The sequence below is a fragment of the Ylistrum balloti genome, unplaced genomic scaffold (assembly GCF_031769215.1).
Source record: "Ylistrum balloti isolate Yb309-2 unplaced genomic scaffold, AGI_CSIRO_Ybal_v1 Utg369566, whole genome shotgun sequence".
Lineage (NCBI taxonomy): Eukaryota > Metazoa > Mollusca > Bivalvia > Pectinida > Pectinidae > Ylistrum > Ylistrum balloti.
In genome coordinates, this window is record NW_026781864.1 from 878,622 (window position 1) to 1,022,800 (window position 144,179).

The window sequence follows — 144,179 nt, forward strand, 5'->3', positions numbered from 1 at the left end:
GAGGTGTTCTAGACCCATATTCCATTGATTCACAAAATAGTACTGCTATTCGACTGACGGTTTTGGCATTTTTGAAATCACACAGATTTTATCGTAAATATGTGTAGATTCTGTAAACATGAAATCTGCATGTGTGTATGAAATTCTTTTTTTTTCCAGAAAGAGAGTCTAAATAGTTTCTTGGTTGTGGTCATCGTACCGTGAACACCGAGAGGTCACCTTGGAGTAGCTTATACATACCTCACTGAATACCATACGAGAGACCCGTCGCATGTCATCTAGAGTAATTATGGTTAAGTGTTTACCCTAAGGATAAGGACATGCCAATCTGTTTCACATACTTAACCTGAAAGGCTCTGGGTGACATGCGATGTCCTCCCGTATGTTGTTCAGTTAAGTATCAATAACTTATTACAAGGGGACGTCGCCATAACATGGCACCGCCTGATCATGTGGCGAGAAACCCCGCAAAGAAATTAGGAGTCTTAATAATGGGTTTTGTGTGCATGGGCGTGAATGTAAGTCCTAAAAATGTGTTTTGTGTGCATGGGCGTGAATGCATATTTACTCGGATTTGCGATAGAATCTGTGTTTTTGATTGTCATAAACCTGCATAATTACCGAAATAGTGGACAAATCAATCTGGTAAAATTCACTATCATCCTCGTAGTTATGATATGAAGGCTAACGACTGATCTACCAAACTGACATCCATCTATCAATGTACGTGTAGTTATTTTATCATCTGTACACATCATAGAATGTCTATTCCTTAATATTTTAATATTAAGAATCAGGTGACATAATTCCCTATTTCTATTATAATTGTTTGAAATATAGAAACAGGAATACATTATGACACGTAATTTTCCAGCGACCTATATTTTCTTATTTAGGAATTCATAATGTATCGAGTTTAGCTGTACAAGACAGCATTCAATGGCTTGCCGAAACATTTCCCGAAAAATATCTGTAATTTGTATTTCATAAATTGTTAATGTTAGATGTATCTATTCTTTTCATACAGTATTATCATACATCCTAATGGCTCTAACTATGATTCGTTGTGGTTTATCTCTGGTCCGCCAAATACTCCGGGCGCCTTATAAAGGAAATCGTGACACATCGCCCCCATCTTGCACCCCGATGATGCCGCATGCCCTGCGCATGTGTGTTTGTCTTGCCTAGCGCAGTTTCGTTTTGTAACCGGCTCACATGTACGTGATGACACTTAGACGAACGGAGACGATAGAAAGCGAGTATTTTCTGTAAGTATACAGATAGATGGATGGATATGCTTGATTTCATGTGTGTTGTTTCAGAATATTATTAAACTAGGGACATACAGTCGGCTTAGCAGGCAGAACGTCATGCATCAGATCCATAGCCTGTGCCCAGTTTCTATTCAATTCGTGAAGTACATGTTTAAAACTACACCATCAGCCACACGTATTGTATGTGTGCTTTAAGCACACATGTATTCACGACGTGTGGTTTAAAAATTATGTGTTTCCTCGAAATATGAATAAAACTATCACCTGTCTATAGAGCACATACCGGTATATAATTATAGCCTACCACTTGTTTTAAATAGGTGACCAGTATTTACAACCATACCTGTATATAATGACCTGTTTAGAATCAATACCTGTATAAAATGACCTGTTTAAAATCAATACCTGTATATTACAACCAGTCTGAAGTCAATATCTTTATTTCTGCCTGTTAATACAGGTTTTATTTTTCATCACTTTTGGAATGGGGCTCATTGCTTTGAATTAAGGATGATAAAAGTGACAAAATGCCAAATCACAAAACAAGAGGATCAAATCAAATCATAATTCATTTTTTTTTTAATTGTATCTTGTAGCTCTTAAATTCATTAAGCGAATGTGCAACATCTTAACTCAGGGCTAAATTTCTGTCGAAAAAAAATTTACATGGGAAAGAACCATTCAGAGTTTTTGATAATTTGTTAAATTACAATTATTTTAGAAATTTTAATGCTCAGATTTGGAAAAATATACAAAAAAAAATTTGCCATTCGGAAGGCAGCCCATTTTTGGCCCTAGCCTGTGGGAGCAAGTGAGCTTATGGTATACTGCAGCGTTTGTTGTTTGTCTGTCAACTTTTCCTATGAATGAATATTAGTCATGAATGACTGAGCAGATTAAGACCAAATTTTGTTTGAAGCATTCTTGTATGCAGGGAAATAGTTGTGTACATCCTGGTTCCCTAGATATTTGTGAATGATTGTACAATTCCACACTTAACCTGTGTCTATCATCGCCACCTGTCAATAAGAACCACCTCTTGATAAGAAACGCCTGTTTATAAATAAATCCATAGTAATTATCGGTCTGTCATGACTGCCTGTTTGTCACAGCCACCTGTCTATAATAACCACCTGCAGATAAGAACTGTTCTCTTACCCTTGACAGGTAAATCCACATTTTTCGCGGCATGAGATGTCTTTTTTCACCTTCGGGTTGAGACATGTTACACATGCTCTTTGCACTTTCTGAAAACGATATAAGTGACGGGAGACATAACCTGGATGTAGAATTACTACACATACAATAGCTTCTCTGCTACTGAAATTTTATGTTTTTCTCAAAACTGAATATCCTGAGTTATCAAGATTGAAACTCAAATTAATCCTCAACTATCATTGAAAATGTATATATCAAGAATATAATTTAATTTGGTGTTTTATTGGCATGTGCACTAAGAATAATATGCAATAGATGAAGTGTCTGAGGTGTGGGCCTCATCACTATTCGTTTGCCATCCATATATATTTTCTTTACACACAATGCACTTTGTCTTGCACTCGGACAAGAACAAAAACCGGACAAGAGAAAAATAATCATTCATTGCCTATAAGGTGAGATAGGTAGGGGGATCTCAACCCATGGGGTAAGATTATTAAGCTGTCAAACACAAGACAATCTTCCCCCTCGAGATCAGATCTCCCCATCTCGCCCTAAAGGGGATGAAAGATTTTATTAATTATTGGAACAAACTGTCTAAAAGAACCTTCTGTCTATAAAAATAGAGTACGGTCAACAATCATGAAAGACTGTAAAATTTGCCTTTTGAAGTAAACAACAAATGATCATGAATACTGCTATATCATTCTAGCAACTCACAATGAATATATAGATATACAATAGTATTGATTCTAACATAGGGTCAGTCAGTAGAGCCCCACACTATTATAAACGTAACCTCTAGTAAAGAACAGAGTTATGTGTTCAGCAAGATTGTGTTTTTCAGGTAAATGGGGACCATTTTGTAATGTCCTGGATGTGTTAAATCACCTCTGCTGTCCTGGATGTGTTTAATCACCTCTGCTGTTTCCGGAGGAAGTCACCACTTTACACAATAAAACAATACTTCAGATACAGCTGTTCAGTTAATAAAACAACACAGTTTACAGCATAGATATGTTTCCATAGTGAATTAGTCAACATTATTTATTACATTAATTTACAGTCCTTGTACTGTCCTAATTTACAATCCTTGTACTGTCCTAATTTACATCCTTTATATCCTAATGTTGTACAGTGATGTGTACTGTCATCTTTATATCCTTACTAATGTCTGTAAGTGATGTCAGTGATGTCGTCTTTATATCCTGACTAATGTCTGAAAGTGATGTCAGTGCTGTCTTTATATCCTGACTAACTAATGTCTGTAAGTGATGTCAATGATGTCTTCTTTATATCCTGACTGATGTCTGTAAGTGATGTCAATGATGTCGTCTTTATATCCTGACTAATGTCTGTAAGTGATGTCAATGATGTCGTCTTTATATCCTGACTTGTCTGTAAGTGATGTCAATGATGTCGTCTTTATATCCTGACTAATGTCTGTAAGTGATGTCAGTGATGTCTTTATATCCTGACTAATGTCTGTAAGTGATGTCAATGATGTCATCTTTATATCCTGACTAATGTCTGTAAGTGATGTCAATGATGTCGTCTTTATATCCTGACTAATGTCTGTAAGTGATGTCAATGATGTCATCTTTATATCCTGACTAATGTCTGTAAGTGATGTCAATGATGTCGTCTTTATATCCTGACTTGTCTGTAAGTGATGTCAATGATGTCGTCTTTATATCCTGACTAATGTATGTAAGTGATGTCAATGATGTCGTCTTTATATACTGACTAATGTCTGTAAGTGATGTCAATGATGTCGTCTTTATATCCTGACTAATGTCTGTAAGTGATGTCAATGATGTCATCTTTATATCCTGACTAATGTCTGTAAGTGATGTCAATGATGTCGTCTTTATATCCTGACTAATGTCTGTAAGTGATGTCAATGATGTGATGTCTTTATATCCTGACTAATGTCTGTAAGTGATGTCAATGATGTCGTCTTTATATCCTGACTAATGTCTGTAAGTGATGTCAATGATGTCATCTTTATATCCTGACTGATGTCTGTAAGTGATGTCAATGATGTCATCTTTATATCCTGACTAATGTCTGTAAGTGATGTCAATGATGATGTCTGTAAGTGATGTCAATAATGTCATCTTTATATCCTGACTAATGTCTGTAAGTGATGTCAATGATGTCGTCTTTATATCCTGACTAATGTCTGTAAGTGATGTCAATGATGTCGTCTTTATATCCTGACTAATGTCTGTAAGTGATGTCAATGATGTCGTCTTTATATCCTGACTGATGTCTGTAAGTGATGTTAATGATGTCGTCTTTATGTCCTGACTAATGTCTGTAAGTGATGTCAATGATGTCGTCTTTATATCCTGACTAATGTCTGTAAGTGATGTCAATGATGTCGTCTTTATATCCTGACTAATGTCTGTAAGTGATGTCAATGATGTCGTCTTTATATCCTGACTTGTCTGTAAGTGATGTCAATGATGTCATCTTTATATCCTGACTAATGTCTGTAAGTGATGTCAATGATGTCATCTTTATATCCTGACTAATGTCTGTAAGTGATGTCAATGATGTCGTCTTTATATCCTGACCAATGTCTGTAAGTGATGTCAGTGATGTCATCTTTATATCCTGACTTGTCTGTAAGTGATGTCAATGATGTCATCTTTATATCCTGACTAATGTCTGTAAGTGATGTCAATGATGTCGTCTTTATATCCTGACTAATGTCTGTAAGTGATGTCAATGATGTCGTCTTTATATCCTGACTAATGTCTGTAAGTGATGTCAATGATGTCGTCTTTATATCCTGACTAATGTCTGTAAGTGATGTCAATGATGTCGTCTTTATATCCTGACCAATGTCTGTAAGTGATGTCAATGATGTCATCTTTATATCCTTACTTGTCTGTAAGTGATGTCAATGATGTCGTCTTTATATCCTGACCAATGTCTGTAAGTGATGTCAATGATGTCATCTTTATATCCTGACTAATGTCTGTAAGTGATGTCAATGATGTCATCTTTATATCCTGACTTGTCTGTAAGTGATGTCAATGATGTCGTCTTTATATCCTGACCAATGTCTGTAAGTGATGTCAGTGATGTCTTTATATCCTGACCAATGTCTGTAAGTGATGTCAATGATGTCGTCTTTATATCCTGACCAATGTCTGTAAGTGATGTCAATGATGTCATCTTTATATCCTGACTAATGTCTGTAAGTGATGTCAATGATGTCATCTTTATATCCTGACTAATGTCTGTAAGTGATGTCAATGATGTTGTCTTTATATCCTGACTTGTCTGTAAGGGATGTCAATGAGGCCATGTTTATATCCTGTCTAATGTCTGTAAGTGATGTCAATAATGTCATCTTTATATCCTGACTAATGTCTGTAAGTGATGTCAATGATGTCCTCTTTATATCCTGACTTGTCTGTAAGTGATGTCAATGATGTCATCTTTATATCCTGACTGATGTCTGTAAGTGATGTCAATGATGTCATCTTTATATCCTTACTTGTCTGTAAGTGATGTCAATGATGTCGTCTTTATATCCTGACCAATGTCTGTAAGTGATGTCAATGATGTCATCTTTATATCCTGACCAATGTCTGTAAGTGATGTCAATGATGTCGTCTTTATATCCTGACCAATGTCTGTAAGTGATGTCTTTATATCCTGACCAATGTCTGTAAGTGATGTCAATGATGTCATCTTTATATCCTGACCAATGTCTGTAAGTGATGTCAATGATGTCATCTTTATATCCTGACCAATGTCTGTAAGTGATGTCAATGATGTCATCTTTATATCCTGACCAATGTCTGTAAGTGATGTCAATGATGTTGTCTTTATATCCTGACCAATGTCTGTAAGTGATGTCAATGATGTCATCTTTATATCCTGACTTGTCTGTAAGTGATGTCAATGATGTCGTCTTTATATCCTGACTAACTGTAAGTGATGTAAGTGATGTCAATGATGCTCTTTATATCCTGACCAATGTCTGTAAGTCAATGATGTCGTCTTTATATCTTGACCAATGTCTGTAAGTGATGTCAATGATGTTGTCTTTATATCCTGACCAATGTCTGTAAGTGATGTCAATGATGACCATCTTTATATCCTGACAATGTCTGTAAGTCAATGATGTCAATGATGTCAATCTTTATATCTAATGTCTGTAAGTGATGTCAATGATGACTAATGTCTGTAAGTGATGTCAAATGTCCCACACACTGACAGATGTCTGTAAGTGATGTCAATGATGTACACATCTTTATATCCTGACTTTATAATGTCTGTAAGTGATGTCAATGATGTCATCTTTATATCCTGTCTGATGTCTGTAAGTGATGTCACTTATGTCTTCTTTATATCCTGACTAATGTCTGTAAGTGAAATGATGTCATCTTTATATACCAATGTCTGTAAGTTTCAATACCCGTCTTTATATTCTGCCTTGTCTGTAAGTGATGTCAATGATAAATCTTTATATCCTGACTATGGTATTGTCTGTAAGTGATGTCAATGATGTATCTTTATATCCTATGTCTGTAAGTGATGTCAATGATGTCATCTTTATATCCTGACTAATGTCTGTAAGTGATGTCAATGATATGTTCTTTATATGATGTCTGATGTCAATCTTTATTTAAATGTCTGTAAGTGATGTCAGATTGTCTCTTTTTGGCAAATTGGCACACTCATATATTTATGTATCCACAATGACTAGTTGTATATAAGCAGCATGAGTCTGTGCAATATAGTATGTACAAAAGTTATTAAAATAAAGTTACGGCTAAATAATGGGTGTTTATTGGTCAGTGATGAGACATGGTATACACTATCTATATTGCCATAGAATAGATGGATCATGATATACACTAGTGTATTTTGAGTTATTACAGGTAAATTCTGTAAACAACGAAAGTATTGTTAACTAGTTTTAGTCATGTCCTAGTAACAACTCTTAGATGGTTATCAAGATAAAATGATCAGGTTGGACTGTTGTCAAGGTAACTGAATCAGTGGTACGTTTGTTGTCAAGGTTAAAAAGTCACAGGTACATGTTTTGTCAAGGTTAAATAGCCAGAGGTACATCTGTTGTCAAGGTCAATTAGCCAGAGGTACATCTGTTGTCAAGGTTAAATAGCCAGAGGTACATCTGTTGTCAAGGTCAATTAGCCAGAGGTACCTCTGTTGTCAAGGTTAAAAAGTCACAGGTACATGTTTTATCAAGGTTAAATAGCCAGAGGTACATCTGTTGTCAAGGTCAATTAGCCAGAGGTACATCTGTTGTTAAGGTTAAATAGCCAGAGGTACGGCTGTTGTCAAGGTTAAATAGCCAGAGGTACGTCTGTTGTCAAGGTTAAATAGCCAGAGGTACATCTGTTGTCAAGGTTAAATAGCCAGAGGTATGTCTGTTGTCAATGTTAAATAGCCAGAGGTAAGTCTGTTGTCAAGGTTAAATAGCCAGAGGTACGTCTGTTGTCAAGGTTAAATAGCCAGAGGTATGTCTGTAGTCAAGGTTAAATAGCCAGAGGTACGTCTGTTGTCAAGGTTAAATAGCCAGAGGTACGTCTGTTGTCAAGGTCAATTAGCCAGAGCTACATCTGTTGTCAAGGTTAAATAGCCAGAGGTACGTCTGTTGTCAAGGTTAATTAGTCAGACGTACGTCTGTTGTCAAGATAACCTAGACAGAGGTATGTCTGTAGTCAAGGTTGAATAGCCAGAGCTACGTCTTTTGTCAAGGTTAAAAATAGCCAGATGTATGTCTGTTGTCAAGGTCAATTAACTAAAGGTATGTCTGTTGTCAAGGTTAAATAGCCAGAGGTACATCTGTTGTCAATGTTAAATAGACAGAGGTACATCTGTTGTCAAGGTTAAATAGCCAGAGGTACATCTGTTGTCAAGGTTAAATAGCCAGAGGTACATCTGTTGTCAAGGTTAAATAGCCAGAGGTACGTCTGTTGTCAAGGTTAAATAGCCAGAGGTACGTCTGTTGTCAAGGTAAATTAGCCAGAGGTACATCTGTTGTCAAGGTTAAATAGCCAGAGGTACGTCTGTTGTCAAGGTTAAATAGCCAGAGGTACGTCTGTTGTCAAGGTCAATTAACGTCTTTTGTCAAGGTTAAATAGCCAGAGGTATGTCTGTTGTCAAGGTTAAATAGCCAGAGGTACATCTGTTGTCAAGGTTAAATAGCCAGAGGTATGTCTGTTGTCAATGTTAAATAGCCAGAGGTACGTCTGTTGTCAAGGTTAGCCAGAGGTACGTCTGTTGTCAAGGTTAAATAGCCAGAGGTACATCTGTTGTCAAGGTTAAATAGCCAGAGGTACGTCTGTTGTCAAGGTAAATTAGCCAGAGGTACGTCTGTTGTCAGAGCTACATCTGTGGTCAAGGTTAAATTGCCAGAGGTACATCTGTTGTCAAGGTTAAATAGCCAGAGGTACGTCTGTTGTCAAGGTTAAATAGCCAGAGGTTATAGCCAGAGGTACGTCTGTTGTCAAGGTTAAATAGCCAGAGGTACGTCTGTTGTCAAGGTTAAATAGCCAGAGGTATGTCTGTTGTCAAGGTTAAATAGCCAGAGGTACGTCTGTTGTCAAGGTTAAATAGCCAGAGGTACGTCTGTTGTCAAGGTTAAATAGCCAGAGGTACGTCTGTTGTCAAGGTTAAATAGCGTCAGAGGTACAGAGGTACGTCTGTTGTCAAGGTTAAATAGCCAGAGGTACGTCTGTTGTCAAGGTTAAATAGAGGTACGTCTGTTGTCAAGGTTAAATAGCCAGAGGTACGTCTGTTGTCAAGGTTAAATAGCCAGAGGTACGTCTGTTGTCAAGGTAAAATAGCAAGAGGTACGTCTGTTGTCAAGGTTAAATAGCCAGAGGTACGTCTGTTGTCAAGGTTAAATAGCCAGAGGTACGTCTGTTGTCAAGGTTAAATAGCCAGAGGTACGTCTGTTGTCAAGGTTAAATAAATACAAGTTAAATAGCCAGTACGTCTGTTGTCAAGGTTAAAAGCCAGAGGTACGTCTGTTGTCAAGGTCAATAAATAGCCAGAGGTACGTCTGTTGTCAAGGTTAAATAGCCAGAGGTACGTCTGTTGTCAAGGTTAAGTATACGTCTGTTGTCAAGGTTAAATAGCCAGAGGTACGTCTGTTGTCAAGGTTAAATAGCCAGAGGTACGTCTGTTGTCAAGGTTAAATAGCCAGAGGTAAGTCTGTAGTTGTCAAGGTTAAATAGCCAGAGGTACGTCTGTTGTCAATGTTAAATAGCCAGAGGTACGTCTGTTGTCAAGGTTAAATAGCCAGAGGTACGTCTGTTGTCAAGGTTAAATAGCCAGAGGTACGTCTGTTGTCAAGGTTAAATAGCCAGTACGTCTGTCTGTCAATGTTAAATAGCCAGGTAGAGGTACATCTGTTGTCAAGGTACATCTGTTGTCAAGGTTAAATAGCCAGAGGTACATCTGTTGTCAAGGTTAAATAGCCAGAGGTACATCTGTTGTCAAGGTTAAATAGCCAGAGGTACGTCTGTTGTCAATGTTAAATAGCCAGATGTACGTCTGTTGTCAATGTTAAATAGCCAGAGGTACATCTGTTGTCAAGGTTAAATAGCCAGTTGTACGTGTTGTGTCAAGGTCAATTAGCCAGAGCTACGTCTGTTGTCAAGGTTAAATAGCCAGAGGTACATCTGTTGTCAAGGTTAAATAGCCAGACATAAGTCTGTTGTCAAGGTCAATTAGCCAGACGTACGTCTGTTGTCAATGTTAAATAGCCAGATGTACGTCTGCTGTCAATGTTAAATAGCCAGATGTACGTCTGCTGTCAATGTTAAATAGCCAGATGTACATCTGTTGTCAATGTTAAATAGACAGAGGTACAACTGTTGTCAAGGTTAGCCAGAGGTACATCTGTTGTCAAGGTTAAATAGCCAGAGGTACATCTGTTGTCAATGTTAAATAGCCAGAGGTACATCTGTTGTCAAGGTTAAATAGCCAGAGGTACATCTGTTGTCAAGGTCAATTAGCCAGAGCTACATCTGTTGTCAAGGTTAAATAGCCAGAGGTACATCTGTTGTCAAGGTTAAATAGCCAGAGCTACATCTGTTGTCAAGGTTAAATAGCCAGACGTACGTCTGTTGTCAAGATAACCTAGACAGAGGTATGTCTGTAGTCAAGGTTGAATAGCCAGAGCTACGTCTTTTGTCAAGGTTAAATAGCCAGAGGTACGTCTGTTGTCAAGGTTAAATAGCCAGACGTACATCTGTTGTCAAGATAACCTAGACAGAGGTATGTCTGTAGTCAAGGTTGAATAGCCAGAGCTACGTCTTTTGTCGAGGTTAAATAGCCAGAGGTACGTCTGTTGTCAAGGTTAAAAATAGCCAGATGTATGTCTGTTGTCAAGGTCAATTAACTAAAGGTATGTCTGTTGTCAAGGTTAAATAGCCAGGGGTACGTCTGTTGTCAAGGTCAATTAACTAGAGGTACGTTTGTTGTCAAGGTTAAATAGCCAGAGGTACGTCTGTTGTCAAGGTCAATTAACTAGAGGTACGTCTGCTGTCAAGGTTAAATAGCCAGAGGTACGTCTGTTGTCAAGGTCAATTAACAAGAGGTACGTCTGTTGTCAAGGTTAAATAGCCAGAGGTACGTCTGTTGTCAAGGTCAATTAGCCAGACATACGTCTGTTGTCAAGGTTGAATAGCCAGAGGTACGTGTGTTGTCAAGGTTAAATAGCCAGACGTACGTCTGTTGTCAAGATAACCTAGACAGAGGTATGTCTGTAGTCAAGGTTGAATAGCCAGAGCTACGTCTTTTGTCAAGGTTAAATAGCCAGAGGTACGTCTGTTGTCAAGGTGAAATAGCCAGACGTACGTCTGTTGTCAAGATAACCTAGACAGAGGTATGTCTGTAGTCAAGGTTGAATAGCCAGAGCTACGTCTTTTGTCGAGGTTAAATAGCCAGAGGTACGTCTGTTGTCAAGGTTAAATAGCCAGATGTATGTCTGTTGTCAATGTCAATTAACTAAAGGTATGTCTGTTGTCAAGGTTAAATAGCCAGAGGTACGTCTGTTGTCAAGGTCAATTAACTAGAGGTACGTTTGTTGTCAAGGTTAAATAGCCAGAGGTACGTCTGTTGTCAAGGTCAATTAACTAGAGGTATGTCTGTTGTCAAGGTTAAATAGCCAGAGGTACGTCTGTTGTCAAGGTCAATTAACTAGAGGTACGTTTGTTGTCAAGGTTAAATAGCCAGAGGTACGTCTGTTGTCAAGGTCAATTAACTAGAGGTACGTCTGTTGTCAAGGTTAAATAGCCAGAGGTACGTCTGTTGTCAAGGTCAATTAACTAGAGGTACGTTTGTTGTCAAGGTTAAATAGCCAGAGGTACGTCTGTTGTCAAGGTCAATTAACTAGAGGTACGTCTGTTGTCAAGGTTAAATAGCCAGAGGTACGTCTGTTGTCAAGGTCAATTAACTAGAGGTATGTCTGTTGTCAAGGTTAAATAGCCAGAGGTACGTCTGTTGTCAAGGTCAATTAACTAGAGGTACGTTTGTTGTCAAGGTTAAATAGCCAGAGGTACGTCTGTTGTCAAGGTCAATTAACTAGAGGTACGTCTGTTGTCAAGGTTAAATAGCCAGAGGTACGTCTGTTGTCAAGGTTAAATAGCCAGAGGTACGTCTGTTGTCAAGGTCAATTAACTAGAGGTACGTCTGTTGTCAAGGTTAAATAGCCAGACATAAGTCTGTTGTCAAGGTCAATTAGCCAGAGGTACGTCTGTTGTCAAGGTTAAATAGCCAGATGTACATCTGCTGTCAATGTTAAATAGCCAGAGGTATGTCTGTAGTCAAGGTTAAATAGCCAGAGGTATGTCTGTAGTCAAGGTTAAATAGCCAGAGGTACGTCTGTTGTCAAGTTTAAATAGCCAGACATAAGTCTGTTGTCAAGGTCAATTAGCCAGACGTACGTCTGTTTTCAATGTTAAATAGCCAGACGTACGTCTGTTTTCAATGTTAAATAGTCAGATGTACGTCTGCTGTCAATGTTAAATAGCCAGATGTACATCTGTTGTCAATGTTAAATAGCCAGATGTACGTCTGTTGTCAATGTTAAATAGCCAGATGTACGTCTGCTGTCAATGTTAAATAGCCAGATGTACGTCTGCTGTCAATGTTAAATAGCCAGATGTACGTCTGCTGTCAATGTTAAATAGCCAGATGTACGTCTGCTGTCAATGTTAAATAGCCAGATGTACGTCTGCTGTCAATGTTAAATAGCCAGATGTACGTCTGCTGTCAATGTTAAATAGCCAGAGGTACGTCTGTTGTCAATGTTAAATAGGCAGAGGTACATCTGTTGTCAAGGTTAAATAGCCAGAGGTACATCTGTTGTCAATGTTAAATAGGCAGAGGTACATCTGTTGTCAATGTTAAATAGCCAGAGGTACGTCTGTTGTCAAGGTTAAATAGCCAGATGTATGTCTGTTGTCAAGATAACCTAGACAGAGGTACGTCTGTTGTCAAGGTTAAATAGCCAGAGGTATGTCTGTTGTCAAGGTTAAATAGCCAGATGTACGTCTGTTGTCAAGATAACCTAGACAGAGGTACGTCTGTTGTCAAGGTTAAATAGCCAGAGGTACGTCTGTTGTCAAGGTTAAATAGCCAGAGGTACGTCTGTTGTCAAGGTCAATTAACTAGAGGTACGTCTGTTGTCAAGGTTAAATAGCCAGAGGTACATCTGTTGTCAAGGTTAAATAGCCAGACATAAGTCTGTTGTCAAGGTCTGTTGTCAATGTTTAAATAGCTGTCAATGTTAAATAGCCAGATGTACGTCTGTTGTCAATGTTAAATAGCCAGAGGTACATCTGTTGTCAAGGTTAAATAGCCAGACATAAGTCTGTTGTCAAGGTCAATTAGCCAGACGTACATCTGTTGTCAAGGTTAAATAGCCAGATGTACATCTGTTGTCAATGTTAAATAGCCAGAGGTACATCTGTTGTCAAGATAACCTAGACAGAGGTACGTCTGTTGCCAAGTTTAAATAGCCAGATGTACGTCTGTTGTCAAGATAACCTAGACAGAGGTACATCTGTTGTCAAGGTTGAATAGCCAGACGTACGTCTGTTGTCAAGATAACCTAGACAGAGGTATGTCTGTAGTCAAGGTTGAATAGCCAGAGCTACGTCTTTTGTCAAGATCGCATTAAAATGTTACTTTGTTGTACAGGTAACAAAACAAACTTAACCTGTTTTCTAGTTGGGGTAAATTTTTCTCATTTTTATTGGTAACATAACAAAGTTTACCTGTTGTCTAGGTGACATAACCAAGCTTATCTGTTGTCAAGGTAACATAACAAACTTTATCTTTTGTCAAGGTAAGGTAAAATTTTCCAGTTGTCTAGGTAACATAACAGAGTTTATCAGTTGTCTAGATAGGTAAACTTTTCCAGTTGTCTTGGTAAATTAACAATGTTTACCTGTTGTCTAGGTAACATAAAAAGTTTATGTGTCATCTAGGTAACATAAAAAGTTGATCTGTTGTCTAGGTAATGTAATGTTTTTCTGTTTGTTAGGTAACATAAGTAGCATTAGATATTTTTAAAAAATTTTTCATCATATAAAGTGTTTACTTAAGTACATAAATTTGAAAGATATTGTGAAGTGGTAAAAATGTCATTGCTCTAACCAAACACTGAACAATCAGCTACACCATGAAATACTGACCGCTCACAGAAACCTTTACTAGTCATACAAATTCAATATGATTGTATTGGGTAACTTATCAATATAGTATATTTCATGCACAAACTGGTCTTTATGAGCTTTGAATGATTACAAATTTAAGAGGTATGGACCTTTAAAGTACCGACTGGTACAATAGAAAACAGTATGAATGAGCCACCTTAACGATAATCAATATTGTGTTATATTTGTGGAGGGGAATCCCTGATGTGTACATACCAGTCTTAGCTGGCAAAACATGTGTATAATATAGGACAAACAGCGTGCTACACAGCCTAAAGAAATACAAGGTAGATATCTTGAACTTTCACAAAAGCTTGAATGATCTGTTTGTGACAGCGCCTACACGCATCAAGTAATTCTTCTATTGCTTTAATGCTTTTTTCAGGTAGACAGACAGGTCAGTCACACTTTGTTTTGGGGGAGGAAACAAAACACGGAGCCATTCTAAGGTAAGGTTATAACCAAATTGTTTTCTTAATTAATAGTAAATTTTATATTCATGGTTTGAAACAGTTGATCATTTTTACAGTTAACGTGATTGGTTCCACAACACGCCGAGGTTATGCTGGTCAGCCTGTTAAAGGACGACTTCTTGACCAGTGTAAATTCTCAAATCACTTAATTTTTCGTCATTTTCATATCAGAATTATAAATATTAAGACTGAGATTTGAAAATCAATTTTTTTGAAATTAAAGTAGTTGTTGAGGAGAGGATATAATATAATATAGATGTATGATTGAGGACGGCAGAAAAGTTGATGGTCATTTCAAACACTTTTTTGCACGTGATGTTTGATCACAGTAGATATATTGACATTTCAAAGCCTTTATGTTTGCTACGATAGCCTCGATGTCCTTTCAGCATACTTAACAAGGTAACAACTTTAACAACACTCGTGTTTATTCTTTTAACTTTACCATGTGTTGAGAATGTGACTCATTTTGATGTAATCTCTTCTGACGTAACTTAACAATAAAACTATAAAAAAAACTATTGTATTTCTATCACTACTGTAATTTTAACCTTACCTTTGTGAATACTTATTCTGTTGTTCTGATGATGGTTAGCCTAGATTGCTGAAGCATGTAAACCAATGATAAAACCACGCAGTCTATGTTGTTTGTGTATACGTTCTTTGATGGGGCTGTATTGAATATTGTTGAGTATCAATTGTTGATTCCTTCATGATCCGATATACAACTGTAGATAACCAGGATGTTAGTTCTCTCCCACTCCTTTAGGATTTTTATATTTAAAGTTTAAGAATAGTAATATGCTTGTTTCCAGAAGACTGATAAAGGTAAATATATTTTTACCTATGATAAAGGTAAACATGTTTTTACCTATGATAAAGGTAAATATATTTTTACCTATGATAAAGGTAAATATGTTTTTACCTATGATAAAGGTAAATATGTTTTTACCTATGATAAAGGTAAATATATTTTTACCTATGAATTGTCTGGTGTGCAAGTTGATGTCAATTACAATTATTTCTCCGTTTATATATTCTAACGGTTTTCTTTTTGATTTAAAAAAAGAAAAAAAAAATATTTGAAATTTAAAATCCTAATTGATATGACAGAGAAGAATGGTTATTCCAACCTGAAAAAGTTTTCTGGTTTGGTGTTGTTAACCTAAATTAGTGAACAAGGAATCACTTGACTGGCTAACAATGGACAATCAACTGATGACATCGTCTAGGAATTTAAAAGGTCTACTGAAAGAAAATGACCTTGATAACCTCTGTAAAATCAAGAGCGTGCAAGTACAGCATGAGAATGGATATAAATAGGGCAGGATTTGTTGTAAGTCGTGATATTAGGATTAACAGGTGTCAGACCGTTAATGAGATTTAACCTTGATTAGATAATCTTTATGACTGTAAGTCTATGATCAGCCCAATCATCCTTTACCTTGTTCATTTAGATGGTGTCTCAATTAACAGAATATTGATTTGGCCTGAAATAAAGAGCTGCAGATTTTACTTTTTAGATCACAAAGTTTTAGTATGTGATAAACTTTTAAACTGATTGAACAGTGTGTTTGATTGTCATTAAGGACATGCTCCTCTGAGAAGTGAAAAAATTCCAGAATTTAACTTTTATGTTTATGGTAATTTTTTTGAAAGGAATTTGAAATTGGTGATTTGTGGTAATAATTCATGCAAAATTTAGTTGAAATCTACCCAAGACATCCAGAGTTATACACATGAGAATAACTTTAACAACCAAAAAATGTTTAAATTGATCTAGGTTCGTATAAATTGATTATTTTCGTGCAATAGCTTGAGTTATCAAACAAAATCATTGTTGCTTTTTATTGCATCTCCTTTTAGTAAACTACCTTAGCAACCAGGAAATGTTGAAATTGTTGACGGTATGAACTGTATCGCATTGTCAACTACGCCACCAAAAAATGTAGTCCAGTAGCAAAATTTCTCAAAACGTCATATAAATCACCTGCTGCCCAAGATATTAGGGTAGTATTCATTTGTATTGATTTATGTCTTTCGGTCAAAGGAGTACATCCTTAACTAACATTAGTTGAAGTTCACAAATTGATCTTTCTCGACACTGTCAACATTGATCTTTCTGTCATTCTCGACACTGTCAACATTGATCTTTCTGTCATTCTCGACACTGTCAACATTGATCTTTCTAGAAATGTTCATACGACCAACTACGACATTCCTGGTTTGTGTACAGATGAAGTGACTTGACCGTTGATGGAATTCCATCTCACTTCCAACCATTGCCTGCTTTTTTCTGTCGTGCAAACACTTAGTTATATGAACCATTCCAAACCACATCTAGTCATTGTTGAAAAGTGGCCACACTAAGAGGCCAGTCAGTTCATGATGGGTCTTCGTTTAATGCTGCACATTTTTTAGATTGAAAATGTTACAGTTGAGTAAAGAATGCATGTTATTTAGAAACACTAAAATAAAGCAAAAGAAACTCCTGAAGTGGTAAAGTCGGAGTACTAAAATAAAGCAATAGAAACTCCTGAAGTGGTAAAGTCGGAGTACTAAAATAAAGCAATAGAAACTCCCGAAGTGGTAAAGTCGGAGTACTAAAATAAAGCAAAAGAAACTCCTGAAGTGGTAAAGTTGGAGTACAAAAATAAAGCAATAGAAACTCCTGAAGTGGTAAAGTCGGAGTACTAAAATAAAGCAATAGAAACTCCCGAAGTGGTATAGTCAGAGTACAAAAATAAAGCAATAGAAACTCCTGAAGTGGTAAAGTCGGAGTACTAAAATAAAGCAATAGAAACTCCTGAAGTGGTAAAGTCAGAGTACAAAAATAAAGCAATAGAAACTGCTGAAGTGGTAAAGTCGGAGTACTAAAATAAAGCAATAGAAACTCCCGAAGTGGTACAGTCAGAGGTCAAAAATAAACTAATAGAAACTCCCGAAGTGGTAAAGTCGGAGTACAAAAATAAAGCAATAGAAACTCCCGAAGTGGTACAGTCAGAGTACAAAAATAAAGCAATAGAAACTCCCGAAGTGGTATAGTCAGAGTACAAAAATAAAGCAATAGAAACTCCTGAAGTGGTAAAGTCAGAGGTCAAAAATAAACTAATAGAAACTCCCGAAGTGGTAAAGTCGGAGTACAAAAATAAAGCAATAGAAACTCCCGAAGTGGTATAGTCAGAGTACAAAAATAAAGCCATAGAAACTCCTTAAGTGGTACAGTCAGAGTACAGCTACTTACACATCAATATGAGGTTTGTAAATTATTGTTCTAAAGTGTTAATGATGAAATTGTGGTAAGATATTGTTTGGATGGCTTCAATTATTATTTATTAAAGTATTCATATTGAACAACAGGTTTAGACTTATCCTTGATATTGTTTGTTATGAAGTAGTTCCATTGACCAGCCATTTAAGCTGTAGTATGTATGTCTTAGGGATTGGCCGAAACCTTCAGAATGACCTAAACCTTCAATTTCACTTAAGGTGGTTTGTATCACTGGAAAAAGTTCTGATTTCAAAGAAGAGTTCTGCTTCAGAGCTTTTCCCGTATACCCATGAAACTTTATCACAGTGTATATGGTTATGTGTAGTCTTTATATCCTTCCCTCTTTTCAATGCTTTGTTTTGCTACTTAATTTTTTTAAAGCTAGAAAGAATCAACATTCCTGAAGTAAATTAAAAAATATTTTCATTATAAAATTATGTCTTTGGGAAAAACCATGATTATAAATGTCAGTATCTAATATCTCTCTCTTACAAAAATATTCATTTTTGTCTGTCATACAACCAGTTGCACAGTGAGACATACCTAGGTAGGTGTTTATAATGTTCAGCAACAGTGGTGGCAGTTACAACAACACCATCAAATTTAAAATCCGGTGTTCTATTAAAGTGTTATCATCACGAAACCTGCTTACTGAGTATATATATTCAAGAACATCATAATATATATTTTAATGATTGAAATATTTAATATAAAATGGACAATTTATAGGACTATTAGGACATGTTGATGTTTTCTGTTTAGCTCAACATTGGATTTTATTTCCCTCAAAGCATTGAACTTATAACTAGACCTTGACTATAGCTATCATATACATGTGGTCACCCCCTGATTCTGATTGTCACGTATAGCTTACTGTTTACTTGACTTGTTGAAACAAGAAGAAATAAAAAGTTAAGATGACTCACATTTATATATTTAGTTTTCATTAGAACTGTCACATACATAATTAAATCAGCCATTACTATTGTAATTCAAATGAGGGTATTTTAAAAGAGTGTTTTCTTTTGGCAACATATCAGATTTCATTACAAAGAATGAAGTCTTATTAAGTCAACAATGTAGTTTGCTTTAGATCTCTTTATGAAAGTATTTAGACATAGAAAACTGTCTCACGACAATGACCGACTTTACAGTGAAGAACTAGTTTCACACAATGCTTGTTAACTGCCAATGAAATATAAAGGAGTGTCAACTTTGCAGGGTTGAATGAACTTGTCTGTGCCATTGTTGTTGTTGAATAGCCCATCACAAGTATCATCCATTGGTCTTAAAATAAATATAAACGTAAAAAAACTTTTAACATTTGATAGGTAAACAATTTGAAGAGATTGCAAATGAATGACTGTGCAGTCTGACTTCTTTAACAGATACAACAGAACTTCACCGAACCAGCATAGGCTGTTGCAGGATGAATGGTTTAGTTAGGGAGTGTTCAGTTTCTTAACAAGAATGATTCTGTTCTGCGCATAATGTAGTCTTGCCAAACATTTGCTTCATTTAGTACTGCTCATATCTAAGTTGCTGGTTGAAGAAAAAAATTCAATAATTCTTTTGAAACTTTTTTATTGATGTAGAAAATGTATGATTATTTGATATGTGTTTACAATATATATTATAATACTTGAGAATAAATAAATGAATTTCCTGCTAATGTTGACATGGTCTGTAACATCAGGCCTGTACACCAATGGTCAGCTGTCTGTCGGTAATGTTAGGCCTGTACACCAATAGTCAGCTGTCTGTCGGTAATGTTAGGCCTGTACACCAATAGTCAGCTGTCTGTCGGTAATGTTAGGCCTGTACACCAATGGTCAGCTGTCTGTCGGTAATGTTAGGCCTGTACACTAATGGTCAGATGTTTGTCGCTAATGTTAGGCCTGTACACCAATGGTCAGCTGTCTGTCGGTAATGTTAGGCCTGTACACCAATGGTCAGCTGTCTGTCGGTAATGTTAGGCCTGTACACCAATGGTCAGCTGTCTGTCGGTAATGTTAGGCCTGTACACCAATGGTCAGCTGTCTGTCGGTAATGTTAGGCCTGTACACCAATGGTCAGCTGTCTGTCGGTAATGTTAGGCCTGTACACCAATGGTCAGCTGTCTGTCGGTAATGTTAGGCCTGTACACCAATGGTCAGCTGTCTGTCGGTAATGTTAGGCCTGTACACTAATGGTCAGATGTTTGTCGCTAATGTTAGGCCTGTACACCAATGGTCAGCTGTCTGTCGGTAATGTTAGGCCTGTACACCAATAGTCAGCTGTCTGTCGGTAATGTTAGGCCTGTACACCAATAGTCAGCTGTCTGTCGGTAATGTTAGGCCTGTACACCAATGGTCAGCTGTCTGTCGGTAATGTTAGGCCTGTACACCAATAGTCAGCTGTCTGTCGGTAATGTTAGGCCTGTACACCAATAGTCAGCTGTCTGTCGGTAATGTTAGGCCTGTACACCAATGGTCAGCTGTCTGTCGGTAATGTTAGGCCTGTACACTAATGGTCAGATGTTTGTCGCTAATGTTAGGCCTGTACACCAATGGTCAGCTGTCTGTCGGTAATGTTAGGCCTGTACACCAATGGTCAGCTGTCTGTCGGTAATGTTAGGCCTGTACACCAATGGTCAGCTGTCTGTCGGTAATGTTAGGCCTGTACACCAATGGTCAGCTGTCTGTCGGTAATGTTAGGCCTGTACACCAATGGTCAGCTGTCTGTCGGTAATGTTAGGCCTGTACACCAATGGTCAGCTGTCTGTCGGTAATGTTAGGCCTGTACACCAATGGTCAGCTGTCTGTCGGTAATGTTAGGCCTGTACACCAATGGTCAGCTGTCTGTCGGTAATGTTAGGCCTGTACACCAATGGTCAGCTGTCTGTCGGTAATGTTAGGCCTGTACACCAATGGTCAGCTGTCTGTCGGTAATGTTAGGCCTGTACACCAATGGTCAGCTGTCTGTCGGTAATGTTAGGCCTGTACACCAATGGTCAGCTGTCAGCTGATAATGTTAGACCTGTACACCATTGGACAGATGCCTGGTGCCCATAAAGTCAACATTTCATGAGTTTCCATTCATAAATCCTATAATTCACAGAAAAATGATGAAACTGCAGCTTTCTGCTGAAGTACTTATCTTCACAAAGTTTATAGATCCTACTTGTACCTATGAATTTACAATATTTGCTATGATTTCATCTTTTGACACACAGCGCAATGATTCTCACCACAAGTGTCGACATCACTCCTTGCACACTTGAGCACTATATAGCACTTGATTGCTCATGGTAAGGTAGGTTCTCAGAAGGATTTTTCAGAATGTTTAAATCTTTTTGATATTAGAAATTGACATGGAATAGTATTGAGAAATTTCTAGCTACTGTAATTAAGTGAAAACTTAAAACTTTACCATATATCACTATTTTGTTTGGTATCTGGGGAGATGAACAGTTTTGTGATGGTACAGACTTTGGACGTTTCACTATATTGGACAGGAATTTTTTTTTCTTTGTATCTAGGATCACTTATCTGGTGATGTGTAAATTATACATGACTGTCATAGTTACACAATATGAGTTCTATTCGTAGTTTTTGATGTCGAAATTTCTTTCTGTCATTAATATATTGACTACTAGGTAAATGTTTTGAGCCCTTATATAAACAAACGGTGTGTCAAGTACCTGTTTTTGCGTAGTGTTAGCTAGCTTTCACTCTGACTGTTGATCTGATATGTCCGAGTTGATTTGGTGAGGTATTAAGGATGTGATTTGAAGTTAAATTCTAAATAGGTGTAATGTCAGTGTGTGTATATCAGACAAATTTGAATGCTTTGTATCAATATTTGAATCCTTCGTGCCAATGAAATTCATTTTGACATTGAAGAATATTTAATTAACACACTTGTATTGACAAAACACTACTAGGTTAGAATGTGTTTACGTCAGGACAACGATTAGCTCTTTTCTCACGTTCAGGCTGGGACATATAAAAGTTGGTTAAACACATGTTGACCTTGAATCATGTTTACATTGAATCCATTCACTTACAGACATTCTGGAATTGTTGTTTAGAGTGATTTTAAAGTAAATGTAGTTAGTCATTTATAGAATCTACTGTGGTTAGGTCTTTTGGTGACCTTTGATACAATATAAGTGGGAGTATGTCACAAGAACACTGACGGCCACTGCTTTCATCATGGAAATATTGGTTTAGAAACCCACACTAGATGTTTAATTTTGCGCTAGTGACATCATTCTACAGTCTATACAGGGAGGTAACTTTTAACACACTTGAAATAATGTTTTAATACATGTGGTAGCATACAGCCTTAAGCTTTATAGATCCAAGGAATGCAGATAGAAATTAATTTAACAGTTTGAGCATTGATTAAAAATTGATATATAAGTACCTAAACATTGATAGGAATTCACATTGAAGTATTTAAACATTGATGAAAGTTTATGTTCAATTACTTAAATATTGATAATAATTCATTTCTAATAATTTATAAATATTGACGAAAATCAGTATTTAAGTATTAAACACAGATGGAAATGATGAAATGGATATTTTTTGAAATGAGAATGAAAGAGTTTAAATTCATGATGTGTATGTTTTGGGTTCAATCCCAGCAGTAACTAAGGTCATTATGAAGGTCAACAGATAATTGGGGCCATTTAGGGGGTTCTATTTACTGAAAGTTATTGACTTAATGTAACAGAGGTCATTTATTTCAATGCCATTGCGAGGGTTTGAACCCAGGACCTCCATCCAGACAAACAACTATTTTCTTTGATATGACATTAGCACTACTGGTTTTATTTAATTGATAATCTTGTAGTGGTTTCACGGAAATAATTGTCTGCATTTTAAAAAAAAATTTAAGAAAAAAGCCTTATTGATAAAATGATGAAAGCAGTATGAAGTGTTGTAGGTGGGAGGTTAAACATGAACACTTTGTCATGAGGATAATAAACCCCATCAACTTCCTCATAGTGGCAAAGGTTCAGCACTATGTACTGCATAGGCAATAGTTACAGGTTTACGGTTTAAAAAGAGAGACCTTTTGCTCTGCAATCCAGATGTCAGGTATAATGTGGCACTCACGTATTTAAATATTTCATAAACAAAAAGATTAAACACAGTACAAAATTACGAAATATCAACCATATTTCATGCCTCACATATGCTGTTATTCGTGTTACACATGTGGATACACGAAGTACCAGAATATTCTGTGATTGATCGGCCCAGATTGAACACCCTAGTTCCAGATATGCACCATTCTAGTTTTTCACATCATTGTTCTATTGACTATCCCTGTACGTGGGCCTATAGATACCGTGTTAAGCAAACCAGATCTTTTGTTTAGGAACAACTATAGCACTACAGATTAAATGGTATTAAATCTTTAAGAATGGAAGATTATAGATTTTTACGTACTTAAGGTTAATGTGTTCCAAGCGAATCAGATTTAAAAATAGGTACACCACATAAGCTGTTTTAATGACTTGCAGAATTATACAATAAAACAAAAATCGTAAGGTATATTGCCTTTTGTTAATCCTTGAATAGACAAATGTATTTTGGCATATGTGTTCTCCATTACAGGATTAACTTGTGTAAATGGAGACTTAATTCACTATCTGAACTGTGTGTTTAAACATTGTCTGAAGCGAGTCTGATCTAGAACAGTGTCAGGTATACCTATCTTTTTTTCTCAGGTAAATATGTTTGTTTTGTATATGCTTTTGGTGTAAATATGTCAACATGTATAGTTGTTACAGAAACCATAACGGTAGATGTAATAATATCAGGGACTAAATTTAATATCAAATTTAATATCAAATTTGAATTTTTTTCCCTACTATGTCATAAAAACCTAGTTTGATACAACTTATGAAAATTCTTGCCTTCACATCAGGAGATTTAGCCACAATTTTCATTATTTTTAAATCTTATAACACAGTTTTTTCATACCATCTTTTTTCATTAAGCCATAGTAACAATGTGTAACAGTCGACAACCATAGAGACTTAAACAAGGATTGGACTTTCATACATTGCCTTTTCTGATTAAAAATTTCTTCAATAATTTTGCCGTTTTAACTATCACAAGCGAGTGATCTTGTGTACACATGTGTATCTTTTACACTGGCTACATATAGTCCTGTTGGAAGACCCCATAGCTGTAAATAGACTTTAGATATTTTGCTGTGGCCTGTGACATTAACTCATGTTTAAAAAAACATTTTTGTTTTTACATATATTATATATAGGTGGTTTGTTTGGAAAATAGACATGGCATCAGTCTTTAGGTTTGTAACAGAATGTTTGTGTGATCTATTTATAGAAACAAAATTTCAGTTATATTTTTGATTTCCCTGCAATAACAGGTCACAGGTCAGTCATGTCTTTATTTAGTACATATTGTTGTTCAGGTACAAAGATCATAGGTCATTTTATCTTTTTTGAAGATGGAATTACATTTTCTTGCACATTGCCATTTGTTAAAATTTGTGTTCAGTGATGTCCTTTTTGGAGAGCGTTCGTCAATTTCAGTGATATTCTAGCAGTTCATTGTGTTTTTGTGTTAATGCCTTGACAGTAATGGAACCCAACTCTCCAGGATTATAATCTGTGACTCCCCCAACTGAGTCAAAAAGCATGTTTCGTCAGCTGTGTGACTGATACTGTATTTAACACTATGCAGAAGTCACATCAACCTACTCCTTTCGCATAATATAATACGCTATCATTTGTTACTAATCACTTGGTGTTACCTTACAGACACCTATGTTTTACAAGATGGGTGTAGTTAAGGGGAAAAATGTAATATTCTCAAATTAATACGTACCATTGATGAGTTTTGTTTGGTTTTGGTTTTTTTTTATCAAATTATAGGATTTGCTGTCTAGTGTATGGCAGGGTCCGTTGAACTGAGTCTGTTATTATACATTTCTATGTGTGACCAGGTAAACAGAAACATTCACCTCTTTATCAGTTACCATCATGTTTACCATAAGCGACAGACAACTGTGTACTACAATCAAAGATTGTTTACTCCCGGAGCTATTTTGTGATGTGACATATTAATTTCTGCTAAAGTTTTTGCTATGAAATAAAAACTAGATCAACAATTTTTTTTTTTTTTTTTTTTCTGTATTTTGATGTTTTCTCACCTTGACCTTGTGATATCAAGTGCAAAATTCACAGGTAGATTTGTTTGGAAGATAAAAGAGATATATTGCTTACAACTGAAATTATTTACGGTTGGCCTACTGACCTGTGAGCTAGTTAGCTACCAGACAGACACCCAGAATACGAGAACAAGAATAAAAAAAATCAGTTACGCCAGTTCTCTTACATTGTATCTCTTTGCGATGCAGTATCTGGGAAATTTATCAGAAAAAAATATCTTGACGAAAAGAAATATACAATCTTTTAATATAAAGCAGTGAAATGATGTTTATTTAAAGTTATGTGATGATTTATTTGTTGATATCTGGACGATACGCTGCGAAACCCACTGACCTAATCACAGTAATTACCTGTGATTGATCAACCTTAATTACCTGTAATTAGAAATTACCATAATTTCCCTATTAGACGCTAGACTGTACTGCAACGATGTCCGCTAGGGATACAGATTCACATCAAATATTTTTATGGGATGACTTTGTGAGTACAGTAATGTAGACGAGCGACCTTGCCACGGCGTCACATTAATGTACCTGTTTATCATAGTCAGTGCATGGTGGAGGTCAGAATGATCAAAGGTGGGTCAATGTTTTGGCTGAAATATGATATTTAACATCATTTTTTTTTATTTGATGGATTGTAATTTTTTCTGTATTATAATAAAAGTTGTTTTAAGCCTTGGCAGCTCAGATAAAGGAATCATGGTCTTGTGACATGATTTTGTATATTTTTCACACAGCAAAAAAAAATCAGAAATATCTGACATAACTGATATGCTAATGTAGAATATTTTGGGATGTATAGGAGCCAGACTGGAAACAGATATATACTTATAAGGTTTTGTTATGTTCTACAACCACATGTTTTAAAGAAACCGTAGAAAGTATCTTTAGTATTCTGAGGAAAAAATTCAATGTTTTTCTACCCCTGACGATCTTTTCCACAGTTTTCAACCAATCTTCCTCAACTTTAGGCTTAATCACTATTAGGTTAAGTTGTGTTTTCCTGAACAGCAGTATGATGCAATTGTATTTAGAAGAGTTATTGCCCTTCATTGTTTCATAATGTTAATCTTGTCCAGGGATCTTCTCTCTCAGTTTTCAGCCAATTTCTTTCAAAATCAGTAGACTTAATCATCATGACATGCAATTTTGTTTTCTCGAAGAAGTCTGATTCAACTGTATTCAGTAGAGGTACTGTCCTTTACTGTTTTGCTGGAGTTATAGCCCTTTGTTTTTTTAGCATTTTAATTTTGTATGGATATCACCTACCTCAGTTTTCCCCCAATTTCTTTGAAAATTGGTAGGCTTTATAATCATCACATCAAATAATGGATTGATTTGAAAGAGTTTTTGCCCTTTTTTTTTAAAAAAAAAAATTCTCAACATTTTTATCTTGTTCAGATATCTCCTTCCTCAGTTCTCAGCCAGTTTCTTTGACAGATGGTTTTCTTGAAAATCACAGCATGGGATTTTGTTCTATTGAATAACAGTTTGATTCAACAGTAATTCAATAAGTTATTGCCCTTTGTTTTTGTTGTAGTATGAAAATATGTCAGATGCATTTGTTTATCAAGGTCAAGGTCATTGTAACAGAAGTACTAGTCCCCTGCGTTAAATGAATGACTTGTAACTGTAGCAGTCTGTCACATATGTTATCTACGGAGGCAAAGGGAATTCCCTCTGACTTGTTTTTCCATTAGATTTAAAAGAGTCAATTGTTCTGTGGAAAACTTGTAAAAGAGACATAGTTGTCATTGTTAGGCTGTATGTTGACTTTGACATTTATACACACAGTAAAACATTTAATTGGATGTACACATACACACAGTAAAACATTTAATTGGATGTACACATACACACAGTAAAACATTTAATTGGATGTACACATACACACAGTAAAACATTTAATTGGATGTACACATACACACAGTAAAACATTTAATTGGATGTACACATACACACAGTAAAACATTTAATTGGATGTACACATACACACAGTAAAACATTTAATTGGATGTACACATACACACAGTAAAACATTTAATTGGATGTACACATACACACAGTAAAACATTTAATTGGATGTACACATACACACAGTAAAACATTTAATTGGATGTACACATACACACAGTAAAACATTTAATTGGATGTACACATACCTACCATTGGTGTGTGTTATGTTGTTTTCTTTCCCACCATCCACTCCTACAAAACCTGTCATTGGTGTGTGTTATGTTGTTTTCTTTCCCACCATCCACTCCTACAAAACCTGTCATTGGTGTGTGTTATGTTGTTTTCTTTCCCACCATCCACTCCTACAACACCTGCCATTGGTGTGTGTTATGTTATTTTCTTTCCCACCATCCACTCCTACAACACCTGTCATTGGTGTGTGTTATGTTGTTTTCTTTCCCACCATCCACTCCTACAACACCTGTCATTGGTGTGTGTTATGTTATTTTCTTTCCCACTATAACTTACATGCTTACCTTTACTCTGAACCTAGCAGGATTGCCTGTTTCTGGCTACTTCACTTCACTGCTTGGGATCACTCAAGTTTACATGGGTTATCAACCCGTTCTTGAACATTTCATTGGAGATGTGATCACCAGAGCATGTGTGCTGCCCTGATCTTTTATTGTATCATAAGTTAAATAGTTTGAGATATCCCCAACCTAACAAAGTTGGCGGGGGGGATATTCAATTGAGTCGGTCCATCTATCCGTCCAGATGCTGCTTTCCACATGATATCTTTTGAAGGATTGATCGGATTTTGATGACATTTGGTTGGTACACTTGTTACCTTGATCCTTTGCCCAAGTTTGATTAACGATGAATTCGGCGCATATTTAATAAGGCTGCTGTGACATGAATGGCTGATTTCTTTAATCACTCTTGGATGCTGCTTTCCACATGATATCTTTTGAAGGACTGGTCAGATTCTGATGAAACTTGGTTGGTACACTTTTTATCTTAATTCCTTGCCTGAGTTTGATTATCGGCGCATTCTGCACATATTAAATAAGGCTGCTGTGACCTGATTGGCTTATATTTTTCGACACTCTAACCGAATGCTTTCCACACATTATCTTTTGACGAAACAAATGAATTATAATGAGTCTTGCTTGGTAGGCTTGTAACCTTAATTCTTTGTTCAAGTTTGATTATCAGCAAATTCTGTGCATATTTTAATAAGGAAGCTGTGACCTGATTGGCAGACATCTTTTCCAGGTTTCCATGTTGCTCACCTTAAAAGTATATCTTTATCAGATGAACATGGGTGGGGATCTTGATTATTATGTCCTTGTTTTGTTTAAAATTTGTTTTCTTCCTTATATAGACATATACATGTATGTAAATAATTGTATTAGAATGTAGCATTAACACAGCAGCTCTTAAGTGTGATCCTTCAACTGAAACACAAGCTATCAAATATCAGTAAATTTTCAAATTGTAAATCTTGTTGTGTTGTGTATAAAATGCATGATAAGCATATACCAAATAAAAATTATTTCTAATAGTGAACATTTTCTGGAAAATTAGGCATCAGATAAATTCTATTGAGGACAAGCCAAACATTTCAGATATTAATAGCCAATGACTATGTTATGTTAGATTTATTTCTTATAAGCCAGAAATATTTTAAAAACTAGTGTTTATTAGATACTGCAAATCAAAAATTACCTAGATCTATCTATGAACTAGGTAATTTTCAATATTTGGAATAAATTGCATTTTGAAATTGAAATTTGGTGTGAATGGTGACACCTTTTCAGATGTTTAAGCTGACAGCGTTGAAATAATCATAAGGCTATAATGAAAAAAAAAGATCTGCCTTAGTTAGATATATTAGAATGTAACCAGTCATGAAGCTTTTTTAAAGGTATGCATTACTACATTCAGCCAATCAAAATGCTACGACAATGGTGCATGACAAACAGAATTGAAGGCTGTGTTGTTTATTCAATATTATTCATACGGCTTTAAGTGTTCGCTGGATATGTTTCGATATTGAGGATGATGGAACAGGTTTGTCAGTTTTCTGATTCTGAATTTTGTTCAATTGCAGACAATTTCCAGTAGTTTTATCTATGAGTTTCATGATATTTTTCATGTATTATATATTGAAATTTGAAAAAAAAAGCTGTTACATTACAATATTTATCTTGTAAATGAGATCCCTATCAATCGGAGCTTTAGGGGACAGTGGCCCCACTGGACTCCTATGTATGACTGTAGGGATTTACACAGAAGGAGATACAAAGCAGGATGTTTTATTTACATGTAATGTATAATGTCATAATTAGGATAACATTTGTAGCTAACAAAGGACACATGAGATTATGCCATGGCATGGTATCCGTTGTCCATCTGCCGTCCAGTTTCTCTCTGTCAACTTTTTCTACACAGTGCTATAGTCATGAATGTTTGAGTGGATTTGACCGAAGTACAGAAGCATCCTTAGGTGAAAGAAACTCCATTTTGTACAAACAATGGGTCTGAACTCCATGGAGCTGGAAGAGGCAGTGCCCAAAAGGGGAAATATAGAAGAATTACTTTAAAATTCTTTTTTTTTTTTTGCTAGTTTGTTGAAATGTGGTCTGAAGCATCCTTTGGTGAAGTTCTCAATTTTGTATAAACAGTGCATCTGACCGCCCTTTGGGCTGAGGGTAAATTTTCAAAATACTTTTTCTAAAGTTTAGATGATGTAAATCAGCATATTGAATCGGGAGAACAATACAGGCCCTGTTGGCCTTTTGTATACATTTACATAAGAAGGAAATTTGTACAGGTGGAAGAATGCTGTATTGAGCGTGTATACATTGTTCTGTGACTGAGATATATATGAACTTATGTGATAATGTGTTTTACTCACTTATGTCACATAGTTAAGAATTTCTGTAAAACATAAAAGTATTTTCAGAGATGTGTTAATTGTATTTGTTATGCATGAGCGATCTTTCAGAATTCTGGCTTTCAATGTAAATTGTGATAATGTAAATGATGTAAATGTTAAAAATGGTGACAGGAATATTATAGAAGAACATGTAAAGATTCTGTTAAACACAATCAACAGGTATAAAGTAAGTTAGACTTATTCTTGTCTGATGGAATTAACTATAGTTATAAGCTGGTGATTCTACAGATAGACTACACCTGATGGAATATAAGCTAGTGATTCCACAGATAGACTACACCTGATGGAATTAACTATAGTTATAAGCTGTTGATTCTACAGATAGACTACACCTGATGGAATTAACTATAGTTATAAGCTGGTGATTCTACAGATAGACTACACCTGATGGAATATAAGCTGGTGATTCCACAGATAGACTACACCTGATGGAATTAACTATAGTTATAAGCTGGTGATTCCACAGATAGACTACACCTGATGGAATTAACTATAGTTATAAGCTGTTGATTCTACAGATAGACTACACCTGATGGAATTAACTATAGTTATAAGCTAGTGATTCCACAGATAGACTACACCTGATGGAATTAACTATAGTTATAAGCTGGTGATTCTACAGATAGACTACACCTGATGGAATATAAGCTAGTGATTCCACAGATAGACTACACCTGATGGAATTAACTATAGTTATAAGCTGGTGATTCTACAGATAGACTACACCTGATGGAATATAAGCTGTTGATTCTACAGATAGACTACACCTGATGGAATTAACTATAGTTATAAGCTGGTGATTCTACAGATAGACTACACCTGATGGAATATAAGCTGGTGATTCCACAGATAGACTACACCTGATGGAATAAACTATAGTTATAAGCTGGTGATTCTACAGATAGACTACACCTGATGGAATTAACTATAGTTATAAGCTGGTGATTCTACAGATAGACTACACCTGATGGAATATAAGCTGGTGATTCCACAGATAGACTACACCTGATGGAATAAACTATAGTTATAAGCTGGTGATTCTACAGATAGACTACACCTGATGGAATTAACTATAGTTATAAGCTGGTGATTCTACAGATAGACTACACCTGATGGAATATAAGCTGGTGATTCCACAGATAGACTACACCTGATGGAATTAACTATAGTTATAAGCTGGTGATTCTACAGATAGACTACACCTGATGGAATATAAGCTGTTGATTCCACAGATCGACTACACTGATGGAATTAACTATAGTTATAAGCTGGTGATTCTACAGATAGACTACACCTGATGGAATATAAGCTGTTGATTCCACAGATCGACTACACTGATGGAATTAACTATAGTTATGGAATCACTGACTAATTTTTTTCTTTTTTGACTTAATATATATTATTGTATTGATATTTACAGGATGTAAGAGCTAGCTTAGATTTGTTGAATAAATTTTTTCAGGAATGTTGTGTTATGCATTTTTTGGATTGTAGTAATGGTATGGAGTAATATTGTGACATGCGTATTTGGGGTTCTCATGACCCTGTCTGTTTACTGTGAGATAAACCTCAGCAATTGTTTAAATATTACAATGTTAAGTCACATTCCTAATAGAGATGTACAAAAACACATAACATTGCTGTTTGTATATAAGTAGCATGCAGTGATAAAAATGAGTACAGAGTCTTGTATCAGGTCTCAGATATCTTATCTTGATGGCCACTCAACTGCTTTGGATCACTTATCCAATAGTAACAGATCATTAAGTCATCGGACAAGGTTGAAGGGTCAAAGTCATCGGACAAGGTTAAAGGGTCAGAGGTCACATTTCAAAAGATTCATAAGTCTGTGACACTTATATTCAGGACAGCGGAGACATTCATGTGTTACTGCCTTTTTCTAGTACATCCAATGTTACATCATCTATAGCTATTAAAGATATGTTTATTATGTAAAGTGACATTGCTTCGTCTTTCTAGGACTGAGAGTAGAGTGTGACAGACGCAGTGACTGGCTGGAATAAAGTGAAGGCAAGATGGTGGCAAATCGTGAAACATGGAGTAAAAAGCTTGAGTTTCTACTGGCAGCAATTGGCTACTCTGTCGGACTAGGCAATGTCTGGAGATTTCCTTATCTTTGTTTCCAGAGTGGTGGAGGTAAGTTAGGTGTTTGTTTCACAAGGTGATATATATCTGATAAACTGGAGGAAGTGGGGTGGAACGGTTTTACTGCAATCCATCATTAAATTTGCATTAAATTTTGAAGTAATAGTTTTTACATCTTGATAATGTTGTATGCTATTCATCTTTGCATTGCTTATCGGAAAGGAAGAGAAAAACTGAACGAGGCATAAATCTGACTATTCAGGAATGTCTGTCATGTGTAGAATTTATGGTCATTTTCCATTATTATGCTCTGTCAGTCATGCATGAACGTTTTACATTTAAACTTCTCATGTTCAACCAGTGAAATTGAGCTAAAACTTGTATGAAATGATTCTGGGATGGTTTTGACCAAGTGTTGTTATTATACTTCCCGAAGGGAAAGTATATAGTTGCCAATTTGTCTGTCCGTCAATCCATTTGTTTGTTCATTTGTCCATCAGTCACTCTATCCTTCCATCTGTTCATTCGTGCGCCCGTTTGTCTGTCTGTCATAGTTTTGTCTGGATCATAACACAGAAACTATACAAGGTATCAACATTAAACTTCATAGATAAATAGATCTAAACAAGGAAAAGTGCAGTGCACAAGAACCATCACTTTTTTTTTTTTTTTTTTTGCATAATTCAAGAGTTATTGCCCTTTGTGATTTTCTGTACTTAAATTTGTCCAGAGCATTTCACTAAAACTATAAGAGGTATCAACATGAAACTTCATAGTAAGATAAATCTGGATAAGGAGATGTGCATTGTACAAGAACCATAACTTTCTTTTACAAAATATAGTAGTTATTGCCCTTTGTTATTTTTTTACTTAAATTTTGGCCCATTCAGGGAGCATAACCAATCCCTGATAGCCTTTGTTTTCTGGGTTGGTCTAAAGTCCAGTATAGCAGCTATCATAAAAGACACATTTTAAAACTTCATCTCAATTTGATTGGGTGCCCTTGAGCTGGAGTTTTATTGGAATGTGTAGAAACTGGAATGAGGAGTTTTTCTACTTTCACTGCTAAAATATATGTTTTAAGCATTTAGTAACTGCACCTCCTAGGTACTGCTGCTGCTGGCAGTTTTAGGTCTTGATAGTCAGGCTCTAATGACCTTTTCTGTGTTGACAGGCTATTAAGAATGTCATTTTAGTCAGATGTCTATGGGCCTTTTGTTTAAGTGGAATGATATCTTTTGAATAATTCTCAATAATTATATAATAATCATTTCCAAGATTTTCAAACTGTATCGTTTACTTATAATACAACCCCATCCCTTGCCAACCAAGTACAAGAGAAGGGGATAATGAAGTTTCAGAAATTATCATTATTCAAGGCCTGAAAAACAGTGAAAATAACACTATACCTTTAGCAAGGTTACGATATTGTTGATAACGAAAGTATGATACCTGTCGATTGTGTTGCAGGTGCCTTTCTCTTTCCGTTCTTTCTGATGTTGATACTGTGTGGTGTGCCGTTGCTATATATGGAACTCACTGTTGGACAGTACACACAACAGGGCCCAGTCGGGGCACTCGCTAAAATCTGTCCCCTTTTTAAAGGTATGGTATAGCTGGAATCTTGTCGTCTTTGTGGTAATATGTCACAAAATGTACGATGTCTATTTAAACATTTATTGTATATTGACTGATGTTTGTTAGATAACCACACTAATGATTTCAGTTTTGAAAATAGTTTTAAAACAATTCTCAAATTGGTTTTTAACTGTTTAAGAAAAATCATGCATCAAATAGTTTTTTATCGCTGAATTCCTAGAAATAAGACATCATGTCAAAAGAATATTTAATAATGTAATAAAGTTTTTTGTTTCATAGGAGCTGGTCTTGCTACCGTGGTGATATCATTCCTGTTTACCACGTACTACAATGTCATCATCACCTGGTCATTTTATTACCTCTTCAGCAGCTTTACTGGAGAGCTCCCTTGGAGCCACTGTGGACACGAGTGGAACTCTCCACTCTGTTGGGATGGAAGTAAAGCACAAGCCATGTTGAAAAACGTTACTAGCAATAACAGCACTGTGCTGCGGAACAGCACAGAGGCTGTTAAACCCAATGGAACTGTATCACCCACTGAAGACTTTTTTGAGTATGTTTATCTACAGTTTTTAGGTCATCTGACTGGAAGGGTCGAGATGACCTATAGCCATAGAGCTTTGTCTGTCATTGTACCCAGTGTGTCTGTCATTGTACGGCGTCTGTCGTGTGTGGTGCATTAACATTTTCTTTAAACCCCTACTCCTCTTCCATAGTTACACAGATCTCAATCAAATTTGGTCTGATGCATCATTGGGTGAAGGTCATCATTACTCCAATTCAGAATTTTGATTTGGTCCCTAGGGGATGAGGGTCGGGTCCCAAAATTAGGAGATGCTGAAATTAGATTTGAAACCCTACTCTCCCTTTCTGCCCGGATGGATTTCAACAGGCTTTGGCCTGATTCATCAGTTAGGGTAGGCAATTATTTTTTAAATTCATAAATTTGATTCAACCCCTAGGGACTTTGGAACAGGACCCGAAAGTGGGCAGTTAGACAATGCTTTGCTTCAAAATGCTACTCTTTCTTAATGCTTGAATAGATTTCAACCAAATTTGGTGTGAAATATCATTGATAGCGGGGAACAATTTCTTAAAATTCAGAAAGTTGATTCATCCCCTAGAGACTTTGGGGCAGGGTGCCAAATAGGTAAATTAGTCCATATTTTGCTTCAAAACACTATTCCATTTTAATGCTTGAATATATTGCAACCAAATTTGGTCTGAAACATTCTTGAGAGTTAAGAATTATTTCTTAAATACAGGTGGTTGATACGATCCCTAGGGACCTGAGGATGGGTGGGTCCTCAAATGGGAAAGTTTTTTACTTCAAAATGCTATTAGGGGAAGTAAGACAAGATTTTGTTTCAAAATGCTACTCTTCCTTCATGCCTGTATGGATTTCACCTAAAACATCATAGAGGGTGGGGAATCATTTCTTAAGTTCAGAAAGTTGATTGACCCTTAGTTAATAGCAGTGACCTTGATCCGCTTGAAAGGTCACAGGGATCAAATATGTTAAAATATTTAAATCACTTCTTAATAACTAAAAGGACCAGGGTGCTGATATTGGACAGCTTTCAAGGTCACAGGGGTCAACGTAATGAGATGCTTAAGCAACTTCTTTTCAATAACTGAAAGCCCAATGGTGTTGGTATTGGGCATGTAGCTTGCTTTTTCAACAAGCAATACATCTGGAGCTACTGCAATTGTGTAGTGCATGTATAAAGTATATGATTTCAGGTTTGTAGAAAATGTCTTGATGAACCAACAATGTCTTGTATGTAAACTGTAGAGTAGTTGAGCAATTCATTTTAGGCCAATATTGCCTCTTTCATATATAGATCTTTACAGTCAGATGACCTTTCAGGCCCATTGGCCTCTTGTTTGTTTTAGTTTACATCATAATGTAAAATGTCTTACCAATCGCTCTAGCTATGACAAACCGACAGTTTGTGACAGGAGAGAATTCGGGGACTTTACATCATAGATCCTGTGTAAGATATTGCCTCAGTGTTTAACATAACTTGTTGCCTAGTAGTTAACTATTTGGCACTAAAAGAACCTACAAACCAAAAATCAAAGCAAATGCTGTCAATAAAAGAACAAATAGAATAACAGTAATTGATAGTTATGATCATTATTAATTTATTGGTTTTTTTTTTTTAACCAAGATCCAAAATGTTGCGGAAGAGCTCTGGAATCGAGGAGATGGGAATGCTGAACTGGGACTTGTCCTTAATTCTGTTGTTATGTTGGATCATAGTGTACTTCTGTATTTGGAAAGGGCCAAAGGGAACCGGAAAAGTAGGTCAACCTAGTAGCAATAGTGTGTCAGAGAAAAGTAGGTCAAAATATTAACTATAGGGTGTCAGAGAAAAAGTAGGTCAAAATATTAACAATAGGGTGTCAGAGAAAAAATAGGTCAACCTACTATCTATTCTATGTTGGAGAAAAAATAGGTCAAACCTATTAACTATAGTATGTCAGAGGAGAATTAGGTCAATCTGCTGCCTCTAATGTGTCTGTGGAAAGTACATACAGGTAGGTCAGTCTAATAACTAAATGTTTAAGAGGAAATGTATGTCAACAAGTTTTTATCGTACCAGGTACTCTTTCAATGGCGAAGTAGGTTAACATGTTAATAATACTGTGTTAGAGGCATAGTAGGACAACATGGTTTGGCTTGATTGATATATATTAGGCCTACTTTCTCTTTACACAATGTTAGCATTAATATTTCTGTAAAATCTTATTTAATATTTTCCTTTTTTGATAGACTCTGTGGTGTTCTTATGTCTGATTACATTTCACTTTATTTACAGGTTGTTTATTTCACTGCTACATTTCCCTTTTTGGTTCTCATCATTTTACTGGTAAGGGGAGTAACTCTTCCAGGTTCTTGGAATGGAATTATGTACTTCATTTGGCCAAAATGGGAATTACTCGCAGATCCAAAGGTTTGTAACATTTTGATTTCATTTAACAATAAATGATTTGTAAATTAGGAAGAGAACCCCCATATTTATCTATCCCATTCTATATATTTTATTAATATCACAAAAGGGGAACTATATGAAAAATAACAATTTTTTAAATATGTAACTTTTGTTCAAATGAACAAGCTAAATAACATTTGATTCATCGACAAATAAAATATAGTTTATCTCTGTGTCTGTGTTATAGGTTTACTTGTTTTTGATGTACTTTTACATAATTATAGCACGATTTTTAATTTGTAATCTCAACTGTAAATCAGTTTCATTGGAGATTGAATATATTTTTTAAAAGAAATTTTTTTTCTTTTTTATTTCTTTTTTCTGTCATCAACTATTTGGCTTAATATGACTTTCAATATCTTTTTATTTCTAGAATTCTGTAATATCAACTTCCACATCGATTGATCACTATGTGTATTCTTTCATGCTTTGTCATATTGTCATTTTTTTCCCCCAATAACAGTTAACATAAAGTGAAGTTTTTAAACCTCCTTTCTCATTTGTGACATTGTTGAATTGCCTTTTTAGTTCATTCATGCCATACCTCCTGGTAGGATGAATTTAGTCTGACATCAAACCGTTTTCAGGGCTCAAATAATTTTTGATATTTCTATTTCTTCAGAAATACATAATGGATGGTCATCATAATTTACATGTATTTGTTTCTGTTCTATATATAGTTTGGAGACTGATTTGACAAGTTGTCAACCAGACAGTTTTCTGTAACAGGTGAAGTTTGTTACAGCTATTTCTTATGAAACGCTGGTGCAATCCGTCGTAATTTTTCCACAGCCTTAAGGGCTCTTTATCAAAAATTGCTATAAATAGATTAACTCAGAGCAGTCATCTTTGAACTCAGAAGCTAAAATTTGTTATTACTATTTTCTGAGGGAACTTCTGTCAAAATTGTACTTCAATAATTTACCTGATATTTGATTTGCTTGTTGGGAAAAAGAAAACGTGCAGTTCTGATATTAATTTGCTGATGAATGACAAAATTGATAATGAATTCATATTACTACAAACCATCTGAGATTGGTGATTTGAGATGCAGGGTGATTTACTTTTGCAAATTCTAAGCCACCATTTTAATATTCAAAGTGCACAATCTTCATTTAAACCACGCAGGAGCCCCATATCTAGTCAATAACCCAGATTGTTTATCTGCAAAATGCAAATTTGAACACCTCAGAATGGTACAATCAAGGAATTAGCTTATCCTTGGCACAATTTAACCATTGATTTATGAAACACATTAGAGCTGTATGTATTGTACTTGTAGATGTAGTTGAAACTGCACATGAAAATATTACGTGTAACTCAATATCATTATCTATGTTTTAATTCGTGGCCATTAACTTTCATGATTTTGCTTCTGTCATGAAATTTGTGAAAGGAACTTGATTTATAGTAAATGATTTTGAAGTGTGGATGATTTTTGTTGATTTGACCAAAGCTTCTCTCCACAAAATTTTCCTCAGCTTAAGTAAAGCAAGTCCTGTTAGCCTACATATACAATAAATACGTCCTTCTTCTCTCTTGAAATTGGAAGTTTCTCTGCTCAAAAATAACATATACTTATTGATTACAAGACAATATTAAAACTTGATTAGTAAATAAGAAATCTTCCTACTTAAGTCTTTTCGTTTTCAGCCTGCTCTGACTTAAGCACAGCCAATTTCAAATCTTCACTACTTGTGTGCTTTTTGGCTGGTTTACCTTGATATATATCTAGCTGTCTGTGACACTGCTCACTGGGATACTGCAACACTTTAATCTGACTGTTGAGACTAAAATCAGCACAAAGCATAGAAACACTTTTATATTCCCTAGTCTGCTACTAAGTGTGACTGGCCCCTATTCCTAGTCCTTTATTAAGTGGTTGGTCCCGTCCTCTGATCCTTGATCATTTGTGTTTGGTCCTCTTCATTTCTGTGGTAACTAGATTGTCTCCCCTCCCCTTGTGTGGTAACTAGATTTTCTCCCCTCCCCATGTGTGGTAACTAGATTGTCTCCCCTCCCCTTGTGTGGTAACTTAGACTGTCTCCTTTCCCCTTGTGTGGTAACTAGATTGTCTCCCCTCCCCTTGTGTGGTAACTAGATTGTCTCCCCTCCCTTTGTGTGGTAACTTAGACTGTCTCCCCTTCTTTGGTAACTAGATTGTCTCCCCTTCCCTTATATTGTAACTAACAAATGACCTCCTTTCCTTATCTGTGGTAACTAGATTGTCTCCCCTTCCCTTCTATTGTAACTAACAAATTACCTCCCTTCCTTATCTGTGATAACTAGCTTATCCCCCATTCCCATCTATGGTAACTAGCAGTTGTCTCTTCTCCCCATCAGTGGTAACTAGATTGTCTCCTCTCCATTCTGTGGTAACTAGATTGTCTCCTCTCCATTCTGTGGTAACTAGATTGTCTCTTCTCCATTCTGTGGTAACTAGATTGTCTCCTCTCCATTCTGTGTTGTCTCCTCTCCCCATCAGCGGTAACTAGATTGTCTCCTCTCCATTCTGTGTTGTCTCCTCTCCCCATCAGTGGTAACTAGATTGTCTCCTCTCCATTCTGTGGTAACTAGATTGTCTCCTCTCCATTCTGTGGTAACTAGATTGTCTCCTCTCCATTCTGTGTTGTCTCCTCTCCCCATCAGTGGTAACTAGATTGTCTCCTCTCCATTCTGTGTTGTCTCTTCTCCCCATCAGTGGTAACTAGATTGTCTCCTCTCCATTCTGTGTTGTCTCCTCTCCCCATCAGTGGTAACTAGATTGTCTCCTCTCCATTCTGTGGTAGCTAGAATGTCTTCCCTCCACTCTCCTATAACTGCAGACTCTCCTCTGCCTCCTAGGTAACTAAAGTGTTAGTAACTCTCCATCTGCTGTATCTGGACTATCCCCGTTCTCCTCTGTGGTAAATGAAGTAACTGAATTGGCACTACTTTTTCTGTGTGTTCATTCCTCCCTGCTGTAGTACCTGGACTGTACTCCCAACCCCCTATGAAGTAGCTGGACTGTCTTCCCACCGCCTATGAAGTAGCTGGACTGTCTTCACACCCCTCTATGAAGTAGCTGGACTGTCTTCACACCCCTCTATGAAGTAGCTGGACTGTCTTCCTATCCCCCTATGAAGTAGCTGGACTGTCTTTACTCCCCTGTGAAGTACCTGGACTGTACTCCCAACCCCCTATGAAGTAGCTGGACTGTCTTCCCACCCCCTATGAAGTAGCTGGACTGTCTTCACACCCCTTTATGAAGTAGCTGGACTGTCTTTCCACCCCCCTATGAAGTAGCTGGACTGTCTTCTCTCCCCAGTGAAGTAGCTGGACTGTCTTCCCTCCCTCCCCTGTGAAGTAGCTGGACTGTCTTCCCTCCCCTGTGAAGTAGCTGGACTGTCTTCCCACTCCTCTATGAAGTAGCTGGACTGTCTTCCCTCCCTCCCCTGTGAAGTAGCTGGACTGTCTTCCCTCCCCTGTGAAGTAGCTGGACTGTCTTCCCTCCCCTGTGAAGTAGCTGGACTGTCTTCCCTCCCCTGTGAAGTAGCTGGACTGTCTTCCCTCCCCTGTGAAGTAGCTGGACTGTCTTCCCTCCCCTGTGAAGTAGCTGGACTGTCTTCCCACCCCTCTATGAAGTAGCTGGACTGTCTTCCCACCCCCCTATGAAGTAGCTGGACTGTCTTCCCACCCCCTATGAAGTAGCTGGACTGTCTTCCCTCCCCACTGAAGTAGCTGGACTGTCTTCCCACCCCACCTGTGAAGTTGCTGTACTGTCTTCCCTCCACTATGAAGTAGCTGGACTGTCTTCCCACCCCCCTATGAAGTAGCTGGACTGTCTTTCCACCCCCCTATGAAGTAGCTGGACTGTCTTCCCTCCCCAGTGAAGTAGCTGGACTGTCTTCCCACCTCACCTGTGAAGTAGCTGGACTGTCTTCCCACCCCACCTTTGAAGTAGCTGGACTGTCTTCCCTCCCCTATGAAGTAGCTGGACTGTCTTCCCTCCCCTGTGAAGTAGCTGGACTGTCTTCCCATCCCCCTATGAAGTAGCTGGACTGTCTTTACTCCCCTGTGAAGTACCTGGACTGTACTCCCAACCCCCTATGAAGTAGCTGGACTGTCTTCCCACCCCCTATGAAGTAGCTGGACTGTCTTCACACCCCTTTATGAAGTAGCTGGACTGTCTTTCCACCCCCCTATGAAGTAGCTGGACTGTCTTCCCTCCCCAGTGAAGTAGCTGGACTGTCTTCCCTCCCTCCCCTGTGAAGTAGCTGGACTGTCTTCCTCCCCTGTGAAGTAGCTGGACTGTCTTCCCACCCCTCTATGAAGTAGCTGGACTGTCTTCCCACCCCCCTATGAAGTAGCTTGACTGTCTTCCCACCCCCTATGAAGTAGCTGGACTGTCTTCCCTCCCCAGTGAAGTAGCTGGACTGTCTTCCCACCCCACCTGTGAAGTAGCTGTACTGTCTTCCCTCCCCTATGAAGTAGCTGGACTGTCTTTCCACCCCCCTATGAAGTAGCTGGACTGTCTTCCCTCCCCAGTGAAGTAGCTGGACTGTCTTCCCACCCCACCTGTGAAGTAGCTGGACTGTCTTCCCACCCCACCTGTGAAGTAGCTGGACTGTCTTCCCTCCCCTATGAAGTAGCTGGACTGTCTTCCCACCCCCTATGAAGTAGCTGGACTGTCTTCCCACCCCCCTATGAAGTAGCTGGACTGTCTTCCCTCCCCAGTGAAGTAGCTGGACTGTCTTCCCACCCCACCTGTGAAGTAGCTGGACTGTCTTCCCACCCCACCTGTGAAGTAGCTGGACTGTCTTCCCTCCCCTTTGAAGTAGCTGGACTGTCTTCCCTCCCCTGTGAAGTAGCTTGACTGTCTCCCTTCCCCTTGTGTAATAACTGTACTGCCCCTCCCCCTGTGAAGTATATGAACTGCTAGAAGAAGCTGGACTATTTCCCACCCCTCTATATCTAGTCTATCATGTTCAATGTCTCTACTTCCTTCTCTGTTTTCCACTATGTTTCACTCTACTAATTCTATCACCTTTCTGTGGTACAGTAAGTAGCCTGTGCCACTTCTGGTCTATACTCACACAATGGTCCAGCAATAGCTGTTACCTGACAATAAGCCTAGCTATACCTGATGGTTATCCTTAAGTGCTGCCTGACTCTAACCCAAGGTATGCCTGAATGTAACCCTTGCTTTACCTGACTGTAACCCTAGCTATACCTGACTGTAACCCTGGCTATACCTGACTGTAACCCCTAGCTATACCAGACTGTAACCCTAGCTATACCTGACTGTAAACCTGGCTATATCTGACTGTAACCCTAGCTACTGACTGTAACCCTAGCTATACCTGACTGTAACCCTAGCTACTGACTGTAACCCTAGCTATACCTGACTAACCCTAGCTATACCTGACTGTAACCCTGGCTATACCTGAATGTAACCCCTAGCTATACTTGACTGTAACCCTAGATATATCTGAGTGTAACCCTAGCTATACCTGACTGTAACCCTAGCCATACCTGGCTGTAACCCTTGCTATACCTGACTGTAACCCTAGATATACCTGACTGTAACCCTAGCTATACCTGACTGTAACTCTAGCTATACCTGACTGTAACCCTGGCTATACCTGTTTGTAACCCTGTATATACCTGACTGTAACCCTAGATATACGTGACTGTAACCCTAGATATACCTGACTGTAAACCTTGCTATACCTGACTAACCCTAGCTATACCTGACTAACCCTGGCTATACCTGACTGTAACCCTAACTATACCTGACTGTACCCCTGGCTCTACCTGACTGTAACTCTAGCTATACCTGACTGTAACCCTAGCTATACCTGACTGTAACTCTAGCTATACCTGACTGTAACCCTGGCTATACCTGTTTGTAACCCTGTATATACCTGACTGTAACCCTAGATATACCTGACTGTAACCCTAGATATACCTGACTGTAAACCTTGCTATACCTGACTAACCCTAGCTATACCTGACTAACCCTGGCTATACCTGACTGTAACCCTAGCTATACCTGACTGTAACCATGGCTATACCTGACTGTAACCTGGCTATACCTGACTGTAACCCCTAGCTATACCAGACTGTAACACTAGCTACTGACTGTAACTCTAGCTATATCTGACTGTAACCCTAGCTACTGACTGTAACCCTTGCTATACCTGACTAACCCTAGCTATACCTGACTGTAACCCTGGCTATACCTGACTGTAACCCCTAGCTATACCTGACTGTAACCCTAGCTATACCTGACTGTAACTCTAGCTATACCTGACTGTAACCCTGGCTATACCTGTTTGTAACCCTGTATATACCTGACTGTAACCCTAGATATACCTGACTGTAACCCTAGATATACCTGACTGTAAACCTTGCTATACCTGACTAACCCTAGCTATACCTGACTAACCCTGGCTATACCTGACTGTAACCCTAGCTATACCTGACTGTAAACCTTGCTATACCTGACTGTAACCCTAGCTATACCTGACTAACCCTGGCTATACCTGACTGTAACCCTAGCTATACCTGACTGTAACCCTGGCTATACCTGACTGTAACCTGGCTATACCTGACTGTAACCCCTAGCTATACCAGACTGTAACACTAGCTACTGACTGTAACTCTAGCTATACCTGACTGTAACCCTAGCTACTGACTGTAACCCTTGCTATACCTGACTAACCCTAGCTATACCTGACTGTAACCCTGGCTATACCTGACTGTAACCCCTAGCTATACTTGACTGTAACCCTAGATATATCTGTGTGTAACCCTAGCTATACCTGACTGTAACCCTAGCCATACCTGGCTGTAACCCTTGCTATACCTGACTGTAACCCTAGATATACCTGACTTTAACCCTAGCTATACCTGACTGTAACCCTGGCTATACCTGTTTGTAACCCTGTATATACCTGACTGTAACTCTAGCTATACCTGACTGTAACCCTAGCTATACCTGTTTGTAACCCTGTATATACCTGACTGTAACCCTAAATATACCTGACTGTAAACCTTGCTATACCTGACTAACCCTAGCTATACCTGACTAACCCTGGCTATACCTGACTGTAGCCCTAGCTATACCTGACTGTACCCCTGGCTCTACCTGACTGTAACCCTGGCTATACCTGACTGTAACCCTAGATATATGTGATTGTAAACCTTGCTATACCTGACTAACCCTAGATATACCTGACTGTAACCCTGGCTATACCTGACTGTAACCCTTGCTTTTCCTGACTGTAACCCTAGCTATACCTGACTGTAACCCTAGCTATACCTGACTGTAACCCTAGCTATACCTGACTATAACCCTAGATATACCTGACTGTAACCCTGGCAATACCTGAATAACCCTAGATATACCTGACTGTAACCCTAGATATACCTGACTGTAACCCTGGCAATACCTGACTAACCCTAGATATACCTGACTGTAACCCTAGCCATACCTGACTGTAACCCTTGCTATACCTGACTGTGTCCCTGGCTATACCTGACTAACCCTAGCTATACCTGACTGTAACCCTTGCTATACCTGACTGTAACCCTAGCTATACCTGACTGTAACCCTAGCTATACCAGACTATTACTCTTGTGACTGACCCTAGCCATTGTGTCTGACTGCTGTCAGGGCACTTGGCTGTTTTTACCTGTATATGAGATGCTGTTTTATTCCTAACAGGTGTGGGTGTATGCCGCGGCACAGAACTTCAATTCTCTGGGGATAGCGTTTGGTGGTATCATTACGATGTCAAGCTATAACAAATTCAACAATAACATTATGAAGTATGTAAACATGTCACAACATTTTCATGTTGATCTTCCACCTGTCTGCTTCATGTTTGGTCTAGGAAACTACATTTTGAGCCAGGAATTCTCCCATGTCTGCTGTGATCAAAGCCTGATTGTTTTTGGAATAAAATATATCAAGAAAATAAATATAAAAGTTTATTACTAAGATTTGTTTTCTCTCAAAATCTTGACAAATCATTTCTGTTTAATATATAACTGGTATCATCTTTAACAATCAAACATGCAGTCTACCAAGGATTCTGTTTTTCCATGAAAGTTCATTGTGAAGGGAAAAATTTCAGATTAAAAATGTCAGGCTTTGAACAACTTTAGAATAAATAAACCAGGATATTAAATATTTCTGAAAAAATTTGTTAAAGGTGATTTGATATGAAACTTATCTAAAACAGTCTACATGTATATTGTTTCTTGATCTGATAATTTAACGTTGGAGACCTTTTATCAAGCTTCAATAGATCAAAAAATCACAAATGAATTGTGTTCATCAGTTTTTATGGTATTTAAGACTTGACAGAAGAGAATCGTGTCTTTGATTATGATTTTATGAATATCTCAGATTTTAAAACTAAAAAAATGATTTTCTGTAAATAATTAAGAAAATAATGTGTGTTTGAACTAATGAAGCTTGACAAACCTGGAACGTTAAAAAAGGAAGTTTCTCATTAATTTGCATAGTGATAAACAGCTTCTTTGTTTTGGGATATGTGCTACCTTATACTGATAAAAAGCTAAAACGCAAAAAGATTTCCAAACTAAAACACTAGAAAAATATCATAGATAAATGATGCTTGGACTATTAGGTTCCATTGGTTGAAGATATATTTGAAAAAAAAGTGACAATTTAAGGAAGGAAACTGGGAAATGATAATTAAAAGGGATACAACTTAAATTACTTTAAAGGGAGATAACTTAAAATGATATTTTAAGGGAGATAACTGTCACTAAGTAAGAGGAAGGTGGCATATATCATTCAAGGAAGAAATTGCAGTAAATTTACATATTGAATACTCTTTCAGTGGAAATAATTGTCACTATTTTTTTCTACTTGTATCAGACATGGGAGAATACAAGTGCATCAAACATTGACAAAAACAAATATTATTTCAACAAAATCTTGCATAAGTTTGATCTTTTTGACATATTGGTGAAATAATGCTGTAGAAATCTACTTGAGTAAGATCACAGAATGTATTGTGATGTAAGGTCACAGAATGTATTGTGATGTAAGGTCACAGAATGTATTGTGATGTAAAGGCACAGAATGTACTGTGATGTAAGGTCACAAAATGTACAGTAATATAAGGTGACAGAATCTACAGTGATGTAAGGTCACAGAATCTACGGTGATGTAAGGTCACAGAATGTACAGTGATGTTAGGTCACAGAATGTATTGTGATGTAAGGTCACAGAATGAACTGTGATGTAAGGTCACAAAATGTATTGTGATGTAAGGTCACAGAATGTACAGTGATGTAAGGTCACAAAATGTACTGTGATGTAAGGTCACAGAATCTACAGTGATGTAAGGTCACAGAATGTACTGTGATGTAAGGTCACAGAATCTACAGTGATGTAAGGTCACAGAATGTATTGCGATGTAAGGTCACAGAATGTACTGTGATGTAAGGTCACAGAATGTGTTGTGATGTAAGGTCACAGAATCTACGGTGATGTAAGGTCACAGAATGTACTGTGATGTAAGGTCACATTATCTACAGTGATGTAAGGTCATATAATCTGAAGGTCACAGAATCTACACTTATGTAAGGTCACAGAATCTACAGTGATGTAAAGTCACAGAATCTACTGTGATGTAAGGTCACAGAATCTACTGTGATGTAAGATCACAGAATGTACTGTGATGTAAGGTCACAGAATCTACAGTGATGTAAGATCACAGAATGTACTGTGATGTTAGGTCACAGAATGTACTGTGATGTAAGGTCACAGAATGTGTTGTGATGTAATATCACAGAATGTACTGTGATGTAAGGTCACAGAATCTACGGTGATGTAAGGTCACAGAATGTACAGTGATGTAAGGTCACAGAATGTACTGTGATGTAAGGCCACATTATCTACAGTGATGTAAGGTCATATAATCTGAAGGTCACAGAATCTAGGTGATGTAAGGTCACAGAATCTACAGTGATGTAAAGCCTCAGAATCTACTGTGATGTAAGGTCACAGAATGTACAGTGATGTAAGGTCACAGAATCTGTAATGATATAAGGCCACAGAATCCTATGTGATGTAAAAATGATGTTTAAAAAATATAAAAATTTCTCTCATCAAATTTTTTTTTTGCAAGTTTCTATACTTAATGATACACCATTGATGTACGTCAGCTGATTGATGGACTATAAATATACATAGTACTGACATTTATCCTTTACCAAACATGAAAGCACGCATAACAGAAATGATTTTGGCTAATAGTGTTGAAACAAACCTAGTTGAGGTCGTGAATTAATTTAGAACATAGAAAACTTATTGCATTTGAAGTGATAAATGAAGATTAATTGAGACATAATTTCAGGTCATTAAACTTCATTCTAAATTCTGATCTATGTATTTAACTGTAAATTTGATATATCAGATCGCCTGTAATTTGAAAGTGAAAGTAAGAAATAGGATTGTATATCATATATCAAGATATTGATGCTCCAAAATCACTAGTAGTGCCAAGTACATCAGCTTGATTATTGTTATGAGGATTCGAGGAATTACAACCTGATATGTTTTATTTTCATTCTGTTAGGTAGCAGAAAAATTTCACTTCATTTATGTTACATTCATAATTTATGGTATCTTGTGGCATCTCAAAGTGTCGCAACATTTCACAACAATTTTCTGAAAAATATATTTGATAATTAGATATACAGTTATGAAATGTTCAATTTATATATTTTCATAATTTCCTCAACTGAATGTCATGTTCCCTGTAACAAACTGAGGTTTAATAGCAAATGATTGGGAAATCTATTGGATGGTTATAAGATCATGTGTGTTTTGTCACTTTAAATAGTTAGGGAATAATTTAACACTCAACCAGAGAGTTTGACCTTCAAGCTGATGCTGCCATTTTTGTCCATATTTTGGATTAACTTCCTGTCCAGAAATCACACCCTGTTGTATCTGGATAGGTTCATCATCACAGTTTACTGAAAGTTCCAACAAAGGGCAAATATTGCTTTAGGGTAATTATTTGAATGAAGAGGAAGGTACTTCATATACCAGGAGGTTGTGTTTATTATGTGAGAGAGGTTGTGGAGGGGGAGACCTCATATACTGGGAGGGTGTGTTTATTATGCGAGAGAGGTTGTGGAGAGGGAGATCTCATATACTGGGAGGGTGTGTTTATTATGTGAGAGAGGTTGTGAAGGGGGAGACCTCATATACTAGGAGGGTGTGTTTATCATGTGAGAGAGGTTGTGGAGGGGGGGAGGCCTCATATACCAGAAGGGTGTGTTTATTATTTGAGAGAGGTTGTGGAGGGGGAGATCTCATATACTAGGAGGGCGTGTTTATTATGTGAGAGAGGTTGTGGAGGGGGAAGACCTCATATACTAGGAGGATGTGTTTATTATGTGAGAGAGGTTGTGGAGGGGGGAGACCTCATATACTGGGAGGGTGTGTATACTATAATGTAAGAGAGGTTGTGGATAGGGAAGGCCTCATATACCAGGAGGGTGCGTTTATTATGTGAGAGAGATTGTAGAGGGGGAGGCCTTATATACCAGGAGGGTGTGTTTATTATGTGAGAGAGATTGTAGAGGGGGGAGGCCTTATATACCAGGAGGGTGTGTTTATTATGCGAGAGAGGTTGTAGAGAGGGGAGAGACTTCATATACCTGGAGGATGAGTTTATTATGTAAGAGGGGTTGTATAGGGGAACTAGGCTTCTTATACTAGAAGAGATTCACTATTGGGGAGGGTTAATAAATCACAGGGGAGACCAGTGATAAGGGAGATGTGTTTATCTGGAATGTAAATTATGTTTTCTAATTATAAAGAAATGCTATCTATATTTATTTTTGTATTATGATGTTGAAGTCAGTTGTAAAGAAAAAAAATGAAGGCATTTAAGAAAAGGTGTACATTTAGATAAACATGTTGTTGGTTTATGATAACAAGGATCACAACATACAGGTTGTATTGTGTATAAATATTAGGAGTATACTGTAATATAAAATGGGATTGAAATGCAAATACAATGTATATGTTTTGCTGTTTTGGAATATTAAGCAGGGTTATCATCAGGGTGGTCTGGAAAACAAAATGATATCTTGATATACACCCACGTTTATAACAGTAATTCTCATGCAGCTACTCGATTTTTTTTTTCTGAAAGTGAGATACTTTTTTTTATACTTGTGGAAAATATATGTTGGGCAAAGCTTTATAACTGTTTATAAATCTGTATTATTGTAAAATGGGGCAAGTCTTGACACCTAAGTAAATCTGTTTACTTAGTGAAAATCTCTTCTGACAGTTAACTTTTAAACATTAAGAAACCTTTATACTTAGGAACAAATCTTCACACACAGGTAAACCTTTATACTTAGGAACAAATCTTCACACACAGGTAAACCTTTATACTTAGGAACAAATCATCACACACAGGTAAACCTTTATACTTAGGAACAAATCTTCACACACAGGTAAACCTTTATACTTAGGAACAAATTTTAACACACAGGTAAACATTTATACTTAGGAACAAATCTTCACACACAGGTAAACCTTTATACTTAGGAACAAATCATCACACACAGGTAAACCTTTATACTTAGGAACAAATCTTCACACACAGGTAAACCTTTATACTTAGGAACAAATCTTCACACACAGGTAAACCTTTATACTTAGGAACAAATCATCACACACAGGTAAACCTTTATACTTAGGAACAAATCTTCACACACAGGTAAACCTTTATACTTAGGAACAAATTTTAACACACAGGTAAACATTTATACTTAGGAACAAATCATAACACACAGGTAAACATTTATACTTAGGAACAAATCATCACACACAGGTAAACCTTTATACTTAGGAACAAATCATCACATACAGGTAAACCTTTATACTTAGGAACAAATCATCACACACAGGTAAACCTTTATACTTAGGAACAAATCTTCACACACAGGTAAACCTTTATACTTAGGAACAAATCTTCACACACAGGTAAACCTTTATACTTAGGAACAAATCTTCACACACAGGTAAACCTTTATACTTAGGAACAAATCTTCACACACAGGTAAACCTTTATACTTAGGAACAAATCTTCACACACAGGTAAACCTTTATACTTAGGAACAAATTTTAACACACAGGTAAACCTTTATACTTAGGAACAAATCTTCACACACAGGTAAACCTTTATACTTAGGAACAAATCATCACACACAGGTAAACCTTTATACTTAGGAACAAATCTTCACACACAGGTAAACCTTTATACTTAGGAACAAATCTTCACACACAGGTAAACCTTTATACTTAGGAACAAATCTTCACACACAGGTAAACCTTTATACTTAGGAACAAATCATCACACACAGGTAAACCTTTATACTTAGGAACAAATCTTCACACACAGGTAAACCTTTATACTTAGGAACAAATCTTCACACACAGGTAAACCTTTATACTTAGGAACAAATCTTCACACACAGGTAAACCTTTATACTTAGGAACAAATCTTCACACACAGGTAAACCTTTATACTTAGGAACAAATCTTCACACACAGGTAAACCTTTATACTTAGGAACAAATCTTCACACACAGGTAAACCTTTATACTTAGGAACAAATCTTCACACACAGGTAAACCTTTATACTTAGGAACAAATCTTCACACACAGGTAAACCTTTATACTTAGGAACAAATCTTCACACACAGGTAAACCTTTATACTTAGGAACAAATCTTCACACACAGGTAAACCTTTATACTTAGGAACAAATCTTCACACACAGGTAAACCTTTATACTTAGGAACAAATCTTCACACACAGGTAAACCTTTATACTTAGGAACAAATCTTCACACACAGGTAAACCTTTATACTTAGGAACAAATCTTCACACACAGGTAAACCTTTATACTTAGGAACAAATCTTCACACACAGGTAAACCTTTATACTTAGGAACAAATCTTCACACACAGGTAAACCTTTATACTTAGGAACAAATCTTCACACACAGGTAAACCTTTATACTTAGGAACAAATCATCACAGGTAAACCTTTATACTTAGGAACAAATCTTCACACACAGGTAAACCTTTATACTTAGGAACAAATCATCACAGGTAAACCTTTATACTTAGGAACAAATCATCACACACAGGTAAACCTTTATACTTAGGAACAAATCTTCACACACAGGTAAACCTTTATACTTAGGAACAAATCTTCACACACAGGTAAACCTTTATACTTAGGAACAAATCATAACACACAGGTAAACCTTTATACTTAGGAACAAATCATAACACACAGGTAAACCTTTATACTTAGGAACAAATCTTAACACACAGGTAAACCTTTATACTTAGGAACAAATTTTAACACACAGGTAAACCTTTATACTTAGGAACAAATTTTAACACACAGGTAAACCTTTATACTTAGGAACAAATCTTCACACACAGGTAAACCTTTATACTTAGGAACAAATCTTCACACACAGGTAAACCTTTATACTTAGGAACAAATCATCACACACAGGTAAACCTTTATACTTAGGAACAAATCTTCACACACAGGTAAACCTTTATACTTAGGAACAAATCTTCACACACAGGTAAACCTTTATACTTAGGAACAAATCTTCACACACAGGTAAACCTTTATACTTAGGAACAAATCTTCACACACAGGTAAACCTTTATACTTAGGAACTTCTTCACACACAAATCTTCACACACAGGTAAACCTTTATACTTAGGAACAAATCATCACACACAGGTAAACCTTTATACTTAGGAACAAATCTTCACACACAGGTAAACCTTTATACTTAGGAACAAATCTTCACACACAGGTAAACCTTTATACTTAGGAACAAATCTTCACACACAGGTAAACCTTTATACTTTTTCACACACAGGTAAACCTTTATACTTAGGAACAAATCATCACACACAGGTAAACCTTTATACTTAGGAACAAATCTTCACACACAGGTAAACCTTTATACTTAGGAACAAATCTCACACACATCACACACAGGTAAACCTTTATACTTAGGAACAAATCTTCACACACAGGTAAACCTTTATACTTAGGAACAAATCTTCACACACAGGTAAACCTTTATACTTAGGAACAAATCTTCACACACAGGTAAACCTTTATACTTAGGAACAAATCTTCACACACAGGTAAACCTTTATACTTAGGAACAAATCTTCACACACAGGTAAACCTTTATACTTAGGAACAAATCTTCACACACAGGTAAACCTTTATACTTAGGAACAAATCTTCACACACAGGTAAACCTTTATACTTAGGAACAAATCTTCACACACAGGTAAACCTTTATACTTAGGAACAAATCTTCACACACAGGTAAACCTTTATACTTCACACACAGGTAAACCTTTATAACAAATCTTCACACACAGGTAAACCTTTATACTTAGGAACAAATCTTCACACACAGGTAAACCTTTATACTTAGGAACAAATCTTCACACACAGGTAAACCTTTATACTTAGGAACAAATCTTCACACACAGGTAAACCTTTATACTTAGGAACAAATCTTCACACACAGGTAAACCTTTATACTTAGGAACAAATCTTCACACACAGGTAAACCTTTATACTTAGGAACAAATCTTCACACACAGGTAAACCTTTATACTTAGGAACAAATCTTCACACACAGGTAAACCTTTATACTTAGGAACAAATCTTCACACACAGGTAAACCTTTATACTTAGGAACAAATCTTCACACACAGGTAAACCTTTATACTTAGGAACAAATCTTCACACACAGGTAAACCTTTATACTTAGGAACAAATCTTCACACACAGGTAAACCTTTATACTTAGGAACAAATCTTCACACACAGGTAAACCTTTATACTTAGGAACAAATCATCACACACAGGTAAACCTTTATACTTAGGAACAAATCATCACACACAGGTAAACCTTTATACTTAGGAACAAATCTATCACACACAGGTAAACCTTTATACTTCACACACAGGTAAACCTTTATACTTAGGAACAAATCTTCACACACAGGTAAACCTTTATACTTAGGAACAAATCTTCACACACAGGTAAACCTTTATACTTAGGAACAAATCTTCACACACAGGTAAACCTTTATACTTAGGAACAAATCTTCACACACAGGTAAACCTTTATACTTAGGAACAAATCTTCACACACAGGTACACCTTTATACTTAGGAACAAATCTTCACACACAGGTAAACCTTTATACTTAGGAACAAATCTTCACACACAGGTAAACCTTTATACTTAGGAACAAATCATCACACACAGGTAAACCTTTATACTTAGGAACAAATCTTCACACACAGGTAAACCTTTATACTTAGGAACAAATCTTCACACACAGGTAAACCTTTATACTTAGGAACAAATCTTCACACACAGGTAAACCTTTATACTTAGGAACAAATCTTCACACACAGGTAAACCTTTATACTTAGGAACAAATCATCACACACAGGTAAACCTTTATACTTAGGAACAAATCTTCACACACAGGTAAACCTTTATACTTAGGAACAAATCTTCACACACAGGTAAACCTTTATACTTAGGAACAAATCATCACACACAGGTAAACCTTTATACTTAGGAACAAATCTTCACACACAGGTAAACCTTTATACTTAGGAACAAATCATCACACACAGGTAAACCTTTATACTTAGGAACAAATCTTCACACACAGGTAAACCTTTATACTTAGGAACAAATCTTCACACACAGGTAAACCTTTATACTTAGGAACAAATCTTCACACACAGGTAAACCTTTATACTTAGGAACAAATCTTCACACACAGGTAAACCTTTATACTTAGGAACAAATCTTCACACACAGGTAAACCTTTATACTTAGGAACAAATCTTCACACACAGGTAAACCTTTATACTTAGGAACAAATCATCACACACAGGTAAACCTTTATACTTAGGAACAAATCTTCACACACAGGTAAACCTTTATACTTAGGAACAAATCTTCACACACAGGTAAACCTTTATACTTAGGAACAAATCTTCACACACAGGTAAACCTTTATACTTAGGAACAAATCATCACACACAGGTAAACCTTTATACTTAGGAACAAATCATCACACACAGGTAAACCTTTATACTTAGGAACAAATCTTCACACACAGGTAAACCTTTATATCAAATCTTCACACACAGGTAAACCTTTATACTTAGGAACAAATCTTCACACACAGGTAAACCTTTATACTTAGGAACAAATCTTCACACACAGGTAAACCTTTATACTTAGGAACAAATCTTCACACACAGGTAAACCTTTATACTTAGGAACAAATCATCACACACAGGTAAACCTTTATACTTAGGAACAAATCTTCACACACAGGTAAACCTTTATACTTAGGAACAAATCTTCACACACAGGTAAACCTTTATACTTAGGAACAAATCTTCACACACAGGTAAACCTTTATACTTAGGAACAAATCTTCACACACAAATCTTCACACACAGGTAAACCTTTATACTTCACACACAGGTAAACCAAACAAATCTTCACACACAGGTAAACCTTTATACTTAGGAACAAATCTTCACACACAGGTAAACCTTTATACTTAGGAACAAATCTTCACACACAGGTAAACCTTTATACTTAGGAACAAATCTTCACACACAGGTAAACCTTTATACTTAGGAACAAATCTTCACACACAGGTAAACCTTTATACTTAGGAACAAATCTTCACACACAGGTAAACCTTTATACTTAGGAACAAATCTTCACACACAGGTAAACCTTTATACTTAGGAACAAATCTTCACACACAGGTAAACCTTTATACTTAGGAACAAATCTTCACACACAGGTAAACCTTTATACTTAGGAACAAATCTTCACACACAGGTAAACCTTTATACTTAGGAACAAATCTTCACACACAGGTAAACCTTTATACTTAGGAACAAATCTTCACACACAGGTAAACCTTTATACTTAGGAACAAATCATCACAGGTAAACCTTTATACTTAGGAACAAATCTTCACACACAGGTAAACCTTTATACTTAGGAACAAATCTTCACACACAGGTAAACCTTTATACTTAGGAACAAATCATCACACACAGGTAAACCTTTATACTTAGGAACAAATCTTCACACACAGGTAAACCTTTATACTTAGGAACAAATCTTCACACACAGGTAAACCTTTATACTTAGGAACAAATCTTCACACACAGGTAAACCTTTATACTTAGGAACAAATCTTCACACACAGGTAAACCTTTATACTTAGGAACAAATCTTCACACACAGGTAAACCTTTATACTTTCACACACAGGTAAACCTTTATACTTAGGAACAAATCTTCACACACAGGTAAACCTTTATACTTAGGAACAAATCTTCACACACAGGTAAACCTTTATACTTAGGAACAAATCTTCACACACAGGTAAACCTTTATACTTAGGAACAAATCTTCACACACAGGTAAACCTTTATACTTAGGAACAAATCTTCACACACAGGTAAACCTTTATACTTAGGAACAAATCTTCACACACAGGTAAACCTTTATACTTAGGAACAAATCTTCACACACAGGTAAACCTTTATACTTAGGAACAAATCTTCACACACAGGTAAACCTTTATACTTAGGAACAAATCTTCACACACAGGTAAACCTTTATACTTAGGAACAAATCTTCACACACAGGTAAACCTTTATACTTAGGAACAAATCTTCACACACAGGTAAACCTTTATACTTAGGAACAAATCTTCACACACAGGTAAACCTTTATACTTAGGAACAAATCTTCACACACAGGTAAACCTTTATACTTAGGAACAAATCTTCACACACAGGTAAACCTTTATACTTAGGAACAAATCTTCACACACAGGTAAACCTTTATACTTAGGAACAAATCTTCACACACAGGTAAACCTTTATACTTAGGAACAAATCATCACACACAGGTAAACCTTTATACTTAGGAACAAATCATCACACACAGGTAAACCTTTATACTTAGGAACAAATCTTCACACACAGGTAAACCTTTATACTTAGGAACAAATCTTCACACACAGGTAAACCTTTATACTTAGGAACAAATCTTCACACACAGGTAAACCTTTATACTTAGGAACAAATCATCACACACAGGTAAACCTTTATACTTAGGAACAAATCATCACACACAGGTAAACCTTTATACTTAGGAACAAATCTTCACAGGAAAACCTTAATACTTAGGAACAAATTTTAACACACAGGTAAACCTTTATACTTAGGAACAAATCTTCACACACAGGTAAACCTTTATACTTAGGAACAAATCATCACACACAGGTAAACCTTTATACTTAGGAACAAATCTTCACACACAGGTAAACCTTTATACTTAGGAACAAATCTTCACACACAGGTAAACCTTTATACTTAGGAACAAATCTTCACACACAGGTAAACCGTTATAGTTAGGAACAAATCTTCACACACAGGTAAACCTTTATACTTAGGAACAAATCTTCACACACAGGTAAACCTTTATACTTAGGAACAAATCTTCACACACAGGTAAACCTTTATACTTAGGAACAAATCTTCACACACAGGTAAACCTTTATACTTAGGAACAAATCTTCACACACAGGTAAACCTTTATACTTAGGAACAAATCTTCACACACAGGTAAACCTTTATACTTAGGAACAAATCTTCACACACAGGTAAACCTTTATACTTAGGAACAAATCTTCACACACAGGTAAACCTTTATACTTAGGAACAAATCTTCACACACAGGTAAACCTTTATACTTAGGAACAAATCTTCACACACAGGTAAACCTTTATACTTAGGAACAAATCTTCACACACAGGTAAACCTTTATACTTAGGAACAAATCATCACACACAGGTAAACCTTTATACTTAGGAACAAATCTTCACACACAGGTAAACCTTTATACTTAGGAACAAATCTTCACACACAGGTAAACCTTTATACTTAGGAACAAATCATCACACACAGGTAAACCTTTATACTTAGGAACAAATCTTCACACACAGGTAAACCTTTATACTTAGGAACAAATCTTCACACACAGGTAAACCTTTATACTTAGGAACAAATCTTCACACACAGGTAAACCTTTATACTTAGGAACAAATCTTCACACACAGGTAAACCTTTATACTTAGGAACAAATCTTCACACACAGGTAAACCTTTATACTTAGGAACAAATCTTCACACACAGGTAAACCTTTATACTTAGGAACAAATTTTAACACACAGGTAAACCTTTATACTTAGGAACAAATCTTCACACACAGGTAAACCTTTATACTTAGGAACAAATCTTCACACACAGGTAAACCTTTATACTTAGGAACAAATCTTCACACACAGGTAAACCTTTATACTTAGGAACAAATCTTCACACACAGGTAAACCTTTATACTTAGGAACAAATCTTCACACACAGGTAAACCTTTATACTTAGGAACAAATCTTCACACACAGGTAAACCTTTATACTTAGGAACAAATCTTCACACACAGGTAAACCTTTATACTTAGGAACAAATCTTCACACACAGGTAAACCTTTATACTTAGGAACAAATCTTCACACACAGGTAAACCTTTATACTTAGGAACAAATCTTCACACACAGGTAAACCTTTATACTTAGGAACAAATCTTCACACACAGGTAAAACTTTATACTTAGGAACAAATCTTCACACACAGGTAAACCTTTATACTTAGGAACAAATCTTCACACACAGGTAAACCTTTATACTTAGGAACAAATCATACACAGGTAAACCTTTATACTTAGGAACAAATCTTCACACACAGGTAAACCTTTATACTTAGGAACAAATCTTCACACACAGGTAAACCTTTATACTTAGGAACAAATCTTCACACACAGGTAAACCTTTATACTTAGGAACAAATCTTCACACACAGGTAAACCTTTATACTTAGGAACAAATCTTCACACACAGGTAAACCTTTATACTTAGGAACAAATCTTCACACACAGGTAAACCTTTATACTTAGGAACAAATCTTCACACACAGGTAAACCTTTATACTTAGGAACAAATCTTCACACACAGGTAAACCTTTATACTTAGGAACAAATCTTCACACACAGGTAAACCTTTATACTTAGGATCTTCACAAAGGTAAACCTTCACACACAGGTAAACCTTTATACTTAGGAACAAATCTTCACACACAGGTAAACCTTTATACTTAGGAACAAATCTTCACACACAGGTAAACCTTTATACTTAGGATCAAATCTTCACACAGATGTAAACCTTTATACTTAGGAACAAATCTTCACACACAGGTAAACCTTTATACTTAGGAACAAATCTTCACACACAGGTAAACCTTTATACTTAGGAACAAATCTTCACACACAGGTAAACCTTTATACTTAGGAACAAATCTTCACACACAGGTAAACCTTTATACTTAGGAACAAATCTTCACACACAGGTAAACCTTTATACTTAGGAACAAATCTTCACACACAGGTAAACCTTTATACTTAGGAACAAATCTTCACACACAGGTAAACCTTTATACTTAGGAACAAATCTTCACACACAGGTAAACCTTTATACTTAGGAACAAATCTTCACACACAGGTAAACCTTTATACTTAGGAACAAATCTTCACACACAGGTAAACCTTTATACTTAGGAACAAATCTTCACACACAGGTAAACCTTTATACTTAGGAACAAATCTTCACACACAGGTAAACCTTTATACTTAGGAACAAATCTTCACACACAGGTAAACCTTTATACTTAGGAACAAATCTTCACACACAGGTAAACCTTTATACTTAGGAACACATCACACACAGGTAAACCTTTATACTTAGGAACAAATCTTCACACACAGGTAAACCTTTATACTTAGGAACAAATCTTCACACACAGGTAAACCTTTATACTTAGGAACAAATCTTCACACACAGGTAAACCTTTATACTTAGGAACAAATCTTCACACACAGGTAAACCTTTATACTTAGGAACAAATCTTCACACACAGGTAAACCTTTATACTTAGGAACAAATCTTCACACACAGGTAAACCTTTATACTTAGGAACAAATCTTCACACACAGGTAAACCTTTATACTTAGGAACAAATCTTCACACACAGGTAAACCTTTATACTTAGGAACAAATCTTCACACACAGGTAAACCTTTATACTTAGGAACAAATCATCACACACAGGTAAACCTTTATACTTAGGAACAAATCTTCACACACAGGTAAACCTTTATACTTAGGAACAAATCATCACAGGTAAACCTTTATACTTAGGAACAAATCATCACACACAGGTAAACCTTTATACTTTTGACAATTCTATACACACAGGTAAATCTTTATACTTTTGACAATTCTATACACACAGGTAAATCTTTATACTTAGGAACAAATCTTCACACACAGGTAAACCTTTATACTTAGGAACAAATCATCACAGGTAAACCTTTATACTTAGGAACAAATCTTCACACACAGGTAAACCTTTATACTTAGGAACAAATATTAACACACAGGTAAACCTTTATACTTAGGAACAAATCTTCACACACAGGTAAACCTTTATACTTAGGAACACACAGGTAAACCTTTATACTTAGGAACAAATCTTCACACACAGGTAAACCTTTATACTTAGGAACAAATCTTCACACACAGGTAAACCTTTATACTTAGGAACAAATCTTCACACACAGGTAAACCTTTATACTTAGGAACAAATCTTCACACACAGGTAAACCTTTATACTTAGGAACAAATCTTCACACACAGGTAAACCTTTATACTTAGGAACAAATCTTCACACACAGGTAAACCTTTATACTTAGGAACAAATCTTCACACACAGGTAAACCTTTATACTTAGGAACACATCTTCACACACAGGTAAACCTTTATACTTAGGAACAAATCTTCACACACAGGTAAACCTTTATACTTAGGAACAAATCTTCACACACAGGTAAACCTTTATACTTAGGAACAAATCTTCACACACAGGTAAACCTTTATACTTAGGAACAAATCACTTTCACACACAGGTAAACCTTTATACTTAGGAACAAATCTTCACACACAGGTAAACCTTTATACTTAGGAACAAATCTTCACACACAGGTAAACCTTTATACTTAGGAACAAATCTTCACACACAGGTAAACCTTTATACTTAGGAACAAATCTTCACACACAGGTAAACCTTTATACTTAGGAACAAATCTTCACACACAGGTAAACCTTTATACTTAGGAACAAATCTTCACACACAGGTAAACCTTTATACTTAGGAACAAATCTTCACACACAGGTAAACCTTTATACTTAGGAACAAATCTTCACACACAGGTAAACCTTTATACTTAGGAACAAATCTTCACACACAGGTAAACCTTTATACTTAGGAACAAATCTTCACACACAGGTAAACCTTTATACTTAGGAACAAATCTTCACACACAGGTAAACCTTTATACTTAGGAACAAATCTTCACACACAGGTAAACCTTTATACTTAGGAACAAATCTTCACACACAGGTAAACCTTTATACTTAGGAACAAATCTTCACACACAGGTAAATCTTTATACTTAGGAACAAATCATCACACACAGGTAAACCTTTATACTTAGGAACAAATCTTCACACACAGGTAAACCTTTATACTTAGGAACAAATCTTCACACACAGGTAAACCTTTATACTTAGGAACAAATCTTCACACACAGGTAAACCTTTATACTTAGGAACAAATCTTCACACACAGGTAAACCTTTATACTTAGGAACAAATCTTCACACACAGGTAAACCTTTATACTTAGGAACAAATCTTCACACACAGGTAAACCTTTATACTTAGGAACAAATCATCACAGGTAAACCTTTATACTTAGAAACAAATCATCACACACAGGTAAACCTTTATACTTAGGAACAAATCTTCACACACAGGTAAACCTTTATACTTAGGAACAAATCTTCACACACAGGTAAACCTTTATACTTAGGAACAAATCTTCACACACAGGTAAACCTTTATACTTAGGAACAAATCTTCACACACAGGTAAACCTTTATACTTAGGAACAAATCTTCACACACAGGTAAACCTTTATACTTAGGAACAAATCATCACACACAGGTAAACCTTTATACTTAGGAACAAATCTTCACACACAGGTAAACCTTTATACTTAGGAACAAATCATCACACACAGGTAAACCTTTATACTTAGGAACAAATCTTCACACACAGGTAAACCTTTATACTTAGGAACAAATCTTCACACACAGGTAAACCTTTATACTTAGGAACAAATCTTCACACACAGGTAAACCTTTATACTTAGGAACAAATCTTCACACACAGGTAAACCTTTATACTTAGGAACAAATCTTCACACACAGGTAAACCTTTATACACACACAGGTAAACCTTTATACTTAGGAACAAATCTTCACACACAGGTAAACCTTTATACTTAGGAACAAATCTTCACACACAGGTAAACCTTTATACTTAGGAACAAATCTTCACACACAGGTAAACCTTTATACTTAGGAACAAATCTTCACACACAGGTAAACCTTTATACTTAGGAACAAATCTTCACACACAGGTAAACCTTTATACTTAGGAACAAATCTTCACACACAGGTAAACCTTTATACTTAGGAACAAATCTTCACACACAGGTAAACCTTTATACTTAGGAACAAATCTTCACACACAGGTAAACCTTTATACTTAGGAACAAATCTTCACACACAGGTAAACCTTTATACTTAGGAACAAATCTTCACACACAGGTAAACCTTTATACTTAGGAACAAATCTTCACACACAGGTAAACCTTTATACTTAGGAACAAATCTTCACACACAGGTAAACCTTTATACTTAGGAACAAATCTTCACAGGTAAACCTTTATACTTAGGAACAAATCTTCACACACAGGTAAACCTTTATACTTAGGAACAAATCTTCACACACAGGTAAACCTTTATACTTAGGAACAAATCTTCACACACAGGTAAACCTTTATACTTAGGAACAAATCTTCACACACAGGTAAACCTTTATCTTAGGAACACACACAGGTAAACCTTTATACTTAGGAACAAATCTTCACACACAGGTAAACCTTTATACTTAGGAACAAATCTTCACACACAGGTAAACCTTTATACTTTTGACAATTCTGTACACACAGGTAAATCTTTATACTTTTGACAATTCTATACACACAGGTAAATCTTTATACTTTTGACAATTCTATACACACAGGTAAATCTTTATACTTTTGACAATTCTATACACACAGGTAAATCTTTATACTTTTGACAATTCTATACACACAGGTAAATCTTTATACTTTTGACAATTCTATACACACAGGTAAATCTTTATACTTTTGACAATTCTATACACACAGGTAAATCTTTATACTTTTGACAATTCTATACACACAGGTAAATCTTTATACTTTTGACAATTCTATACACACAGGTAAATCTTTATACTTTTGACAATTCTATACACACAGGTAAATCTTTATACTTTTGACAATTCTATACACACAGGTAAATCTTTATACTTTTGACAATTCTGTACACACAGGTAAATCTTTATACTTTTTACAATTCTTTATACACATAGGTTTATTAATGTAAATAATGTAGACATTGGTTTTCTATATCAACTGCACATTTAAGTTTTTGATCTTTGTTGTTGAAAGAGAGAGAGGTGACAAATTTCAAGACAAATCTCAGATACTATGAAAGCTTACCTTGTAATTAAAGTGTGGTTCTTGGGCTGGAAAAGCAGCCAACTTAAACACAAATAATGATGTGTAATTACTTCTTACTTCACAAAAATTCTGGAAAGTTTTGTCTATTTGAAATCAATTAATTATTTTCCAATTTGTGTAAGAATAATAGTAAAACAAATTGTCCTGATTGAGTTGACATGTTACAATATACATGTATCTGATTCTGTAGATTTGTTTTGATAAACTTATTTTGTAGTCTACTTTTTATCCCGATTTTAAGTGAAATTGTTTGTAGATATGTGTCCTACACTAATACTTACTTGCCTTTTTGTAACTAAATAATTTAGATTTTAATACCCCAATGAGTTTTTTCCCTTTTGACTTAAGTTGTCTGCCCTTGTGTATTACAGAGACGTGTTGACAATAGCAGTGGTTGATGCTGTCACGTGTCTGCTGGCAGGATTTGCGATATTTGCTACTTTGGGTTACCTTGCTGAGAACCAACAGACAGATGTAACTAGTGTGATAAAACAAGGTCAGTTATTGTTGAATTGTCAAAACATTCATAGAAATTATACTTATTAGTTGGTTGCATGTTGTTAACTGATTGAGTACAAGTGATCAAGTCAACCAGCTTTAGCTCAAGTTTTAGCTTACTTGACCTGAAGGGCCAAGTGAGCTACACAGATACCGCGCCGCCCGAATCCAACATTAAGCATCAACTTTTTCTACAAATTGCTACTAGTCATCAACAACTGAATTGATTTTGTCAAAATTTTCATCTGAAGCATTCTTAAGTGAAGGGAATCAGTTTTGTTTAAACAAATGATCTGGCTCCTTGGAGTGAAAGGGGCGGGCCCAATAAGGGGAAATAGAACAAAGTCTTTGAAATTATTCCTCCTTTAGCAATGATTGGATTTTTGGCTAAATTTGGTCAAAAGTATTCTTTGCATCTCACTCTCTTTGGGAAAAGAGGCAAGGCCTGATAATAGTGTTTTAAATACTTTTTCCATTAGTTGAAGTTTTTTTAAGTTAATCATTTTTTTAATGTGCTGTGCCCTATGCATCATGTGTAAACTTTTTATTTTAAACCTTACCTGTCTTTCAGAGGGACTTGGGTTGGGCCTTAAAAGGGAAATTAGTCAATATTTTGCTTCAAAACACTACTTCTCTTTAATGCTTGAACGGATTTCAACCAAATTTGGTGTGAAACTTCATTGAGAGTGGAGAATCATTTCTTAAATTCAGAAATTTGATTGACCCCTAGATAATAGGAATGACCTTGATCCACTTAAAGGTTGCAGGGATCCAATATGTTAGAATCTCTTAATGACTTCTTTTCAATTACCAAAAGGCCAAGGATGATAATATTAGGCCTGTAGCATGTTAGGATGTAGGGCTTCCAACTTTGTCAATATGAATAACATTGACCTACTTTCAAGGTCACAGGTATCAAATGTGTTAAAATGTTTAATGACTTCTCAATTAGCAAAGGGCCCAGGGTGATGATATTGGACCAACTTTCGAGGTTACAGGGGTCAGATGTGTTGACATGCTTAAGCAACTTCTCATCAATAACCGAAAGACCGAGGGTCTTGATATTGGACCTGTAGCTTGCTTTTCCAACAAGCAATATGTGCGGAGTAATAAAAAATTTTGTAGTGCATTTAGGCTGTCGAGTAGTGGAGCAATTTATTTAAGGCCTATATTGCCTCTTCCATATATAGGTTTTTATAGTCAAATGATTGCTAAGACCAATGGGCCTCTTGACTGCAAAATAAACCAGGTGAGCAATTCAGGCCCTGTAAGCCCCTTGTTCTTTCTTGCTCCCCTGGTTGGAAGGCCAAGATAGCTTGTGCTGTGGCCTGTGGCTTATTGTCCATTTGTTGTCCAGCATTAACTTTCTCTTTTAAACAACTTCTTCTCAATAAACAATGGACCAAGTGTTTGACCTTGACTTATGTTCATGGTCATAGGGGTTGGATTTGTTAAAACCTTCTAATTACTTCTGTTCACGAACTGAAAGGCCTAGAGGTATGATATTTGGTTTTAATGTTTCTAAGATGAAGCCCACCAAATTTTGTGGAAAGAAATCGCCTTCATCTATATTCAAGGTCAAAGGGGTCAGATATGTTAAAACCTTTAAATAACTTTTCATGAACTAAAAGGAAGGCCTAGAGGTGGGATATTTTGCTGGAATCTTCCTCAGATGAAGCCTGACATAGTTAATAAAAAGATATGACCTTGACCTATATTCAAGGTCAGAGGGGTCAGATATGTTTAAACCTTTAAATGACTTCTTCTCATGATTGGAAAGGCCTAGAGGCATGATATTTTGAAGGTATATATATATATATACCAAGTGAGCACTGCAGGCCCATTGGGCCTGCCCCTCTTGTTTAATTTATCTTATAATCTTTTCTACTTGTTTGTTGGAGCGTATTTTGAAAGGTTAAACCCTAACTGATTAAAGATGTCATGCCTCTGTCATGTCAGGGTCATCACATCATGTAGACTCATTTTAATGAAATTCTTTAATACCTGGTATGATCACACCTCAAATGGATTAAGTATTTTCGGAATCAAAGTTCAAAATTAAAGTCAGTGTTTCTAGCATTCATGTCTTGTGTTTTGTGTTTTAAGAAGATATTGATAAATATTGATAAAGTGAAGGATGACAATAAGAGATGTGATATTAAAAAGAATCTAATTGAATGTTGTATTTCCTGTATAGGTCCAGGGCTTGTGTTCATAATTTACCCAGAGGCCTTCACAACCATGCCTGTCCCACAACTTTTCTCCATTGTCTTCTTCTTCATGCTTATCTGTCTAGGTATAGACAGTCAGGTGAGTTTCGTACTCGATAGAAAGACAGATTCATGATGAAAAATTGATAACTGACATAAATTACAGACAGATAAACAGATCACTGACAGATACACTGATTACTGACAGAATAAATTTGCTGCTGATGCTGCAAAATATCAGTTTCATAGCATGGTAAGATTTTTAGATTCATTTTTGTAAGAAAATAAAAAATTAAAAATGTTATATATTCTATCCTATGACAGCAAGATTCAAGCCATAGAAATGGTTGTTTCAGTTGGAAAAATCATTTTTAAGATGGATGCAGTTGAAATACCAACCTTTGACAGTTTAATATTTTGTTTTTGTCAGTTTGCATCTGTGGAAGTGATTGTGACAACCCTGAATGACCACTTTGGGAAACAGGTGAAGAAGTACCTTAAGCGTAAAGAGGTCCTGGTTTTCATCGTTTGTGCCTTCTCTTTCTTATGTGGACTGCCTAATGTGGCACAGGTGTGTAAAAACTGGGTTCTGCCATTTTATGGTAGGAATATAGTGTTACTCATGTCCCTTCACGTTCTATTCTGAATTGGTGTCATATTTTGAAAACCTCTCAACAGGTTAGGTTCTTATATTCCACATAGTAACACATAACCTTCCATCCATCCTTCTGTCCATCCCTTCATCTATCTAGCCTTCCACTATTTTGTCAGGACTGAATATCCTACACTACCTGCCATTGGAACTTTGGGGTATGGGTTTGCCTTGAAAAGGTGGTGTGTAATGTATCCGAAATTAGGTCACCCTGGCATATATTTTGACCTTTGACCTATATCACCATTCACCAGGGCAATTTGAGTGTAATTCTTGGATGAAGCACTTAAAGGTAGGGAGTCACTTGTCTGATCATGTGGGTTTTCTGCAGGTTCTCTGATAGGATGCCATTACATGTTGATTCAGGTCAAAAGTGATTGATATTAGGTATATACTCAACAAAAAAAGAAAGGTTAACATGTTTCCTTGGCGAATACCTGTAAATGAGTGAAAACAACTAACTTGTATCTTCGCTTGAATTTCATAAACATTCAAACTGACAACTGTTCCTTAGATCCTTAGGACTTAGAAATCACCGAATCTTGCTATCTATCAACTTTATCATTATGCCCCGGCTGTCACAAGCACAGAGAGAAAGGGCAGTAGGCATGATCCAGGCTGGGGAGTCTCGCCGTGAAGTTGCACGGCATTTTGGTTGCAGTGTTAAGACAATTTGCCAGTTGGTAAGTTGTGTAAACCAAACTGGGTCAACATCCGATCGTTCCCGAAGCGGCCGACCCCATAAAATGACCGCCAGGGATGACCATCGTATACGATTGATACACTTGCGCAATCGATTCGTAACCGCAGTAGAGACTACAGGGACATTGTTTGGGCGTCGTGTGTCTCCTCAAACAGTTCGCAACAGGTTGAGGGCCTACCAATTGAAAGTGCGGCGTCCCTACACTGGACCCAATTTGTTGCGACATCACCATAATAATCAGCGTAACTGGACCCGTGTTCACCGTCGTTGGGCCTTACGACAATGGAACAATGTTGTTTTCAGATGAGTCCAGGTTTTGTCTGCAACACTGTGACGGAAGGCGCAGAGTGTGGAGGCGACGAGGTTTTGCGAACTGCTGCGTCGCAGAACGGGACTGCTTTGGCGGCGGAAGTGTAATGGTTTGGGGTATTTGTGGGGGGACTCGTACCAGGCTTGTTGTGTTAAATGGCAATTTAACCAGCATTCGATAACGGGATGAAATTTTAAGACCAGTGGTTCTGCCATTCTTAAGACGCCATGGCGTTGGCGCCATTTTTCAACAGGATAACGCACCAGCGCACACCAGTTGCGTCAGCAGAACTTTCTTGCAGCAGAATAACATACAGGTGTTAGATTGGCCATCTAAATCACCTTATTTGTCACCGATTGAGCGTGTCTGGGATGTTCTTGAGAGAACGTCAAAATCAGCCGTCAAACTTGCAGGAGCTGGCCCAAGCCTTGATCGCTGAATGGAACAACATCTCTCCTTGAATTATCCGCCGGTTTACGAGTTCCATGCAACGATGCTGCAATGCTGTTTACTTCGCAAACGGTTGGCCATACCCGTTACTAATGGTGTTACCTTTGAAATTGACCCCAACGTCCTTTACAGTCGAATAAAATCAACTGAACGCAAAGTTTTATAATGAACCATGACTGCAGTTTTATCAGAATTGATCAATTACTTTATTCGTACATGATTGGTAAAGATTTATGAAGGGGTTAATTAATTAATCATAGAATAAAGTAGTGTTACCTTTCTTTTTTTGTTTAGTATATGTCTGGTTAACAGTTGTTGTATAATGAACACATTATCATGTCAGATGTGATCAGAGATATTGTATCCTTTACATAGTTTATTTGTACTTTTCCAGGGAGGACTGTATTTCTTCTCCCTCCTCGACCATTATGCTGCAGCTGTGTCTCTCATGTATCTCGCCTTTTTTGAGGTGATTGCCATTACATGGATTTATGGTATGTACACCACACTACCTAGTTACACAAACAGTCACCTCCATGACTGTAAGTACAAGGTGTTCATCCCCAGGCCTGTTGTCCTGTAGTAAGCCCATCTCCATTATGATAATTTGGATGTTAATTTTTCATCCCCAGGCCTGTTGTTCTGTACCAAGCCCATCTCCATGACTATAATCAGTTTTTATTTATTCGTTGCCCACGCATGTTGTTCTGTAATAAGCCCACCTCCATAACTATAAATCTGAGGAAATATGTTCGCTGCCACAGACTTATTTCTTGAGAAATGCAATTGTTCAATTATTGCTGGAGATGTTAAATATTTATTAATTTTGATGTGAATCATGTGGTTATTTCATTTATTTTAAACTTACACAGGTGCAAATCGACTTTCCAACAATGTTAAAGAAATGAATGGCAGCCGACCGAATCGGTTCTTCACTTTCTGCTGGTACTTTGTCTCTCCAATCCTGATATTTGTAAGTAGATAATGATATTACTTCAGAGACTGGTTTGCTCCCTGATATGTTGTACTTTTGTCTGAATAACATTCAACATTCTGGGTTTTAACGGTTTGGGCAACCTTTTGGTAGATATCAGCAAGTATGAAATGTAAATGTTTTGTTCATATGTAGAAACATGGGATTAAATGAAGAAAATTATTGAACATGGGAAAGAACTCAAGGTATGCCTAAAATTAGCCTGCCTAAAGAAAACCTTAATTTATGTTTACCAAGAACATTATCTCAACATGACTTCCATGGATTACAAAAATAACACTTGTACACAGTTCTCTATGTTTTGCTGATAGACAGATAAATGTGTATCTTGTAACATGAAGCAGAAAAGTTTAAATTCAAATTTTAAGATTCCGTTTTTTAAAAGTTAGAAATCGTGATGTAAAAATTCTTAATTCTAAGGATGGAAATGTGAAAAAATGGATCCCTCAACAATAAAGGTGATAGTTAAAGAGAATACTTAGTCAAATAGTCCAAATCCCAAAACTTTTGTAAGAAAAATACATCAATTTTTGCTTTATGCTTTTGGTCAAACCGCAAAAATTTGTGCCAAATTATAAAAAGGACTTTTTAAGTGTTTTGTCTGAAGTTCTCTGTAATTGTGTTTTATTTACAGGTTATCTGGCTGTTCAGTATGGTTATGTACAAACCATTCCAACTAGCTAACTACACCTACCCAGTTTGGGCCAGTGCGCTTGGTTGGTTCTTTGCATTGTTGTCGGTGATATGTGTACCTTTGGGCATGATTCACGCATTCTACATGGCCAAGGGAGACAACTTATGGCAGGTAAGATCAAAGACTTCATGTAATTTTGTATAAAGTAGGTATAATATGTAATGGAAATTGACAAGTTTCATATTCAACCCAATCAGTACACAGTGCACGTTTGAAAACAAAAGTGAGATGTAGTAAAGGAAATTTCACTCTAGTTACCCCACAGCCCGAAAGGTTGAGCATGCACGGCGTCCGTCCGTCCAAAATTACATACCGCTTATTATCTCAAAAACTACATCACCGGTCATCACCATTTTCACTGGGGATGTTGGGCCTATGGACCTATACAACCCATTCTTGAGATAACTTTCCACTCGCCCCAACCACACATTTCCAACTTTATAATAAGGCTGTGGAGTATTGCCCGCGCTTGCAGAGCTATTTTTTAAGACAATATATGATTTTGAAATAGGAATCTTTAAATCTTTCAGCTATAGATAATTTATAGCTGGGTATATTACTTAATGTTGGTATATAGGAGGCAATTTACAGTTAAAAGGGGAGATTATTTACTATAAATTCAAGGAAATAAGTTTTTACAAGTTTAATTTAATCTGTAATGGTATCCATCTTCGTTCCCTTAACGAAAGGATATGGTGCTTGAAGTTATAGGTGTAATGTATGGATCTATATAAAACTTTATAAATTTGATGTAATGTTTCAGAGATTCAAGAACACGCTGAAGTCTCCCCTACCTGACAGTGTGCTACCATCTAATACATCTTACTACACTGGTGATATTGTCATTTCAAACGGCAAAATCCCGGAGAAAGAGCCGCTGAATAAACCAGACCTTGATACGACTACGAAAGTTTGATTCCTGTGAGGGTGGCATATAGACATTGAAATCCATTTTCTATTTTTGTATTTTCATTTACTTTCAAAATATTTCACTTCTCAATATCACACATGCATATTAACTAATTTATTTTTGTCAAATCCTCCACATAAAAACCATTCTTCAGTGATGGAGAAATTCTGCAAAATTGTTATGTAGCTATTCCTTGAAAACGACAGCTCCAAGAACCTATATATAGCTCTGGTGCAATGTTCAGTTTATACAAATCACATTTCATACTTCAAAAGCACCAGAATTGATTTTCCTGTTTGGATTTTTTTCTTATTGTTTGATAATTTGGTGAAGATGTACTTTTATATTGCATTTTGTAGACCTAGTTTTCATCATTTGAGCTTGAGTTGAGAAAATGTTTTGTTACAACCAGTGTGACCAAACTTTGATAAGTATCTCATTTTACAATCAAACTACTGAGACTTGACTCCATCAGTTTAAACAGTATAAGGGAATTAGTAACTTATGTTACAATCAAACTACTGAGACTTGGCTCCATTAGGTTAAACAGTATAAGGGAATTCTGTAGGAACTGCTTGATGTTGAATTAATGTAGGAATCTTGTTGACATGCTGTAAAATCACATTAATTTCTATAGGGTACTTTTTTGTTGAATTTGTTGGTAATGTAGATAAAATTTATAAATTCACAACAGATATAAGTTGACATTATAGCATTAAAGGAGTTTGAAGAAGATTTAACCACGAAATCAAGTGCCAACAAAAACATACATATTTCTTTAAAAAAAAAACCCTGAAATTTGAGCTCCATGAAAATATTAAACAATGATAGATACAATGTGTACAACACTTTTATCTGAATCATGGATCGACAATTGGAGTTTACAAGTTTTTTGTTAGATATGTTGACTTTGTCAGGGACCCACATTGAAAGATGCAGAAGTCCTATAATTGTAATCATGATGTCTGTCGATCTCTTATGATTTGTTTCAGCACAGTATCTAATGTTCTGTTGCAAGTTTTTCTCTCAAACTTTCACCCGATGCTTCTTTGAAGAAAGGGCTTGTGTGGGAGTTATTTTTGGGTCATGGGGTTCAAAGGTCAAGGTCACTGCAAAATAATTCTGTTTAGATTATTACTTTCAAACGACCTTCATGCCTCCTTCACAGGAAATGTAAGCTCTCATATATGCTTTGTGTATTATATTCAGAGGTCAAAGGTCAATGTCACTTTACTAATTATAGAAATAGGAATATACCGTATCTGACTGTTGCTGGTAGATTATGAAATGATGAAGAAAATCACAGGCCAAGGTCATCAGGTCAAAAGTCAAGGTCTAATGTAGAGGTCAAATTTGAAATGTTTTAGTTGTAAATTTTTTTTTTCTGATATAATGAGGCATAATTAGTTGAGATCAAATGAAAACTCATCTGACTACACATCAAGGTCACGAGGTCAAAGGTCACAGACCAAAGGTCAAGGTCAAATTTGAATAATTAGTATCTCACAAGTAATTTTTTGTATTGATAAAGCAATGAATTTTTTGATAACAATGTAACACTCAGGTTTAGATTTGGCTACACTGGTGACTATTTCCTGGTGTAGGTCATTACTTTAAGTGATATAGCTTTCACAACATTAATCATCTCCAACATCATACAGAAAAACAAATTGTTTGGATCTTGTTTACCTTATGTTTTTTTAGTTGTAAGGTCAAGTTTCAATTTGTTTGTGAAGATGACATAGTATCGCATGTTTTTTTTATGAATGTAAATGTCCATTGCACTTAGATTTCATTTATTTGTACACATCAACCATTGCTTAAATGAAGTATATTTTGCAGAATTTTTTCATGTTTACACTTTGAGGATTTGAATATTTCACTTTTTAAGACTGACCACGAGACTGTAGTAAATGATTTTGTACGTTAACTTTAAAAAACCCATGTTCATCATCATTAAATATATACATTATTGACAGTATGATGTGAAATGATATATTTCAGTGGTGGAATCACTGTAAAGGGTGGATATTTAGTTACATGGTAAAAAAAAAGCATTCAGATTATTACTGTTTTGGCCCTCCTTTTCAAAATCCTGACTCTACCACTGACTTCTACAGTTGTTGCGCCAGTGCACCAAGTCATTTTATATATTTTTGAGAAACTGAGTTTGGAGAGATGTACAGTCAGTAGTGTCTATTATACATAGTTTAAGGCTGTTAATGACAAAATGAAAAATACATTTCAGTTCAGTTTGTTGGCCAGATAATAATCATTTTAAGTATATTATGAAACTTTACTTGAAGGTTGGTACGGGGTTTTTACATTTTATATCCTACAACCAGTCAGAAGTCTGTATGTTCATTGATACTTCCATCAATATTCACACTGTTAAATTACTGGGATTTCCACGGCTTCCTAGTAGACTTATTGAATGTTTTGAAATCATGAACAGTTTTTAACGACTGAGTAAGTCCGGATATATTTCAGCAAATGAGTAACCAAGGTAACAGCCAGGATATATTTCAGTATACAAGTAACGAGGGTAACAGCCAGGATATATTTCAGTATACAAGTAACGAGGGTAACAGCCAGGATATGTTTCAGTATACAAGTAACGAGGGTAACAGCCAGGATATATTTCAGTATACAAGTAACGAGGGTAACAGCCAGGATATATTTCAGTATACAAGTAACGAGGGTAACAGCCAGGATATATTTCAGTATACAAGTAACGAGGGTAACAGCCAGGATATATTTCAGTATACAAGTAACGAGGGTAACAGCCAGAATATATTTCAGTATACAAGTAATGAGGGTAACAGCCAGGATATATTTCAGTATACAAGTAACAAGGGTAACAGCTAAGTAAAAGCAAGTTACTATTTGATCTGTAGATGAAGAAAACATTAGTTTAAGAGTAAAACATTTCCACCATTTTCGTTTTTTACTACTTTGCTGATAAAAAAAGTAGGTCATTATGGTCCATTTGCATATTGTCTGTGACAAAAAAAATTCTAACGTTAAAGATTCTGCGATTCAATTATCTGTTTCTTTTGCGGAAACTTTTATCTGAATTGATGTTTGTGGACAGCTACAGGGTATTTACATTTTGTTTTTGGTGTTTTTTGTTAGTTAAGTACAAAGCAATTTTGACACAGGTTGTCAATTTGTATTGTTTTATTTTAAGATGTGACTCATCAAGTTGATTGAAAAACGAAACATTCAAATTATGTGACTTTAGATGTAGATATTTACAAACCATTATATACTTGATTTTTGTCTCCGAAATAAGGAAATATCCATACATTTCAAAAAATTATTTTTATTCAACTGGTTTGAAAAAAAGGAATTATTTAGGCATGGTATGATTTGCAATTGTTGTGTTTTGTTCTATATTTTTGTGCTGCAAAGACAAATGTTTTTGTACCTGGGTATGATGTATAACACATCCTAGTTGATTTAGGAGATGTACATGCTAGCTTACCCATATGGAAGGCAAGTTGTAGCCTTATGATTTACGTTGTGTCTTGAGTAAACCTTTGTATGATGTATATAAAGTGTGGTACATATGTAATTCATATTAATAAAATTTTTTGTTTATAACAATTTAGACGTCACCATGGTTACGTTTATGTAATTATGGGATTCGTTTAAAGAAACTGAAATTTAAAAAACAAAATGGTCGTGATGATTGTAAGAACTTTAAGTAAAGCTGGATCTTCTTTGGGGCTCTCTGCATGTATTCCTGACATGAATGTGTTCTGTTTTCATGTTCATGGTAAGAGGCGCCAATACAAGAAAATGTTTTTATTGCAAATTTCTCCCTGAAAGATCTCCGATCGTGTAATACAGAATTTATACAGTTCTGTAATTAAAATTTTTAATAGAAATATTTGCTCCACTTTGTTCATCATGTCATCTCCATAGTTTGAATGGAAACATTGTAACAGGTTTTTGTAAGTTTAATTATAACATGACAGAGTTGATTATGTCGAGAAGGACTCTGTATTTTCATATTCCTTATTTACAACCATAATGAGAAGAATATTGTACATATATCAACAACATTAAAGCTGTGGTGCTCATTTATTATATAAATAAAAGATATTTCCAAGCATGAAAAATCGGCATTGTAATCGCCTACAAACATATACCAGGTTGTCAGTGTTTGAATTATGTGTTGATTAAGTAGGAACTAATTTTTATTCGACCATTTTCATCATCTGCAAATAAAACATGTACTTGTTACCACTTTCCTTAAGAATAAATATTTATAAATATGTACTGCATAGTTGTATAAATAAAACTGAAGTTTGATCCATTATTCAATATGGCTGCGGTCATTTTAAATTCTGACTATGGAAGTTTGTCAAAGTTTTTACCCAAAAATCTGATAGATGTAAAACTTTTGAAACATGCTTAGTATTGGACCCAGTTGCTCAAACTCTCATTTGAGTCGGAATTAATTTAACTTCCGATGGTGTCTTAGTCCTGCTAAAACATCTCCTTTTCTCGTCGAAGAGTAGTCACACAAAAAGGTGACGAAACGTTATTCCAGTTATTTGACACAACAATGGTAACGGCAATAATCTGATTATATTTTGGTATGTTTTATATGCTTCAGGTTTTGTATCAAAACCAGCTAATTCTTAGGTTACCTGTTCTATGGGTCCATAGGCGTCTCGATATAAAATAGTTGTATTTAACGATACATGTATATTGTGATATATTTTTCCTAATTACGTATAAGTTTTTTGCATTATTTCTTCATTATCATTGTTTTTTTGGCTGATTACCTGTTACATACACTGAATGTAATTAGGTGTTTAGATGTATGTGGTAATCAGGTCATTATCTTAAGATGTCCTCACCGACTTAACTTTATAATGCGAGTGGAACTTTTTTTATTAGATATATGTATTTAGTATGGTATTATCCTCATTTAGTGTTCCGACTTATAGAACGGTCTTTTTATGAAGAAAAACTCATGTTTATAATCGTTCAAGAATTCATACAGATCAACTGGCAACTGCAAAGAAACTTCCAAATGTGTGCTTTAGGAAAAGTATTTCTTTCAATGAAGGGGTTTCAGAATTTACCTTGTCTTCAGTGTTTCGATCAAATCCAGAAATTTCTACTGAGCCAATCTGACTGTATTAGATAGATCTTAGACTAAATGTTTGCTTTATGGCAGCTATTTGTTATCAACTTGTCCAACATTGTACCACTCCATTTCAAAACTGAGCTTAAGAACGTTGCCTAAGCCATCATTTTATCACGTGTGGTACAATGTATTATGGAAAGGTAAAAAAATTCATTGATAGATCAAGAACCATAGAGTTTCATATCCTTTTCTCATAATTGAATTGAAACCAAAAGTTGGCATTAGACGAGCTGTCAGGAGCAATGCTGACTTTACAGCCAAGCATAGACCTAGCTAAATCTAGTATAATTTGCTGTAAAAACATCAAAATTCCTAGCCAACCCAAGACTAGGGGAGGTGTACAAGACATGTTGTTGTGAGGAGGTGTACAAGACATGTTGTTGTGTAGAGGTGTACAAGACATGTTGTTGCGGGGAGGTGTACAAGACATGTTGTTGTGAGGTGTACAAGACATGTTGTTGTGGGGAGGTGTACAAGACATGTTGTTGTGGGGAGGTGTACAAGACATGTTGTGTAGAGGTGTACATGACATGTTGTTGTGGGGAGGTGTACAAGACATGTTGTTGTGGGGAGGTGTACAAGACATGTTGTTGTGGGGAGGTGTACAAGACATGTTATGACTGGACTTAAATATTTAGTCATTTTATTGATTTCAACTTCGTTTCTGATCTACAATTGTAATGTGGAAAAATGTGTTATTGTTATTAATTATTACAATGCTGGCAGGTAAATTGTTTAGTACAATTGATTTGTATGGAGCTGAGACTGTTTAGAAAATTAAGTTAGCAATACAAAAGATTATGGCACATAATAAAACCATAATTGTTTATAAGCTTATTGATAAACATTGAAAAATTTGTTTAAAGTTCACTTTATACGGATAACTATTTTTTCATATCAAACTGTTTTGAGTTGTCAATTGACAACTTATTGGTGTTGTACATTATTTTAGAACAATTCATTGTTTTACAGAATAGAAATAAATATCTGGATATAACCAATTTCCTGTTATTTATCATCCTGTAACCATAAACTTTTCATCAGAAAGCCACAACATCAAAATGTATATACATATCTGTTATAAAATGATAGCTTTTTTCTCCCCAGCCCAAAATTAGATGCAGCAAATAACTTCGCACAAATGTATCAAAGTTGCAGAGCTAATCCCGTGTTCCAAAATCAACTGCAGTCTGCTACATGTACAATTCATCCCCCACTTCTGAAAAAATAGCACTAACAAGAACTCATGAAGGACAGATGGACAGATACTGGTTTATTTCCGATGGTGGGTTAGAAATATCATAATTGTTTCTCTGATGCCATAGGCAAGTTCCAAGATTTGAATTGTAGCGTCTTTAAATCTTGCTTTTGTCGATTTCATGGGGGTGATGAATCGAGTTGCGCTTCAGGCAAATTCAATGAACTATGAAGCAGTCATTGAAAACTGTCCTGTGGTGTGTTTGGTGACATTTTCAGTAGCCTATCTATGATCTATGGCATCAGTAACTTTGTCAAGAATCAGTTCTGTATCAAAATGATTCCATGGATACTCTTGGTCTAGTTTTCATTTACAGGCATTGGAAGGTTAAACTGTTTCTTAGCAGACAAATTTTGAGCAAATACCAGAACATGGAAAATAAACCCATTCTGCTTAAAATGACCATTATGTCATATTTTAATTAATTTGATATTCATTTTATGTATCATTTATCTTTCGATTTTCTGCAAATCTGGAGCAAATTTAATATGTGTGAGGGTTCTCTCCCCTTATATAATATGAAAAGGGTATGTTCATTCATCCAGATCAATGTTAATCTGGTCAAATTCACGCACAAATGAAACAGACTAAATTTGTTTTTTCTTTTTCTTTTTTAGTATAAATTGATTTATTTATTATAACAGAATATTACCGAATAATTTTCTGATGTTATTTTTTCAACAAAAAACAAAAACAAAAAATCCAATTGCAATGCATATAATTTCGATGCCGATTTATTATCACGAGCTGCCTTAAGAGTGAACAGATAATACATAATTACACTAGAACAGGATTCTCCTTCCATACACAATCATCCTGTAGAACATGGAAGGATTACCCTCCAAACATACCTTAATCCATTAATCCAGTTGTTCATTTCGAAATTTTCAATCATGCATATATACACATCCCATCTGGATTTCAGATACCCTGATTTTTCTTAAAATCTATTTTTAAAATGATATTGTAATGAAGTGTTGGTTTATTCACACACTATAAAATCCTGTTTCTTTTCTTCATTCATTAATCTCTGAAATACACAAAAGATATCCTCCAAGGCTGAACTGCTAAGTTAATTATCTCCCTTTAGGTGTTCAGTGGGCAAATAACATTTTAACCAAAGGGACGATGGCACAAAGACTGTATGATGGGCTGTCTGTGTACATGCAATAATGGCAAAGTTCGCCGAGTTGTAAAGACAGAGTGCCTTACTTAAAGGTTATCTGCCAAATGCAACCTTGCTATTGGCAAACTCAGAATCAACGTCGTCCAACGACAGTTGCCTTAACATTTCCTACATACTTATCAGCAGTTTATGTAAAATTCATCAATATTATTTCTAAATTTCATTTGACCATCACATTTGGATGACAAGTCCATTTTAACATGCGGGATGAAAGATTTCTTCTTTGAATTGAAACTGGCACATTTTTGAAGACACCTAGCTTACTACATCTCGAATCAATATCATTATGAACACCATCAAAAGCTGCCTTGTAGTAAAGTGTATAAACAAAATATATATTATCACATAATCATACTCATCTCATTCATTATCCATGCATAAGTGTACAATCAACAGACTTGAGGATATTTCTCACCATACAATAATACCATTTAGCGGTTATTTCCCAGGAAGTTTTTTATGATTGGGCAGTGCAACAACTGCTTTTGTAACAGCATGCCTTTTATTCTCAGCTAACCATAAATACAATATTTTCTCCTAAGGTGGAACTTGGAACAATGCTTTGTTATAGTGAAGAAGTGCGCATCCATGAATCTTCACATCAACACTCCTGTAGATACACTGACCATCCTTAAGCCTTCTTGTCAAAATATGGTAGCAAACATCCTCAAGTCTCTATGAATCAACTTTGTACATACCTCCACTTTGTACTTTGACACTGTGGAATCTTCCAAGTCACCATACAATTTTACCAGAGTGCTTTATTGAGGCATTACACCACATAACATATTACAATTTCTGTTACATACATCTGTTTAAATAAGGCCACTTTTGTTTTGTTTGTTGATTTTCACTCTCAACTCTCTTTATCTTTTTGATCTTAAATCAAGTTTTACTGTAAAAACTCACCATAGATCTACAAGATCTGTGACAGCCTACAAGATCTGTGACAGCCTACAGACTACAAGATCTGTGACATCCTACAGACTACAAGATCTGTGACAGCCTACAGACTACAAGATCTGTAACAGCCTACAAGATCTGTAACAGCCTACAGACTACCAGATCTGTGACAGCCTACAGACTACAAGATCTGTGACAGCCTACAAGATCTGTAACAGCCTACAGACTACCAGATCTGTGACAGCCTACAGACTACAAGATCTGTAACAGCCTACAGGCTACCAGATCTGTGACAGCCTACAGTCTAAAAGATCTGTAACAGCCTACAAGATCTGTGACAGCCTACAGACTACAAGATCTGTAACAGCCCACAGACTTAAAGATCTGTAACAGCCTACAGACTACAAGATCCTACAGACTACAAGATCTGTGACAGCCTACAGACTACAAGATCTGTGACAGCCTACAGACTACAAGATCTGTAACAGCCTGCAGATCTACAAGATCTGTGACAGCCTACAGACTACAAGATCTGTGACAGCCTACAGACTACAAGATCTGTGACATCCTACAGACTACAAGATCTGTGACAGCCTACAGACTACAAGATCTGTGACATCCTACAGACTACAAGATCTGTGACAGCCTACAGGCTACCAGATCTGTAACAGCCTACAGACTACAAGATCTGTGACATCCTACAGACTACAAGATCTGTAACATCCTGCAGATCTACAAGATCTGTGACAGCCTACAGACTACAAGATCTGTAACAGCCTACAGACTACCAGATCTGTAACAGCCTACAGACTACAAGATCTGTGACAGCCCACAGACTTAAAGATCTGTGACAGCCTACAGACTACAAGATCTGTAACAGCCTACAGACTACAAGATCTGTGACATCCTACAGACTTAAGATCTGTAACAGCCTACAGACTACAAGATCTGTAACAGCCTACAGACTACAAGATCTGTGACAGCCTACAGACTACAAGATCTGTAACAGCCCACAGACTTAAAGATCTGTAACAGCCTACAGACTACAAGATCTGTAACAGCCCACAGACTTAAAGATCTGTGACAGCCTACAGACTACAAGATCTGTAACAGCCTACAGACTACAAGATCTGTAACAGCCTACAGACTACCAGATCTGTGACAGCCTACAGACTACAAGATCTGTGACAGCCTACAAGATCTGTGACAGCCTACAGACTACAAGATCTGTAACAGCCTACAGACTACAAGATCTGTGACAGCCTACAGACTACAAGATCTGTGACAGCCTACAGACTACAAGATCTGTAACAGCCTGCAGACTACAACATCTGTGACAGCCTACAGACTACAAGATCTGTAACAGCCTACAGACTACAAGATCTGTGACAGCCTACAGACTACAAGATCTGTAACAGCCTGCAGACTACAAGATCTGTAACATCCTACAGACTACAAGATCTGTAACAGCCTGCAGACTACAAGATCTGTAACAGCCTACAGACTAATCAAATCTTATAACTACATGTTTCAGAACTGAAATTACATTCTCAAAGCTGAAATTGTGCTTGTGAAAATTTTCATGTTTGATGCATAACCTGTGGCTTTACCAAGACTGAGACATTTATGTAATATCCAGAAAGTAACAGTTCTGTTTAGCACAAGAACCATTTTGAGACATTTAACCTTTAGCATTCTCTTCTTCCTCTAAGAAAATGCAGTTATTTTAGATTAGACTATCCTGAGATTAAAATAATTTCTAGTGATAACATATTAACAGAAACAAACAAAATTGAAATTCAATGAAGGATAATGAAAATGATGACAATGCTAATTTAAAATGTAATGTTTATTGTTTGGTGATGATATGTATGTTATTTACGTTATTGCACGTCTTCCAAATATTGTACGATCCTTTTTCCAGCTTATTTTCTTATCTTGAAATTTAATTATATCGATCATCCAATAAAACACACAAGAATCTATTAATCGTAAAATTCTAACAAAAATACATGTGTTATAAAAATAAACATGCAGGGCCACAAAAAAAACGTTCCCTAGCAACAGAATTCGTCACATTCTATATATATATATATATATGGATAAGCTAATTCAAAACACTTATCAGATAAATGTATTCACCATACTTCTGTTAAGGTTTAATTTTTTAGTAATTTTAGTAAGGTTTCACTTTCAAACGGTTTCTTACATTATTCTTTTATTCAAAGTGAGATGTATGACGAGACTAATTGGAACATGACGACTAGAATTAGTAAGTAAATAGAAAATCCCGCACCATGTATCTCTACAACACTACCACCATTCATCAAACACCTGAAGAACCAATTACTAGCAACAGCAAACTCAAAAAAAAAGGAGGAAAAATCTGAACGAGATTCATTTACATTTAAAATAGTTAATATGTTTCTGAATCCTTTTATCTACATTTATTTAAAACAGAACAATATGATTATCTACATCCACTGCAATGATACAATTTCAAATTCTAACAGATTTGTCCTGAAATATGTTTCCATATGTTTGTCTTAAATTTCCTTTAGAGGTAAATCTAGATTTATACTTAAAACCTTACTTTGTCAAGATTACGAACATAAGTGTTTTTCAAATTTCTTTTTTTAATGACAAGAAAAATATTTTCATTTCACAGATGGCACTATGTAACACCTTGTCAACAAATCAAATTAAGCACACCAACAAAAAATTGTTTTGAGGTAAAAATGTTGATAAAACACTTATTAATCAGCACTTTGTAATCAACAAAAATATCTGGAAATTCTTTGGTGATACTCATAACATAGTATGAAAAATAAATAGGTGAAGACTTTTCAATGAAATATGAAAATTTGGTCCCGTAATCAAGGAGTATTGCTTCTTCAAAAACTTGGATAAGCTGAAGGTCATAGGTCATCAAGGGGTCATCAGAGGTCATGATCTGCCACGCTTTGTTTCAGGTATTCTGAATAAAGGCTTTGCTAAAAACAAAATAAAAAAATAATGAAAGGATACAGTTGTAGTAATATTTCATTACTGTGAACAACAACACAAGTGAACAGTGTTTTACTAATATAACACAGGTCTCTATATATGTACAGTGTTTTACTAATATAACACAGGTCTCTAAATATGTACAGTGTTTTACTAATATAACACAGATCTCTAAATATCTACAGTGTTTTACTAACATAACCATAACACAGGTCTCTATATATCTACAGTGTTTTACTAATATAACACAGGTCTCTAAATATGTACAGTGTTTTATATATCTATATATGTAGTGTTTTAATAATATAACACAGGTCTCTAAATATGTCGTGTTTTACTAATATAACACAGGTCTCTATATATCTTCAGTGTTTTACTAATATAACAGGTCTATAAATATGTAGTGTTTTACTATGGTAATACAGATCTCTAAATATCTCCAGTGTTTTACTAATATAACACAGGTCTCTTAAATATCTACAGTGTTTTACTAATATAACACAGATCTCTATATATGTACAGTGTTTTACTAATATAACACAGGTCTCTATATATGTACAGTGTTTTACTAATATAACACAGGTCTCTAAATATCTACAGTGTTTTACTAATATAACACAGATCTCTAAATATGTACAGTGTTTTACTAATATAACACAGATCTCTATATATGTAGTGTTTTACTAATATAACACAGGTCTCTAAATATGCACAGTGTTTTACTAATATAACATAGGTCTCTAAATATGTACAGTGTTTTACTAATGTAACACAGGTCTAAATATGTACAGTGTTTTACTAATATAACACAGGTCTCTAAATATGTACAGTGTTTTACTAATATAACACAGGTCTCTAAATATGTACAGTGTTTTACTAATATAACACAGGTCTCTAAATATGTAGTGTTTTACTAATATAACACAGGTCTCTAAATATGTACAGTGTTTTACTAATATAACACAGGTCTCTAAATATGTACAGTGTTTTACTAATATAACACAGGTCTCTAAATATGTACAGTGTTTTACTAATATAACACAGGTCTCTAAATATGTACAGTGTTTTACTAATATAACACAGGTCTCTAAATATGTACAGTGTTTTACTAATATAACACAGGTCTCTAAATATGTACAGTGTTTTACTAATATAACACAGGTCTCTAAATATGTAGTGTTTTACTAAGATAATACAAGTCTTAATACATCAACAAGCCTTACATTTCTCTCTCTCTCTACATATACTTATATATCTAAACAGTTACTTACTTTCTTGGCTTTGACTGTCGTGAGAACATGATCTTTTATTTCTCCAAGAGAACGTTTCTGTTTTCTAGATAACGTGGTTTTTGTCATCGAGGCAAACTTAGCGATGAGCAGCATTAACAGAGCAACTCCAAGGATTCCAAACAGGACATAAGATGAATATTCTTTAGGTATCCCCTCCCACACCGACACCAGTATACCCTGTGGGAATACAATTATATTACTCAAAATACTGAAAGCCTTGGAGATCATTATCAAATTTGAACAGATCACCAAACAATAAACTGACCATCATAAACAGTCTCTGCAAAAGAAACAGACAAAATAATCTTTTAAGACTAAAAAAAAAAAAAAAAAAGGTAATATTGACCTACATTTTCAACACATGACCTTGAAACCTGAAGTAAGAGTCAAGCTTTTGTTCTTTACGTCAATACAACTTAATTGTCACTGACCTACACTGCAGGACATGCATGTAATAAATAGTGAATTCATGACCTTAAATGACCTTGACATATGAAGTATTTTTCTGTGAAATTTAAAAAAAAATCTTGAAGCATTTTTTTTATGATAATGTAGCCAATATTTTTAGGTCAAGTATTGAGGGAAACCTGTATATTTCCAACACAGTCTAGATATAGTTCTGACATTTATACAAGCAACAAACATGTGACAAGAAAAATCTCCAGACGGAGAAGAACCAACATCTTGTTGAGGTTTATCTTCTAGGCTTCTGGAGGATACCTAGTGGTTTGAAGTGGTTTCTTAAAAAGTAGAAAACAACTAAAAAGTCACAAAGAAGAAGAGTAACTCCTGAAGCCAGGTAGGCCAACAGTTAAGTCTACTTTCTGCCCAACTATAGATGAATGTAGAATACAATACTGGTCTATCTGGCTTCAGGAGTCAAGGCTCTTCTGTTTATTTTTCGTTTGTTTCAACATCTTAGTCGAGATTCAACCAAGATTGGAAAAATTGATACAAAGTTGTATTAAACATGGCAGTGTTTTTTATGCATCACTTGCAGACAAGTAATTCAAAACTGCAAAACCAAAAGACATTTACATGCCTTCCACTAAATATCATATATCACGAGGTATTCACCAATGAAATTGTTGAAGTCTTTGATGCCTATATCCCTGTGGTACAAGGTCTCTAGATCTCCTCTACATCAATCTAATTTTACTGCCGTCTTCCTACTACATACCAAGTAACCGTAGATGGTGACATAAAGATTATTGCCCAGCATCTTCTTCACAAAGTCCTTTCTGGTGCTAAAAAGGAAAGTCGTCAGCAGTAGCATAGGCAGAATGAGTCCACAGAAACCACATGCAGCTCCACGGAACCGTGCTCGCAGGTTGTCTGATGCCTTCATGCTGGAAATTTAAAAAAATGTATCTTTACCTATTCTTTTACCAGCTTCTTTGGGGCTGGGGCTGGGGCTGGGGCTGGGGCTGGGGCTGGGGCTGGGGCTGGGGCTGGGGCTGGGGCTGGGGCTGGGGCTGGGGCCGGGGCCAATCAATGTTGGAACTGACATTAATATTTACTGAAGTTTTGAGAGGATTATTTTTAATTTTCATGCTGGTATGAAAGGAAAAACTGATTTGCAAACTGAATATGCATCAGCTAAACATGATATTCTTAGATAGGTGCAAAAAACAAAAATAATACATAAATGTATAAATTAGACAAGATCATGAGGGATTATTTTACAGCAAGTCAATACACGAGCTTGTGGGACAGGACGTGATGTTATTGACAGCTAATTCAATCATTCAAAATTCATTGGTATGTGGGCCCTGGCACATTTCATACTTCATGAAATGAAAAAAAAAAAAACACAAAAAAAAAAAATAAATAAACAGATCAGAAAGCTGCATTTTGCATTCAATGAAAAAGAAATTCGTTAACAATGAAGATTCCAAGAGTTTTCTGCAATTTTTGGACATATATGATATAAACAAATGATTGAAGATTAAAACTTATATAAAGTCCATGTTTACCTGTCTTCCTTAAGTTTAGTGGTGACCATGTCTGCGATCTGGTGACAGTCACGCTCCAGACTATTAAGTGTATTCTGTATCGTTTGGTTAATGGTCTTCTCTATGTCTTTACACACCTCCTCTATCTGGTTGGCACAACGACTTCCCTGCCAAAGTTGAAGATTATGTTTTGTAGGATTGCCATAAATAGAGAGGTGTCTCCAAGAAGCATCAAGTAATTGAAAGGAGAGGAGTCAAATGTCATTGTTATAAAAATAGGTCACTGCTGCTTAAAATTATCTACCAATCATATATTTGTCTGGAAGTGGAGCTACATTAACATGAAGTCTATACATATCACCTCAATGATGCAAAATATGATGACAAAAATACATGCCTAGGAAAATATTCATTTACCCCCTTGTTGTGAGGTAGGTAGATCTCAACCATTGGCTAAAGATGACTCAGTTGTAAACATTCAGCAAGCCTCGTGTTGGTCAACTTCATCAAAATATCATAATTATCTTTCTCCTTGTGTCGAGTTTTCTTATCTCACCTCGAAGGGAGTGAATGATTCTGTTAGTAAATAAGGGACTTTCTATGTGTTTCATTTGAAGCACATGTATCTTTTGAACTGGATCAAGTTCAATACCAGTTCTCTTGATCTTTTTCTTCATGAAAAATGGAGAAGTGAACCATCCGACTGATCTTATTGGAAAAAATTCAAATTTATCAAGGTGTATCGTGACTGATAATTCAAAACGAATCACAAATCCGATCAATGACTTGACAATAAGAAACACTATATCTCTGTTACTCGCATGAGGCTAACTATACATCAAACATGTAAATTATAAGCTTGGAAGATGGTTATCTCCCTTTGACTGCGGGTAAATGCTGTACCAGACAATGTAATTATCATAAAATGTCAATAATCTTGTCTGTGAGTCCCATTTAATGCTGGCTTGTATCCTACATTATGCACATATCCTTATAACATTCAAATAACGACCATTTGGGAGCCATTTTCCTTTTGTAGAATTTCTTTTCTAGTTTTCTAATTAAAGTAGCTTTTTAACATTTTTTTCAATCTTACCGGAATTCTGATCTTTTCAAATTATCAAGATTTTAAAAGTGGACAGGTTTAAATTTTTTTTTTCATAAAACGGCAAACTCAGCATAATCCAAAGTTTCTTGATTTTCGTTTTTTATTCCACTTCACTGAAAAAATGAACATTTAATTACGAAAGACAGAGTACCCTGAAATGATACGGACTTGGTATGGCTGAGATCACTACAGAGGTAAATAAATGTACTAGTATATAAGGTCCAGTAATCCAAGTAATTTCGATGCTGAGGAGATATTCTAATTTCTGCCTCAGAACATTACAGACAATTTATACGAGATAAAGGTAACCTCAAGGGAAAGTGTCATTTAGAAGTGGCCCATAGATCTGCTAATTTCTAAAATTACTGAATTTTTCTCTTGGTGAGATTGAAATGCTTCATAGAATAGCACATTCAACCAATTTATTATGATGTTCAACCTTTTTTTTTAAGGGGGGCGGGGGGGGGGGGACCAAACCCAGGTGTCTTGTACAGATCACCTTGTCATCATCACAGAAAATTTTTCACTGTGCCTCGTAAACTCAAATATGCATAAGTAGGGACCAAAGAAAACCTTGATATAGAATTTTGAGAATGATCCACCCAGAACTTCTCACGATAACAGTAAGCAACTACAACTGTCGTCATTGATGATATGGCAGCATGCCAGATGCAGGTGTCTTTCCTTTCAGTGTTATGTTGGGTTACGATGTCTCACCTTTGAGTTCATGTTGGGTACATATATTGTGGGCATGTCAAACCCAGTCCTGTTGAGTCCTGGTCGTTTACACAGTTCTTGGACAATCTGCATCATCACTCTCTAGAAACAGAAAAATGAAACTCTATATCATCTGGTGATTATGACAACTGCAAACAGACGAAGCTGTGGTTCCAAAGTTACTAATCATTATGATGATGTAATAGTGAACCTTAGGTAGAGATGATAGATATCTTCACAGGTAAAAATTTGTTACACAGGTAAAAATTTCTTATTTAAGAAATTACACATGTGCATTTTAAGGCAATCATTTTGACCTGGGTTTCATTACGCATTTCTTAATCATGATTTTCTTCAATCATAACATACAAGCAGAGGGTACAATTTATATTCCAAATTGAAATGTGCTACAGACTACAGTTTGCATTTGCCTAATTATTGGCAACATTATATAAGGATCAGATCTGGACAAAGAATTCCTTTGAATTTAGATAAATAATGTAGGAAATTCTTGATCACATCTTTGGTGACAAGGATTAGGAAATATAGGATATTATACCTAGATAACCATTTTTCCCAAAATATCAAATAGTCCTTTCCCCGAGTAAACTTTCATGCAAAAACAGCAGAACAGACTCCATCCATAAATATCCACATAAAACAGCAGAACTGAGGATCAGCATGCCAATCATGACTCTGTTGCTAAGATATGGAATGATTTATAACGAAAGACATTACCTCAACTGATTCCTCATCAGACACCTAGCACCAACATGAGTGACAATCTGGATGGGAAGTAATGTTTGTGGTAAACAGAAACAATAACCCATGTCACATCATAGCTGTGATAACTCTACTTAAAACTTCATCCATTTGGCCAACTATTCCTAATAACTTGTGTTCTCTATTCAGATGTATTTTCAGCTATGTGAAAGACTTTAATAATGAATTTTTTGGTGTTACTAGAAACACAAATGTATCTGACAAGGTTGGTATTTTGTGTTACTAGAAACACAAGTATATCAGACAAGGTTGGTATTTTGTGTTACTAGAAACACAAGTATATCAGACAAGGTTGGTATTTTGTGTTACTAGAAACACACGTATCTGACAAGGTTGGTATTTTGTTTTACTAGAAACACAAGTGACAAGGTTGGTATTTTAAGTTACTAGAAACACAAACACAAGGTTGTTAATACTAGAAACACAAGTATCTGACAAGGTTGGTATTTTATGTTACTAGAAACACAAGTATCTGACAAGGTTGGTATTTTAAGTTACTAGAAACACAAGTATCTGACAAGGTTGTTAATTTGTGTTACTAGAAACACAAATGTATCTGACAAGGTTGGTATTTTATGTTACTAGAAACACAGTTATCTGACAAGGTTGGTATTTTGTGTTACTAGAAACACAAACATCTGACAAGGTTGGTATTTTGTGTTACTAGAAACACAAGTATCTGACAAGGTTGATATTTTGTTTTACTAGAAACACAAGTATCTGACAAGGTTGGTATTTTAAGTTACTAGAAACACAAGTGTATCTGACAAGGTTGGTATTTTATGTTACTAGAAACACAAGTGTATCTGACAAGGTTGGTATTTTATGTTACTAGAAACACAGTTATCTGACAAGGTTGGTATTTTGTGTTACTAGAAACACAAACATCTGACAAGGTTGGTATTTTGTGTTACTAGAAACACACGTATCTGACAAGGTTGGTATTTTTAATAGAAAATGTCACCATGTAGGAGAACTAATTACCTGCAAATGCATCACTTCCTGTGTTCTGCATATAAATAGATACTGAACCATCATTATCCACCTACCCAATCCACTTAGGCCAGCCCAGATCAATACTTGGGAAGGCTTACTTTCAATAATTAGGGTTGATAGGGGGCGTTGAGTGTCTACCACACTTTACTATATATATCATATGTCCTAAGCATTAGGCTATTTCTTCACCTCTTCCACCCTCTCATTTATATCATATAAAAAATAGCACTGAATGGGTTCTTTCCAGACTTCTCTACCAATACTACCATAAATTAGGAATGACAAATAATAAACAAATGATTACTCTACCCTCCCCTCCCCCCTCCACCAGTGTCTTATAATTTCAGATGTGACATGTAATCATTTATTGTAATCTGCATTGCAGTTAACTTAAAGGTTCAATTAGATATTCATTAACGAAATGGTATGTTTGTTTACCAAAGGTGCCTTTTCTTTGAAGAAGTTGAGTGTTGAGACTGTAGCCTAGCTTGTTCAACACAGGGAAATAATAGAATGGATTACAAGGTGACTAATACTGGGTATAATGCTAATTTTGAATAATTGATCCTGATATTGGCTATTACTCAACAGTTACTGCTATGATGCCATTCATCATTGCTGACTGCTGTTTACTCTTAGTCTGCAGAACAAAACAAAGCATCTGATGAATGGAAAATTGCCATACAGCAACACATACAACTAAATTGAAACTCTCTGTGACCATGTGACCTTTATTATGACAAAAAAATAGGTAAAACTTTCTGTATGAAAGTCATCACATTTACAGGTGACCTTCATTTATAACCTCTCTACCAACTTCAAATGACCTTTGTACTAAAGCATGACCTTCACCTTTGACCATAGTACTGAGAGGTAATTTTAACAATGTTATCCTAAAAACTTCATGATAAAATCAAATAAGACTTACAGTTTAGTAACACTTATAAAACAGAGCCATAATTGTAATACTAAAACATTGGTGTTTAAGATGGACCTCTCCAAAAGTCTTTGAAAAAATCAATTTTCCATCTCAAACATCTATTGACATGCTGTGAGATGTCCCACAATATTATAGATTCATCATCCACTTGACTTATAAACATACCTGTCTGTCACTTTCATGTCCCGCCTCGTCTGCCTTGCTCAGGTAAAATCTCATTCTATCAGCATGTTTGTGACTTAGTTCTTCCACCAAGTTCAAAGTTCGCTTGCATAAAGCTTGTCCAATTGGATCAAAGAACACAAAGATCAGATCTGCTAAATCTCCTGTAGGCAAAGTAAGAGATCAGTATGAAAAAGCATCATTTTAAATGTTAATGGGGCTGATGAAAAGTTTTCAAGTACCATTTGTATTGATAAAATCAATATTTAAAGTGTAGCTTACCTCTTATTTTTAACAAGAATATATGATAATTATCACTGCATGCTTTTTCTCATGCCCCCTTCAATTGTTCCTGAAATGATCTAGACTACCACAAGACAAGTCTAGGTTTTAGAATATTGTAAAGAACAATACCTCTTAGTGAAGGACAATATAATGAGTAATTTAAGAGGATATAGTAAGATGACAGTATACCTAGCCATAAAATGGACTGATTGACATCAAATGGATACTTCATATCTCCATCTACTAAGCCAGGAGTGTCTACAAATGTCACCAGACTGAATCTTTTCTGCTTGGAAGTAGAAATTTCTGTGGTCAAGTAATCTGTGACACCTGTATTAAGAAGACCTTTTTTTTATTATCATACATACATTCAGTTTGTGAAATTTATCTTTGAAATCGTTCGTCATGCAATCAAAAATCATATTTATTATTTAACATTTCCTCACTGATTACCACAATGTATGTATTTCATCCATAAAACTATGTAACTCACATCCCCAGTCAGTATCATACTTTTTAAAATTCAACTTAAACAATTCAATTTTAGTAACACCTATTAGGTCGTATACTTTCAATTGAACTTCAAAATTGTACAAATGTAATAATGTCATGTTCAAAAAAATTTCAAATAAAAAAATACATATCATGAACATCAACAATGTAATTATTTCACGTTCAAGAAAATTTGCATACATTTTTTTTTTTTTTTTAATGGTTATAAAATCAATACTACTCCTAAAGTCAATGAATCCAATGTGTGTCAATATTAAACAGCACACACAGGTATTAAATTCTGATCCAAGAGGAATATCAAACAGAAGATTAGTTTTATGACCGAAAGTGCAGTTTTCATGCAGGTACAAATTTAAAAGAGATTTTAATAGAGCTGTCAGCTTTCACCACACAACAAACTGGTATGAAATGTTCCTGATTGCATAGTGTAATATGGAACTGACATTATCAACAAACTGATTCTCTGATTCCTCTCAGACCAGAATTCTGATTGTAAAGTGTAACCATTCCTCTCAGACCAGAATTCTAATTGTAAAGTGTAACCATTCCTCTCAGACCAGAATTCTAATTGTAAAGTGTAACCATTCCTCTCAGACCAGAATTCTAATTGTAAAGTGTAACCATTCCTCTCAGACTAGAATTCTAATTGTAAAGTGTAACCATTCCTCTCAGACCAGAATTCTGATTGTAAAGTGTAACCATTCCTCTCAGACCAGAATTCTGATTGTAAAGTGTAACCATTCCTCTCAGATCAGAATTCTGATTGTAAAGTGTAACCATTCCTCTTGGACCAGAATTCTAATTGTAAAGTGTAACCATTCCTCACAGACCAGAATTCTGATTGTAAAGTGTAACCATTCCTCTCAGACCAGAATTCTGATTGTAAAGTGTAACCATTCCTCTTGGATCAGAATTCTAATTGTTAAGTGTAACCATTCCTCTTGGACCAGAATTCTGATTGTAAAGTGTAACCATTCCTCTTGGACCAAAATTCTAATTGTAAAGTGTAACCATTCCTCTCAGACCAGAATTCTAATTGTAAAGTGTAACCATTCCTCTTGGACCAAAATTCTGCTTGTAAAGTGTAACCATTCCTCTTGGACCAGAATTCTAATTGTAAAGTGTAACCATTCCTCTCAGATCAGAATTCAGTAACCATTCCTCTCAGACCAGAATTCTGATTGTAAAGTGTAACCATTCCTCTTGGATCAGAATTCTGATTGTAAAGTGTAACCATTCCTCTTGGATCAGAATTCTGATTGTAAAGTGTAACCATTCCTCTCAGACCAGAATTCTAATTGTAAAGTGTAACCATTCCTCTTGGATCAGAATTCTGATTGTAAAGTGTAACCATTCCTCTTGGATCAGAATTCTAATTGTAAAGTGTAACCATTCCTCTTGGATCAGAATTCTGATTGTAAAGTGTAACCATTCCTCTTGGACCAGAATTCTGATTGTAAAGTGTAACCATTCCTCTTGGACCAAAATTCTAATTGTAAAGTGTAACCATTCCTCTTGGACCAGAATTCTGATTGTTAAGTGTAACCATTCCTCTTGGACCAAAATTCTAATTGTAAAGTGTAACCATTCCTCTTGGATCAGAATTCTGATTGTAAAGTGTAACCATTCCTCTCAGACCAGAATTCTAATTGTAAAGTGTAACCATTCCTCTTGGATCAGAATTCTAATTGTAAAGTGTAACCATTCCTCTTGGATCAGAATTCTGATTGTAAAGTGTAACCATTCCTCTCAGACCAGAATTCTAATTGTAAAGTGTAACCATTCCTCTTGGACCAGAATTCTGATTGTAAAGTGTAACCATTCCTCTTGGACCAGAATTCTGATTATAAAGTGTAACCATTCCTCTTGGACCAGAATTCTGATTGTTAAGTGTAACCATTCCTCTTGGACCAGAATTCTGATTGTAAAGTGTAACCATTCCTCTCAGACCAGAATTCTAATTGTAAAGTGTAACCATTCCTCTTGGATCAGAATTCTAATTGTAAAGTGTAACCATTCCTCTTGGATCAGAATTCTGATTGTAAAGTGTAACCATTCCTCTTGGACCAGAATTCTGATTGTAAAGTGTAACCATTCCTCTTGGACCAGAATTCTAATTGTAAAGTGTAACCATTCCTCTCAGACCAGAATTCTGATTGTAAAGTGTAACCATTCCTCTTGGACCAGAATTCTAATTGTAAAGTGTAACCATTCCTCTTGGACCAGAATTCTAATTGTAAAGTGTAACCATTCCTCTCAGACCAGAATTCTGATTGTAAAGTGTAACCATTCCTCTCAGACCAGAATTCTGATTGTAAAGTGTAACCATTCCTCTCAGACCAGAATTCTGATTGTAAAGTGTAACCATTCCTCTCAGACCAGAATTCTAATTGTAAAGTGTAACCATTCCTCTTGGATCAGAATTCTGATTGTAAAGTGTAACCATTCCTCTTGGACCAGAATTCTAATTGTAAAGTGTAACCATTCCTCTCAGACCAGAATTCTAATTGTAAAGTGTAACCATTCCTCTTGGATCAGAATTCTGATTGTAAAGTGTAACCATTCCTCTTGGACCAGAATTCTAATTGTAAAGTGTAACCATTCCTCTTGGACCAAAATTCTAATTGTAAAGTGTAACCATTCCTCTTGGATCAGAATTCTGATTGTAAAGTGTAACCATTCCTCTCAGACCAGAATTCTGATGTTAAAGTATAACCATTCCTCTTGGACCAGAATACAAAATGCTACAGTGTAACATTCTTTTCAGACAAGAAATCTAATTGTACAGAGAAATATTCCTTTCAGACCAGAAGTCAGTAGAGCATCATCCCAAATATTGCATTAGGAGGTCTTGATTTTAGTATTCTACATCATGTCATGAGTACTAAGATGTTTGCATTTAATTTTAAATTACTCTCCCATGGTATTTCCAGGAATTAGAATCTTCTAAAGGTCACATTCTACACCTCCATCCATCAATATCAACAAAAAAAATCAAATTTCTCATTAAATGTCACATACAGCCCACCAGATACATCTTACTTTCATTTTTTAGGTTCATGTATCATGATCATGACCTAAGCTGTGTATACCCAATGAGAATATTGATGAATTTCCATCATACCTGTTTGATATACTCAATCAGCATTTTTCTTACCGATCCAATATATTATTTTAAAAAATGTTTTCATAATTTTTTAACAAAAGTAGCTGTGATTTTAAGAGCAATAAAGTAATATAGACTGACTTTGATATTTATTGATTTATCAAACTTATGTTTATTGATTTATCAAACTAATGTTTATTGATTTATCAAACTTATGTTTATTGATTTATCAAACTAATATTTATTGATTTATGAAACTGATATTTATTGATTTATCAAACTGATATTTATTGATTTATCAAACTTACATTTATTGATTTATCAAACTAATGTTTATTGATTTATGAAACCGATATTTATTGATTTATCAAACTGTTTATTAATTTATGAAACCTATATTTATTGATTAACCAAACTGATATTTACTGATTTATCAAACTAATGTTTATTGATTTATGAAACTGATATTTATTGATTTACCAAACTAATGTTTATTGATTTATGTAATTGATATTTATTGATTTATCAAACTAATGTTTATTGATTTATGAAACCGATATTTATTGATTTATCAAACTGTTTATTAATTTATGAAACCTATATTTATTGATTTTTCAAACTAATGTTTATTAATTTATGAAACCGATATTTATTGATTAACCAAACTAATATTTATTGATTTATGAAACTAATATTTATTGATTTATGAAACCGATATTTATTGATTAACCAAACTAATGTTTATTGATTTATGTAATTGATATTTATTGATTTATGAAACTGATATTTACTGATTTATCAAACTAATGTTTATTGATTGATGAAACTGATATTTATTGATTTATCAAACTAATGTTTATTAATTTATGAAACCGATATTTATTGATTGATCAAACTAATGTTTATTGATTTATGAAACTGATATTTATTGATTAACCAAACTGATATTTACTGATTTATCAAACTAATGTTTATTGATTTATGAAACTGATATTTATTGATTTATCAAACTAATGTTTATTAATTTATGAAACCGATATTTATTGATTTACCAAACTAATGTTTATTGATTTATGTAATTGATATTTATTGATTTATCAAACTAATGTTTATTGATTTATGAAACCGATATTTATTGATTTATCAAACTGTTTATTAATTTATGAAACCTATATTTATTGATTTATCAAACTAATGTTTATTAATTTATGAAACCGATATCTATTGATTAACCAAACTAATGTTTATTGATTTGTGAAACTGATATTTATTGATTTATCAAACTAATATTTATTGATTTATGAAACTAATATTTATTGATTTACCAAACTAATGTTTATTGATTTTTATTGATTAACCAAACTGATGTTTATTGATTTATGTAATTGATATTTATTGATTTATGAAACTGATATTTATTGATTTATGAAACTGATATTTATTGATTTATCAAACTAATGTTTATTAATTTATGAAACCGATATTTATTGATTAACCAAACTAATGTTTATTGATTTGTGAAACTGATATTTATTGATTTATGAAACTAATATTTATTGATTTATGAAACTAATATTTATTGATTTATGAAACTGATATTTATTGATTTATGAAACTGATATTTACTGATTTATCAAACTAATGTTTATTGATTGATGAAACTGATATTTATTGATTTATCAAACTAATGTTTATTAATTTATGAAACCGATATTTATTGATTGATCAAACTAATGTTTATTGATTTATGAAACTGATATTTATTGATTTATCAAACTAATGTTTATTGATTTATGAAACTGATATTTATTGATTAACCAAACTAATGTTTATTGATTTATGTGACTGATATTTATTGATTGATGAAACTGATATTTATTGATTTATCAAACTGGTATGTATTGATTTATCAAACTAATGTCTATTGATTTATCAAACTGATATTTATTGATTTATCAAACTGATATTGATTAATTTATGAAACTGATGTTTATTGATTTATCAATTTGCTGAATGAATATGATTCCCACTTCTGTGCCTCAATTATCTTTGATATGATGCCGATTCTGGGAGAACTGAAGAAATCTAATTGACAAATCTGTTTATTACAGTCAAGATTATCAATGTAAATATGGTGAGTCAGCATGATGAGAGTTGTGAGAACAAGTTCCGAAGTACAACAGCAGGTTTCCAGCCGTAGAATTCCCAACAACGTTGTCATGTGTTGATACAATATGTTACCACAGCCCTTCATTTGGCAGCTCTCATTAGATATAGAGACAGCTGACCAAAGGAAGAACTATGGGCACAAATCCACAGGGAAATGAATCTCCTTCACGCTCGGATACAGACGAGAAAACAGAAACAGATTATTCCCAACCATACAGAAAACAAAACTTTACCAAAAATTCATTTCCAGAAACATTTCAAAACCAAGAGGAGACAACTCTCTATAAAAAGAAGCCTAACTGCGACAGTTTTCTTTCGGTGAAGTGAAGACAATTCAATTCTACCAATAAGAACCAATGAATGAGAAACAAAAGTATTTCAAAAACCAAGAGGAATCTACTCTCTTTAAACAGAAGTTCAACTTTGACAATTTGTTTTCAGACCAAATAAAGGCCATTTTCTATCAACAAAAATTTATGGAATTCAGGGAAGGGAAGCAAATCCATCATATACAGAAATTCTATCACTGAAAGGCTGTGATGTGTGTATGTCTTACCTTCACAAACCCCACAACAGATAATTTTCTCTTTATCTTGGATGACCTAATGTGGGTTATGAGTGGTAGATAATTATAGCAAGGCGAAAAGTAGAGATTCAAACAAATTTTCAAGCCGAGACATTGCTCAGGTTAACACTAATTAATACTGAGCCCATAATTTATGAAGAACTCAGGAGTATTGCTTGACGGACTCTACCAACACCAAAACAAACAAGAAGTTAGAAAAGAGGTCCTAATATCAAACATTATATGATTGTGTAATATCTTTTCATGTTCAATAAAACATAATCTTTTCATGTTCAATAAAACATACATGGTGACAAAGAAGGGATCAATCCCAGATTGCTGGATCCAAACCTTAATATTACTAAAGTGTCTACACCTGTGGTATGAAATTGCACTGAAGCATGAACAACAATATTTTCTATAATTGAATTAATTCCATGTTAAAAAAAAAAAAAAAATCTTCATGCACAAAGATTAATCATCTTATTAAAATTATTTTACTATAAATGTCACCTTCCTCTCTTTATGGTAGATTGCATTTCCTCATTGTCGATATTGAATTCATGTTTATTGACATGTACAACCAATCAGATACTTCATTATAAAATGCAGTCATTCTAGACTTTCAAATTTCATTTCAATAATGGCCCAGAAAATTAAATACAATTCGTTTTCACTTACGATAAAGACAGTGAATTGGTTGATTCTTTTTAAACAGCAGTGGTGCCCATGACCGCAGGTAACACAAAATGATACAAAGTTAATTCAATACAACTGACCAGTGTTACAACTGACCAACAACTGACCAACAACTGACCAGTGTTACAACTGACCAACAACTGACCAGTGTTACAACTGACCAGTGTTACAACTGACCAACAACTGACCAGTGTTACAACTGACCAACAACTGACCAGTATTACAACTGACCAACAACTGACCAGTGTTACAACTGACCAGTGTATCGAGGTTGATTCTGTATCCCTAAGAAATGAATTAGCTGAACACCAATTAAAGACAGGGTGGGACACACAGATGAGGATAAAAAAACTCCCTATTCATTCCCTAACACCCTTTAAATAAAGTGTGTATGACTGGTTACATATGTACATAAGAATCAATTAATATGGAGATTTAATATTTCAAAAAATATGAAATACCATCAGTGACATATCTGTCATAAACCCAATGTCAACAAACATGCTGCAGTATCAAATCAGACATTATGGAGACTACAACTGAGGAAGTGATTATGAAACTTAGGAAGTAACAAAATATCACTTTTATTGTGAGTAGACGCCAGTATCACAATTTATAAACAGTATATTCAGAAGATCTAAAATGTCACACAAACCCTGGGTCAATTACTCTCTTGACATACATCACATCCTCTAAGTGTTACTGCAAGCTACTGATATACCTTATCAAAGAACTTGCCTGGTCACGAGTACCTCCTATACTGAAGAGTTCAGACAAGTACACACATAAGTGTTACGTAAATGTACAGAGGTCTGACCTAAAAAGGCATTTTTCATATGAATTTTCAATGCATATGCTAGGCATTAAGAAATACATCATCTATACAAGTGTTTTTCTTCAGTCACCTGAAACTATGGGTTCATAAATGTGACTTTAGGGCACCAAATAAAGTAAATAATACTTGGAGAAAATGCAACAGGAGGTTCTCTAGGGAAACACAATCATGACAACTACGTAAATGCAAGAACTGAAGTGTTAAGTAAACTCTAGTATGAAAGGCTTTGTCTCAAGCAAGAGGAACTTCAGTGTTAAGTAAACTCTAGTATGAAAGGCTTTGTCTCAAGCAAGAGGGACTTAAGTGTTAAGTAAACTCTAGTATGAAAGGCTTTGTCTCAAGCAAGAGGACCTGAAGTGTTAAGTAAACTCTAGTAAGAAAGGCTTTGTCTCAAGCAAGAGGGACTTCAGTGTTAAGTAAACTCTAGTATGAAAGGCTTTGTCTCGAACAAGAGGGACTTAAGTGTTAAGTAAACTCTAGTAAGAAAGGCTTTGTCTCAAGCAAGAGGGACTTCAGTGTTAAGTAAACTCTAGTAAGAAAGGCTTTGTCTCAAGCAAGAGGGACTTCAGTGTTAAGTAAACTCTAGTAAGAAAGGCTTTGTCTCAAGCAAGAGGACCTGAAGTGTTAAGTAAACTCTAGTATGAAAGGCTTTGTCTCAAGCAAGAGGGACGTCAGTGTTAAGTAAACTCTAGTATGAAAGGCTTTGTCTCGAGCAAGAGGACCTGAAGTGTTAAGTAAACTCTAGTATGAAAGGCTTTGTCTCAAGCAAGAGGACCTGAAGTGTTAAGTAAACTCTAGTAAGAAAAGGCTTTGTCTCAAGCAAGAGGAACTTCAGTGTTAAGTAAACTCTAGTATGAAAGGCTTTGTCTCGAGCAAGAGGACCTGAAGTGTTAAGTAAACTCTAGTAAGAAAAGGCTTTGTCTCAAGCAAGAGGAACTTCAGTGTTAAGTAAACTCTAGTATGAAAGGCTTTGTCTCAAGCAAGAGGACCTGAAGTGTTAAGTAAACTCTAGTATGAAAGGCTTTGTCTCAAGCAAGAGGGACGTCAGTGTTAAGTAAACTCTAGTATGAAAGGCTTTGTCTCAAGCAAGAGGACCTGAAGTGTTAAGTAAACTCTAGTATGAAAGGCTTTGTCTCAAGCAAGAGGAACTGAAGAAACTCAGGAAAATGCTCTATTCCTCAAAGTTGTTGAATTATTGTTGTGCATTCTTTTTTCATAGATCTGCCATCTATGTCCTGGATATCATGAACTTTGTAGAAAAAGCAACAAGGCAGGACAGCTCTTCATCAGGCAGCTTGTGTGTCATTTCCAAGGCTACCCAATGATGAGCTGCCAGCACAGCTGCTGTGTCCTCCATCTAAGCTACAAAAGGATGAGGTGTCAACATAACTGCTGTGACATCTGTCTAAGCTTCCCAGTAATGAGGTGTCAACATAACTGCTGTGTCATCTGTCTAAGCTTCCCAGTAATGAGGTGTCAACATAACTGCTGTGACATCTGTCTAAGCTTCCCAGTAATGAGGTGTCAACATAACTGCTGTGTCATCTGTCTAAGCTTCCCAGTAATGAGGTGTCAACATAACTGCTGTGTCATCTGTCTAAGCTTCCCAGTAATGAGGTGTCAACATAACTGCTGTGACATCTGTCTAAGCTTCCCAGTAATGAGGTGTCAACATAACTGCTGTGACATCTGTCTAAGCTTCCCAGTAATGAGGTGTCAACATAACTGCTGTGTCCTGTGTCTAAGCTTCCCAGTAATGAGGTGTCAACATAACTGCTGTGTCCTGTGTCTAAGCTTCCCAGTAATGAGGTGTCAACATAACTGCTGTGTCCTGTGTCTAAGCTTCCCAGTAATGAGGTGTCAACGTAACTGCTGTGTCATCTGTTTAAGCTACCCCGGTGTCAGCATAGCTTCACAACAAAAACTGATGATGTCCCAGGATTTACCACTGATTTTGTTATCATAATGATGCATTCAAATAAATTAAAGTATTCATCCTCCAGTTATTCTAGGGGACAACACATAAACTCTAACTCAAATAGCAAGATCTTCATTGGCCTATTACACAAAGTCTACAAAAACATGTCACATGATCTAATGGTCTTAATGTTCCATAATTTCAATGACTAGTCAGAAGCCAAGTTAGCTACTTCATGGTCTTCAAGGGTAACTAATAAATCTGATTTCAAATATTAACTGTGCAGGTTTGGAATTATTTTTACAGAACCTTAAAAAAAAGTGTTTTGATTCATCGTTTAAAAAATGTTGTGTCATGTGTACCTTAAGGAACGTCAAAATATTGATCAGTATTTGTATCTATATAATTGTAAAAATAGCTCCGCAAACGCCGGCAATACCCCACAGCCTTATTATAAAGTTGGAAATGTGTGGTTGGGGCAAGTGGAAAGTTATCTCAAGAATGGGTTGTATAGGTCCATAGGCCCAACATCCCCAGTGAATAAATGGTGATGACCGGTGATGTAGTTTTTGAGATAATAAGCGGTATGCAATTGTGGACGGACGGACGGACAGACAGACAGACGCAATACCCCACACCCTTTCGGGCTGTGGGGTAAAAAGCTGAATCGGCAATAAATAATCTAAGATCTGCTGATATAAAATACACTCGGTTTTATGCTGATTTTACTTCTTCCTTGTATGAGTAACAATAAAATGACTAGCACATAGTGTCGGGTCAAATATACCAATTTGTTTTCTGTTGTCCATATGAAGTAAATTTAACATATACAAGTTAACATAAAAAACACATTTCAATGGTGTATTTCTTCCTTCATAAGGATTTTTTTCATTCTATCAACTCAGTAAAAAAATAGATATATATATATATTTAATTCTAAATGTACCTGAATCAGGAAGCTCATGTCAAACAGCAGATAAAAACATGTTTCGCTGTCAATCAGTTGTTAAATCATTATCTGTGACCGACCTGGTCTTCCCTTAATCCACAACCAGCTTTCTGATTTCATTGTAGAGTTTTGTCAGTGTTTCACCTCATGTTTTATTTAAGTTTAAGATAATGAAGACATTAGATTGGAGAGAAAAAATTCAAAAACTAATGTCTTGTTTTTCAAATTGATTTGGCTTCCTATTTTCCTGCCATTATACAGCTTAAAAGTCTTGCCTGCATTACCGTGAATCCTGAATAACACGAGGTTTACCATTATACTTTGCACACTTACATGCATTACTTAATATATCCAGTAAATTATTTCATCTATGTATTTGTGAAACACGTTTTACATTTGTTATTTATGATTAATACCTTTCAGCATATGAGAAAAGTTAATTTCAAATGAACATCATAATTTTAAAAAATTTTAAAAAATTGAGAACATGAGTTTTATTTAATTGATGACAGGATTCAGCATTACCTTAAATATATAACATTCTGATGGGAAAGATAATTACCATCAGGCTCTGTTTCTACGCTCTGCACTGACATATCAGTGGCTTTATTAAAAACCCAGCTCACATATATCACTACACTGCTAGTAATACCAATACGTTAAACAACATACCTTCAATCTGTCGCAGTGGTTCAAAATGAGGATACAGATGTAATGTGGCATTTCCCTGCAAACATAAAAAAAAGATGTTTAGAAATGATTTTTACATTAAAAAGTAATGAAGAATTTTTCTGTTTATTTCTTGAATAAATTAATTAAAAAAGGTTTCCTTCATGTCTGACTTTAAATAGTACACAATCTTTGGTAGCACACCTGTGACAAACTTATTGCCCTCCTCCAAAGTTATATATGTGTAATACTGACAAAAAAAAAAAGTGAGAGAGAGAGAAAAAGTGACCTCTGTAAAGTAATAAATTCATTAGAATGAGGTCAGCAACCTGGCCTGATTTTTCATCAATAGTAAATGACCTTGACCTTAAGAATCCTGTAGCTCTCTAGAGTTACTGACATGGTTGCCCTTTATGATCAAAGTCTGTGATGACTAGGATTCAGGATGTGATGAGAAATTGAAGTTCAGACAAGTAAATTTACTAACTTTCGTAAGATGAGAGGACAAGATGGTACATGTATGACTCTTGTCATTCTACCAGTACATCGGTACTAATGGTCCTACTGTATGGGTTACACCTTAAAACCCTTATTAAAGAGACGGCACATAACCCTCTATCCCCTATGACTTCACCAGCTGACGTTGAACATAATGTACAGGATACTATCTGATGAATGTCTATAGAGTAAACCAGCTGGCGTGCCAAGTCCTCCAAACACATTCCACTAATCCTCAAATATGCAGGTGACGTGGGCATTCCTCAATCTCTTTCAATGTTTGCCAACAATGCATACACCACTTTCTTCACCAGATAAAACACAGCCATTGGTTAAAAATGAACTTTTTATTACCTGTGCAGGTAAATAATCAGGACTACACAGTATGATTCACTGGGTATCCAAGCTAAATATCAAAAGTTTTCTTAACAGTGAACATCTTAAAACTGTTCGTGAATCATCTACAACATGTCGGCTATTGTGAACAAACATTAAACAGAAAATTTGATTTTCATTTCCAGATAAAGTAATTCTTTTAAATAAACACTTCACTGAAATGTAATTTTTTTTTTAACAAGACATAACTGATTTTGAAATTGACCAATTTAATGGTCAACTCAGTCAAATCATGTGTCCACAAAAATCTTTTTGTGTGCTAGAGTTTTAATCCAGTATCTACCCTACAATTTTACAGTTTGATTACTTCATACTTATAAATTAGTCTAAAAACGTTCTGAGGTGTTTCTGATCCAGGCCACTCCCATTCATCTGTAGTGTTTGGAGTCTATGTAACGGATCCTAAAACTCCAGTCTTCACCAGTCCACTATCAGTAGGAAACCATAATAGGTCAATGATATTATAACACACAACAGCTGTTTGTTTCTAGGGTAAATAATACATTGTCTCTTATCATTAATACAAAGAGAGCCATAATTCCGATCCTGTATACATTTTTGAACTTCTCTCAGATCGTAGTAGATACTACAATAATGTGGTGTTGGTCAGAGTTTATCTGTATCACCAAAGGTAGAGTCACTAGAGGTAAAAAATAGTTGTGGAAGTTCTTATAGTCTCTCAAAATATATATATAAATTATTGTTCATGAGAAGAACAAACAGCAGATCCCGCTGTTAAACACTGCTCCTTTTCTTTGTAGCTTACAACAGGTTATAGTTACAACAGGAGAGCTGGTCTCTGCAGTATGCACATCACATGTCAGATTTTGAAACAGACAAATTCATGCAATATCTTCCACAAACAGCAAATACGTAAATTATTGATAATTAAGCAGATAAACCATGATTTTGTAGATAAATTCCAACCTGAAAATTATTTTGAGAGATTATGATGAAATGATAAATTTTTGGCTTATGTTGAAATATATACTGTGCAAGGACCATTCAGCTCACTGATGAACAATGCTGGATACACAATGATGTCTAGGGCTGGGCTACATGGTGTAACAGTTACAGAAATAGCCCACATTTCTGGCCTGGATAGCTATAAATAACACAGCAAATAGCTATAAAGTAACTTGGTCAAGGTCATGGCTGTGCCTATTACCAATCCTATCCTAAATAAAACCCAGGGCTTCTGTAAATTTATGTCAGAATGAAAGGGAATATTAGTAAAAGAATACTACTATAAAACCATGACTAAATTTTCATGGTTTTGAAAAAAAATACTATAAAGACTTAAAAAATACTCACTTATGCTTACCTTAACAGTTCATTGACATATTCATTCGTGGATGAAAAGTACAAAAAAAAAAAAAAAAAAAGAAAAATAAATCTCTCACAAAAACCAGTGATTTTACAGTAAGTTTAAATTTAACGTAGTATATATAATTTCCATCTCCAGTTCTAAGATTGGTGAATCTATATTTTGTATCTGCAAAAGAACCGATGTCCTGGTTGTCTTTGGTCCTAGATCTGTTCCTAAAGGAAGTCCATGTGTTTTGTAGCAGATATATTGAACTATTCAATTCTGTCATCTAATTATTTTTCAATAGTTTTTACAGGCAAAAATCTGATTATCATTAAGACTGATTCTAAATCCGTGATAATAATTTCCTACTCACTAAGAGAATTTATCTGGTGTACATATGGTGAAACAAGTGACTATGGTTATATACTTGTTTATGTACATATATTTTAAGCGATTCATGTGATCACTAACCCTTAGAAAAGGTCAAGTTCCAATTTCTGAACTTTAAACTCAAAAAGTTCACATTCCAAATGTTCACCTTCGAACCGAAGACCAAAATGTCACTGTCAACATTTGGTTAAGAATCAAGAGACAAATTAAAACCCAACAAATAAAGAGGTTTATGCCTGAAGTTAACCCACGGCCATTACGTCAAACATAACACTACTTTACGGCAGCATGACAAAACCCTTTTTGAAAATACTACACAGAAACTGACATATTTTTTAAAGCTGAACTTAACACAAACCTTCAAAAATGATTTGATTTAACAATGATGAATTTGCTGAGTGATACATATATTTCTAATTTGGGAAACCATGGAGGTGTAGCTGCATGATATTTTAAAAGAATTCCCAAGAAGAACTAATAATTTTACCATTTTGTTCAAAGGCAAGACTCGAAAGTCTCTTTCTTCTGAACTATATATGTTTCTTATATATTGTTAGAAAACTAAACTTATGAAGGTTAGTGCATTACAGGTCATTGAGTGTTGCTTCAGGCTGAATTAAACACTGAACATTACAAACAACAACAGGATGTGTATGCTGTGATGTCATGTGATAACACATTCAAACAAAAACAAGGTGTACCTACTGTCTATGGTGTTATCTTGCACATGGCCAGATGTTCAGAGGCCCCTGGGGCCTGTACAGTCATCTGAACAGCTTGAGGTATGTATTTTATTCTCCCTGAAATGTTCATATGTCATAAGCCGCAAAACACATACTAGACCATGCCTGAAGATGTAATTGCTGCCTTTCTTCATTGTATGGTAGACTTACAATGTAAGGCACAACATTGTATGAAATCCTTGCAATGTCACACAAAACATTGTATTAAAGAAAAAACACCGTGTGAAAATTTACATTGAATGAAAAGTTAACAATGTCAGACACGGTATTGTCTGGAAAATCTTTCAATGTAAGACATAACATTTTACGAAAGGCTTTAAGATTGTTCGATAGACTTTTAGCAGTAACATTGTGCGGACATCTAAACAGTAAGAATTACCAAACTACCTCAGCAGGTGACATTTCTGTAATACCACAGATCACAATACATAAGATAACGACCCGTGATTTTCTGCTTGTACTGTTGTTTTGTCTGGCTATTATTGATTGTAGGCTTTATGCCTACATGATGCAAAATTTTTCCTGTATTTCTGTAATCACACACATACAAAAATGTGTAATCATATAGAGACAGAAAAGCCTTCAATGCTTAATTACTATACAGCAAGGATACTGTTTATACAACAGGATACATAATTGTTTATCAGCTGATATCTTAATAAAATTAATTAGAAGGCCACAGAAATTAACACATCCAATTAATAAAACTTGCCTTTCATACATCTTTCAGTAATATGTCAAAATCATGAAACATGATTTTATAAATAAGCATAGGCAGAATTTATCAGCAGTATTGTTATATTTCCCTTAATTTCAGTGGTTTTGCAGATCATTATGTATGTCATTTTGGTTCCATATTATATGCGGCTCAGTGCCAACATCATGCTGCACCTTAAAGTGCCAAGACGTTCTTTTGGCAGAAGCAACACTTACATGATCAGAGTGAAAGAAAAGAATAAACCATCAATATATTAAAAATTACTCACTCAAATTACCAAGTCTGAACTCAGTTCTAAATTCATCTAAGTTTAAAAGAAAATATATTCTGAAATAGTTTGATAAAGAGAATTTAAAATGCACATGCCCTTTTTTTCAGTGTATATTTGGGGTTCTGGTTTACTGTAGTAAAGGACTAACTATCAAATCGGTATAAATTATAACTACTGAACATATCTAGAAGGCCAAAAGTCCAGCCAACAGTTGCCTTCCAACAGAATCACAAATAGATGTTATTTTATTGTCCTGTAATATCATTTAAGGGTGATATGAAAACATTCTACTGTACCAGTAAATCACCTAGTGGGGTAGTTGATAAATATTAAAATATTGGTAGTAAAATTTCACTATTCCTATACTGGAAATTTGTGGGGTATACTCAAAGCAAACTGAGAAGAATGAAAAAAGTCATAATATAAGTTTTTAATTTAACCGAAATGAAAAAAATCTTAGGTATATCTAATGCGGTATTAATTATAGTTTATTTCACATGATGAAGAAAACCATGGAACCTGCTCTTCCCATACATATCCCGTGAATCAACATCAAATTTGTGAATTAAAAGACCCGGTAACAATTTCACAATGAACACAAAAATGCTGACGGCAATTCTGAACTTCACACATGACTGCAGCAAAATAAAAAACACATTCACCACAAAGACACATATAATGACACAGTTTGTAATATAAGTGCATCGACAGTTCAGTGGTGTGCACATGCAGCTAAGCTACCTGTTGGTGGGTGAATCAGTGATAGGGCGTGATTACACCACACAATTATTTCACCGATGTAGGTCCCCATTCTCAAGTAGCAGGCACTTGGAGAACAACCACAATCAACTTGGTTGCAGGGTTTTCACCCAAACCTGTCCCAGCTGTACTGATATCAATATGGGATGCTAGTTTTCTGCTTTTACAAACAAGACTTTCTTGATGCCCGACAGAATTTTCCATTCATTACAAAACTTACGTAATGGTTGAAATATTTTTCCATTCACTACCTGTACATGTATCTCTTTAACCACCATAACTTAGAGAAAAGATGGTGGAGTATTCCACTCCTTACCTATATTACACATGTGAAGTTCCCCACTGGTCATGGCACGAAGGGTTTTAAATCAATATCAGTGGTCATGTATTCATATGAAAAAAATTGATCAAAATGACTTTTCTGGTAGCCTCTGGAACGTTTAAACAATTTGAAAGTGTCTATTCATCAAATAGACGATAACTTTGTTATGTATTTAACATTTTTTTAATGTTTGAGTGAGGATGGCCAGGTAGGGGGTTTGGATTCTGGTCTTTATACTTCATCTCCCTCCCGTCCATAACAGGGCTCTCACACCCCATTTTGGGACTGGAACCCCGGGCCCTTAGAATTGGGAAAAATAGTGGCGTTTTCCTTAGAATTGGGAAAACTAGGGGTCTAAATTGGGAAAAAAAGATACTATTTTGCATTGGGAATTCGGCCCCAAATCTGGCAGATCGAGAGCCCTGCATGAGGAACACAACCATTAAAAACATACATTATTCACTGAACAATCAGGTTTTAGTGATTCATAAGAGTTCAAATTCAAGTTGGAGGATCATCTTACATGGTCAATATATTAATTATAATAATTTATCAGTAAAACCTACTTATCAGCCATTGATCAAACATACCAAAGTGGGCTATATCTGCAACTTAGTGTATAGAAAAACCTTATATATTTGTTACTAGGTATACACTTAAGCAATTGCTGGTCAATCAAGTATTTCAATAAGGCAGGAGTTCACTTAACAGTTTACCATTCCATGATCAGTCTGTATTAACAGGTAAGGGGGTAGACCGTAGTACAAACACACCCTATTAAGATTTTCCCAGTGCAGACATTTGTATCTTTAGCACTAACATACCCGTTGGAATTTTTGGGGTGTAGATATTTATATATAAAGCACTTTTACACACTTACAACATTATCTGAGTGTAGACATCTGTATCTATACTGCTTACAAACCCTGTTCACATTTTCTGGGTATAGACTCCTGAATATTTTTACCTCTAACCCTGTTCACATTTCTGGGTGTAGACATATGTATCTAGACTTCTAACACCATGTTAACATTTTCTATGCTTTAGAAATCATCCACGGTAAGGGTGTTCTGTTTGTATAGCCTGGATATAATGTACTTGATATACAACCCTTTTTAAATCTCAAAATGGTCTATATAAGGATTTACATCAGAGGTGTGACCTAGACAGTACAATGAGAATACATTCCAGCACCTAGGGCCATGATAAATTTTATACTTAGGTTTGATGTGAAATGTTACCTGTTACCCGTAACCTCAGTCCTACAGTGGTACATCCCAAATGTAGACACCAGACACATTCTGTACTGTAATCCTCAATTATTTGTGCTCCAAAATAATCATCCACCAAACCGGTTCAGACATAGTCCATGTATTAATGTAACAAGCATCAAATTATAATTTTTCAGACCATTCTCGGGGTGTCACGTACACACCCATAAGAAAACCAAAATTCCAAACATAGAAATGGAACTATTAGTTATTTATGACAGATCATAAATTCTGGAATGAAAATTATGATTTCCATATGAATTACGGCATAAAGAAACACTATTTGTTGCGATGTAATCTTCATGAATTTATGACAAAATATCCTTCCATTATTGAAAGCACTGTCCTGGAGTGGTGTCTAGCCTAAAGAGAAATTATAATCCTCATACATATTAGTGGTGGCGTGTAAGTCTAGGCCTTAGCTACCAGCATAGTAGGAGTATGATGTCATGGTTCCGGCCTTGTATTGCAGTACAGTACAATCTGGTGTCTCTGGCTGTCGGCTTGTGTCATAGAGGGGACTGGCCAAGTCGGGTAATTAGCTCTGTACTACAGGCTCAATACACTAAGTACAGACTAGTAACGATGGCTGTATGTACAGGTCATCAGACAGGTCAAATGGTCAACCACAGAGGTCAACACAGGTCATAGGGTTGACTAGGCCTATAGCTTTCTATACTGCAGACAAGGTAGGATGGCAGCTGTCCAATTTATACAATTTCTTGCTGACTTGCAAGAAAAGGTTTTATATAAGAGCAGTAAGAGTTATCCTTCTTGAGGTATATGTATTAAGCACACAGACCACACAATATCCAGGGATATCATACATTATGTGTATGCACACCAACCAAGTATCCAGGAATTAGCATTAGTACATTTCCTATTTACCTATATCAGCAGCGTTAATTGTCTTTAAGCAGAGTTAATAGTATTTATCAAATTAATGCTGTAAGATTTCTCAAACATTTGCAAAAAAATCCAAACAGAGAGATCTGTACTAATGCCTTGTTAATTTATTTAACACCATGAAGAAAAGTGTACCTCGACTTGATGTGAAGAATTAAAATTTTAGAAAAGTATCTTGGCAGATAAGAGTGATTAGTAACCTGTCTCTGCGTTTTTCACATCTGACATAAGGAATGATAAATCTCGGGGTAATTATTGTTAAGGATACATTAAAAAAAATTTCCTATATCTTAAGCAATGCACATGCTGAACGAGTTACACCTAATACTGACAAACTTTTTGCATTCATCTATATCTTGCCCTTACAATGCTGCACACCGATTGCTACAAGCTTCAAGGACCTTACTGACTAGACAGCTCGCCTGTCCTGTATATTGATTGATAACAGCAGACATTCTCCATTTTTGAAATTAGTTATTCTTATCCTCAGTAGATGCATAAAAGCTAACGTTTTCATGCTTGAAATTTCTGAACACATTAAACTCCTTCATATAGTCAGATATGGGCTCAATTGCCAAAAACTGCAAAAGAAATTTGTTAAACTACAGAAAATATAATACATTTTACACTGTAGACTACTTACAACTGCTTTAATGCAAGTTCATCTACATCATAAATGCTAACATTTGATTGAGTCCTGCTTGCCGAAGGATTACATAACAAATACACCCCCTTACGGTGATATAAAATCAAATTGCCACTGAAAAAGCCTGTTGTTTGAACATTTTTGAAACCCCCCCTCCCCCGATATAGCGAGCTTGAATCATTTCCTGTTCATGATTCTGTATGATTACCTTTTGTCTTGTTTGTAAGTTTCCCACAAGGAACTTGAGTCATCCAATTACTATTCTAAACAACTTGTGTCATTATCATTAATCACTATTTTTATCTTTGTTATTTAATCCTTTATATCATGAACATTTCAGTTTTTGTATTGTCATTATTCTAAATATAAAAAAACAAATTCACTGATTAGCACATTCATTATTTACACAACATTTGACACTATTGGGAGAAAAACACGCATTCCCTTTTCCCTTCCAAGATTCAGTGCAGAAATTATTTTCCCTTTTCTTAAGATCTATTCTTAAACCCCTGTTATAAAGGTTGGAATTTTCAAGTCTATTTTCCACAGAGATGTAAGCAGAAATTTCATTTATTAACAGCATTTTTTTCCAGATGTAAGATATCAAAGTCAAAATGATAAGAACATGCAGATAAAAAGATACTTCAGAAACAAACAGTGTATTTTAAATATGAAATAATGTAGTGAAATTGAGCACAGTACTGATCCAATATATAGATTTCATTACACTATAAAACAAAGGATATAGAGTAATGAAAAAAAACAATCTGGGTAAATTAACTACACGTTTACTTAAAATAGTACCATGTACATAGTATTCCAGTACTGAAGTGATAAACATGCTGAATATGTGATTATAGCCTGCCAGTCACATGATCATAGCATACTAGTCATGTGATCATAGAACACTATAGACAGGTGATTACAGTAAGCAAGTCATGTGATCCTGATATCCAAGTCATGTGATCTTAATATCAAAGTCATGTGATCATAGCATACTAGTCACATGATATGAAATATTTGGTCACATTTAAGTACACTGGTGTTGTAGTATTACTCAGCAATTACTAATTGCATCACAATACAAGCAGACTTCTATTTTCTGCTATTGATCTACAATTCTGTATCCAGACATTTTCTTGTTTCCAAGTAATTTTCTCTTTCTCTTCAGCCAGAGTGCTTGGGTTGCTGGTATCACTCTAGTTTAGAACACAGACTGGGACTGAATCAATTCCTATTCCATTTATCTGGAAGCTTTGCAACAGAGCAGCATTTACAATATTACTTTTTTTTAGAAACTAAACAGCACTTCTTCACTGTATTTTAATTTGATGTTTACAACAATAAAACAATTTTCAGCATAGTCTAAAAGCTAATAGTGTTGAAATATAAAAACATTTTTGTCACCAAAACGAAAGTCTAAGCCAAATTAGCATTCATTAAATCAAAAATGGGAATTAAATTAAACTTTGTTTATTTTACCACATTTGCAAAACAAATTATTCCAAGTGAAGACTAATCACACTTGTTGGCTCAGGTAGAAGTGTGGAATGGCCCTAAGGGGTTTAATGTGGGAGGAAACTGTAGTACTCGTGGACAGGTCATCCTATACCTTTTCATGTGCACTCTGGGAATTAAATCCAGGAAAACCAACTGTGTCATAAGGCCTCTCAAAAAACAGGAATATCTATTCAATACTAACAGAAAAATATCACAAACTGAAACCATCACCATGACAACAAGAATGCAAAAGACACATCTCCATGAACAGCTAAAATGTGAAATTTCTGGTTAAATGAAAAAAATGTGTTTATTTTGGTAAATTTAAATACATTTCAATGTCTTGAACTTATCCTTTTCTTTCCAGTTTATATTACACTGGATGCCCAAACATTTCATAAAACCATCTTTTTTTTTTTTTTTAAAGAAATACTGATTTGAAAAAGTAGATCATGGGGTCTTCTGGTTGATCCTGATCTATGTCAAAAGGCTGCAACAGGGAACAGCACAAAATATTGAAACAAAAGCAAAGCTAGATTCCGTCACAAAACATCTACTTCGATAAAGATGTTAAGCATAAAACATTTGAACATAATTTCAAATATGTTCTTGAATCAGCATCCTTGTCCTGGGACCAGAAATGGCATGCTGCATACTTAGGATCTGCAAAATGCATACAAACATTTTATTCACTGATATTTCAGATGCTTAAAACTGTCCTCGTATTGAATATATTCAAACTGTATTTATAATTGTGACAATGGATAATTTGGCCTGATTTGGTAAATGACCTTCACCAGCGACCTTGACCTTGGATGAAGTACTATAGATGTAACATTTGCCATACTGTTTAAATATGTGTGTAAAGTTTTCATTCAGTTATCTGTTATGGTGAAGGGAACTCGGACGAATCATCGATCACATGTGCACAGGATGGATGTGGTTTTGGGAATGTCATGTCTCCACAAGGTGGGTGCATAACATTTACTGCAACATGATAAAAACAGCCGATACATTCAAGTCTGACATGCCCAACCCTTTCTCACCACACAGGATATTGAAATCAATTTGACATGCAATGTACATGATTGAGTATGATTGCATCATTATTGAACCAACATGCTATACTTCAAATACAACTTAGAAATGAATATTTCCAGTTGAAGTAAATTCACTTCTGAATGTACATTTTTCAAAAAAAAAAAAAAAAAAAACCATTGAAGGTACTAAAGTTATTGTTTAGGAAAAAAAACCCATCCCTTTTCCACAAGTTCCTGAGATTTTTTAGATGAATCATATTGCACCTGGTAACTTTCTGAACTTAACAGACCAGCAGCAGGTATCTAGAGGGGTACACATCAATATCACTGTCCACATGACCTCTCATTTCAGTTCATGCTAAAATTAGTATCACAGAAAATTTCATGTCCTCTTGATTGATTAGTGTCACCCAGACATCAGTATCACAGGAACTTCAACGTATCCTGTCAATCTGTTGGTGTCACCCAGACATCAGTATCACAGGAGCTACTATGTGTCCTGTCAATCTATTGGTGTCACCCAGACATCAGTATCACAGGAGCTTCTATGTGTCCTGTCAATCTATTGGTGTCACCCAGACATCAGTATCACAGGAACTTCAACATATCCTGTCAATCTGTTGGTGTCACCCAGACATCAGTATCACAGGAGCTACTATGTGTCCTGTCAATCTATTGGTGTCACCCAGACATCAGTATCACAGGAGCTTCTATGTGTCCTGTCAATCTATTGGTGTCACCCAGACATCAGTATCACAGGAGCTTCTATGTGTCCTCTCAATCTATTGGTGTCACGCAGACATCAGTATCACAGGAACTTCAACGTATCCTGTCAATCTGTTGGTGTCACCCAGACATCAGTATCACAGGAGCTACTATGTGTCCTCTCAATCTATTGGTGTCACCCAGACATCAGTATCACAGGAGCTTCTATGTGTCGTCTCAATCTATTGGTGTCACCCAGACATCAGAATCACAGGAACTTCAACATATCCTGTCAATCTGTTGGTGTCACCCAGACATCAGTATCACAGGAACTTCAACGTATCCTGTCAATCTATTGGTGTCACCCAGACATCAGTATCACAGGAGCTTCTATGTGTCCTGTCAATCTATTGGTGTCACCCAGACATCAGAATCACAGGAGCTTCTATGTGTCCTGTCAATCTATTGGTGTCACCCAGACATCAGTATCACAGGAGCTTCAACGTATCCTGTCAATCTATTGGTGTCACCCAGACATCAGTATCACAGGAGCTTCTATGTGTCCTGTCAATCTATTGGTGTCACCCAGACATCAGAATCACATGAGCTTCTGTGTCCTGTCAATCTATTGGTGTCACCCAGACATCAGTATCACAGGAGCTTCAACGTATCCTGTCAATCTATTGGTGTCACACAGACATCAGTATCACAGGAGCTACTATGTGTCCTGTCAATCTATTGGTGTCACACAGACATCAGTATCACAGGAGCTACTATGTGTCCTCTCAATCTATTGGTGTCACCCAGACACCAGTATCACAGGAGCTACTTATGTGTCCTGTCAATCTATTGGTGTCATCCAGACATCAGTATCACAGGAGCTTCTATGTGTCCTGTCAACATATTGGTGTCACCCAGACATCACTATCACAGGAACTCAAAGGTCATGTATTGGCCACTTAATTTTATCATCAAGAATTAAAATCAATTTTTTGCCAGAAAGTTGATGTGGGGTACATTATAATATAAAATTCTGTCACTCTAATAATTAGGACATACAGTATTGTATCCCAGCCTTTTAATCGATTTAGTAGCAGCTTCCTGCTTACCATTCACCATCATCAGCATGTCCAGTTACTTGGTAACATGTTGTGTGCTATTTCTATTGGGTAACACGGTATTGTCACATTACTTATCGAGGCAAACAGCTTCAAGCATACATTACAACAAATACCATGAAAATTACTGTAGCGGAAGTTTAGAGTAGGATTAGCAAGTTGTGGGGAAGGTCTAGGGTTGATGTACCAATTTTCTAGAAACAGGTGTGACCTGCTAGAATGAAAGTGCAGTAGACTATGACATCACTCCAGGGGACCACATAATCCTTTTTTTTTAAAAAAAACTTTTGATGAGTACAATAAAAAATGACTTATCAGAACTTAGGAAAGGAACAGCAGCTATTACATGTCTTAGAGAAACACCACTGTATGAAAGACATGTCTTTTTTTATTGTGTAGAATTTAACAAATAATACAGTTAATAGTTCTAATCTCTTTCTTACATTAATATCATTATAAAGTCAAATCTTTAAAAAGAATATGCATGACTGAATTAATGATGACAAGATCACTCAACCATTTAGGATTTTATACGAAATGAAATATGAAAAAAATTTCAGATATTGAAAATGCTACTACATATATGTCTACATAAAAGTCACTCCAACATATTTTGTTTTAATTTAATATCCTGTTAAAAACTGATTCACATAGATATATTTAATCATTCTAGCATTTTGTGAAGTTGAACAAAATTAAACTAATCACAAATACATGTGAATGCTTACAGACTTTCAGCTCCTTTTTACTACTCATAAACAAACTTGGTTTTGGGAAAAATTTAAGCTTTCAAACTTTAAGAATGAAAAGGGAAAATTTCTGTTTGAAAGCAAATATTCTACAAAAGGCTCAAATATTTAATTCAATGCATGCTTAAAAAGTCATGAAAGAAAAAGAAAAAAACCTCCAGATATCACCAGCATTCTTCAGCTTTACTCTAGCATAGCAAATAAGCCAACATATTACCTTTATAGAAATGAAAGTTATAACTGACGTTATAATCATGTGAAATGAATCAAATATATATTGCCTGTATTGTGTCTTGTGAAAATATTTTGAAAATCAATTAAAAATAATGTATAGCTTGTTAATCAAATTTTGATATGGAAAAAAAAAAACTGTCCACTAATATTTCTGAAATTGGAGATATAGTGTCAATTGAATGGTACATGGTGTTAAATATGACTCTATCTTCATCAGTGATGTATAACTATAGGAATGTTCCAACTAAATCATCGATCAATGGGGAAAACAATTGAAACACTCATTTAAGAAGAATGCATGAGTGAAAAAAAAAACAGAAGAAATAAGTAGGTATAAAATCTATCTCGGCTGATCACATGCCTTTCATCTCACAACCTAAAAGTAATACATGTATGATGCACAGGAGCCATATGTGATGTACATTATTGGCATACTTTCAAAATTCTTTCCATATTTTATGTTGTCTTGGCATTTGTGTTGTGTTTTTTTTTTATTTTTCTTTATTTCTTCCATCCCTGCATGTCTAGTTGTGTGCATGTTTCATGCTAATGACAGGAGTGAACACATCTCCTATCCCAACAGTACACACACGTCAGAAACTTTTTAATTTCTGTCTGTTCTGCAGAGCATTAAATTTGCAAGGTATTATAATACTGGGATCAAGCTTGGTCATAAAAAATTCAGGTTTAAAAATATAATCAAGGGTTAATATTTCCTTATTTATTTGTTCCATCAAAAACTTAAATTCACCTTATATAGCAATTCACAAACATTAATAATCTTTGATAACTTAAACATGAAATCCCCGTCTATCTAAATATGAAGTTGATCATGGCTAATTGATGCACAGCCTTCCCTGCATTAGGTTAATGGTGCAACATGAATTGATCTCCTGGTGTATATATATATATGAACAGGATGTCTAAGTGTGTTACTTCTCTAATACATGCATGACCTGGCAAAGTGTTTAATAAAACTTGCTAGCACCAACAAAGTACTTAATGCAGAACTTCATAGCCATGTCAGCAAAAACATCTGACATTTTACAAAGCTTGTTATTAACCGTCTGTGAAAGTTTCTGGAAAGAGAAAACTCTTCATAAACTAGACAAAATATATCTACTGATAATAAATTTGTTGGATTACTTTTGTTTGTTTTTAGCAAGACGGATTGTGAGTATAAAGAAGACTAACTATACATTAAAAGTGGAACTAGACTGGGACTTATACACTTTTATACCTATGTGAGACACAGCCATTCAATATTGACTAAGGGTGATATAGACAAAGTGTTGTAAACCAGTGGATCAGGTTAAATCTTCAAGTCTCCGTCTTAACAAACCTGTTCTCAGAAATGGCCGGGACTAAGAAGGCAAAGCCCTGTTTTACAAACACTTCTACATATCATTTCATACATGTTTCAAATATATTCTAACATCCCAAAATTCTCCTATAAATTTAGATAAGCTTAACATATTGAAATGTATGCATATGTAAAAGGTATATGCCAAGTAATTTCTACACCTCATACTCACGTTTTATACAAATATATACATAATGCCTCAATGCTCTTGGACTTTTTACAATTTTCCCCATGTTTGATTTCAGACTTGGTAGTCATGCACTCTCTACAAAATATTCAAGCAGATAAACTATTAAAGTATCATATATCTAAAGCTTGACTGGTTTTTTTTTTTGAGTAAGGAATTTCTCTGGTATAAATGATATGTACACTGTGTCAAAGCACTGTAATCAACAGGATTTACAAACTAAAACTACCTCAGCAAGACTTAACTCTGATTGGACATTTCACCTTTATTTCCTGCCCCAGAAAGACTTAACTCTGATTGGACATTTTACCTTTATTTAACACCACAACAAGACTTAACTCTGATTGGATATTTTACCTTTATTTAACATCCCAGCAAGACTTAACTCTGATTGGACATTTTACCTTTATTTAACACCCCAGCAAGACTTAACTCTGATTGGACATTTCACCTTTATTTAACACCCCAGCAAGACTTAACTCTGATTGGACATTTTACCTTTATTTAACACCACAACAAGACTTAACTCTGATTGGACTTTTCACCTTTATTTAACACCCCAGCAAGACTTACTTCTGGTGGACATTTTACCTTTATTACTTGAGCAAAATTTAATTCTGACTGACATTTTACCCATATTTACCAACCCAGCAAGATTTAACTCTAATTGGACATTTTACCTTTATTTAACACCCCAGCAAGACTTAACTCTGATTGGACATTTTACCTTTATTTAACACCCCAGCAAGATTTAACTCTGATTGGACATTTTACCTTTAATTACCACCCCAGCAAGACTTAACTCTGATTGGACATTTTACCTTTATTTAACACCCCAGAAAGACTTAACTCTGATGGGACATTTTACCTTTATTTCATGCCCAAGAAAGACTTAACTCTGATTGGACATTTTACCTTTATTTAACACCCCAGCAAGACTTAACTCTGATTGGACATTTTACCTTTATTTAACACCACAACAAGACTTAACTCTGATTGGACATTTTACCTTTATTTAACACCCCAGCAAGACTTAACTCTGATTGGACATTTTACCTTTATTTAACACCCCAGCAAGACTTAACTCTGATTGGACATTTTACCTTTATTTACCAACCCAGCAAGATTTAACTCATTGGACATTTTACCTTTATTTAACACCCCAGCAAGACTTAACTCTGATTGGACATTTTACCTTTATTTAACACCCCAGCAAGACTTAACTCTGATTGGACATTTTACCTTTATTTAACACCCCAGCAAGACTTAACTCAATTGGACATTTTACCTTTATTTAACTCTGACCTCTGACTTGGATTTAACACCCCAGCAAGATTTTACCTTTATTTAACACCCCAGCAAGACTTAACTCTAATTGGACATTTTACCTTTATTTAACACCCCAGCAAGACTTAACTCTGATTGGACATTTTACCTTTATTTAACACCCCAGCAAGACTTAACTCTGATTGGACATTTTACCTTTATTTAACACCCCAGCAAGACTTAACTCTGATTGGACATTTTACCTTTATTTGACATCCCAGCAAGACTTAACTCTGATTGGACATTTCACCTTTATTTAAACTGACATTTTACTTTATTACCAAAATTTAATTCTGATGACATTTCACCTTTATTTAACACCCCAGCAAGACTTAACTCTGATTGGACATTTTACCTTTATTTAACACCCCAGCAAGACTTAACTCTGATTGGACATTTCACCTTTATTTCCTGCCCCAGAAAGACTTAACTCTAATTGGACATTTTACCTTTATTTAACACCCCTGCAAGAACTAATTTTGATGGATATCTTACATTTATGTTCCTGGTTACTTATCAGGCAAAACTAAAATAATATGTCTATCGGGATATTTTTGCTCCAGGTTATTTTTGCCCTTGTACATGAATTTACAACAGTTTCATTTCACCCTCTTGGGATGACATAGAAGGGTTCTATAACTGTAATAAATTTCCACCAATTCTTTTATTCATCCTTCCTCTTCATGGAGGAAAATGGCATAAATCAAACAAAAACGAAAAATTCCCAGCACATATGTAACATTCTGCACTGGAACCATGGGATTACTTCACTGAAAATTAAACACTTGAACACTTTCTCAAGGAAACCATAGAAATTTACAAAATCTTGTCACAAAAATGGAAAGTTATTATTGTAACAGACACTAATAACACTATAGACACTACAAATATGACATTGTCCTCGCCATCTTATCTGAAGAAAACCAACCTTATTATTGTCCAATGAAGGTCTCATAATAGGCAATATGATAGCAGTAAATTAAAATTTTTTTTTTAAAAATCGGATTGCTGGGATCTAAACTTGAATTACTATGGTACATGGTCTGATTATAACAATATGGTACAGTGAGCATGTACCAGTGAATTTGAAAATTAGCTCATTCTTTACCACAGATTGAAGAGTGAAACATGGAATTACTGGGAGGATGTTTCAGAACACATCTTATTATAGCTTACAAACCACTAATTATACAACTGAAGAGCGAGTATATAACTTGTACACATAAATGTGAAGATCCTCTTCAGCTTTTTAAGAAGACACAACAAAGCACTACATACTACAGTGTCCCGAGACAGATCTTACAACTCTATTAACACTACAGAAATCTACTTTGTTCATCAGGTATGTTCACCAAGATATAAAAGGTGTGGCTTTACATATACAGGTGTATAGCAACCGAGCAAATCAGGTGTAAGATATCATTTGATAATTTTTCATACCACAGACTTACCTTTAATTCTTCAAGTATCTACATTATAAAGTACATAGGTAAAATGTTTACTTCAGATAAAAGCAAGCACAGGGACCTACCGTTAAAGATTCTCGCTTGCGGCCACTCGTGACGAAGGTGAAACCCTGAGTCTCTATGGCAACGCCAGTTCTTTGGACATGCTCTTCAACATACCTGTAACAAAGAAGGAACATTTAAACCAACATCAAACTATTCTTCATTTTAGTTGTAACTTACTGAAGCAAAAAGCAACCAGTCAGAAGCTTCTAAAAGCCAGCTTCCATCTTTTAAACTACCAATTTCTTTATTATCAATACATTCAAATGAGCCAAAACAGGACCCATTAGAAGTGCTACTGAAGAACATGTTTGTGGCTACCTATAGTTCAGGACCAGATTTGTAAATCGATCCTAAATGCTGCCAATTCATCAACTTGTGAGACAGTGATGTTTTGAGGTGGGATTTCCATGAAGAAGCAGCTGTCAATGATGTCTACCTTACTGAACATCACAAGGAAGGCCCACCACATGCTATCAAAAGCAATAGGGATTAACTAGCAGAGTGAATATATTGATATTTGTAAAAATGTGTATCTATTGATAACTGACCTATCACTGACAGCTATTAATCAAACAGATGTCAGCAAAATCATAAAGTCAAAACCAATGAAATTGCCATGTTTTAGGAAAAGCTCTGAAAAGAAATAGTCATCATGATATCTAGGTATGTATATATCTGGCTATAAGACCTGACAATAACATTTCTATAGAATTAATGTAGTTTAAAATTACAATTATATTAGCAACATATAGAGATTTCTATTTCGGCCTAGAATTTTTCATTACTATGGATGATTGATATTGGTTTAGAGTGATAATATTTATGATTAATATTGAGAACAGGCCATTTATAAAGCATGACAAAAGCTGTGCTGTTCATTATAGGACCATACAAAAATAATTATGGATCTGAAAGGTTAAAACAAAACAAGAAACACTGACATGACAACAGTCTTAATCTTACATCAAACTCGATGAAACTGTATCAAAATAGGAAACAAAAAAGAAAGATTTATATGGAGACTCTTTGAAAAATATACGGAAATCAAAAACAGGTCTCCAAGATGAGAAAGCATCTTCTGCTTCATTGACGACATCAGCCATGTAGATCTTGGTCAATCAAAAAAAAAGGCAAAATATTGTCAAGGAGACCATACAGCAACAACACAAACGTATCAAAAAGTCCTATGCAATTTCTAAGTTGATACATTCAATTTGTCAATTTTCTAGCTAACATACTCACTTCTGCTTTTTGTTTTAATTCCTTACGATCAATTAATCAAATGGAAGAACACATTTTAAAATATAGTTGCATTTCATAATGTAGTGCCAGAATTACTTTATGAATGCTTGAATTACCATAGAAACATCTGCAACAGAACAAAGGTTTGGTTTTACTATATATTTCAAAATTGTTTGCATGTGAAACAGTAACACTAAAAATTCAGGTTTTCACAAGAACAAACAATGCTGATTCAAAATTTAGTCATTTTGTGAGACGTTTTGTTAAAATTTTCCTCAAATAATCGATAAAAAAAACCTGACAGATACCTGATGTATAACGTTGATCTAGTACTTCATTTCTTTGTAAACCAATAGTTATACCACAATCCTGATGCTGCAGTTTCTAGAAGCTTTGTACCATCACAAAACAGATGTGTATGTTTGGTCAAGAGCTAAGTTGACACTGATGTGTAGATTCTGCACAATACCATAGCTGGTCAAGAGTCTGTCTAACACTGATGCGTATATGAAGCAGTCGCTGCGAGACAAAAAGACAGACACTGCTGCATGGTTGTGTCGCGTGCTAACCTGCAGTATAATGTACATACAAGCAGATGCAGCAGTGTTAGGAGGAATCGTCTATAAGGAATAGCGTACAAGAATTCCCAACACATAAGTCTGCAGACGTTCACTCAGCATATAAGCTTTCCAATGAAGTTGCACCTCTCTTCCCTTCAGTCAGTATATATATTACACAAGTGTTTCAGCTAACCATCCTTCCGTAGTAATCAATATTCTGTGAGCTTGAAGACATGTAATAACTTTATACAACAAAATCCCAGTCTCAGCTCTTCTCTTGGCTTGCCTTATAACACAACCTTATATGCTATATACTATATAATATACATGTACAAATACTACAAACTTCCAACAGAAGGTTCATTTGCTGTTGAACCACCATTCTTACTGACGAGGTCTTATATTGCAGCATTTCAAATCCAAAACTATGCAAATTACTCAGTATTACCATTTTACAGAACAGATAATTCACAATTTTCAAACTACTATAGCACATGATCAAACAAAAATTGAACAGCATCAATAAAAAATTGACTTTAAATTTGGTGTTGATACGTCGCTGGTAACCCTTCAATGGTCTTGGGTTATCGACAATGGTGTTTAATATAATCAACTCATGTTGCAGGGTTACCGACCATGAGGTTATTATAACAGATAGTTTACTAGATATACATTTTTTTTTTCTGGCAATTTTGAATTTATGTATATAATTATAACCCTTACAATAAACCTATGACAAGCAGGAATGCAATATTCTGTGTCTGGCTCTAAATGTCCTATTTAAAAAAAACTCTGCTGTTAGCTTTTTCTTTATTGAAAGCTAGCTATCATTATGGCAGGTTGTTTACTGCATTTGATTGGTTGACCCTATCAAATAAAGATTTAGGCTTGTCATTAAAATGTTCTTTTTATAATCACGAATTTGACTACAGAGTGACTGTCAATAAGTCACTAAAGCAGGGGGTATCAATTTCAGTTTAAGCAAATGGGGCAAATCAGTTTCATTTCCAATTCTTTTTGTAACAGTTAGAAGCAAATATAATGAGCAAAATTTAAGTCACTTACTGAACAAAATTTATCTACAAAAGGTTAAAACAACTTTGAATAATAATCCAAGAAAATTATGTTCTTGTTCAAAGATTAGAAATGTTCATGTTGGACTGAATCATAACCATAACTTAAGCCAAGACATTTTCATTTAAAAAACCTTGAAAATCAGGTAAGTTTTAAGAGTAAGGATTGATAAAAGTCGTCTCGAACAAGCTCCAGTTCACATAAGTCATTTCTGTAGCGCCATTTCTACATTTAATCTGCAAAATCCCAAAGATCAGCAGGAAATGTTTATTCTGAGTTTCATTTGCATAATACACTGCAGACAAGCTATCAGTGGCCTCTCTGCCAAGAACTGATATTTTTTTCGGATTCTGTGTTTTGTGGTATTAGTCCACCGTGTGATGAAGCCAGTTTTCACAACTGTGCGAAAATGGTAATGTCAGTGTTTGTTTCATTTGTGCATATTTCTGCTGGTATGTTAGGTGTTTCAGGTAGCTTATTAATAAGAATTTCATTAAGATTGGCTGATAAGAAATTTACAAAAACACTTGTTACATTCAAGAAAAATATTTTGACTGACAAGTAAAATTTTCTGGATTCACTGTCAATGCTCTAGAGGTTTACCATAACTTTCATCCCTTATCCCCCAAAAGGCCTGAACTTTCCCCCCTCATTCTTCAAAGAACCATAGCTTTTACACCATCCCCCAAAGAACCATCTTTTATCCCCATCCCCCAAAGAACAATAACTTTTTTACCCTATTCCCATAGAACCATAAATTTATCCCAATATCCCAAAAGCAATTGTTTCTTTTATGATAAACTTTCTATTGAATAATTCGAAACATTTACTAACAAAACTTGCTAGGAATGCTCTAAAAAGGCGTTTTTCATAAATTTATGTAACTTATGTCCCAAAAAGAATATTTCCAAAAGATTGATGTTTAAATATACCAAGTAAACATCACAGCTGTTGTTGATTTCAAGAAATTTGCAACCTCATCAATCAGGATTACATTTAACAATGATCTATAGTATAATTGATACCATGGATGAGGTTTGTTGTCATGTTTCAAGGTAGAAGTCACCCTTACTAGAAAAGCTAGCTTTTTATCTCAGGGACAAAGTTCACAAGAACAAAACAGGATTGTACTTCATAATAATCACATCAGAGTTATAGACACCATTATTACTATTTACCAAAATATATAATTACTTGTCTTTTTCATGTAGAACTGCCAAGGCTACATTCTACCATAAGCACACTCTTATCCTATTTAGAATCAAACATTTCATTTTCAGAATTTCTGATTCCATACACAATTGGGCAAGAGGCATTAAAGCCTTTGAAAATCCTCTTTTCAGAAAAGGAAATACCCATATACGTCGAGACCAAAATTAAAAATATTTTTTTTTCCTTATCTTTTCTCAAATCTCTAGATAGAGTTCAGTCCTGTTTAGAGATTTTTCAGTAGATACAGATTGGTGTTAGTTACTGTGTTCATTCCACTTAAAATGATACACGTCATAAATATCTGATCGTTATTACCCAACCTTATCTTCACAGTTCATATTTATGAATGTGTATTGATCAACAGAATGCGTCCTTATGATAAGCAAGTGTTTTTTAATGATGAGGATTAAATAATGCTGACATAGCACAGGCAATGTCTGGAGATGTGTCTATTGAAGAGACAGTGGTCAGCTGAGGCAATGACGAGTTAAGCAGTTATTTTTAGCCGATGCAGACGATTCAGGAATGATTCTATCGATGGGGCGAGAATATTAATGTATATTTCTACTAGCTCTCTATTGCTACTATTTATACCTACCTAACGATAAATTATCAAATAATAAATAATATCCTATTGGGCATCAGACTATAACGTATCTATCATGGAAGTTAACTCTATTAACGTCCTTAAAAATTCCAGTGAAATTTGTGAAGCATTCACATGACATTCACAATATATGTCCCTGATCGGGTGACATAAATTCTATCACTGAGTTAGCTAGATATTAAGCTCTGTACTTTGTCGAGTTTACTACTCTGTGAACAGCCAGGGTCATTATGTGGTAGAGTCTCATTGTAGTAGCTGTACTGGCTACTTCACTGATCAACATACTGGACCATCACATGCCATTCAGGGCAATTAGGATAAAGTGTTTTGCCCAGGGACAAAACAATGCCAGCACAGACCAGTTCGTTTCTCAGCTTCCTGAAAAACACAAATCGCCATAGATAGGATAGAACCAATCACACACCAACGACCTTTATTTAAATCTAACAAACCTGTCCAAACCTGATTTCATCACCTTGTTTCTGCTGCCCTAATAACGCCCATAAATATGTGCCTTGTTTTGAAATTTATGAGCTACTATCAACACCATGGTAAGGCAAACATTTCAGTAGGCCTATGAGTATAGATATGATTGAAGGCATCTGTACTGAGCAGGCATAAGCTCTTCTACATTTTTTCCCTAAAGAGATGCTGCATTGGTGACATATTCTGGGTATTCCACTTGATATAGTGTTTGTCTATTGGGTTTCTATGACTGATACTCTAACATGTATCAACTAACCAGCAATGATGCTGTTTCATGCAACATTAATGACCGACAATGACAAGTTCAATACCCATCCCGATCCAGATCATATCTTTCATTCTGTGCACAGACAAGAAAAAGTTTATCATTATGATAATACTTTTATTTTTACTTAAACTAAATTTATTTCTTCAATTGAGACCATTGTAAACTGGGAACCCTTTGGACTTTTGTCTTAAACTCAAGTATGTTAATTGCTCTGCAACAAACTTCAAGATTTTATACATCGCCATCCAACTGAAACACCCCCAGCCAATATCGCAATACTAAATCATAAATCTTACATCTCATGTACACCATAAAAGTTTAACAAAAGTCTTATCGTTAAGCATTTTTCTGTACAGGTTAGCTTGCATGGTTTCAACAACTAACAGCCAAGTAAGTAGTACAGCATAGGCTCCCTGAGCTTGAAGCAACATGTGTATTATAACTGATCTGGAAAAAATAGCCGACTCAGCATCTAGGCTATCCCCAGTGTAGTAAGTCTGCCAATCCATGTAATATCTTCTTAGACCTTAATCCAGAGTAGGTGTAATGGTAGCACCAAACCAAAGATAAATTTTAATATTTAATACCTAGAATCTATAAACATGTGTGTATGTTCTGAAACTATTAAACACATATTATTTTATATTAAGTCAGAGAAAGAGATGCAGTTCAGATGAAACACATGTATAAAGGTATTATACAAAAAAAGCTATGAAAAAAGGAAATTAAAACAACTATAAAAGAAATGTTAAAATGACATTGTATGACAAGCTTGCATGTTGTTGTTACTTTAAGTAAGTTAACTAACGATAAGTTGGTCAACAGAGATTGGACATGGCAGTCTCAGGTGAAAATCCAGGTGTCAGGTATAATACTTTTACTATATGGTTCCCCAGTGATAAATTATGCAGGCAGCAAACTTGACCAGAGTTATTCTGGAAAGCATATGGTGGGCCTCCCAACTTATGTTCAGTAAGGTAGCCACAAGTTACTACAAACAAACAGAGACCCTTCTTGCATGTAATAAATTATGCAGCAAGCAAACAATGAAAAGATTAAGTATAAATGATAACACTTTAAATGATTCAATAAATACATATTTACAAAAGTAAACATGCTTTATCTGAATTTTCTTTTAAAAAAAAAAGAATTTAGTACAGATTTAAATTTGAAGACAAAACATGCACTGATCGATACATGTAATAAAGTGTTACATATATGTGCAATATCTCATCAATACATGTGTAAATGTATACATCATTATTTTGTGAATATGTTAGCTATCAGGCAGTTTTTACTAAATGGATAAAATTCTGATAAAATGGTCTGCATGTGACATGAAATGGAAAATGAGCATTGCGTAATACAATTGTCTATGTTTATTTATTCATGATGCACTATAAAATAGCCATGGTGAAGACAGCTAAATTCTGATTTATCAATCATTCTAACCTTACCAAAACCCTTAACTAAATTTCCCTGTGTCAGCAAATTTTGGATGAATAAAAACGTTTATTATATCAGATAAAAAGGTGTGGTATGACATGATTATTCCTCCTTGTTTAATAGCCTAGTTTATACCATTGTACAACTGATCATGGATACCATCAAAAGTCAGGCTTTTTTGTAACATCAGCAAAATCCTTTTCGTAATGCAACACAACTGAGGAAAGTCTGAACCAACAATATTTCTCGACCTTTGCAAGTTTCATCCAAAGTGAATCAATGATTTTGTAGACATGTAGTCTACCCTACAGAAATCAATAGTCACAACCAAAAAACATGCAACAATATTTTTTGCTTAATCCGCATTTTTCACAAAGATGGTCTCTTCTAGACCTGCTAATTCTGATAATGTACAATACGAATCATATCAAACAATCTATATACAATGAAAATCAAGTAATATTGATAAGATACATGGGCTTTTCTCTATAATTTCCTCTCCCCTACATGGACAAGGGAAGACATGGCCCTTTCAATGCCCTAAAAAGACACATGCGGAAACAAATTGTGTTGTCATAGCAATAATTGACAATATAATTATTCCAGCTGACAATTTGCTGTCAACAGTGATGGTGAAACAATTAAAAAAAAACAACTGCATTTTACCAGGAACATAAGTCCTGATCTGGCGATTGTTTTTTCAAACTAAAAATACAGTACAATTTGTTTGAGCGTACATCTATGTTATAATCATATTAATAAAAGTGTCTTACATTCCCTCCACCCAAACAACAGTCATTTCTATTCATACAAGAAGTAATACACATTCTTAAACAAATTTGAATACAGTGAAAATGTGACTCCACCTATATCCCGTCACCAAGCACTCGATTAGTTATGCTATGGTGACGTGGTATAAGCATGCTATTCATGGTGTAAGGCGATAAAACCAGGTACACGTAGATAGGTAAGACAAAAATGAATGGAATTTCATTCAAGCTATCTTCAGGTATCAAGGCTATAACATTCATGGTTCTGTATTTTCCCTTACACACAGGGTTACAGAGAATATCTGTATTATCGTTACACAAAGGATTACAGAAAAATATCTATTCTCTTTACACATAGGATTACAGAAAAATATCTATTCTCTTTACACAAAGGATTACAGAAAAATATCTATTCTCTTTACACAAAGGATTACAGAAAAATATCTTTTCTCTTTACACAAAGGATTACAGAAAAATATCTTTTCTCTTTAAACGTAGCATTACAGAAAAATAACTTTTCTTTTTACACACAGGATTACAGAAAAATATCTTTTCTCTTTACACAAAGGATTACAGAATATACAGAGGAAATCTTATGATATACTGTTTAATTAATATGGGCAATGCTTGAAACAAGATGACGCCATACTGAATAGGATGTTTTATGTTATACTCTACAAATTTATACTGTTATCTGACAAGAATTGCTTCCAAAATCTGTTTTTATATACCAAATTAAAGAAAACTATAAAAGGACACAGGAATTCTTTGATAGAAAACAAATTGCACAGGAAAATTGTCAAATTTCAATGCAGTGATTGTAGACTGCAGTGATAATGTCAAATTTTTATCAAATGGATTAATTTGTTTTTTTACTGGGAAAAATGTAATAAAGATCTTTAATCTCTTTACAACTAGGATAATCTTTGTACGTCATTTAAAAGAAGTCTTAATAATTGTAAAGACATCAATTCTACTGTCACTATTTTCAAACAAAAAGATTAAGATTTTTTTCATTTTATAATGAAAATTTTACTATTAAAATTCAATTCCAATTTAAATTACAAAACTTGATCTTATTCTTCAGGAATTAATGGCTTACAAAAATTGGTTCATGACCATCTTTGCAACTATCAAGACATATTTCATTAAAAAAATGAAATAAATTTAACAATGCCATTAGCTTGTTCAACAAAGTGCACATCATTGGATGGTACCAAGTCAGGGTTGTCAGATCTTTAGCATAGATATACAATATAAGACTTGGCATCTCAAAGATCACGAAAAAAGATAGTGAAGGCCATTAGTTACCCATTCCTCAGCATCAATTAATCTGGCATGAGAAATCTCAGTTATCATGAGTTAATTCAGAGGCTCCATTCTCCACCTCCAGGCACAATTAAAAAATGGTGGCACTATAAAATGACTCTCCTGGAGCTTCCATCCTCCAAGCACAATTCCATGAAGTTGTGAAGAGGTCATTCAGTGGCTCAACAATATTAACCTTGCATGACTAATAGGACTTATCAAGAGTTCCCTGGCTCCAATTTCTTGGCGCTTTTTCAATAGGTGGGGCTGCAAAGAGGCCATTCAGTAGCTTTGTTCTCCACTATGTTTTAATGTGGTGGTGCGATAAAGAGGACATTCTTTCGGCTACATTTTCCAGGCATTTTTCCATGAGGCAACTCTATAAAGTCACTCTTTGGCTCTATCCTCTAGGCATACTTCCAGTCCTTCAGTGGCTTTATCCTAACAGAACATTTTAACATTGTAATGCGTTAAAAGACCCTCATATGACTCCATCCTCAAGGCATATTTCACAGAATAAGCAAATAAAGAGGCCCTTAAATTATAATAGAGGTCCATGAATGGCTCCATCTTCAAGCAAATTTCAGCGGAGAACAAGAAAGAGGTCGCTCAGCTGTTCCATCTTCTTAGCACATTTCCATCAGGTGGTGCATTAAAGAGGCCCTTCTGTTGCTATATCAGCTTTCAATGAGATGTCCCTAGGAGTTCCTTCAGTAGCTGCATCTACTATATTTCAGTGACATTCTCTTGGTACATGTGAGAAATAGATCTGCGGTCCACCCCTCTCGATGTCACATGATTATCATCTGATTATCCAAGTTATTTAAAGGTAATGCTTACACACTCAATCAATACAAATAATTTTGTTTAACAACAACTTTTTTCCAAAGTAAAGAATGCAGCAGACCTTCATTTAAAATATTCAAAAGAAAAGAGTAGCATGGTTGAAAAAAACTATGTGCCAATGATGGTCGATGTGTGTGTTTGTTGTAATACTTTGAGCTGGCTTTATTTTGAGCTGTATATACATTTCTATGGTGCCAACCTCTACAATTTACTATGAAGTGCCAAAATTGCAGAGTAGGCAGATCACTATTGCATTGTGAGGTAGGCACAAGTGCCGCACTCTTCACATATTGTATGGAGCGCTCTGCTGCTACTTGCAGACAAAATTATTGATTCTGGAGATACAGAGCCCTCAACTTACATCTAACCAGACTTCCATAAAACAAATGGATAGAATCACATACTCAAGAAATGAAAAAGTAACATTGCTATAGGAAATGTTATTTCAACCTTTTTTCCCCAGAAAACATTAATATTCAGAAGAGCAGTTCAAAAAATGACAGTAATTAAATTCAGTTTCTTCAACAGAGTTTCAGATCTCATTAACGGCTATCCAACACTTAATCCTATCACTTTTCATATCAATTAAATTCTGTATTAACTTGTTTTGCATAAGCAATTTTAAGCTTTAACTATAGACAAAAACATCTAAAAAGGCATCAATGAAAAGAAGAAAAATAAAATTGAATTGTACTTTTATATATGGCTATTCTAGTGTGTAAGATCAGCTGATTTTAGTAAGCAAATTTCAGAAATCAGAAGGCCAAAAGACCTTAACGGTTGTAAAACTGGAGGCCCATAGACCTTAATGGTAAGAAAACAGGAGACTTGTAGGCCTCAACTGTGATCTAATCTGTCATTACTTTTTAAGTATCAAGGTGTAGCATACCTTACCAATGATCAGTTTTAATTCCTCACCTATTAAACACATGCAATAGTACATTATTTTAGCATTTCTAGAACAAGAAACTTTCTATAGTGCAAAAATTAGTTCTTCCCAAAATTTGATCATTGACACCATATGCAATGGCACAATGTATGACATGATAAAAATGTAATTAAAGTCTCGCTCTAGATTCTAAATACAGAGCTTTTAATCTGAAATAGTTAAAATATAGTCAAAATTGTATTTACGTTAAATGGCCTTATCTGATCAGCTATCAGACAAGTTCTGACAAGCAGATCATGAAATAAACACTGGGACATTGCAGGCAGGCTATACAACGCCTACCCCATTTGAGGGTGTGTGTGTTATTAACATTACTGTGAAACTAATCCTAACCAACCATGTAATGGACATGAATATTTGGTCAGTTAAGATGAGGGTTCCTTTTGTTAACTTTAATACAGACAAAAAGAGAACTATGATACTTGTATATAATGTGAATTCACTACCAAAAATTTTTTCTTCAATGTTACTTCACCCAACTAAAAAAATCTTTTTCATTGCCTGGCAATATTAACACTTCATATCTATTGTAACACATGGCCTTCAAGATGGTTGGTTTGTCTGAAAGTTTTAACATGCAATATATTTCATGTTTTTGTTGACAACTATATCATATCTTCGGAAACGATGCTCTATTAATGTTTCTAATTCGTATGAGTTAACAGTATTCAATGACTTCCACGCATACTAGGGACAAAACTTACGATTGTTGCTACAGGTGTTGATTTTATGTTCCGCTACTTGGAACTAAAGATCTTGATCACCCAGGTAAGGTATAAAGACATAAAGCCAGTTCGAGAAGGATCAATATTTCAATTATTTCATCAGCAGTCAAACTTCTTTGAATCTAACTTTGGTGATTCAAACTTTCCGATGTACCAAAGTTTTTTTGGTAGTCCCTTGGACTTCGAAACTTCAAAGTGTGACTGCATAACAAGGACATCATTCTGTACATTGCTATTTCGGATTTGAGGAGGATCAGTTTGAGGAAGTTGTACTGTATGTATAATTATCAACACCAAAAAGATGAAACAAAACTGTACAAATCACTTGTTACCCTGAAGTGAGGTGGATCTATAAATTCAATGTTAACAACTACAGAGCTAGAAAGCCATAGTTTTAATTTATAATTTGCAGAAATTTTTGTTGTTATTTATAGAGATTTGTTTAACATAATCTCAATGATAAGATCAACAACATTAGTTCATCAAACGTATCAGTCTAAACACTTTCAGCTTAAGTCAGTGCGGACATTGCTTGGCAATATGCAGACTTTCTCTCTGCATCAAATGGCTACCAACGCCCATGCAGCAAACATCAGGCATTGATATATATGTATTAACCAATTTCATTACATTTTTGAAATACAACATAACATTTTCAGGTGAACATTTTTTGAGAAGTGAAAAGTTTTGACCTAACAGATCACAGTATTTAAAGAGAAAATATCACTTTCTATTGGAGTGCATTGTGATACCTACAAAGCTGATAACTCTTGAGATTGGTGAAAATATTATAGATTCTGAGATTGGTGAAAATTTGAGAATGGTGAAAATATTATAGATTCTGAGATTGGTGAAAATCTGAGAATGGTGAAAATATTATGGACTCGGAGATTGGTGAAAATATTATAGACTCAGAGATTGGTGAAAATCTGAGAATGGTGAAAATATTATAGACTCGGAGATTGGTGAAAATATTATTGACTCGGAGATTGGTGAAAATATTATAGACTCGGAGATTGGTGAAAATATTATAGACTCGGAGATTGGTGAAAATATTATAGACTCGGAGATTGGTGAAAATATTATAGACCAAGAGATAAGTGAAAATATTATAGACTCGGAGATTGGTGAAAATATTACTGACTCTGCGATTGGTGAAAATATTACCGACTTGGAGATTGGTGAAAATATTATAGACTCGGAGATTGGTGAAAATATTATAGACTGGGAGATTATTAAAAATATTTTAACACTATCAAGTGGTGAAAACTTAATAGTATTGAAATGATCCTGTCCATTCTGAATTGATGAATATTTTAATTCATATTTACTTTTGTTAATTATTGTGAAGAAATGGCGTCTTAGATGTGAAACTTCTGTATGTTACTCTACCAAGTTATGATAATACAACATGCAAATAGAACCAATAATGTCATCAATAACATGTGAAAAGAACAAATAGATGTAACATTTCCTGGGGTGAAAAACTTTTAATATTTTTTTCAATTGTGCTGCAAATTTGTGAAAAACATGAAATTTTTCTACCTAATATGATGAAATAGAACTGTTATTAATCAAGAGATAAAGAAAATCCCCTTTCTATATATCCAAATCTAAGCTGGTAAATTTCTTTACTTCTTCTTTCCCAACCGAAAATCCAAAAATATTTTCTATAAGAGCCAGCAATCAGCCGATCTGACGGACTTTTTTAATGTGGGCTGGTTGATTTTGACGAAAATCATAATTTTTTCTTTCTGACTGAAAATTTACTTCTTTCATGTGCCTGACCTTTGTAAATTGTGTTCTATATATCATCTTAATGTATATTTCAATAATATATTGGTATTTTATACTTGACCCTTGTAAAAAACTACAAAATTTGCTGCTTCTGGAGGTTTTTCATTGCGTTCTAAGTAGCTTAGAACCATTTAGATTCCAAAACAAGGGCTCTGCTGTTGATTTGCAGGGGCTACTGTCTCCCTGACCCAAGCCTGGCGTTTTGGCTGGCAAATAATTTCCAAAATATACATTTTCTGTATTGAAATAAAGTTCACTTTCTTTAAAGAAGGCATTGAGAGCAGTACTGGCAAAAGTTTCATTCTTTAATGAACACTCCATACAGATTTTACAAATGTGAAAGAATTTAATATCTTGCATTTCTGTTTCCTGAAAAGAAAATTCTGAAGCTTTTATAATTTTACTTACAGCTACATCAACACCAACCATGCCTAAGAGCCAGTTATGATTAAAATCAGTGTTAGTAGCGAAGAAGATGCGCAAAATATGAAAATATTCATGGACTGTATAAAGTACACACTAACACCACATCATTCTGGACCTTTGTAACGTCCTGGGCAAAAACCGTGTTCATTTTGTATTGATTCTTCTCAAACTCTACCTCATGCAAGATCAAAGCATGCTTTACTAATAAACAAACAATGTACAATAACAGGCAGGAATATGGAGTAAAGAAGATTTCATAGAAGACATACTACAAGTAAAAATAAAAAACAAAAAAACACTTACCAATTGATGAAAGAACTTTTTCCAGCAGAGTGGTTTCCTATCATTAAAACAGTGATCTTCTTCCTTGGTGCCAGCAGACTGATCCCCAGACTTTCAGCAATCTTCACCAGGCCTAAAACAAACAGGTATTGCAGCTTCAGTGAAACTAGTCTATTAGGGAAATAAGAAAGATTTCACTAGGTCAAAAACAGGTTTTGCAGCTCCAGTGAAACTAGTCTATTAGGGAAATAAGATCTTGCTAGGTCAAAAACAGATTTCACAATTCCAGTGAAACTAGTCTATTAGGGAAACAAGATCCACCTAGGTAAAAAACAAATTTTGCAGCTCCAGTGAAACTTGTCTATCACGGAAACAAAACAGATTTCACAACTCTAGTGAAACTTGTTTATTAGGGGAACAGTATCTCAACCAGGTCAAAAACAGGTTTCATGATTCCTGTGAAACTAGTTATTACGAGAACAGTATCTTCACTAGGTCAAAAACAGATATTGCAGCTCCAGTGAAACTAGTCTATTTGGGGAACAAGATCTTACTCTGTCAAAAATAGGTTTCACAACTCCAGTGAAACTAGTCTATTTGGGGAACAAGATCTTACTCTGTCAAAAATAGGTTTCACAACTCCAGTGAAACTAGTCTGATGAGAACGAAGATGATTTTACTCAACTGCAGAGAAACCTATGGAAGAGATCTTCCTTTGAAGCAAAAAAAGAAAGAGGTCACAACGCTAAGTGAAACCGGTCTAAAGGAAGGAGAAAACTTAACTGCAGTCCAAAGACAAACACATTTTACTCCTGTTAAACCTGTCTAAAGAGAAAAGACTTAACTGCAGTCCAAAGACAAACACATTTTACTCCTGTCAAACCTGTCTAAAGAGAAAAGAAAACTTAACTGCAGTCCAAAGACAAACACATTTTACTCCTGTCAAAACCGGTCTAAAGAGAAAAGACTTAACTGCAGTCCAAAGACAAACACATTTTACTCCTGTTAAACCTGTCTAAAGAGAAAAGAAAACTTAACTGCAGTCCAAAGACAAACACATTTTACTCCTGTTAAACCTGTCTAAAGAGAAAAGACTTAACTGCAGTCCAAAGACAAACACATTTTACTCCTGTCAAACCTGTCTAAAGAGAAAAGAAAACTTAACTGCAGTCCAAAGACAAACACATTTTACTCCTGTCAAACCGGTCTAAAGAGAAAAGACTTAACTGCAGTCCAAAGACAAACACATTTTACTCCTGTTAAACCTGTCTAAAGAGAAAAGACGACTTCACTGCAGTCCAAAGAAAAACACATTTTACTCCTGTTAAACCTGTCTAAAGAGAAAAGACGACTTAACTGCAGTCCAAAGACAAACACATTTTACTCCTGTTAAACCTGTCTAAAGAGAAAAGACGACTTCACTGCAGTCCAAAGAAAAACACATTTTACTCCTGTTAAACCTGTCTAAAGAGAAAAGACGACTTAACTGCAGTCCAAAGACAAACACATTTTACTCCTGTTAAACCTGTCTAAAGAGACAAGAAAACTTAACTGCAGTCCAAAGACAAACACATTTTACTCCTGTTAAACCTGTCTAAAGAGAAAAGACTTAACTGCAGTCCAAAGACAAACACATTTTACTCCTGTTAAAGAGAAAAGAAAACCTGTCTCAAAAGAAAAGAAAACTTAACTGCAGTCCAAAGACAAACACATTTTACTCCTGTTAAACCTGTCTAAAGAGAAAAGACTTAACTGCAGTCCAAAGACAAACACATTTTACTCCTGTTAAACCTGTCTAAAGAGAAAAGAAAACTTAACTGCAGTCCAAAGACAAACACATTTTACTCCTGTTAAACCTGTCTAAAGAGAAAAGACTTAACTGCAGTCCAAAGACAAACACATTTTACTCCTGTTAAACCTGTCTAAAGAGAAAAGAAAACTTAACTGCAGTCCAAAGACAAACACATTTTACTCCTGTTAAACCTGTCTAAAGAGAAAAGAAGACTTAACTGCAGTCCAAAGACAAACACATTTTACTCCTGTTAAACCTGTCTAAAGAGAACAAATTTTTCTTACAGGCAAAAAGCAAACAGATTTTATACCACTTCAGTGAAACCAGTCCAAAGTGGACCAAACTTCTACTGTATACCTAAAAACAAATAAGTATCTCCTATTCAAGTAAAACCAGCTCAAACATAACAGCAAAAACATACAGATTTAACAGCTCAAGCGAAACCAGGTTAAAGGGAAATGAGATATTCTTCAGATAAAAAAAAAAAAAAAAACAGACTTCCGAACTCCAATGAAACCAGTCTTAAGGGAACAAAAACAAATTTCACAACTCCAGATGAACTAATGCCTTCGTGTGATTTGGGTTGAGTAAGGAAGTGTAAGCTTCCCCTTTCTGTTGGATGACGATCAACTGGACAACACTGTGGCAAATACAAATATACTCTGTGTGATAATTTTTTTGTTTCAAAAGAGCATTGTACGATTCTGCCGATACATAATGATCTTTTAAACAATACTGTTTAAATGAGTTGTACAGAATGTTTATTATATGGTTTTAATTGGTTTCATTATTTCGAATAACTGAGCAGATTTGAAACTGTGCTGGTATGTTGAAGTCTTTTAATACGATTCAAAGCTTAACTGACATATTTACTTCACATGTCATTTGTAAAGAGTAATTCTATTTGCTATAAACAAGGAAATGCCATCTTTCTTTATCAGTTTAGTGATCTGAGCATAAATTATGGTTTTGCCCATCACTTCCCACGCAAGTATTCCTTTTCATCAAACCTCAAGACTATCCCCAAAAGGACACCTCCCAACAAGACAGGATGACATTTACTAAATTCTACAAAAAGTCTGAAATCTGACATAAAATACAGACCATTCAAAACTGTGGAAAACTGCAATTTTTGGGGGTATAAAGCCATACAGATAAAGGTCAAATGACTGTAAAGTCTATACATTGAATATGGCCAAGAATATCATGCAAATCTGCTTTTTGGTAGGAGTGATCAAGTCAAAATGTCAACTAGAGGTCATGATATTCCGATCTCATGATTTACTTAGATGATTCAGTACCAAGTCTGAATTTAAGAAAGAGTGACCAAAGGCATTTAGCTTTATATCAAAAGCTATACTTTTAATATTTCAAGTATGGAAGTCAAATAATACCCCCTCACTTCCCAAGAGCAGCTGGACCCTTTTAAGTAGACCTGACTCATCAATGATTTTGGTTTCCAAACAGGGATAGTGCCTCTTGTAAATATCTTAATTACTGTAAAATGATTGTGGATACTTTCCACTGGCAAGAACAGCTTTTTCTTCAGATAGCTTTTTCCAAAACCTGACCTGTTAAGTCTATCCCATTTCTATTGTGAAGGCCAGATCAAACATGTCAGCACACTTTACTTTCCTTTCTTGATCACTTCTCAAATGGCATTTTTTGTGGCAGATCTCCAGATACCTCGAGGCAACATCTTCAATGACAGACATATCCTAACACTGATGTGTGTTATTTGTATTGCAATGTCCTGCTCGACATATTCCCCTGGCCATAGAATGTTCTTTCATAACACTGGTATTACCATGCAAATCAGAGCTACTAGTTTTTCCTCTATGTCTGCAAACAGAGCTCATTTCCTTAGGTCAGGGAACAACCCTATTATGGCACCAAGCCTGGTGTTACTACTTAGCTTTTTCATTTTCTTATCAGATCTTCTTTTTTCAGAAAAACTCCACATCTTACTCCTCAAAGTACTGAAGAGGAACAAGTGAGGTAATTTCCTGGAGCATATCTCTCCAAATTGGGGGTGATGCCGACAAAGTCTTGTAAGTTTCTGTTCGAACTGTTGTGCTAGTAGCAGATGCTGCATAAATCAATAGAAAATATCTTGTATTGTCTCAAATAACTCTTTTTGTCATCTCCGATGAATTTGCTTCAAGACTTTCAGGACCTCAGTGATAGAGCCCTTGATTAACTGCACTTCTAGCCTTTCCTCCTTCTGGCCTTTTTCAGAGTTGTTGACAAGGGTCTTTTTTCTAAATACGACCTAATCCGTCTGTTTTTGCTGGAATTATTACCCCATGAATAGCCTTGGTCATTTTGAGGCAGTGTTTACTTTTTGTAGGTGGTGGCTACCTCACTGAACAACATACGAGAGGCCATCCAGAGCAATTAGGCTAAAGTATCTTGCCCAGGGACACCACCATGTCACCACAGATAAGGCTGTTTGTGATAATCAGATAATCTGCCAATACTCTATATATTCCAGCCATAGAGTATGTGCTCCACCGAAAGACCTGTCCAGTGGGTTTTTACCAGTCTTCTACAAATGAGAATTACTATGGTTATATTCACTCCATGTTACATCTTCATAGAAATGCTGATTTATGCTGGGTTGTACTTGCTGTAGTTTTGTTACTAACAAGAGCAGAAATTTTGTTAATGTGTGGTGTATGGTCTTCTTATGAAAAGCTGTTGACAGATTTCAACTGCTGCCTCTCTTGCAAAATCTTGTTTCTTCATTGCTAGGTCTACAGAGCTTCAATCTTTTCTGCCTTTATATTCTTAACCTTGTTGATAGTTAGTTGGTGAACTTCCTTTTCCAAGCAAAAAAAAAATTCTGGTCTTTCTGCCTCTGCAGTTCTGTCCATCCATTATTAGCTTGTTGAATTTTTACTGAAGTGATGTCAGTTGAAATATCTTCTGTTTCCAGATATTTATAGGATTTTCATTTGAAAGATTGCATGCATCAAAATCTGATATTTTCCCACTAAAATGCCAAAAATGTCATTGTTATTAGCTTTCAGATTCACAACCATATAAAATCAAGACTGCAATTTGTTTTATTGGGACTGAGGCAAGTGAAACACTCACATTTTGTTATCAAGTCATATCAACTTTGGGCTTGAGAATTCAGTCATGAAGGCATCTTAGCAATATGGTATTTTTCCCAAGCCATAATCTTGAAGCAGGTTAAAGTTTTTCTGCTGTTAATTTGGACTTATGGCAATTAGTGAAATTTAAGCTTATTCTTCGAGTCTAAGCCTTAAATTTGCATTTTCAATAAATGCTAAGGAAAAATTATAAATTTGCACCTTGTTAAAATTTCAGAAAAGACTGAAAATGTTCACCTCTGTAATGAAAACTTGATGTCAATATGCATATTCATGTTCATCGTAATATAAGCTTTTGGATTATGTACATAAAAGCTTTCTTCCTGTATTTTGATATTTATGGAATATTGCAATTTTCCATTAACTTCTGAGGCAACTAGGTTTGAGGTGCTTACATATTCAAGAAACCTTTTGAAAATTTTAGAAACTTCCTGTCCTTTGCATGATCTTTATAATCAGAGTGAAATATTATTTGATTTTCAAGTGAAGAGACGGCACATCACAAAATTCCAAGTCTCAGAAAAGTGCCTAAGGAATCCAAAATCAAAATACTCAGGTTTGAAATTTGGACAAATTTCATGTGTCTTCCTCGAGCTCCAATGGAAGGATGTTAAGTATGAACTTGTTACAAGTTTTCTATCAATTTAGGAGGTGATGCCAATTTGTCCTCAGCTGCTAGCTATATGAGGTCAATCTAGATACGAGATTCCATATTTATTATGCAATATTGATTTGGGACTGGTAGTACTTTCAGTTAAATAGTTGGCCATAAAAAAAAAATCTGAAACATGATTTTGAAGTCAGAAAATGTGAACAATATTAATGCTGGTTATTGCACACATACCATACAGGGTCTGTATCTCATTGAATTTGGGAGCTTAAAAAGGCTTCCCATGTGGCTTAAAACACATGACTGAAATCTTATTTATCAAGTAACTGGCCTGTTGCGTCATGTTATATGACCATGTCCTAAATATGTCATATCTTGAAATAAAATGACATCATCATGACAGGACATATTTATGATGTCACATTATTATCTCAAAGGTGTAACCGTCTCTGGTGAAATAATTGTCTAAATATAAAGCTATACAGGTTATAGGATCTATAGAATCTAACATTGTTGACCATATAATATGGAATTTCTAAGGCATGTTCAATAATTTGATATGTCACAAGCCTCGCTAAATACTTTGATATACCACTAATCTTAAGGCTCATGACATATTAAATGATTGAACTTGTGTAAGCAAACCCATATTTCATGGACACTCATACAAGAGCCTTATTCCAGTTCTGGCAGCAGAACATAGGACCATTTCCTTAAAAATTTACGTGTATGATAAGAAATTCTTATCACTAGTAGTGACTTATTCATAGTTTTTCAAGTCACTGCAATGAAATTCAGACATAAATTTGAAACAATTATTTATGTTTTAAAAACTGCATTACCATGAAAAGTTTTATTCAATTTAAAGCATTTAGTTCAATTCAAACTAAATCTAATGATATCTGTAAGAGAAAAACAAAAATTTAAACCAGCAATCTATGAAGAGATATTATAATTTTTTTTCCTACAATCAATACTTTTCAGTTAACAACTACCCATTTCTTTTGTGGTTGGTTGTTTAGTTATCTAATCTTTCAGTTTACTTTGAAAATGAAAGCAGACATCGACTCAGCTCCTTAAGTATATGGTCTGTTAAGTTCACAGACAGGTGCTTGTCTGAGTTGAATTGTCTGGTCTTGAATTGATTATGATAAAAACTCATCATCATATTGCTGCAATGCTTCAAAGACTTCCAACATGCAAATTGTTGCTTTTTTCAGTTTTCTTTTTTTCAGTCCTGCTCTGAAATCACAGTTTGAACTGTGAAGAGAAATGTCCTGAAAACAAAATATGAAAATGAAACTATGACCATGATGGAGGTGGACAAAATAATGAAATGAAATTTCATAAGACCATATTTGGTTTTATAGCAGGAGAAAGATGAGGAAGTCAACCATTAACACTTACATATTTGTCAAAACTACTAATATGCAAGACTAACTACCTACATTTCCTGCTCATTTACATGCATGCATTTTATGCACAGACATTTGTAGCAATGTTAATTAAATAGCAATTTGACACAAGAAAGCTAGTAAATAGTTATCACTGAAGTAAACTACTCTACCACCAGAACCATGAAGAAGTAATAAATTGATTAAATGGGGGGAAAAAATCATATGGGATAACTTAATGTCTGGGCTTGTGAATAAATTTTCATAGTAGACACAGGGGTTGCAAGGTAAATTTCCCCAACACAACCATGTAGAAACAGCTTTGTAATAAAGTCAATAATTAAAACTATCGACTGATATGTCTTGCATACTTCTTCACATAAAAATTCCTAGAGCACTAGTGAGGTCCCCAAGTACTCAGGATGATTCACCTACAGTAGACTGCAGACAGGACAAAATTAACATAGATGATGCGGTGTGGAAAAACCACAAGTGTTTAAACCTTCAGAATCGTCTGGATTTTTTCCATTGCGCGTTTAACTTAACAGGGGCGTTTTCAATGAACAAACTTACATAAGGAAAAAATCCTGAAATCACGCTCCGGTTCAGTGAAAATAGTGACCTTTGATCAGCTGAGAGAACTATTCAATAGTCGGCAGACTGGATTATATTTAGCTCAGCTCCGCCGGGTCAAATATTTTTGAGCCGCAGTGTGCTATGAAATAGGACAAATGATTTATATGACCTTCCCAACTTAAAATATCAAATATGTTTGTTAATGAGTCATAGATAAAGTTAAACATGTAGGAATAAGTAAAAAAATCCCATTTACACGTCACAGATTTAAAAAAAACAGGATAGTCTAAACCAGTAGCCTGCCATGCTAGTTTATTACGAAGTCGTGTACTGTGTAATGGCCCGGTAGATGAAAACTGCCTAAGAAGAAAAAGAAATAACTTTTAACATATATAACAAAAAAACTTACCGTTTTCTGGATCGATGTAAAGAGAATGGCATTCTTTCAAGATCTTTTCGTTCACCGATTGAGTTGCGGAGTCTGCCGCATTCGCTGACGTTCTGTGCCTCACTTTCCCCGACATCCCGATCCAGCTCCTGTCAAAAAGTGAGCAGACAGACGGTGTCGTAAGGGTTAAATAATTATGCTAAATTTCTGGGTGCGACATAATGTCACGTGTTCACCATCAGTCTATACAACAGCATTGAAGTTCATTTTCATGCCAACTTTGTCTCAATTATACACAAAACGTAAGCATATTTGATAAAATCTCACCTCAAAATAAGGTTTCAAGCACAGAATTTAATCTCGATTCCGACAATTCCCTTTCGTGTTTAATTTGCGAAGGTATCGCCGTCTACATCCGTCAGCTGATCGGAGAATGATCGGAATAATGTATAAAATAAAATGTAAAATTAACATAAACAGTTAAGAAACCAGAATTAAAACTGATCGTCTGATGAGAAAATGTGTTGTCATTATTTTTTTCATTGTAAATATTTCTGAATTCATTGATCTGTAATGACGTTATCACTCGGCAACCTTGCCGGTAATATTGACCAATCAAAAAAAAATATTTCTTACCCGCGAGCTTGAAAATACAGGAAGTGGAATGGCTACGCTCGTAGCAGACTATGGAGATAGTGATGAAAATTCGGACATTGAATTTGAAGTAACAGATGATGACAGACTGTTGTACGTTGATTTAGGGGGAAACACGATAAGATATTTAGGTGTATATGCACAAATATCAAAAGTCACTCCTTATTCATTTTGGAATTAGAATCTAGATAGCCTGTATTCGTAAGATGCGATTTTTATGCGGCAACCCATCTACATTAACGTTGATCCCACCATACTTATGATTATACATGCTACTTCATGGGCATACTGTTTTGATTAAAATACTTGGTAATTAAAAGGATATGAATTGCAAACAGTAAATAATGATATGAAATAGATAGGGCTAAAAATAAGAGTTGTGCATTACATGACTATGGGGATATCCCTATATCTGCTGGAAGCTGGAGCTATTCAGACCTATCTGATACCAAATCTGATGGAAGAGAGTTTTAGAGTGGTTTGGTAAAATCTGGTACATGTATACGAAAAGAAACTTTATATTTTGGTTTGGAAGATTTCGTATACATTGACAGGCAGATGAGAGGATAGCATAGATTCAAAGTGACCAAAGGTTTAACATATGATAGTGGGTCTATAGCAACAACTTGGTTGTGTATAGCATGGTCATTTTGATGGTGTTTCTAAGTTTTTCAAGTGACTGAAGACCCAAAATTTTCTAACTGATATAACTATTGTAGAAGAATTGAGAGTACAGGTTGCTTAACTAGCCTTGGCTGGTGGGAAAGTTCCCTTCAGTAGAATGTCTGCCTGGCAAGTGGCAAGATGTTTTCATTACTACTTCCTATTACAGATTTGATGTCATTGACCACTCCAAGGGTAGAAGCTATAGGAGAGTGAGATGCTTCCGTGGAGATATAAAATCTGGTTCTTGTTGTCTTTGGGGTCAAAGACTTTGTGAAGGCAGCTAGTTCGAACCCCAGTGGGCCAGGATTTATTATATGACTCCATCCTGTTGCACTGTGAGGTTTCTCCCTTGGCATACATGAGAAAAGCACGTCTAAAATCAGAACCCTGACATTTTTCTCATTTGATGCAAATTTGTAAAGAGGAAAGCTAGTATTTTGACTTGACAAAGTTTTAGTATTGGTTTTATTATTGTGTCAGATTGAGTTTAAACGTCTTAAAATTGAGTCTGCCACCTCTACCCTCACTCCACACCCTCCATGCCTGACAGGCTGACCCAATTGGGGAAAGTTTACATATTCTTTGAAAATCCAGAGTCTGAAAAGTTGACTTTATCAAGCTTGGTATGAAGTGTCCTTGGGTGAAATGAAGTAAGTTTTAAATAGCCATTGGGTCTGACCTTCCATGGAACCTGAGAGTTAAGACCCAGTAGAAAAAATATATGCAACAGAGGTCATTATTTATCCACTATTAAGTACTATTTAAGGGTGGGACTTCAGACCTACCAGTGTTGCACTAACCAATCAAGCTAAAGAGAAGTTCTCTCTTGCCTATAATATTGTTGCTAGTAGTACCAGGGTTACATACTCGTCTGCCAGGATGAACTCGTCTTCAAGTTTCCAGTTGTAAGAGTATCCTTTGAGAAAATAATTTCCAATCCCCACATTAAGTGCTGATGCAACTGAGGTCATTATTCATTTTATTGCATTTGCTGATCCTACGCTCAGCTGATCAAGCTAAAGGGAAGTTCACTCTAGCCGAGCAGTATGAAATGCAGGTCTAACTGTTAAAATCTTCTTCCTGATAGGATATGAAAGGACTCGTCTTTGTATAACAGATTTGCCTTTTTATGGAACAGGATCAACTGATAAAATAGAAGAAATGCTCTAAAATCCTACTTCTGTTGGATTGAAGGTATTTTTAGTAAATTCAGTCAGAAGCTTCTTTAATGCAAGAATTTGTATAAAAAATGTGTGTGGAACCCAGGGGCTTCTGGCATAGGGGGAAAGGGTTGATGGAGGGCAGGTCCAAAGGGCAAATTATAAATGATTATGATCTATCTTCTGCTTTTGTAAGCAATTGTCTGGTTCCCTTGTGGATGATGGGTGGGGCCTTATATGGGAAATAGAGGATAATTTTGGAGATCATTCTTCTTTAGTCTGGTTTGATGAATGTATTTTGATAAAATTTGGAAGGAAACTTTAAAATTTTTCATATTTCCAAACATATTTCACAATATGGCTGTGAACATAAACAACTTTATCATGTGAATGCTGAAATATTGAGGTAGATGATACAGGCTTTATGGACCTCTTGTTTCTTGTTAACTTTTTCATTCAGGATCAAAAGAAAAGTTGGTAGTGCTTTCAGACATCTTTTG

The 144,179-nt window shown here is 35.2% G+C and overlaps 3 protein-coding genes across 3 annotated transcripts in view; 2 read left to right on the forward strand and 1 right to left on the reverse strand.

Annotated features, from left to right (window-relative positions):
- The first annotated feature begins 1,224 nt into the window (after nucleotides 1-1,224).
- Nucleotides 1,225-70,576, forward strand: LOC132555630 (sodium- and chloride-dependent GABA transporter ine-like). The gene is made up of 15 exons (XM_060220016.1): nucleotides 1,225-1,268; nucleotides 14,544-14,607; nucleotides 32,007-32,183; nucleotides 33,603-33,737; nucleotides 34,011-34,284; nucleotides 35,906-36,038; nucleotides 36,557-36,691; nucleotides 44,442-44,545; nucleotides 63,127-63,251; nucleotides 65,451-65,563; nucleotides 65,894-66,034; nucleotides 67,973-68,072; nucleotides 68,451-68,551; nucleotides 69,207-69,377; nucleotides 70,030-70,576. The coding sequence occupies exons 3-15, from the start codon at nucleotides 32,063-32,065 to the stop codon at nucleotides 70,180-70,182; spliced, it is 1,806 nt and encodes a 601-aa protein (XP_060075999.1). The 5' UTR covers nucleotides 1,225-1,268; nucleotides 14,544-14,607; nucleotides 32,007-32,062; the 3' UTR covers nucleotides 70,183-70,576.
- A 9,451-nt stretch (nucleotides 70,577-80,027) lies between these two features.
- Nucleotides 80,028-141,347, reverse strand: LOC132555116 (uncharacterized). Its single transcript, XM_060219497.1, has 11 exons — nucleotides 141,221-141,347; nucleotides 133,342-133,453; nucleotides 119,343-119,436; nucleotides 101,361-101,415; nucleotides 90,124-90,264; nucleotides 89,653-89,813; nucleotides 86,769-86,870; nucleotides 84,965-85,110; nucleotides 84,169-84,337; nucleotides 82,968-83,165; nucleotides 80,028-81,683 (listed from the first exon to the last, which is right to left on the reverse strand). The coding sequence occupies exons 1-11, from the start codon at nucleotides 141,333-141,335 to the stop codon at nucleotides 81,630-81,632; spliced, it is 1,347 nt and encodes a 448-aa protein (XP_060075480.1). The 5' UTR covers nucleotides 141,336-141,347; the 3' UTR covers nucleotides 80,028-81,629.
- A 516-nt stretch (nucleotides 141,348-141,863) lies between these two features.
- Nucleotides 141,864-144,179, forward strand: part of LOC132555319 (zinc finger CCCH domain-containing protein 18-like) — a 5,735-nt gene continuing 3,419 nt past the window's right edge. Inside the window, exon 1 of the mRNA XM_060219706.1 lies at nucleotides 141,864-141,946. Within this exon, the coding sequence (XP_060075689.1) occupies nucleotides 141,864-141,946 (83 nt within the window). The remainder of the gene's footprint in view (nucleotides 141,947-144,179) is intronic.

What these genes read in the sequence shown, in the direction of transcription:
- LOC132555630 (XM_060220016.1), top strand. Translation starts at nt 32,063, where the DNA reads ATGGTGGCAAATCGTGAAACATGGAGTAAAAAGCTTGAGTTTCTACTG. An exon ending in TCTCTCCAATCCTGATATTT is followed by an intron (nt 68,552 to 69,206) that starts GTAAGTAGATAA and finishes TTTTATTTACAG; the next exon opens with GTTATCTGGCTGTTCAGTAT. An exon ending in AGGGAGACAACTTATGGCAG is followed by an intron (nt 69,378 to 70,029) that starts GTAAGATCAAAG and finishes GTAATGTTTCAG; the next exon opens with AGATTCAAGAACACGCTGAA.
- LOC132555116 (XM_060219497.1), bottom strand. Translation starts at nt 141,335, where the DNA reads ATGTCGGGGAAAGTGAGGCACAGAACGTCAGCGAATGCGGCAGACTCC. An exon ending in TCAGTCCATTTTATGGCTAG is followed by an intron (nt 89,814 to 90,123) that starts GTATACTGTCAT and finishes CTTTGCCTACAG; the next exon opens with GAGATTTAGCAGATCTGATC. An exon ending in ACTAAACTTAAGGAAGACAG is followed by an intron (nt 84,338 to 84,964) that starts GTAAACATGGAC and finishes TTAAATTTCCAG; the next exon opens with CATGAAGGCATCAGACAACC.